The sequence below is a fragment of the Ascidia mentula genome, chromosome 4, assembly GCF_947561715.1.
Source record: "Ascidia mentula chromosome 4, kaAscMent1.1, whole genome shotgun sequence".
NCBI classification, from domain to species: Eukaryota; Metazoa; Chordata; class Ascidiacea; order Phlebobranchia; family Ascidiidae; genus Ascidia; species Ascidia mentula.
Genome location: NC_138569.1, coordinates 1,042,995 through 1,164,890, shown reverse-complemented (window position 1 = coordinate 1,164,890; position 121,896 = coordinate 1,042,995). Strand labels below are relative to the sequence as shown.

The window sequence follows — 121,896 nt, the reverse complement described above, 5'->3', positions numbered from 1 at the left end:
ACTTGGGTGGAGCTGGGTGAAGTAACTCCAACAAAGTGAATATTTTTCCATACGAGTCAGTCTCCCTTTTTGCCTGTATACGAGCGAATTAGGTGGGGGTCTTTGATGGGCTTCCAACTCAAAAGTAAAGGTTGCTGCAAACTGAAATTTGACACGCTTTGTCACAAATGACATGTCTTTCGATCGATGCAAGTTTCGATCCGATTTGGAATTTGATTGTGACGTCACAATGTTGTTACTTCTATGTTAAACGCCTTAAATAAACACGCCAAAGTAGCCCGCAGTTACAGTACGACAAAAAATCAACGAACAACATGTACTCTTAGTCCCACATATTGTCAGGATCTTTGAACAAATACCATTGATCCAATTAAGACCATTGTGACATCCTTAGAAACGTCTATCCCTCTACTTTACAATAAAGTTAAAAGAGTTACTGTTTAAAGATTTACTGCGCTTGTGCGACACCAGCTGGTGCAAATATAACAACGATTTACACAACATTGTGACGTCACAAACAAATTAGAAATGGTATCTAGATTTAAATCAATCTAAACGAGTAAGTTAAATTTTAAAGTTGTAATGAGAACATTTGACCGAATATTGGCCAAATAACGTTAAATAAAAGTCAAATGTTTGAGCGTGGCGGGATTTCGAGAACATGTACAGAACAGAACATTCGCCTTAGCTGTATTTGAAATTAGATGTTTTTTTAGCCCTGGTGTATAATTCGCTAATAACCTGCGCTGTCTGCTGCATTTCGCAGAGGAAATTTAGTTTATGTGGAAGTGTTCGTCCCGATTACAACTCACTTTACAACTCATGAACTACCAGGTCAAAGTACTCCTTGGCGGTAGTTTTATAGTAAACCGCTCTGAAGAGTTAGTTGTAAAAATTTTTGCCAAGCCCGATGCTAGCCCGAAAACGTTTTTTTAACCAAAAGCCCGAGTCAGACCCGAAAAGCCAGACAAAGGCCCAAAGTACGGTCAGCATTATGATTTTGTGCGGTCTGCGACATAAATGCGACAAAACGGCAGGCCTTTATATAAGTTAGGATTCCCGGTTTGGTCACAGCAAAAACCCATGCGCTGATTAGACATATTAACATATTACATTATATAATATCCAAATGCCGTGAATAACGATTCCAAACTTTCTATAGAACTGGTGCAAAATTTGTCACGATGCGCACAAGATTGTCAATTTACTTAGTCTTTATGAGAATATTGTTAAATTCGTTTGTACAACACGATGAGGGTCGAACGTTCCCGTAGACTGGAATACATTATGAGCAGTTGGTACAGTACTCAAGGTATATGTAGCATTTGGTTGCATGAAACGACGCGGCATACACACAAAAATGGACTTCTATATGCGTAGCAGAATTATTGTTGCACGCGCTAATAAAATTCCTAAATGCGAGTCACACTCCCCTGGTACATGTAATTCTTCTACCATTGTATTCATAGAGAATGTTTTGAGTTTCGGTAACAAATGTGAAAAGGATAACAAACGTCTACTTATCGGACAATTGTCATTCGCACTTGTCCACACCGTGCTTGTCATTCGCACAACAATTTTTCATATCCGCACCAGTTCGGATGGTCTCACACGTTGGAAAGTACTGACCTAGCCTATGTTTCTATGAGCAAGGGCGCCCGGCATTGAGGAAGTTAAAAATGTGGCCAAAATTAATCGTCCTGCTGTGTCTACGGTTTCATTCCGTCTTCGATATTTGCAAGCAATTGAACATTGCCGCAAATGAGGCATGTAGACAACTCAAAAAATTCCAATTTCGTTTCTAGATTATAAGGTAGGCCTGCTCCTGTTAATAATGTTGGTCTCGTCACATTAACAAGTGTAGACTCCACTATACTTGCTACTGAATGTGTCTAACAATGTCATGTTTTGAATGTGGTTGAAGAAACAATTTAACAGGAATAATATACGGGACTTGAGTGAATTTCAAATATTTCGCGTTTTTTGCGTCCAAAGCCCGAACTCGTCAATTCTTGTCACGAATATTAACTAGCATGTAGTTACGTGGGAAGGTGCAATCTGATATCCCACAGTGTTTTAGTATAGGAAACATTAACAACTTGCAATACGATTAGGGCAGCATATGATGATTACATCCTGATGCCTTAATGCACATCTAAATTAACCAACCATGCGTGTAGATGTATCACCATAACAACGTCCAATTATATGGAAATAAACCAAATTGAGCATGGTCTAAATTGTAAGGGAAACTCTTAATTATAAATAACTTATCAGTGATTGCACATCTTCCAACTCATCATATACATACACGCACATACACGTAATATTTAAAGTCGGGCAAGGCAATAAGAAACTCACTATGTGCTCACCTTATTCACATTATATGCTATTACCCTGCACGTACATTATTACAATAACACATGTGGAAAAAGACAATACAGTTTGACCGATAACAACCTTCATTCAAAAGATTGCTTCGCTGTTTAACTTCATGGCCTGACATGTGAGCTGAACGTTTTGGTGATCAATAGATCGCCGGATTGTTTTCCAGAACCGAACACAGTTTTTCCTGGCATGGTAACGAATCTCATTTAAGGCACGCTCCCCTGGTACATGAAATTATTCTACCATTGTATTCATTAAGAATGTTTTGAGTTTCGGTAACAAAAATGAAAAGGATAACAAACGACTACTTATCGGACAATTGTCATTCGCACTTGTTCGCACCGTGTTTGTCATTCGCACAATAAAATTTTACTTCCGCACCAGTTCGGATGGTCCCACATGTTGGAAAGTACTGACCTTGCCTATGTTTCTATGAGCAACAGCGTCAGGCATTGAAGAAGTAAAAAATGTGACCAAAATTAATTGTCCTTCTGTGTTTAGGGTTTCATTCCGTCTTCAATATTTGCAAGCAATTGAACATTGCCGCAAATGAGGCACGTAGATAATTCAACAAATTCCAATTTCGTTTCTAGATTATAAGGTAGACCTGCTCCTGTTAATAATGTTGGTCTCGTCACATTAACAAGTGTAGACTCCACTATACTTGCTACTGAATGTGTTTAACAATGTCATGTTTTAAATGTGGTTGAAGAAACAATTTAACAGGAATAATATACGGGACTTGAGTGAATTTCAATTATTTCGCAGTTTTTGTGACCAAAGCCCGAACTCGTCAATTCTTGTCACGAATATTAACTAGGATGCTGTAGTTAAGTGGGAAGGTGCAATCTGATATCCCGCAGTGCTTTGGTATAGGAAACATTAACAACTTGCAATACGATTAGGGCAGCATATGATGATTACATCCTGTCTTATTTCCAATTCACATCAACACACGTCAACCAACCATGCGTGTAGATGTATCACCATGACAACGTCCAATTATATGCAAATAAACCAAATTGAGCATGGTCTAAATTGTAAGGGAAACTTTTAATTATAAATAACCCATCAGTGATTGCACATCTTCCAACTCATCATATACATACACGCACATACACGTAATATTTAAAGTCGGGCAAGGCAATAAGAAAGTCACTAGGTGCTCACCTTATTCACATTATATTTGGAAAAAGACAATAACACATGTGGAAAAAGGCAATACATTTTGACCGATAACAACCTTCATTCAAAAGATTGCTTCGCTGTTTAACTTCATGGCTTGACATGTGAGCTGATCGTTTTGGTGATCAATAGATCGCCGGATTGTTTTCCAGAACCGAACACAGTTTTTCCTGGCATGGTAACGAATCTCATTTAAGGCTTTTTTGTATTTTTAGCGCCATCTATCACAAGAATGTAATTGGAAAAGTCCCTAAAGTAAATTTATTTTGTTCAAGTCTAGTTTTTTTTGAGAAGGGAAACAACAATTTGTTGAAATCAACAACACTCAAAAATGATTGCTTTATTTATAGTGTACAGGTCTCTGATGCGATTTCGTGTCATGTAAAAACGGTGTGTCAAATTGGAATATCCTACACCACTTTGCTTAGTGCCAAAACATACTGTTAAAACATATATAAATCGTGCCAACAGCCACGGATAAGACTTTGTGCTTTATACAATTGAGAAACCAGCGGTTTCAAATATATTTCTAGGAGTGCGTGTATTTTACACGGCCCAGATATCTTGTTCTCCGCAAGAGGGCGATAAAGATTGTATTTAGTTCTGGAGACCGTTCATGACCAGCTTCCAAGCAAGCTATTTTTGGGTTTAGAATTTTCAACACTGAGATAAAAAACGATCAATAAACGTAAGGTTTGCATATGATAACACGATTTAATTTTTGGGAGGTTTCCGTCTGATTCAAAATGGCAAGAAGCAAGTCACAAATGTAATCTCCTGGTTTAATTCTGGGAAAAAAAAACGGTTCTAATGGGAAAAAGTGTTCAGATGTTTAAGATTTGGGACTAGAAATTTGTCTACGTGACTGATATAACTCTGTCGCAATTGTGCGGTGACGAATATGATAACCCTAAAGTCTAATAATCCTAACAAAGAAAGTGAAAGTAGACGATTGTTTGAACACACATATCCAGCCTAGTACGCGAACACGATATTACGAGGGTTTGTTTGCACTACCATTGCACACAACACCTCATCCCTTACACCATTGCAAATAACACTAAAGGTTATGTACGACCATTTTCTGTAAGTATGCAGTATATGTGACATTATGATGTCAAGCAAGTGATGAAAAGCATATTTTTCTCAGGATCACTAACTTAAATGACGAAATTCGCATTATGTTTAGGTGTGAGCTGCGAAGTTTTGTTTTTCGGACAAAAATCATCCATCAACAAACTTCGGTGAAAATGTATGCGCTCCATATTTCTGCACATATTGTGCAATATGATAAAGCCGTGGCACCCATAAACTTATTACATCGGTTATTCGTAAGTAAAGAAGGTGGTAGATAGAGAAGAGAGCAAAACACACATTTCGCATATTAGCTTTCCTGCCAACACGGAAGTTCTGTAAAGGAAAGGAGTCTTTGCCTGTAAACCGCCTTCCGCGTATTCGTCACCGAGCATGTTGTTTCACGTAAAAACCCTACAATATATTGATCACCTTAGTTTGATCACAAAAGTAAGTGATGCACAATGTCACAGAAATTAAAGCCAAAGCCGCCATATCAACCAATTTATAGAGTGTAAACGGCAGAACTTTTATACATACAAAGTTCAAATCGTCCAAAAAATGTTTAAATGGCTCTTTGTAATGAATCACTTAATTTCCGTCTATTCTCCTATTGCTTACTATAGGTTGGCGGTAGAAAAATCCTTGCAATAGAAACTCAACTCAACGAAGATCACATTCATTTATAAATGTTAGAAACACACAGTGATTGACATTAAGTAAAACATTATGAAACACGAATAGAGAACAAACAGTGGTCAAGGTTTTCTTTTGACATTGTAAGTTTACACAGGGTAGTTATGGCCATTTGAAGTCAACCTTCCTGCAATACTCAATACCCAGGCAAACAGAAGGAAGATGTTCTATTAAGTCAGGTAAAACATTAACCCCAGCAATACAAGGAAATAAAAGGAGCCGTACTTGATTGCTTGAACTTCAGGTATTTGCACAGGGTTATTTCCTTTACGTTTTCGAATCAGCTTTAAAATCGATGAGAAATTAAAGTTGCAGATGTTTTTACAAGAACACCGCATTGTAATAACTTGTACCAGCCGTTTTACCAGGAAAGTTATCATAATGTTGGCCAACCTTAAGGTTAAATAAATTTAAACCAAAAAAATACATTCGCATTCTGTCTCGAAATGATGGATGATCGTATGTAATACAAAATACTTTTACAAAAACAGTGCTCTGTAATAATCAACCTTAAGTTTAAATCAACTTGAACCAAATACATGTTTCAAATACATAGTAGTGGTCAGTACATTCGCATTATTTCTAAAATCAGTAGTTAAGTGCTTTTAACTGGAACCAAATGTTTCATATGCTGATGCACTTTGGTTTGCAGTTGTGTTTTGATAAGTTGCCACATTCTGATACTCAGGCGTGTTTTCATATGTGGGTGTATTAGGTTGTGGAGGTGTGTTTTCATACATATGTGTGTCCAAATAAACAGGTGCTTCCTGCAAATACTTCGCAGGTGTTCCTTTCATGTTGTTACCTGCAAGTTAACAATATAATATGAAACACAAAACTTTGGGTTTAATAACCCAACATCATGAAACTTGTTACAATTTCACACATACTCTCTGATCTTTTGAAACAAAATACTGCAAATATGATTGCAAGAATCACAACAAAGGCTGCTACAGATATTCCAATAATCAATCCCAGTTGGCTGGTAGTGATTGCAGATACAGTTATTGTAATCGAGCTTGTTCCAATTAAATTTGTAACTTTCAAAGTGTAGGTTCCTGCAGGCTCCTACAGCATAAAACCAACAAACATTATTTGCAACAGCCACTGTTTTATACAACTTGTTTTAGATAAATACAATTAAATAACAAACCATATGCCCAGATTTCCTTCAGCGACACAAATGCTGATTCCAATTAAATTTTTAGACATCATTTGATCAGCCATAACCTAACATTTAACTTAAGCAAGAAATTTGATTTCTTAATTGTGCACTCAAATTTTAAGTGTTTGGATATTATTTTGTCATAAAGACTTTCATTTCATACGGAATAAAACATACTTTAATTTGATATGTGTACCCCTGCTGATTATTTGACATCCATGTAAGATTTTTATTCCCACCTCCTAAAACAAATAATTTCGTAAAACAACTTGTTTAAATCTTAACATGATGCAGGAATTACAAACCTGGAGATATTAAAACAGAGGCATAAGGTGGAGGATTCGAATACACGATGATATCACATTGTTGGTTTGGCAGGCAGTTCATGTTGCCGACAGTATATGGTTGATCTATAAAAATTAATTAACTTGTGAAGCCAACATTAGCACAATTTAAAATATATACATGTATGATCATAAGGTTCACAGGCTTCGCAGCCAAGGCATTGCAGCCAAGCTGGATCAGCCACTTTTCCCGACAAGTCGGAGCGAGATCTGAAAAATCAAGCTCCCGGTGAAAAATCATATTAGAGCTGTGATCGCCAAATATAAAGGGCCTGCGCAGTGGGGCGATCCCGCCTTGCTATGCGTAAGCATGGCATTACTTCTGCGTTGTCTGATTACGGTGGTGGAGATCCTCTACGCATGTGAAGGTCGCCTGACAAGTTGTGCGCTTGCGCACCAGTGTACCTTGGCCACAATATACCCCGTGAAGCCACTGAGCTCCTGTAGCTCAGTTGGTAGAGCGTTGGGCCTGGTTAGCCCAGGGTCGTGAGTTCAAACCTCACCGGGAGCTTGATTTTTCAGATCTCGCTCCGACTTGTCGGGAAAAGTGGCTGATCCAGCTTGGCTGCAATGCCTTGGCTGCGAAGCCTGTGAACCTTATGATCAGAATATTAGAGCTGTGATCGCCAAATATAAAGGGCCTGCGCAGTGGGGCGATCCCGCCTTGCTATGCGTAAGCATGGCATTACTTATACATGTATGATGTATTGTTTAAAATAGTACAAAACAATTTTAAAATGACACATTTATTCAAAAATTGTTTGTTTAAAAATTGTTTTGTTCAATATTTCCACACATATTCGGTTGTGTCATTTCTGGTTTTTAAGTTTTTGCAAATAAAAATAATCACAAAGCAAAAATCATCTTAATAGATAATTAGTTCAATGAGATAGAACTTTGAAATGCTTTGTACACAAAAATTGTGATACACAAGGTTGAAACATTTCCCTTACTGGTAATTACATTATGTTAGTAAGCCAAAATCCAAGTAATTCCTACACTGGGGTGTGTGAAAGGTGGCAAATATAAAGGGCATCTAGAAACACAAAGAAATAGCTGACAGTATCTTTACAAAATAACTTCACTATATTTGAATGTGGAGTTTTAAGATTGGAGTTAGTCTCAATTTAGGAATAGAATTTCTGCTGCCAATAGAAACCCCTTCACTGAACACCAAGTCATTATCAGGGTTATAACAGGTAGCAAGATATATAATACAAACAAAATTATTCATAAATAAATCGTTCAAACTACACCAGATACCATACAAAATCAATAAATAAGGTAATTGAATGATGAACTTAAAGGTAAAGTTAATCTTAAACAAAACAAATTTGAATCAATTAAGTTTTCTACTGAATGCTACATTGTGCAACAGCTTCTAAAACAAATTATTTACACAACATGTCAAACAACACTCTGTTTTTAAAAGAAATATTGAAACATGCTGATCTGAAAAGAACAAAGTATTTTAATTATCACCTCATGTCAAATTTCTATGTTGCAAACTTACACTGAACATCAATGTTAATCCTTGTTTGAAAACTCCCAAACACATCAGAAGACTTGCATACATATGTACCAGTGTCATTTGGTGTAACATTTTTTGACAAAATGCTATCATTATTAACATCTATCTCAACATCAATCCCATCTTTTGTCCATTTAAAGATTGTACCAAGATAACTTTGGTAGTCAACATTACATTTAAAATTAACAGCATTGCTTTCATTGAGAAGCTTTGTTGTATTGTCATCAACTGTTTCACCATTAACTGTTATCTTTGGTTGTCCTGAATAAAAATGTTTAAAAGAAAGAAATGTCTAAATTCAAAAACAAACTTCAAATTAACTTACTAAATGTTGGAACTGAAACAATTGAAATGGTTGTACTGGTAGAATTACCAATACCATTATTGGCTTGACAAGTTGCATTTGTTGAGTTACTAAATGATCTGCTTATGTTGCATGAATTGTTTCTTTCATTCAAGTTATTATATGACCAAACACATTGGGATTGGGGGTTTGAATCCACAGAGCAATTTAAGCTTATACTGGTGTTTTGCAAAATATATTGGTTGCCAGTGTGTTGAAATAACCCCTGTGCAGTGATGTGGATTGAAATTGATGGCGAATCTGAACACAACAAACAAAATCTTGTGAAATATGTATTAGTACCCATTCATCTTAAAACACATTTAATTGCAATTGAGAAGTTTGAAATTTGAACAATATTTTTGCATAAGAGAACTTGTTAATTTATATCAAATTTGTTTTTTTCAACAAACACATAAATTCATGTTCAATTCAGCTCTTGTTTATAATATTTTTGCAAATGTCATTTTTCAGACAGAATTCAGAATTAAACTTCAATTTTAAAGATTGTCTAAAAAAACATTATTTCATTTTCAAACAACTGAAGATTGGAAAGTTTTGATCAGAAGACTCATCGCATATGTACCACTATATGTTTGTGAAACATTTTTAAAGAAAATACTACCCTCACTAACACCAACACCATATTCTGTCAATATAAAAGTTGTGCTAACATAACTGTGGTAGGCTACACTATATTTAACAAATACAGAATAACTTTCGATCAAAGGCTACATTGTTTTATCAATTATTTTGCCATCAACTGTTATTGTTGAAGTCCTGAAAAGGAATGATACAGCAAACACTAGCTAGACAACATAAGACCAAACACATGTGGATTGGGGATTTAAATACACAAAGCAGTTTGGGTTTATAGTGGTATTTCACAGAATAATATATTGGTTTTCAAGTTCCTAAATTGGTCCCAGCACAGCGATGTTTGAAATTGATGGTGGATTTGAATACAACAAATACAAAAAAACAAATATATTTTAAATTTAAAACAAATGTACATTGTCAAATGACCAACCACATTTATTGAGATTTGATTTAACTGACAGAATAAGCTTATACTGCCATAGATTGCAGAAGAATGTAATGGTTTGTTTAAGTAAGCCTTGTATAGTAATGGTGGAATTTGACAGTCTATACCATTGGTTCTTAACCTTTTTAACTCGCCAAATCCCTTGGATCCTCTGCAAACATTCATCGAACCCCGATAACATAAAGAATAAGATAAGCAAAAATAGGAAACGAATTGGAACAGGAACTGAAATCAATCCATTACAATTTTAATGAATTTGGGTTACTGTGTCCAAGCAAAGCCTCTTTCGCATGCAGGGCTATTATGTTTTTCAGTTACGGCAGTTAAAAATGCAATGGTTTAAAGATGGATAGAAATTACATGTCCAAGATTTTGAATTCGCATATTAATTCATAGTTAGGACGCCAGGGTGAGCTTCAAATTTGCAGTACACTAATGCCACCAGATCAGATATTTATAACCGTCGAACTGCAGCTGAAAACGAGAGCCCATTTTTTTGTGAACCAGACCAGAATCTGCACCAGTTATTTGCAATATGATATAACCCAGGAATGTGCCAAAAACAGAAAAGATTCACATATAATCTTATTTCCGTGTACAAATTCCAACAACAATGTGTATATTTAGCCTAGCCACTGTAATGTCTATTGATTGCACCACAGCATGCAAAAATATGTTTTGAAATGTTCATTTGTGCAGTTTGTTTATGTCAGCCATGACTACGAACGATTTTCAATTCAAGCAAGTTAAATTATGGCTATAATCCAACCTACCCCTGCCTATTTAAGTTATAAAACTAAATTTAAGCCTATTTAAGTTTCAAACTAAATAGGTTCTGGTTTCGATAGAACCCAGGTTAAGAGCCACTGATCTATACAATAAATATTTGCTAAACTTACAAGTTACATTCAATCTTTGTGGCTGTGACCATCCCATGTTGTTTTTTATTTTTGTGTATTTTGAAACAGCTTGACATCGAACTGTTCTTCCATTCATCTCACGAGTAAGAGTTAGATTAACAGTTTCATTCTAAATAAAAAAGGCTGATAAAATAAAATATCATAAGATTAAATTTTAACATATTAGCTGCTTCCAACTAATGTACTTATTTATGTAAATACATTTATATTTTTTGAAGACCAGTCACATATTTTTTGAAATAGAAATTATATTTATTAACCTAAACTGCATGAAGCTACACTTAAAGAATTATCTTACAACTTTGTGGGTATGGTTTCCACGATCATCTTCAAAAATATATTCATAAGCAGGTGGAAATGATTCCATAAAAAAACATCCCATCCCCACAGTACTTCCCTCTTTTCCATTAAAACTCCCTGTTACAGTTGCAATTGGTGCTGTAATACAGATCACATGTTTTGCAACCATAGACTATAAACGTCTACATGGTATACATTACAGATGTTCATTTTAGCAAAAGTGTTAAAGTGTTGTGGTGTTTATGAAAATGTCCAAGGGCTATTTGTTGTACTACCATTCCACATTGACAAAAGAACTCATACATATGCAAACATGTATAATTTGTGGCTTTCTTTTTGATCATAACGCCACTTTTTTACCATCCAAGCAGTCTACTTTATCATGTTACACTAGAAATATACTGAACATTTGCATAATTTGTAACCCAAAACCCTTGAAATAGTGTAACCACCCTGCACAGTATCCTCATATTACCTGACCAACATCCTAATCCTTTAGCCCCAAACCATGTTGCATCATTTTGACAAATTGTATCCCTGATACCAGGAGTTGAGTTACTGTAAAACAACTCTTGTCCATTAGGACAAACAAAAACTCCACTTGCTTGGTAAGTGTAAACAATTGCATTGATGTTAGGGCCATTTGGTAATGAATTGGATGGACAATCTGTTTCATAAAGGTGTTGTAAATACAAACGCAAAACAGTATATTTAAATTACTGATGCTGCCAGGCATGTGTTATTGTTGCAATATGGCTCTAATTTCATTATATCAACGTTTCAGCCACCATGCAGCAGCCTCATAGTATATATAGTTTTTAGTGGTTCATGTAGCTTTAAAATCAATCCTTGTAGAATGATATTGTTTAAACGCCAATAAGTGGTTATTGTGAATTTGAGCACTAAACTAGTAATATTTGTATTTTTACACCTGTAACACTAAAGTTAGACCAAGTCCAAGGTCCACCAAATTGCCACCCCAAGAGGGAATAGTTTAACATCAAATTGTAGAATGTTATGGTAAAAACATTGAATTGTGCAGTGGTGGAATATTCACATCTGTAATACATTAAAAACAATTGCATAGTAATTAAATTCATACATATTCAAAGTATGCTATTAGATAGAAGATACATAACTGGCATTTGGGAATTGTGCTGCAAAAAATTTTAAAATCACAACTTCTCCAAGAAGCAATGCAAAATGCCCCATTTTGTATTGACAAAATCAAAATATCTTCTGTATGTTTATGGCAATAAATGTTTGAGACTTGCTTAGTAGACAGAGAGTTTTATAATTGCACCTAAAGTGATTACCGGACATGCTGTTCGAAGCAAACCCTTGTTTAGTTTTGATTTGTTAACATTACCTGTTCATTTAAATGTGTTTGTATTACTTTCTTCTAACGAAGTTCTATTTTCTTTCAATTTAAATTATTGGCGTGTCCAATTGTGTGTGTGGCAACATGCATGAGCTGTCAGTTATCCTATTCAGTTGGCGTATGTACTTGTTTGTGTCAGTGTTTAGTATTCTACTTGTTAGGATGTGTTTGCTATATGTTTATGTTAATGCTTTATGCTTGTATTCTATTTGAAAAAAAATAAGGTCTAATGTTATGTTGGAAACTGTTGTAAGTTGGATTGACTAACGTAAAGATCAAGAGAAGTTTACACACTTGACAAAATATATATACAAATATCTAAAGTTTACCAGGAATTTTGCATGCCTAAAATTTTGGGCCTTATATTTGCCAAAATTATTACAAGAAACTATCAAAGAAATGTGCAACCCATTTTTAAAAGATAGTGTTCGTGTTATTGCAGGTTAAAGCAAACACAGATGCAACAAGGTGTCCAACAAGTTTTATGGGAACATGTTCTGTAAGGAGCGCCCAGTGCTTTTCAGTGAATCACACAATGAGGCCACGCCACTTTACAAGAGCTACGCAACACATATTAAGTTTGGATTGGACCGTCAGTGAAAACTTTAACAATAATTAGCTATTGCAAAGTGGTTATCTGTGAAGATTGTGTAAATTAATAAAATATGTCAACCCCAGACAATGAGATTTAAACAATTTGCAAAACAAATGATTCTCAACTACTAGAATCACAAACCTCATTTACTATACATAACGTTGCTAAGAATATACTTTAAAATCAAGAAGTAACTAGATAATGATATGTTTAGTCTTTTCTGTCACTCAACATACTTCGGCAAACTGTTCAAATAATTCAATAATTTTCAAGAAATTAGCACACAAAACTGCACAAACGGTTTTTCATACTTTTGTGTGACACCATGACTTTTGTAAAATTTTTATATTACCACTAAAATTTTTAAAAGTTCTAAAATTTATTCTCTATTACTGGACATACCTTCTTTCAATATTTGGCAATGTTTCAGATTGGTTTCTGCATAAAATGCTACTGGAACTTACATAAGCAATTGTCTGTAAAAAAAACACAATTGTTTCAAAATAGAAAAAAAACGTCAGAAATTTGACTGCAGGTATTTTAATATTTCTTTAATAAAGATCTCATACTGGTGTGATCGTCTTTTACTCCTTTTGGAGCTCTAGAAATGTTGTTTCAAAATATTCATACAATTTTTCTTAAAATTTTAAAATAAGCACACAAATACAAATAATGTGGTTTCCAAAGTGTGTCCTGCATGCCAAATGTGGCCTGCCATAGTATTTCATTTATTCCACAGGTATGGTTTAAATTGTTTGGAATATTGCCAGCCAAAGTGTGGATTAGACTTTTTTACTTTAAATAAAACTTGAAAATGGAGGTTAAATAAAATGCTTCACTGCCCTTGTTGGCAGTTTGAGAAATAAAGTGATTGTTTTTCAGTCTGGTATATATTTTCTGTCAAAAATGTAAAAAAGACTCACCTAGGTTCACGTTAAAAAAGTTTGGGCACCCCTGCATTAAGGTATTTTTATTAACAGTTCAAAATTAATGTGCCATTTTGAATCCAAGCCAGTTTTCATTAACTTGGATAAAGAAACAAAAATTAAGCAAATTTGAACTGACAACCCTTGGGCTTTTGTGACCAACATACTACATACTGACATATTGTGGTTCACCAATTGCACATATTTTGTGATCACTGGTATACTGACACACATCATGCTAGGCAACCTTTATATTAAGCTCGGGGATCTCCACCACCATAATTGGAAAATACAGATGTGTAAAATACTATCGCATTACAAGACCGAATGGCCCCAGTGCAAAGGCCCTTACCTTGTGATCTCAGCTACCATATTTTTTATACCTTCAATAGAGACATAATCGTAATAAAGTAAATCTAGATTGGTTGCGACTCCACCTAGTGATCAAATCCTGCTTGGTAGTATTTATGACAAACATACACTCAATACGTTTGACTTGTTTTGGGCACTCCTGCATACAACTATAATCAGTGGCAACAAATTTTGGTTTGTTTGTAAATGTGCAAAAAATATATTCTTTTAACAACTAATCATTGCAAAAATCAATATTTTTTGAAGCTGAACCACATTACAAATGATTTTCTTGCTGAACAGTAAGGAGTATCCCACCATCCAAACTACCTGACCAGATAATGTGGAACTGGAAACATCACCATATCAATGCATAGATATCAATAAAATGTAAACTGTCATTTATAGGTGACACCAGCACACCAGCAGTTGGCCTACAGGTGAATAAGTCCAACAAGTGTAGTAATTAACAATTAGAATTTGTGTCTGATCTGGCTTAGCTATGAGGCCAGTGAAACTTATGATCTAAATACTAAAGCTGAGATCACCAAGTACAAAGGACCTTCACGGTTGGAGAACATCATAATAAACTTCTGAGATGTCATCGTCATGTGTGCAACACTGTTATATTGCTTGAAGTTGCAGCCAAGGTAATGTTTATGTTACTGAACTGTATTCTCCAGTAAACACTTACTTTTTGACTTTCACCAAACTTGAGACCTGCAGATCCACTTTTAGGTTTACTGACATATGTTTGCAACACAGCATTACTTCCACGAGCTTGATATGGGTAAGGGGTAAGTGTGTTGTTTACAATTAAAGAAGTTTGCCCTGCAGTGAAATAAACAACAGCACAGGTCAGGACATGCGAGCCTAGAAGGGGTAGTACGGAATAATTAAACATTATACAAGGCGATCCCGTCAAAAAAATGGCTTGTTTACATAGGAAAAGCGCCTTATTACATAGATTTATATTAATTTCAAACAGAGGAGAATCCACAAATCAAGTCACCTAAATGATTATGGCAAACTGTGACATCATACAAACATATGTCACAAACCAAAGGCCTGTTTGTCTCTGATTATTAGCAAACCAAAAGGTACAGTAGCAACGACATTACTTTACTTCAATAAGACTGGGATGGTGCGGTTTTTCGCTTAGTGGCATTACTTGACGTCATTTTAGGTATGATGTCAAACTTTAACCTCACCTGATGAAACTAACATTTGTAGTTACGAACTATGTTGTGAAAAATGTATTAGTGGAAATTGCGGCAGATTTTATTGCAACAGTGAACTTAAACAACTGGTGAAGTACCGCATCATAAACCGATTATTCGGCAGTCGGATCATTTGTTTTATGATGTAACGAGACCCCGTACAGGTAGGGCTTTATGCGGCCAGACAAAACGTGGTGCTATGACAGAATAATTTGAACGGTCCTCAGAACGTTTAAAGTGCATATGACACGGAAAAATAAAACACGTTAATAACCAAACTAAGAGATGTTCATAACTTTAGAACATTTTTGGCGAAAAAAGTAGCTTGATATGACGACTGGTTTCTGAGATACAGCTGATCAAAGTCGCACTTTTGCCGCTGCGAACGAAATCGTGCGAAAGCGAGATACTGTTGCGTGACGTCATAGAAGGCGCTTCGGTCTTGCGCGAGTGCTGGCAGCAAGCCTTATGCGTAGGAATGGAAAACATTGTAAAACCGGTTTAAGCATAATATTGCATTAAACAGGGGACAAAAAGGAAACAAGTGAAATAAACGGATTTTGATGTTAATTTAAGCTGAAGACAGATGGCCGCTGTTCGACCTATTATGTCCTATTTAGTTGTGTAATAATAAAACAGTTACTGGGACAGGGTGTTCTTGTTGTTACAGCATTTATGATCGCTAACGTGATACATGAACTTTTGAAAACACGACAGAGATAAACCGTTAGTTTAGCATTGTCGTTTTGTCCACTCACAGTTATGTCGTTTCTTCTATACCCTATGGTCTTCCGCTAATTAGAGACAAATAAGCCTTTGATTCGTGACGTCACAATGACAAATTTTTGTGTGATGCATAACCCTGTCCTGACCTTTACGGTAACGTAATCTGTGGATTCTCCCATGTTTAAAACTATTCGATATCTGCAAAAAAAGGCGCCTTCTCCTATCTAAACAATGCATTTTTTCGACGCGAGTGCCTTATGTGATGTCATTTTCTCCTTAGCGCAAAAGGTTTACGATTTTTGGTCGCCGTTACTTTTCGTGCAGTTTTTTTACATTTTTTAGTTGACGTAGAACCGTGAAACATTGGATATATGTTTGTTGTAGATGTACCTTTAGTTTTACGCAAAGTTGTCATGGCCGTGTCATATGCACTTTAAGGTCTGTCGATGTGGATCAAAGGAAACGTTTTGAGAACCGCGTTGGCGTTTGCGTTTCAAAGGGTTTTGCTTTGGCCAGCATGGCCGGGTGGCCACCTTCCGTTACATGCAACCTGTCGCAACCCATCACCTCCCAGTGCGACTGGCTGCGATCCTACGACAGACGGTGATTCTCTGTGAGGAAATCACCTTTACATGGGCGCCTGACTCGATAACCTTTATTTCCATTGTTTAAACCGGAGAGAAACAAAGCGATTGACGTGTTGCGAAAAGAAGGGCACTTCAAGGACGAACGGTCAGCGAACAGTAACAGTGAATACACAACCGTTGCTATCGCTACACTTTGAAATGAAACACGTTTGACAAGACGGCCGAAGAATGCCGTTTACCTATAACCCGGTGGAGAGCTATATGTTTGTTGTAGATGACAGGAGAGCTGCAGGCAGATGGCCGCTGTTTCGGCCTATTAAGTGACAGAGTGTTTATGTTGTTACAGCACTATGATCCAGTGGCGCCAAGTCCGGTGCCCCCGCAAATTTTCAGTTTTTTGGTCACAACCACAATTTTGCGCTACGACACGTTGGTGCACTTGGTACGGGTGAAAATTAAAGCTGTTAATAACCAGGAATGTCGGTAAACTGACTTACATTGTATGAAATCTGTCGTGAAGAAGTGAATTAGATTGTCGTGCTTAAATTTGCCATTATTACGAAACATGTTGCATTGTTACGAAACAAGTGTCATTTGCATTTGCTCAACTTTAAGAGACTGGGACAAAATTGATTTTGTAGTTGCAAATTTCTTTTCTCAGTATAAACCTTCAAAAATAAAAATACTTTCGTGTTTAAACACATTGCGCAAATGTGCAGAGGCTTACCGGGCTACATCATGTAATTTTGTTTGTATGTTTTCTTGACCACATTAACGCACAATTAATCCATTTTAGTACCAAATTTATTCAAGCCTTTTCATCCAAAGTTAAAGAAACGTACGGCGCATGCATCGCCGCAAAATCTCGCGTTTAAGTTTTCCATGATGCAATGCGATTACGCAAACCACCGTCCATGTTTGTGTCTGTTTCCATTAGCGTAAACACGGACGTTCGTAATTTCTTAAGCTCAACCCCCAATTTATCGTACTATAACAGCGAAACAGAGAAATTTTTCCCAAAATTTAGAACCCCCCAAATACGATCAACATCATGACGTCACAATGGGGCCGTCCCCGACTGTTATGAAAACTTGGCGCCTATGCTATGATCTCTAACGTGATATATCAACTTTTGAAAACACGACAGAGACAAACCGTCAATTTAGCATTGTCGATTTGTCCACTCACAGCAAAAGATAGAGGTAGGTTAAGTGAATTTTGAGGCTGGCAAAAACCGCCGAGAAAAAACACCCATATTAGCCGATCATGGCATACAACACTGTTATTCTGTCATAATACCACTTTTGTCCGGCAGTAGCGTTGCCTACGAGTTAAATAATTTATATAATTTTCGCTACAACCAACCATTAATGTATTTTTCGCAATATAGTTGTAACTAGAAATGTTGGAATCGTCAAATTAAAGTCATCACAAAGGTGAGGTTAAAGTTATGACATCACACCCAAAATGACGTCATGTAATGTCACTAAACAAAAACGCACCATCCCCGTCTTATCGAAGTACAGACAAATAAGCGTTTGGTTTTTGAAGACACATTAACATATTTTTGTGTGATGTAAAACCTTGTCCAGACCTTTGAGGTACCATAATTTGTGGATTCTCCTATGTTTGAAACTATTCGATATCTGCAATATAAGGCGCTTTCTCCTATCTAAACAATGCATTTTTTGACGCCAGCGCCTTGTCTGACATGTAGTTTCAGTTTTGATGTTTGATTATTAAAAAACATTGCTAAAGTTTGTAAATGCACATTATATAAATTACAAAAAAGCTTGTAATTCGTAACATTGGTGATAAATTTATAAAAAAAAAATTATAATTTTTTTTTTCTTGTTTCACAGTAAAAATTTTTGTTTTGTTTGCCGTTACTATTGTGTGCTGTTTTTATTAAAAAAAAGCAAACAATTCAACAGTATGTAAACAAACATTTTATGAGCAAAATTGCAGACAAATAGTCCCACAAAACCAAAAAATATTCCGAATCATTTCACAAGAAAATCTATTTTATGGGATTATTGACAAAACATTTTGTCCTCTAGCATAACATATGCACTAAAACTTTTTAATTAGCTAGGAGCAAAAACAATGCATTTATGTACACTTCATAAACACCAGGACTTTATTAACACAAAATTTATCCCAATCGGTACTTATAACAACACCACACATCAATTGTTAAAATTTGCTATTTATCTACACATGCTAATATAATTATATATAATCTACAACCAATGAATTACATGTGGCAAAAATGGCATTAGTTTTGAAAAGCACATCTACAAGAACCGATATATTATTTATAATGCTTTGGCCACCAATTGTAACATGGTGGTTTACATGATGGTCTACTACTATACATTGCAATAAGCTAAAAGTGCAGAATTTAAAAAAAATAACTAACCTTCACTGAAGCAACCAGATAAGACAACAAATGTAATTTGAAAATAAGGTTCCAGCATCATCGTTAAACAAACTTTTACACACCAAATACCTCAGCTACCTGGAACCTGAAACTGCACACAAACGTCAAATGACCGCTTACATAACACCACAAGTTCTATGTTAACAACTCTGGTGGGGCCAGGTGTACTTTTAGCAGCACACCTAATATCTCAGCTATCCCGAGAACTACAAGCCTAAAACTTCACACTAATGTTAAATGACACCTAATGAGACCATGGTGTGATCAGCTATGACGACTTCCGACGTAAGCAATTTTACGTCACGAACTAAGATGTAAGGAAATTGACCAGAGTTTAAAATTTTGTTCTCCATACGCGCTACCCCTGTCAACTTCAATGGCTTACGTCGGAAGGGACAACAATTACAAAACCCTAAATTTAATTTTACGGAAATTTACTTAAACCAGTAACATGCATTGCGTCGTGTGATTTTTACTTCCCTGTTAAACGCTTAAAATAAACACCCCAAAGTATTCTGCAGTTACTACGAGACAAACCTCAATAAACAACATGTACTGTTAACACCACAAATTGCCAGTATCGCAGAGCAAAAACCACGATCCAATAAGTCCATTGTGGCATTACCAGGACTTGTCTCTTTCTTAAACGCCTTCTTATGCAAGTTAAGTTTGAAGATATATTGCGCTTGTACGACACTTAGTGGCGTTTAAAAAACGACGATAGTCGAAACATGGTGACGTCATAAACAAATTTGAAGTCGAATCTGAACTTGCATCGTTTGAAAGACGTGACCTTTCTGCTCGGAGCAACGACTTTCATGGTCACGTTGCACAAAAGCTTCGCTATTTGGTAGTGTAAGTTTCGTTGCCACTTTTTTTGCTGGTGGTCATGGAAAAATAGTAGGGTAATAAGTGTTTGTTTTTAATACAGGCAACAGATGCATTATTGCTCTTTGCAGCACAAAGACGGTCCCTCTAAAACCCGCTGTAGGCATCGTAGGCATTGAGTCTACGCATCGTGGGCATTGTAGGCATCGTAGGCATCGTAGGCATCGTAAGCATCGTAGGCATTGGGTCTAGACATCGTGGGCATTGTAGGCATCGTAGGTATTGAGTCTACGCATCGTGGGCATTGTAAGCATCGTAGGTATTGAATCTAGACATCGACTTAATGCCTACAAGGCCTATTATGCCTACAACGCCCAGACTCAATGCCTACAAGGCTACAATGCCTGACACCTAAAATACCTAGCCTCGATGCCTACAATTCCAACACTCAATGCCTACAATCAGTGGTGCGGTCTCAAGAAATTTTTTGAGATCAGCGAACCGGTTAGAATTACTGATTGCTGTCAATACGACTCTTTGTAACAGAACCCGCTGAAAAATATGACTTTTGTGACAGATACGGCTGACAAAAAAATTGAATCCCACCACCGCCTACAATGCCAAGGCTCAATGCCTACAATGCCTACTATGCCTACAATGCCTAGGCTCAATGCTTTGCAGTTTGTTGTTTCCCCCCTTTTTTTCTTTGATTTTATGTTTTATCGTGCGTCCCCACAAACAAGCCAAAGCCAACAGTTCAGTCGCACCTTATCTAATCGTGAAATCTTTTGGTCAACCTCTCAGAAGATGCACCAACAATTTCTGGAGCGTATAAGCTTTTACGTTACGGCCCAACCATATTGTGGTGCTTAAGAATTATATGGTTGGTTCAATTTGCTGGAACTTGAAATTTGACACGCTATGTCACAAAGAACATGTCTTTCAAACGATGCAAGTTTGGATTCGATTTCGAAATAGTTTGTGACGTCAAAGTGTATTGTTAATGTATCAAGGACCACTATAAGTGTCGTACAAGCGCAATATATTTTCAAACTTAACTTAGGTGTACAGTGGACTGAATATAGGGACCGAGCTTTTAGATAATGCTACTATGGATAGAACTGGATCGTGGTTTTTGCTCTGCGATACAGGAATTTGTGGTGTTAAGAGTACATGTTGTTCGTTGATGTATTTTTTCGTCGTAACTGCAGAATACGTTGGGGTGTTTGTTTAAGGCGTTTAACAGAGAAGTGAAATTCACACGACGCAATGCAGATTCCTTGTCAGATGTGGTAAATTTTCACTGAATAACATTTTAGTTTTGTGTTTGTTTTACCATTAAAGTTTGTTGACGGGCGTAGCGCATATGAAGTGCGAAATTGTGAAAAATTCAATTCTTTACGTCATAGTTGATGACGTCAACGTCAAGGTTTCATTTAATATTTGTGTGAAGTTCCAGGTTTGTAGTGCCGGGATTTCTGAGATATTAGGTGGGGTGCTAAAAGTACACCAGACCCAAGACGTAAGCGCAATATCATGAAGCCAACTTTTCCTTGTCAAAAGAGTAATTGGCTTTCTTGTCGTTGTACATGACCAATACAAGCTCGTCCAATGTTTATTTGTACCTCTTTTTTGAAGGAATACGTACAGTAATCATGTGGTTTGGGACAAATTTATGTTTTTTTATTGGATTGTATGCGATATTGCACAGGGCAGAAACAGGTAAGTTTAAATAAACTTGTGGTAATTCATGTCTCGTGAACATCTGTTTGTATCTTATAGAGTATTGCGCATTAATACTCAACAAAAAAGTCAGCATGTGAACACCAGTGTCAGCTTTAGACCTGACACTAATTACTACTTCAAATAGGAATGTTTTTTTTTGTGTAGAGGAATTATTGAAGGATATTTTACCTTAAACTTTATTCTTATCAATACTAATCTAATCGAGCATCCATGTAGTTGACTGGCAATTCTGTTTTTTTCGAAAAAACTGTCTGGATGCTCCAGTCTGCAGAATATGGCAGTTCCCGACGACATCTCGGGCATACAGGACTAAGTCTATCCGCAATGCACATGTAGGGCGTTCTTTAAAACGTCTACACAAAATATTAACACTGCCGTATATCTGACTCCTGATAAAAAGGCTACTCTCTAACCCAAAGTCAATCTGTCAGTTTAATACATAAATAACAGACGCACGAGTATTACAATAAAACGTTACAAACCACGCGAACTAAAGTTTAAGTCTGTTTGGCTTGAAAATTATCGACTTAATGTCTTGACTTATTAATTCGAAAAATGACTCTATATGACTCTCTGTGACTCTATATTTCTCTATCTTTTACGCAAAGATGTGTGGCTTATATAGAAAATGCACACAGGGTCGTTTGGGTTCGGACTGATACGTGACTCATTTAAAAAGACAGCTGTGTTGCTGGAAGTGTCACGGAATATGATTAGCCGGATATTTAGCTGTCTTCCGTGCATACAATGAACAGCGCGTTATTCGCCGTATGGGTTGAAATGGGTTCGACGTTAATAAAAATACAGTTCATGCCACGAAAGCACATCATAACATATGAGAAATATGACGTCGAATACATATAACTCCCCGTCCTCGTAAATGTTTTCCAACAGAAATTTGTTCTTGTTTCGAATTGTCCATATCTTGTGGTATGATTTCCTTGTGCAACTCATCGTTGTACTCGTATATAGATCGCAGTTGTTACTTCCGCACGAGTATAGACGGTGGTGATCGTTGAATTTTTTTGAAATTGAAAGATTGCGTACGCCGTCGTAAGATGCGTCAATCGAACTCCGGAAACCGTCGGAAATTGTTGAGTTGTCAAACGTACATATTGAGATGTCCGTGCTGTGAACACTCGAACGTAATCATCAACGTATAATGATCTGCTCGTATCTGCCAAAAAAAAACTCGAACATCCTATCGTTATATCTAGGCCTAATGTTAACACAAAACAAAACACATAAAAGTTATAATTCACAAACAAATTTATAATATAGTACATCAAGATATTCTGTTGTCTACTTTGACGCGCAGGGGACATGAATGAGTGACATTGAATTGCTCGTGTTTACGAGTCATATAAGGGACTTTATTGCTGCCATGTGAGGTCACTATAGCGCTAATATCGTCACAGCGAAAAATTAATCAACACGATTATCATAACTTGTGAGTAACTATACTGTCCGTTAAGGTCGTGCATACCAATACAGATAGGTTCGACATGAGGCGTGTGTTCAAAAATCCCAATTAGTTAAACGAACAAGCTTTTGTACTGAGCAGAGTTGGCAAAGTTTGACGGTCAGTGTGGGCTAAAAAGGATTTGCAAATGTGAAATGTAACTTGCGCCTTGGCCGTATGCACAAATCTCCCACATTGCATTGTATAGACACGCAGTATTTAGAAAGTGATGAATGCCTTCTGCGGTCTGTAAAATAAGTCGCTTTTTAATTTTACCAGTGCATTTGGAACTTCGTAGGTTAATCACTGCGAATTATTTTTTACCTACGGCTCCCAAGCCTGGCTTCAGTGCTCAGCAATCAAGTTTGTAACGTCTGATCACTTGCGAAAAATGTGGCGTGTTAATGTGCCTTGCGACTAGCAGTTATATGCTCTTCGAGTCTTTGCTCGGTGAATAAAAAAGGATTCAGTCTGTGTCGAGGGGACACGGTCGCGAGATGTCGCGCTTGCCCAAATGCTTTTGCATTGTAACACCAATTTCGCGCCATTTTGTGCATTTCTCCTGCTATTTTCCCTCAGCAAGTTCAAAAATTAAATAAACATTAACGTTTTGTGAACACTTAGCCATGCCGAATCTAAAATAACTGTTATACAATCTCCTTCAACGATTCTGGCAGTTACATACAAGGGACACAAGGTAAAGTCAGGCGGTTCGTTGCAAATCAATATATCGTTACAGCTACCTCACATGAATGAAATGTTTGTGTTTACAGACGTAAACGGTGGTGATTTAGATTTGCATTAAGCTCATGTCAATTAATAAATGGGCCGAAAAATCATACATGAAAGCTGTTAATCAGTGATCTCTTGCTTCGAATAGCCATAACAACCCTTAAACTAGCACGAGGGTTTCTCCTAATGAGAGACAAAATAAAATGAGTAAAAAATGCATGCAGGCTGGGCGACCTCGTTTGCGCAATGTAAGAAAAGACGTATCAGGCCCCTTAGCTGACGTCATGCCTCCGTGAGGACTTTCTAAGCAGACAATGTTATGACCATTTTTCCACAATCAACCCTAAGTTGCCAGCAGTGACGTATGTTAAAGAAAATAATCTAACGTTTCGGACATAATTTAATTAAATCTAAAAAACACTTCTCAAAGTGAATTCGCGTAAGACGTAAACTTATTGAGATGCAAGCGTTATTACAACATTATAATATCAACGAAAATGAGATTGACATAACCACTACGGTCAGGCTTATGCTTATAACTATAAAAACGTTTTGACATTTGACAAAACATACTTAACAGCAGTTTGGCATTTTCTTACACAATCAGGCGCATAAAATCAAAGGGAAAAACAAACGTCATACTTTATTATTGTTCGAAATGTTTGTTTCGATCTTTGTCCTTGATGGAGAACATCGAGAAATGTCTGAAAAACTTGTTTGACATGGTTAAAAATCTATGGTTAGTACAAATGTTAATTTTTAGACACAAGAAATTACCCAAATTTGCAGTTAGTTCTATAATTTGCGCAGATTATTATTCAGAAGGTTTAAATGCCCGTTCAAATATCACGTCAAAGGGTGCTGTCACCAAATTTATGTAGGGCGTTCTTTAAAACGTCTACTCAAAATATTAACACTGCCGTATATATATCTGACTCCTGATAAAAAGGCTACTCTCTAACCCAGTGTTTCTTAACCGGGGGGGCGTCAACCAATTCTCATGGGGGACGCAAGCTCTATACCAAAACTTCCATTTTTTGTAGTGACTTTAATGTCCAATGCTGTCTGTTATATTTTTATCACAGTTTCGGAACAAAAATCTTTCATATGATAAGCAATGTGGAGCCAATAATATGAATTGAAGGTCGAAACAGTGGCCATCTGTCTGCAGCTTATACACAAAAATCTTTCACTTTTAATAAAAAATCCGCCTGTGCAGTTAAGTTACTGTTACGTCACAAAGCAACCATTGCGTCACAAAATACTTTTTGTGATGATTCATCTGTTTTGTCACAAACCGTTTATTGGTCCCGTGATTTTTAGTTTAAATAAGCAAGCTTAAATTGATACATACAGGGTGTGTACACGCACTGTTTCGACCTATAAGGTCTCATTAGTGCAGCTATATGGCTTTTTTTGCACAGATACATATTATGTTTTTATCGTGTTGCAGTGTTTAGCTAGCTAGCTTATTTACATAGATCGACAAAAACACAATTGCTTTTTGTATGAAACCTATTTACAGTTTGGGGGGGGGGGCGTAAGGCACAATTCCGTTACTGAAAGGAGGCGTGATAGAAAAAAGGTTAAGAACCACTGCGTCTAACCCAAAGTCAATCTGTCAGTTTAATACATAAATAACAGACGCACGAGTATTACAATAAAACGTTACAAACCACGCGAACTAAAGTTTATGTCTGTTTGGCTTGAAAATTATCGACTTAATGTCTTGATTTAATAATTCGAAAATTGCTCTAAATGACTCTATATGACTCTCTGTGACTCTATGTGACTCCATGTGACTCTCTGTGACTCTCTGTGACTCTAGATTTCTCTATCTTTTACGCAAAGATGTGTGGCTTATATAGAAAATGCACACAGGGTCGTTTGGGTTCGGACTGATACGTGACTCATTTAAAAAGACAGCTGTGTTGCTGGAAGTGTCACGGAATATGATTAGCCAGATATTAAGCTGTCTTCCGTGCATACAATGAACAGCGCGTTATTCGCCGTATGGGTTGAAATGGGTTCGTGGCGTATTATTCGACGTTAATAAAAATACAGTTCATGCCACGAAAGCACATCATAACATATGAGAAATATGACGTCGGATACATACACAACCCCTAAGCCCGCGTGCAGTGAAAACCATAAAACGTCTGTGGTGCTTCTTGTTTTATGTTTGGACATTCGTGTGCCAAAAAAATTTTCGTGGGCATTCAAAAACATTTGGCATGCAAACGAAAAAGTTAAAGAAAAACTTGCATAAAAGCCAGGTCACACAGTGTTAGAAACTGGTATTTCAGTAGTGACACTCAAACGTAACAAGGCACGCACTAAAACAATGACAACAACGTCCTAACCTGTCAGGGGAAAAGTTGAAACCATGCTTCACGGCATTTGCGGTACTTTTGGTTTAGAATCCAAGTCACAATTTTATGAGAGTTTAATTTTTATGAATCACCTGTATAGTCTCTATGGCTGGCAGAGACTCAGTAACGGATTACCGTATTTTACGGACCATAAAGCGCACCCGATTATAAGGCGCACTGTCAATAAATTGCTTTGATTAGTTTTTTGTTCATACATAAGGCGCACCGGGCTATAGAACGCAACGTATTTTAAGGAGTATGGGTTACCGTATAAAGCTCATTAAACAAAAACTTGTTACGTAATAAATGTAAGCAAGTCACAATAGTATGAATATCACAGTTGCTAGTTGCTTTTACCGTAGTTTATTGTGTAAGACGGTGGTTTATTTATAGTAGTATCGGTACTGGTTTTGAGTGTAGGCAATAAAGCACTACTTGATCCATACATTAGGCGCACCGGCTTATAAGGCGCACGATCAATTTTTGAGGAAATAAAAGGATTTAAGTTGCGCCTTATGGTCCGTAAAATACGGTACTACAAAATATGATAAATAATCCTGACCTGAGTCGTCTGTCTGTTTCAAGTCTTTACTCTGTAGACTGGTGGATGACTGATTGGAAAAAATATTTTGTTGGCATTCTGTGCAAAAACGAAATTTAGCTGTTGAATTAACATACAAAAAACGTCAGTTCGTTGGGGCAATCGATATTCAAAAAAAAATCCTCAAAAAAATGCGGAAAATACAAACTTTCCAATCTGGTATTGGGATGGGGACTTTTAAGTTAGGTGTGAACACTTTACTTGAATTGTGAAGATTAGAAAAGGCTTTTTGTTCAACATACTAAAACAAGTACCATGACATAACAACATACCTTTCGCACGATGACTATCATATGATTATCTTTATTGGTATTAATATTTTATATGTCATTATTATGCATGTTTCCCTTTGTATGCAAATCGTCATGCTTCAATTAACCAAAAATGGTATAGTTGTGTTTGCTGCCATCATGCTGTTGTAATAAGTACTCTTTATTTACATTTTGTACTAAGAAATGTTGCCTAAAACTTTCTTCAGTTTTAAAGCATTACATTCTCGCTGTGCACTATTTTGATGATTAACCTACATATTGTATCATTGTATGTATGCTTTTAATGTGTGGTTATTTTTCAGATGCAAAAAAAATCCATACATTAGATGGAATACTTCAGAATCAGGGAACCATGTCTGTTAACTACCCTGTGGTATTTTCTATCACATTTCCTGAACACAATGACGGGGCCTCATGGTTAATGAATACAGTTGAATTTCCCTTTTACGAGTTTGGGTGTCTGTTAGTGCCCAACAACATAACATGTTCTTTGAATTCTGGAATTGTGACTTCAACTTATACACCCCCCCTTGTTGCCATACCTTCCAATCTTACAATTGGTATCTCTGCAACTTCTTTTACAGACAGCTTTTTTCTGTCAGTAGTGTGTAAGTGCTTTTGATAAATTATTGTATGCTAATTTAAATCAGGGCTTTCCAAAATGAGGGTTGCAACCTTGCAAGGGTCAACCGCCACATTTTATGCAAATAGTCATGTCCAACAAAGTACAACTATTATGAACACTATTTTTACAACTACCCAATAAACTGTATTAAATTAACTGGAGACGTTCTGTTAAAACATATAATAAGCGAAAAGATTTAAATATTTTGTCTGGCTTTTATATTTTATCTGTGAAATATGCAAAATAAAACATAATTGTTTTTTTTAAGATTGTGGAAATATTTCTCAATCAGTGACCACAAATCAGGATTATCCTGCTATGGCAGATTACAATACAACTCATGTGCTTTCATGTAAAGGACCAGATTATGAGGGAACAAGTGTGGCTACCTGTACTGCAAATGCAACATGGAGTGTGGAGCCAACTTGTGCTGCAGGTGCACTTTTATTTTATTTTTTGACAAAAACATTTTTGTTTGTGTTCACTCTTAAGTGGTAAATTATGGTTTCCTTGTCAAACAATTGTTATATAAAGCCTGGAAAAATGTATTGGGGTTAGCAATGCTAAGTATGTAAACATTGTAGTTTCTTAGATGACTGTGAGAGTGAGAGATCGCATCAGCTGATTGTGTTGAAGTTTTTTCTGTAAAATACAATTGTGTAAACGGCAATTGGTGACACATAAGTTTTAGGGTTTTTAGTTAGTATCTCAAACTGTGTTGTTACAATAAACAGAACAAGAAGTACTAAATTAGTGTGTAAAATTTTTGGTATTATAATTAGTCATGTCCCGAATCGTTCGGACCGAAACCAATTGATAAAATCATTTGTGACATCACTTAAATGCGCACCCTATACAAGAGTGATACGAGAGTTTTACTGCAAGACAAACAGTCATGCCACAGCAGGATAGTTTTTCAACTATTATAGTAGTTTAGTTGGTTATAAGTTTGTCTTGGCTGCCATCGTTGGTACTCTCCAATTGTATTACCGATCTTGTAACAGGCATGTGCAAAACGATAATACTTTTTTGAAAGTTATATGTCATTAGAGACCGTGAATGCTAAGACTTACATCACATTAATAAAACATGTTTTGTTATGTCACTGAACAATCATAAGGTGTTTTTGATTTTTGTTAGTTTGGGCGCAGTTTGTTAGATTGTGTGAAACACAAGTACTCGATAAAGACAAGTTTTGCACCCAAAATTCTATTATCTTTCATAGTATTGAAAGTTATCTATCAGGTTTACACACTATTGTTGGTTTTCCAGAACATTTTTCTTGAGCATGAAAGATTGGTTTTGGTTGAATCAAAACAATTTATTCAGCCTAAATCAAATGTTTGTCCAAATCTCTAATTCGGTGAAATAAAATCAACAGACGAGTCTTTGGCACATCACTACTTATACTCTGAATTTGCAAAAAGTTGCAGGTCTCCAATGACATATAACTCCTAGGTTCAATGTGATCTAGTTGTGTTGTCATATTACTAAGTCAAACAATTTGTGTCCTGTCTTATTTCATAGGAGTGTGCAATGTATGAAACAGCTCCACAGCATTTCTACACTTAAGATTGTACAACTGTTACAAATAGATAAAGTGGTGGCTCTTTTGTTCTTATATTTATAAGCATTTTGAGGAAAGTTTACTTTTAACTTTGGGGCCCATAAGCTAAAACTATGATTTTTGATGTTTTTAGTAAAATGTTATTTGGCTAACAACCAACATCAAACAGTTTTTGGTAATTACTTTTTAAAGTTTAGATAGGAACAATTGTGAAAGCTTTTTATGGTATACTAAGTTTAAACTAAAAGAAACATGGAATATTGTTGTCATTGATACACATTGTAATTTAGTTTTTAATACGACCAAAAGTTCTCCTGTTGGTAAACTTTATCATATTGTCTGTCTTTGTGTGTACAGCATTAATATTGCATAGTGTGGATGTCAATCTGCATAATTAGCTTGCACAAGTGTTAATGATGGTGTTGAGTTTTAATATTTTGTTTTAGTTGCAACCACTCCAATAGCAATAGCAACAGCAACAACAAGTAATGGTGGAGCAACAGGTAAATACATGTAATGCATGTATATTGGTAGCATACAAACCCAGTGTACGGTTTGATTGCAAAAGATCTGAATCAAAACAGCTTTAACTCAACTTTGTATTTTGAGGTTGTACACATGTTTCAAAAATGAACTCTAACCATTGTAGAAATACATTTATCACTAGTGTTAAGAGTTGTAATCTTCATTTGAATTAATAAATATACGTATGTGTAGACAATACAACTATTCCAGAAACAGGGACTATAGGAGGTAAAATAAATGGAAGAATGCACTCTCTTTTAAACTAAGTTTAGCAAAACTTAATAGATTAATTACTAAATTTCTCCCTGTATTTTTCAGTTTTTTTCACCTTCTGGAATGGCACACCACTAACCATGCTTTTCCTTGCTGTTGTTTGCAATCACATTTAATTTTCATGCAAAAACACTTTTATATTTGCATGCCTTTGATTAAAATGTAGATTTCTTCTTATAAATGCTTAGTATGGGTTTTCTCAATGTAGTTGCTTTAACAAATCACCAATAGAACCCATACTTAAATGTTACAGTATGCAGTAAACCTGAAATATTGGTTTTATGCAGTATTTTGTACAGAAACTGGTTTTACATGATGTAAAACGTTGTTGCAAGTTTTGTCAGTTGGTTATTCTGTGATTGAAATGTATGTGATAAATTTCGGTATTTGTTGGTTTATTACTGTTGCAATAAGCAACTACACTTTTGTATTACTGTGGAAAACATATGATGCCATTTAGTAAACTAATCAAATATACACTCAAAGGAAATGTGACAATTTTTTTCCACTTTTTAGTGACTTTTATGTAGAACAGTTCGTGTTGAGTTTTTGTAGAAATGATATATATCCTCAGATGCAAAACAATTTATTTGTATATTTCTGCTTTGTTTGCTTGATTTCCTGCGGAGTACCTACCATGCAATGAAAAACTTGTGCTTGTGCTGACTGATTTTGCCCTGTGTATATACTGCAGAATATAATTACAATGTATGCAAAAAATCCTACTTTGCTGGGTTGTTATGTGTCGATACATTTGAAAAAAACTTTGATTACATTTGTTATGGTTTCTGTTCTGGATATATCTATATCATTTGAAGTTGTGGTAATTAATGTTGTTAATACCAACCATGAGGTTTATGCTAACTCAGAACTTTGTTGCTAGTCTTGATAGATATTTAAAAGTGAAAGCAGGGTTTGTAAAAGAAAAAAATAATTTTGTTTTCTGTCAGATGATCTACTTATGCTTGATTTACCTGCATGGTAACCTCTTTGTTAGTATAAAAAAGTTATTTAGTTTTAGTATGTTGACATTTTACTTATTTTTTTATTTTTCACTAAATGTGACAATTGGTGGCTTATGCATGAATAATTGTCAATGATTTTAAAATGATATTAAAATGTGGTTTTTGTGTTTTGGTAAGTTTAAAATAGGACAGCATTGTGGATCTCAATAAATTTAAACGCACATGAAAAGACAATATTTATGAACAAATCAAACTTTGTTCAACTCCGAATTACTTTTTCAGCTGGAACTCAATGAAAAATCACTGGTGTGGGTGTGGAGGTGAATTACTTTGATATGATTGCAACCAATATATGTTTAACAATAACTTTTTTCATGTAACAAAGCCACTATTGATCATTTCTGTTTGTTAGGGATTTTGAAAGTATCGATAAACATTCTTGCCTAAACTTAATATCATTTTGGTTGCTGTCAAACAAAACTTTAATACTTTGTTAAAATGCAATGTATGCAACTTAATACACCGATATATTTCTAGTTTCTTTAAAATTATCATTTCGTAATGATCTGAATTGAATCAACAATTTATAACCTGCTTGTAAAGCTCTACCACAGTGTGCTGTGTTGTTATAAATATTTAAACTACACTTTATATTGTTTACTAACCAAACTTAACATAATTTTGTGTTACCAGCTTGTAGGATATAGGAAAATACATTTATCTTGCCTTTGTATGAAAAGTTTTTACCAAGCCCGAAGTAACCTTTTAAAAGCATGGAAGTAACATTAAATTTGGGGAAATAAATTTAAAGGTAAACATTTCTGCATGCCTAAATAGCAAATCTTATCTAAAATATGTACCTTTTGCCTGAGCAGGCATATTAAAGCAAATCTAAGAATGCTTTTTTAATTGACTATTAGCATTGCTTTCCTTCAACATTTCAGTTGTTTTTAAACATTGAAAATTTAGCACATATTAAATCGTAACAGGCCCAAAAAAGGGTCACCAAAACCAACAGAAAAATAATATATTGCTTATGATGGCAAAAGTTAGGTATTACACTAAATCAATAAATTATTCACATCTAACAGGTCTGTGATAATTTGTAATTGTTTGCTAGGTACATGAACACAAGGTCAGTCGAGGCTCGGTTTCTAAATTGATCACTTTATGTTCAATATGTCGTTCAGTTCGAATTGTGGCTTTGTATTTTGGTTTCGTTCTAAACAGATAAGTTTTTGTGATTAGGCACAATAAATTATTGTTTTTTTTTTTGTGTAATAGTGTTTTTTAAACTTAAATATTTAACTGCATAAGAACATTCATGCAAGTAAAACTTATTTTGCCCTATCATAAAAAATATTGCTTTATTAACAACCTTTTAATAGTGCTACTTGTAGTGTAATTAATAATTTTTTTGCATCATCTAAACCACCATCTACCTCACCACCTGAACAAAGAAATTTAAATCCAACTGAAAATCGTTCACCAAATGTTGATGTTACAACTTAAGCATAAAATGGAGAACTTTCCTTTTCAGAATATTTTGGAGTTTCCACTGGTTACCCAATCACAACCTGATGATACTGCTGGATATTATCAAGATACATGGAACACATTTTAACTTTTTCCTCACAGACTTTGTTGCTTTATGATTTAAAAAAAACAAAACTGTCATTTAACTGTGAACTTGGAATTAGTTTTCCACAAATTGTGACAAACATGTTTGTTGAGTACCAAATAAAGCAGCACTATATTTACAGTGGTAAAAAAGTCCGCTTGCTAAATGTTTTATATTAACCTCCTTCAGTATTTTGTGGTTGTTTTATCTCACTATGATTATTTTTGGGTTCAAATTCTCAAAAACTTTTTCTGGGGCAATGTTAATTAAATTTAAAAATTTACAGCATCGCAACATACTATTTTCCAACGAATTATATGGTTTTACTTTTTAGATTTCTGGTTATGCAATGACATAAACGTGTTTGTAGTTGTGTAAAGTGTTGTACAACTAACCTGTTTAAAAACATACAGATGTAAACAGTAAATTTGTTACAGATTATAGGTTTGTCTGAAATGTCTTGTTATGACACTTGAACTTTAAACTGTATTTGATTATTCATAACAACTACTGTTAAGCTATATGCAAGATACACTCACAATCTGTTGTGTTTAAATTTCCATCCAAGCATGACATGTAATTCAAAAATTCCAAATTTAGTTATTCTTTGTTTTTCTTCTTGTGACATATGGTTGCCTTTAATTTAAATGTGAGTTTTCATGAAAATTTCTTATCAATATCTTCTCCCGTGAACATTTGTAAATGTAGTTTCTTACACACAAACTCCTATAGTATCTACACAAATTGACCGCAGTATGCAATAAGTCTGAAAAATTGACTTGAAATGTTGTGTTATGTACAATGTGCGTGGTTTTAAACATGAAAATTGTATGAGCAATAGGTAGTGAGATATGTTATGTGTACCTCCTTTTAACTGTACCCTGACAAACTTAACTTTTCATCCCCTTTTTAACCTCAAACAAAATTTTATTTTAATTACAAAACTACAACTGCCATTACTGTACAAATATAGTATTTGTTAACAAAAAGAATTTTTAAAATGCTGCCATACACAGCTGATATTATATCAAGGTTATGTGCACTTATTTAACAGCACAAATATTTGATCAAAAAAATTGCACTGATGTTTGTGTTCCCCATTATTGTACTTACAATTTTTTTTATGGGGTTGGTTATACACTTTAGTTATATATTTTTTATGTTCTGGCTCACTGTACTAGACTCCAATATTATGGAACATACAAACTTGATTTTGCGAAACATGTTTGTGCTTTGGATGATTTTTGTGGTGATATGAAAATAAAACCATATCAATAAACTTGTGAGTCTTGACAAACGTTGTGTTAGGTTGTTTAGGCCATAGAATAATGCTGTGCAATAAACAAATTTGTTTACAGTTCATTGTTACAAAGATGCAGGGCTCAATGTTAGTATATTTCCATGCAATGAAAAGCTTGTGCTTAACCATACCCCTACGTGTGCGCATCATCAACATGGCGAAAAGCAATTACAACAACGAGAATATCGTTTTTCGTGTTGCTTGTACGTCTGGTATCCCACGTTGTGTAGGAAACATATCAACAACTTGAAATATGATCGGGGCAGCATGTGATGTTGATTATGTCCCGACTCATTTCCTATAAACATCAACACGCAAGCGTCAACCAACCCTAAGAATTCGCAAAAGTATCTCGTTATTCAGGAACGTGATTAAATAGGTTTAGTTGCATATAGTAGGACGTTGTTACGGTGGTACATAACACGTAGGGTTGGTTGATACGTGTAGATGTATCACCGTTACAATGTCTAATTATATGCAAATAAACCAATTTAAATATATTCTAATTTATTTCTATGAATCAACCTTACAGCTGTGAATAACTGTCATTTATGCATCTAATTATTAATAGTCGCACATCTTGCAACCCTTTCATTTGAAGAAAAATAAACAGAGATACGTGACATTTCCATTGAAGTATTTGAGGTTATTTACATATACGCCGTTAACACAAGCGAACAGGAAGTCATCGGCGCTTTTAGGCTAATTACAAGGTTATTATGTGCTCCCTTTATTCACATTACTCTATGTATGCATTACAATAACAGTAGTGGCAAAAGGTAATACAATATGACGAAAAAAATCATGTTGACAAGATTGCTTCCGAACATATTACCGCCGTAAGTATTAGCTGCTTAAGTATTTTGTTGTATAATTTTTAACGTGCCTTGAATGTTTATTGATGTCAATCGCCAACCTTTTTTCATCACACTAGGATTTGAACACAGCGTTATCCAAAGGTACGCATCCTAAGCACCTCCAAAAAGCATTTGCCCAGTTTATTCTGTACTTTTGTTGTTATTTTGCTTCACCTACATTCCAACTGTAATCCCGATTGGGTTTTATCACAATATAGTTTAATATTTCTATGTATTGTTCTAGCGCCGTTTATCGCTAGAATACTTTAGGGAAATTCCCCTAACTTCAATTTTGTTTCAAAAATGCATAGCTTTTTTAGATGGGATGCAACAACTTGGAAACAACAACACGTGCAAATTATTGCTTTAGTGTTGTTTTTTTATACGCCATCTTACATTTTTTTATTTCACAGAATTTATATCGTGGGTAATTTAGACCAAAGGAAAACTCTATCAAACAAACTTTACGATGATAGAATGACAATTTTATTGTTTTGATAAGTTTCGTACATTTGTTATGGGCTTTCAAGAAACTTTCTCCCATAAAATTAAAGACATGGAGGTTCAAACGACGTCAGTCTCCATGTATGAAAGCGACAGAAGCTAGCACTACATCACCATTTGCTTGTAACTGTTGAAGGTAGAGTGAATGTTCATAAATGCAAAACCGAGGATGCATTGAACGCATCAATTGCAACTTACGCAGGTTACGGTACGCTGGTGATACAATTTATGAACGCCCATGCACAGACTGGGAAATGCTACGCACGATACACGCATGAAGAGGATCATAAATTGCAACCGTGTATACAATTAACAGTACTTGCATGCAGGTTTAAACGCTGTATAAATTGCTTCATGAGCTTCAGTCACAACATGGACATATGGGTATGATTAAGTACGCTGGTCGATTAAGCGACGTCACGCACTACTGTTTCCTGTTCCCGGTAATCATAATCTCAAGAAAAGTCTCAAATAAACCGCGATAACCCAACGAGTTTTTAACCAAGAGAATGCAAAAAATTCTGAACGGCTTGGTTGCTTTATCCATGCCCCAAACAATAAAACAATAGGACCTAGATTATATTTGTTTTTCCAACGATTATTTGCGATTTTCACGACATGAAGTTGGTTCCTGTAACTTTGCACACAAGCAGTAGTGGTAAGAACGCACATATAGTTACAAACACAATAAACACTTTTTTTCATTCGAATTATACCCGCAAATTACGGAAAGGTGCTCACGTACCACTTGGAATGCGGTCACGTATTACTAGTGGTACACGTACCACCGGTTGGGAAACACTTGACCTACGCTAAAAGAGAAAATTTGCCCTGTCATCAAGCGCCCACCAATCAATCATTTATTTCCTAGCGCCCCCCAATCGCCCATTTGGTCTCCAGCGTCCCCTGTACGATTGCAAACGCCCCAAATCCATAACCTCTTCCAAGATTTGTCCAATATTTCCATATGAAACAAAATCATAGTTGCAAAAGTTTTGTACTAAATAAAAAACGTTTCAATTTTGTACCTTCACTATTTTCATCAGTAAATTTTTTAAAATAACATGTTAGTTTTGTGGATGTTGTACCTTACGGAGTATGCCATTTAAATTAGTTGACAGGCGTAGAGCGCATGGAGAGCAAAACTCGGGTTTAAGGTTCATGTTGGCAGTGTTTGGGAGATAATAGGTTTGGTGCTAGTAGGCTCTAACTTGCGAATTTAGACCTAAGACGACGGATTATTAACCAAGTATGTTTTGCTGTAGGACACAAAAAGGTCCAGTAGAAATGTTGGTTAAGAGAAAAGTGTTGTTTTTGTGTTTTGTTGGAGTATCTGTTATTTTTTGTCTGACAGAAACAGGTTAGTCTGTACTAAAGCAATAATAAAATATACATGTAGGTAAACAGTCATATTTTTGTAACATCAGTAAATAAACCCTTAATATACTGTAAAAAAGGTATGCATACATATATTAAACATATGTACAAGTATTGTCACCTGCATCACAGCACCCATTGTGACATGTATTACTCACTATAATGTAATATGACATAATGGTATTTGTAACTTATGACTGGGAATAGTCTCACCATTAGTGATTTCAGTAAAAAAATGTTTTTCAGATGCACAACAAATTCAGGCATCAGGTAAACTAAAAAATTCAGGAACCATGTCTGTTAACTATCCAGTAACTTTTACCATATCATTTTCATCAATTTCTTCTTCTAATGGAGGGTGGTTTAGAGATTCAGTTTTAGTAGCAAATTTTTACATTGGAACATGTCAGAATGATGTACTAATTCCCAACAACATGACATGCGTTGAGGATGACAAATTTCATGTGGTATCAACATATTCACCAGCACTTGTTACTGCACCTTCCAATGTAACAATTGATGTTAGAACAGATGGTTTCGTTACCAGTTTTAGTCTGTCAGTAATTTGTAAGTGTTTTCTTTGATTGCTTGTTACCAGTTTTAGTCTGTCAGTAATTTGTAAGTGTTTTCTTTGATTGCTTGTTCTAATGTTTTTTTTTACTGTTTTGTAAGACTCTTGCTACTGTTTTTTTTTTGAAAAAAAAGATTGTGGAAACAGTACTCAATTGGATAAAGTAAACCAGGATGTCCCCGCCATGGCGGATTTCAATACAACTCATATGTTCCAATGTAAAGCCCTAAAATATGAGGGAACCAGCACAGCCACCTGTGAAGCAAATGCTACATGGAGTATGGAGCCAACTTGTGTTCAAGGTACTTTTGTGTTTGCTCATATACAATAATTTATAACATGCACTCTGAATTTCCTGTTTACTTTTGTGTGTTTTTTTTTAGCTTGTGCAGTTTCTGCGAATGTTGAGATTGCAGCCGCTTATTTGGCTATTTAGTGTCGCTGTTTTCTGTTGGTTACTTACAATATCTAACGGTTTTTTTTGCAAGACCTACAGAAAAGGACAACAGAAACACTTTGTTTTTGTTTTATTGTTACCTGTTGAAAGCTTTACAGTAGGCTTAAGATAGACAAATTAATTTACGAGCCTACTTTTGGGTGGTGGTGCCCCCTTCCTTGTTAGACTAGGCGCCTATGCATCACTGTTATATTATTAGCAAGTCCCAGTCTTATGCTTTGTCCATTTATTGGGATTTTTAGTCAATTGCTCTGATACAACAGTGCCAACAGATGTCTCTTATAACTCACTTTCAAGTGGATCAACCCCTTTCGGGGAGTCATTATATTTGAACTGCAATGAAAACTACTCTTGAAATGCAACTGCAGTTTGTACTGGAAAAGACATGTGGAATGTTAATAACAACTGCACTGGTCTGGATATGGTTTTTTAAAACATGATAGTTTTGACAACTACACACATTTGCTCAGGATCATGCGATAAAACATTTATATCCCCTGATATATCATACAATGATAAATTAACAGGTGTTTCACTTGTTAATGAGAGTGTAAATCCTGCATGTAACTCTGGATACACAGGAAGTGCAACTGCCACATGTTTAGGTCCTGGGGAATGGGTTGTTACAAAATGTTCAGGTATAAATGCAATTAAAGATTTTCATGTTTTAGAAAATAATTATTTCAAATATTTTTAGCTATTTGTGAAGTAGCTCCTTCAGGCTCAGGTGCAACCTACTGCACAAACAGTTCAAACTCAACCATTATTTTATGATTTACTGAGTCAGTTTTTATTGTTTTTGTTTTTAAACTAAAAGAAACATGGAATTTTGTTGTTAATGATACACATTGTAATATTTTTTTAAGTTATTCAAAAATGGATTTTAATACGACCAGGAGTTTTCCTGTTGGTAAACTTTGTCATATTGTCTGTCTTTGTGTTGTAAAGCATTAATATTGCATGGTGTCGATGTCAATCTGCATAATTAGCTTGCTCAAGTGTTAAATGATGATGTTGCAAGATTATCGAGATTTAATATTTTGATTTAGTTACAACTAGTCCAATAGCAACAGCAACAACAAGTAATGGTGGAACAACAGGTAAATACATGTAATGCATGTATATTGGTAGCATACAAACCCACTGTATGTTTTAATTGCAAAGAATCTGAATCAAAACAGCTAAATCCCAACTTTTTTAAGTTTGTACACATGTTCAAAAATGAACTTTACCCTGCGTACAAATACATTTATTACTGATGTTAAGAGTTGTAACCTTCATTTGATAAATATACGTATATGTAGACATACAACTATTCCACAATCAGGGATTATTAGAGGTAAAATAAATGGAAAAATGCACTTCCTTTTAAACTAAACATAGCAAAACTTAATAGACAAATCACTTAATTTCAACCTATATTTTTCAGCTTTGGACACTTCCTGGAATGGCACACCACTTGTCATGCTTTTCCTTTCTGCTGTTTGCAATCACATATAAATTTCCATACAACAGCACTCTTCTTTGTCTAAGTCATAGCGTTACACATAATTTTGCTGAAACAATTGAAACTTAACATCTGAGTATAAATTTCCTCCAAGAAAATTTCAACAAGTATGCAGAAAATTACTGCTTGTGTCATATGTTTGCATGCCTTTAATTTATATGTGAATTCTTATGACAATGCTCAGTATCAATATTTTTAAAAACACGCCCTGAATATTTTCTAAATGTAGTTATTTTCACATAAAACTTTCCACAGTACCTTACAATTATATCAAAATATGCAGCAAACCTGAAATATTGGTTTAAAGAATTCATTGTTATGTGCAATGTGTGTGATTTTAAAAATGTTTTTAAGCATTTATTTATAACTGCTGCAATATTTATTTATTGTTGATTAGATCAACTTGTGATTGTTGGATTTCCATGACTGAAATGTATTTTGCGAATTTCATTGTGTCTTATTTGCTTCCCTCATAGTGAAAAACTGTGATGGACTTTTGGTGGTTTATGGTAAAAAAATATTTGTAGATTAGTGTTTGTAAGCAATGGGTATTAAAATATGTTATATGTGCGTTCTTGTAACTGTACCCTGACATTCTATCCCATTTTTAAACTCAAACAAAACTTTATTTTAATTACGAAACTACAACCACCATTACTGTACACATATAGTATTATGTTGTAGAAATATAATTTTTAAAATGCTGCCCTAATATACAGCTGATATTATATCAAGTCCAAGGTTATCTGGGATCATGTAGCAGCTCCAATATTTGATCAAAAATATCACTGATGTTTATGTTCCACATTATTGTAATTTCTTGTGTTGTGGAGTTGGTTATACATTTTAGTTCTATATTTTTTTATGTTCATGGTCACTGTACTAGACTCCATTATTATGGAATATACAAACTTGACTTTGCAAAACATGTTTGTGCTTTGGATGATTTTTGTGGTGATATTAAAATAAAATTATATCAATAAACTTGTGGGTCTTGACAAGTGTTGTGTTAGGCTGTTTAGGCTTCAGTATAATGCTGTGCAATGAAGATCAAAGTTAGTATATTTCCATGCATGAAAATCTTGTACTAAACCATACCACAAGTGTGCGCATCATCAATATTACCTAAGAGCTAATGCCATTGATCATTATTTTTCCAACAGCGAGAATATCGTTTTTCGTGTTGCTTGTGCGTCTCGTATTCCACGTTGTGTAATATAGGAAACATATCAACAACTTGAAATATGATCGGGGCAGCATGTATGATTATGTCCTGACTCATTTCCTATTAACATCAACACGCAAACGTCAACCAGCCCTAGGAAATTCGCAGAAGTATCTCCTTATTCAGGAACGTGAATAAATTGGTTTATTTGCATGTAGTAGGACGTTGTTACGGTGATACATAACACGTAGGGTTGGTTGATACGTGTAGATGTATCACCGTTACAATGTCTAATTATATGCAAATAAACCAATTTAAACATGTTCATAATTTACTTCTAAGAACCTTACAGCTGTGAATAACTGTCATTTATGCATCTAATTATTGATAGTCGCACATCTTGCAACCCTTTTATTTGAAGTGAAATAAACAGAGACAAGTAACATTTCCATTGAAGTATTTGAGGTTATTTACATGTACGCCGGTAACACAAGAGGGAGTCATCGGCGCGTTTAGGCTAATTACAAGGTTGTTATGTGCTCACCTTACTCACATTACTCAATATATGCATTACAATAATCCTAGTGGCCAAAGGCAATACATTTTAACGAAAAAAATCATGTTGACAAGATTGCTTCCGAACATATTACCGCTGTAAGTATTAGCTGCTTAAGTTTTTTGTTGTATAATTTCTAACGCATTTTGAACATTTATTGGTGTCAATCACCAACCTTTTTGATCACTTCAAAGGATCAAAGGATTTGAACTCAACGTTATCCAAAGGTACGCACCCTAAGCACCTTCAAAAAGCATTCGCCCAGTTTATTCTGTAGTTCTTGTCTTGTTGTTATTTTGCTTCACCGCCATTCAAACAATATTCCCGATTGGGTTTTATCCAGCGGTGGGATTCAAATTTTTTGTCAGCCGGTTCTATCACAAAAGTTATATTTTTCAGCGGGTTCTGTTGCAAAAAGTCATATTGACAGCAACCAGTAATGCTAACCGGTTCGCTGATCTCATAAAATTTCGTGGGACGGTTCTACAGAACCGGTGCGAACCGGCTGAATCCCACCAACGGTTTTATCACAATATTAGTTTATTGTTTCTTTGTATTGTTCTGGCGCCATTTATCGCCAAAATACTTTAGGGAAATTTCCCTAATTTAGATTTTGTTTTGAAAAGGCATAGTTTTTTTTAGAAGGGATGCAACAACTTACTAGAAACAACAACGCTTGCTAATTATTGCATTAGTGTTGTTTCTTATGTGCCATCTAGCTTTTCACATTTCACAGAATTCTTTTGTGGGTAATTTAGACCAAAGTAAAACTCTTATAAAACAGACTCTATACTGATAGAATAAAAAATTGTTTTGAAAAGTTTCTTTTTGTTGTTTTGATAAGTTTCGTACATTTGTTGTTGACTTTCCAGAATTTTTTTCGCATAAAATTAAAGAGATTGAGGTTTTCAACGACGTCAGTCTCCATGTATGCAAGCGACAGAACCTAGCACTACATCACCATTTGCTTGTTACTGTAGAAGGTAGAGTGACTGTTCATAAATGCAATACCGAGGATGCATTAAGCGCATCAATTGCAACTTACGAAAGTTACGGTATGCTGGTGATGCAATTTATGAACGCCCATGCACAGACTGGGAAATGCTACGCACGACACACGCAAGAAGAGGATCATAAATTGTAACCGTGTACACAATTAACAGTACTTGCATGTTGTAGGTATAAGCAGTGTATGAATTATGGTAAATTGCTTCACGAGCTTCAGTCACGACACGGACATATAGGTATGATTAAGTACGCCAGTACATCGCGGGACGTCACGTACTATTGTTTCCTATTTCCAGTAATCATAATCTCAAGGAAAGTCTCAAATAAACCACGATAACCAAACGAGTTTTTTACCAAGAAAAAGTAAAAAATTCTGATCGGCTTGGTTGCTTTATCCACGCCCCAAACAATCAAACAAAAACAAGGACCTAGATTATATTTGTTTCTCAAACGATTATTTGCGATTTTCACGACATGAAGTTGGGTCCTTTAACTTTGCACACAAGCAGTAGTGGTAAGAACGCACATATAGTTACACACACAATAAACACTTCAACAACATAATGAGAGAAAAACTAAAAGTTTTATCAGTACCTATGCTTTCATGTGAAAAATTTAGTTAGTTTAGAGAGCAAAGAATATAAAACGGCACAAAACTACGCAAAGCCATAACCTCTTCCAAGATTTGTCCAATATTTCCATATAAAACAAGATCATAGTTGCAAAAGTTTTGTACTAAATAAAAAACGTTTCAATTTTGTACCTCCACGATTTTCATCAGTAATTTTTTATAAAATAACATGTTAGTTTTGTGGGTGTTGTACCTTACGGAGTACGTCATTTAAGTTCGTTGAAAGGCGTAGCGCGTATGGAGAGCAAAACTCTTGTAAATTTCGTCATGTGGTAGGTGATGACATCATGTTTGGCATGGTAACTCGTAAGGTGTCATTCAACATTCGTTTCTGGTTTGTAGTGTGTGTGATAGCTGAGGTACTAGGTGTGGTGCTGAAACTAGACCTACACTAAACACTTCATTCACTATTGTCATTCTGGCAGAATCCAAATTGTTTGTCGGAAATAGCGTTTCGCAATAATGATCACGATTTCACAAGAAAGTTTATACATATGTGTTTGTTCTGTGTTTTCACTACAGTACGTCTCATCATTAAAACAAAAATCAATCTGGACGGTAAACACAAGCAAGTTACTCGCGGGAAATCCCAGATTTTCCATCAGCATGATTTAAAAAACGCACAATTTCAAGTGTTTTGGTAGGGAGGTCACGTTGCATTAAACCGCGTGCCGAAATACTTATTTTTTTAAATCTGATTTTAATTACTTTCCCGTTGATCAACACTAGATTCCTTATAGATACAAAGATTATACGAAAATTATAGGGGGCGGAAGGTGTTTTGGCACGTGGTTAAATGTGACGAGACCCCTAGGAAAACACGAAAAATCGCTTATATTCTAGGTCAATGTAATCAAAAATCTGGGATTTGCAGAGATAAATATGTATGTATTAACCTTCGAAAAGGAATCTTTGTTTAAATTATCAGACTTGTTGAGATTTAAACTCGGAACAAACACATATGTTTCTGCAGAATCTTCTTGTGAAATTGTCATCCTTCATGCAGAACGCTTTTTGCGAAGAACTGCCAGAACGAAACTAGTTTTTATTTGTAGCTGTGTAAAAGGATAAAAGAACCTGCAGAAACAATGTTCCTTAGAACAAATGTTTTTTGTTTTTTTATTGGATTGCATGCAACATTACATAAACCAGAAATAGGTAAGTTATTTTGATTTCGCAATAGACCCAAAATATCCAGTACATACGAAAGCCTGTTAGGGTTTTTGACATTAAGGCTGTTGGTACTACTAATTTATGTAAACTATGTAGTTGACTGGCGGGGTCTACTTCATCTCAAACTTCTCTGCATGGACGTAGATATTTTTTTCCTACATTGTTCCATGGGACTTTTCCAAATGAGGTGTGAACAGTCGTTAAGATTGGCTGTTCTTCAGCACTTTCAATAATCAACCTACATATTTTGCCATATATATATATATATATATACCAGGCTGGAAAAAATGTCGTGGGCGCACTTTTGCTAAAATTTACTGATAATTCACACAATAATATCAAGCTAATGCATTAACATACAAAACGTTGCGATCGTCCATGGATGCAATTAACGATCGTGGAAACAAAATCCTTCTTGCAAAAAAACAAACTTTGGACTCTGGTATATTTATATGCATTTAATATGTTATTTCAGATGCACAAACAATCCAAGCATCAGGTGGATTACAGAACCACGGAACCATGTCTGTCAACTACCCTGTGGTATTTTCTGTAACATTTTCTACAAGAGACATTGTCAAGGCCTCATGGGAAAGGAATTCCGTTCCATTTTCCTTTTACGACTTTGGTTGTCATAATGCAGCAGCTGCACTTAACAACATAACATGTTCTTTAAAGTCTGGAATTGTGACTTCAACTTATACACCCCCCCTTGTTGCCATACCTTCCAATCTTACAATTGGTATCTCTGTGACTGATTTTGCAGACAGCTTTTTTCTGTCAGTAGTGTGTAAGTGCTTTTGATAATATATTGCATGCTAATTTAAATCAGGGCTTCCCAAAATGAGGGTTGCAACCGTGCAAGGGTCAAACGCCACATTTATGCGAATAGTCAATGTCCCACAAAGTACAACTATTAGTTACACTATTTTTACAACTACCCAATAAACTGTCATTTATTACCAATTAATTGTTCCAATAAAATACTTGAATATTATTTCCAAAGAAACAAAAGGGTTTGTGAGGGATTTTTATAAGAAAGATTTAAATATTTTATCTGGATTTCTTCTGTGAAGTATGTAAAATAAAACATAATTTTCTTTTTTTAAAGATTGTGGAAATATTTCTCAATCATCTACCACAAATCAGGATGCTCCTGCAATGGCAGATTACAATACAACTCATGTGCTTTCATGTCAAGGACTTAATTATGAGGGTACAACTATGGCTACCTGTACTGCCAGTGCAGCATGGAGTGTGGAGCCAACTTGTGCTGCAGGTGCATTTTTACTTTTTTTAATGATACTGATGAATGAAATATACCTTGTACCCAATGTTAGTGATACTTCACCACTACTATCAAATATGTGGCAATCAAACCACGTATAATGAGCCCAATATTTCAACAAATCCTTAAATTTTCACATAACATTCTATTTCTTCTATATTAAACCCTCACTTTGTTTTCATATATGAATATAATGTGTTATTACAGATCCACCAACAATCCAAGCATCAGGTGGATTACAGAAACACGGAACCATGTCTGTCAACTACCCTGTGGTATTTTCTGTAACATTTTCGACAAGAGACATCGTCAAGGCCTCATGGATAAGGAATTCCGTTCAATTTTCCTTTTACGACTTTGGTTGTCATAATGCAGCAGCAGCACTCAATAACATAACATGTTCTTTGAAGTCTGGAATTGTGACTTCAACTTATACACCCCCCCTTGTTGCCATACCTTCCAATCTTACAATTGGTATCTCTGTGACTGATTTTGTAGACAGCTTTTTTCTGTCAGTAGTGTGTAAGTGACTTGATAAAATATTGTATGCTAATTTAAATCAGGGCTTCCCAAAATGAGGGTTGCGACCTCGCAAGGGTTAAACACCACATTTTATGCAAATAGCCAATGTCCCACAAAGTACAACAATTAATTATACTATTTTTCAACTACCAAATTAACTGTATTATATAAACTGGAGACGTCCTGTTAAAACAATTAGTAGGCAAAATGATTTAAATATTTTATCTGGATTTCTGCTGTGAAATATGTAAAATAAAACATAATTTTCTGTTTTTAAAGATTGTGGAAATATTTCTCAATCAGCTACCACAAATCAGGATGCTCCTGCTATGGCAGATTACAATACAACTCATGTGCTTTCGTGTCAAGGACCAAATTATGATGGAACAACTATGGCTACCTGTACTGCAAATGCAACATGGAGTGTGGAGCCTTGTGCTGCAGGTGCATTTTCACAATTGTAAACATCTATCTTACAATGTTTATTTAAATGTATACCTTTTAGCTGCAAGCCCAAACTATGTTTATGGATGTTTTAGTTAAATGGTTGCATTTCAACAACAACACAAAACAAAAGTGTCTTTTTGTACCAGTGGATGGCATTTTTGACCTTGATAATATATACTGTGGAGAAAGATATAAAATTTTGTTTTTTTTTGCCAGAAAACGAACTTTTTGTGTAAAAGGACACATTTTATGACGGATTGTTTTTTTTTATGTGATTGTGTTTTACCTAAAAAAAGTTTAGAATGACTAAGAATATGATACCGGCAATTTTAAATCCAGAAGTGTTTTCCATTTGTAAACTTTAATGTATTGTCTGTCTTTGTGTGCATAGCATTAATATTGCATAGTGTGGATGTCAATCTGGATATTTAGCTTGCAGAAGTGTTACATGATGGTATTGTAAATTTATTGGTTTTAGTTACAACCACACCAGTTGCATCATCAACTACTAATGGTGGAACAACAGGTAACTACATGTAATGCATGTATATTAGTAGTATACAAACCCACTCTATGATTTAATTAGTATCAAAGTGTTAAGAGTTTTAATATTCACTTAAGTAAAAAACATTCGAATATGCCGACTGTTCCTGAGTCAGGGACTATGAGTGGTAAATTAAATACAAGGCTGTCCCCCTCTAAAAAATTAAAGTTTGCACTAAACTTAACAGACTAATCACCGTGTATTTTTCAGCTTTGGACACTTTCTGGAATTCCACACCACTTGCCATGTTTTTCTTTTATGTTGTTTGCAATCAAGTGTGAGTTTTTCATACAACAGCATTTTTCTTTTACCGTTAAATAATTTTACTTCAACAATCAAAACACCACAACTGAGCACAAATTTTCTCCAATCATACTTCATAATGCTGCTTGTGTTGTGCTTTTAATTTAAATGTGAATTCTCATGAAAATTTCTTATCGATATCTTATCCCGTAAACATTTCTAAATGTAGTTCCTTACACACAAACTCCTATAGTACCTACACAAATTGATCGCAGTATGCAGTAAGCCTGAAACATTGGTTTGAAAATGCAGTGTTATGTACAATGTGTGTGATTTTAACCATGGAAATGTCATGTTTTTAAGCATATATTTATAACTGCTGCAATATTTCTGTTGTTAATTTGATCAAGCATTTTGTATTTGTTGGTTTTCCAGGAATCTGTTTTGCAATTTCAATGTGTTTTATTAACTTACCTCATAGTAGAAAACTGTATGACGAACCTATGGTACTTTACTGCCTAAAAATGTTGATAAATTAGTACTGAACAAGCCATAGGTAGTGAGATATGCTATGTGTACCTCCTTTTAACTGTACCCTGCCTTTCCATCCTGTTTTTACCTCTGACAAAATTTTCTTTTGATTACAAAACTGCAACCGCCATTACTGTACACATATAGTATTTAATTACAAATAGAATTTTTAAAAGGCTTCCCTAATTTACAGCTAATATTATACATATCATGTCCAAGGTTATCAGCAACTGTTTTAGATTTCAGTATTATATAATACACAAACTTTTTAGAAAAAGATTTAACGAAACATGTGTGTGCCTTGATTGATTTTGTCGAGATATTAAAATAAAACCATATCAATAAACTTGTGGTTCTTGACAAGTTTTGTGTTGTTTAGGCTTCAGTATAATGCTGTGCAATAAAGATCAATATTAGTATATTTCCATGCAATGAAAAGCTTGTACTCAAGCATGCCCCCATTTCTGTGATTTTTGTTTGTATATTTTAGCTTCACTGCCGGGCGGTTCTGCTGTGATTTTTCATCATTTGATTGTAATCCATGCACAATCACGAGGGCGGTTTTTGATCGTATTACGTTTTATTATTTAGGCCTAAGCTACAGTGTTACTACGTACCTATTTAATATGCTGATGCGTGTTGCTGCAGTGGTCAGTAATTTTCATGTAAATGATCAGTTTACCAGTGTGCAAGTAGAAATGATTTTGACAAACCTTGAACTAACTATTCAGGCGGTTGCTCAACTGTTGTTTCGATATTGGTTGTTTGCACCAAAGTATGTTAATTAATTCGAATATTTGAATATAAAACTTTTCTGCGTGCAACGGACAAGAGAAGATACAGAGTATCGTTTCTTCAATTATTTTTGCAGTTTCTGTGACCAAAATAGCACTTACAACAAATTCTCCTAACACGTCAATTCTTGCCACGGATTTTTACCTGTAAGTGCAATCTGATATTGCGCTTTGGGATATTGTAGGAAACATACCGACTATTTGCAACATGATTAGGGCGGTGCGTGATGTTTATATCCTACATTATTTCTAATTCACATTCACACACTTCAACCAAACCTACATGTTATAAATTATATCAACCAACTTCCAACCATGTGCAAGTAATTTTTTTCGTGAATAACCTAAATTTATGCGAGATATTTTTGCCTCCACAGGAAATATTTTTTATATCTCAAACTAAGTTTGCTGGGAAAACAAGTTTTTTCTCCAGAGCTACTTTACAAGTTTACTGACCAGGTTAGTTTCCGACACACTGATGACCGAACTTACAGTTGTGATTAACTTCTGTCATTTATGCAACAATGAATGCATATTTTTTCACTCTTTTTCATTAAAAATGAAATAACAGATACACGTAACAGTTGCGTTTGAAGTATTTGCGATTTATTTTGTATGTAGGCAGTAACAAAAGCAAACAAGAAGTCGGCAACCCAATATGGAAACCTTATTCACATTACAAGCTCTTTGTACATAACAATAACACAAGCGGAAAGAGGTATTTTGACGACAAAATCTACATTAACAAAATTGCTTCCAAACCTGTTACCGCCATAACTATCAACAGCTAAAATTTTCATAATTTCTAATGCGCCTAATATGTTGTCGCCAACTCTATCAAGACGCATATTAATTGTACGTCATTGGGCGCTGCAAAATGTTTTTCGAACTTAATTTATTGCATGCACATCTAATTAACATATCCGACGCAGCATGGTGAACACACTACTTTAAAACGCAATTTTGGTATCACGAGCCGCGTTCTCGCCAAGCAATTCTCTCTAACTATCGAGATCTCAGACCACTCGCAAAACAATTTTTGTCAAAAAACTGCAATATGGCAGCATATTCTGCAACTATTCCTTCGCGTTTAATCGTTGGTGGTTTTCCAATCATTTTTTTGAAACGATGAAATTTATCAAAATGTCCAACACAACCGAGGCGGTTGCTGTCGTCGAACAGTTTTTCGCGGTTGCTTTGATTCTTAGCGTTGTGAAACCGATCGATGGAACTTACACGCAAACTTCTGTGAAAATATTGGTGTCCATTTTGCAATATTTGTTGTTTCTTACAGCATCCAAGTAAATACACCAACTGTGTTCTCTCTGACGTTAGCTTGTGCACTTTCCAGTGACCATTTCATAACTCGCATATTTTTCGTCCGAATGAAGACGAAAAATATAACAACATTGCCCGGGAGACAATCGGTATTTTGACACCCAGAGTTCGGTAAATTTAAAAACATGATTGCGATTTGTGAAATGTTTTGGCATTTCCTTAACAGCTAAGCTTAAAACCGAAGCAATAATTTTGTTTGTGTTTTCGGACTCGTGTTATCGTAAACTTACCTAAATTATGAAATACAAACAAGAAATGTATCAAAAAGTGGGTTAAATTCAATACCTCATATGTGCAAGTTATGGCAAAACACGCAACTTGTAATCAGAAACATAGTAGCCTACTACAGGCGACGCAAAGGTTTTTTTCCTGCAAAAGTGACGCATTCTCGTTCACGTAAACGCCTCGTTTTGTGAGGTCGGTGGTTTAACGAACAAGAAACCTCTCATAAATCCTCCTCTGTGTTGGAAAATTATTTCGTACAGTTCATTGTCTTGTTTCAACAAACTGGTAACATGACGGCACTATTTGGTTGAGCTTCGCTTGGCCGTTTTGTTGTTTCCACTGCAGGGACCTAAGGTTTGCAGAACGAAACACTGCCGTTTATCTGACTCCTAAGACTATTAAGAACATCTGCCAAAGAAACTACCTTTGCAACCTTTTAATTATTACACAAAACGATAAACAAACCTACCTTTCTGAGAAAAATAAAAAAAATCGTCGCATTGAGAGTTACCAGTGCAAAATGAGCTAATGGGTAAATCACTAAGTGGATTTTTAATTCACCCACTGCGTAATGCATGACGTCAGGCTCAGCAACCAAGCGTGTATGGCGTCTGGTCACTTGCGAAGTGGAGGCGTCATTTGCGCCGTGCGACTAGCAGTCTCGTGCTGCTCTTCGGACTCGTTGTCCGGTATAGTGAAAGAGATGTGTGCATTGAGTGAATGCGTCGCGACCAGCGGACTAACGGCTTCTTTATACCAGAAATCGAATTAACGTCTGACGTGGATAATACTATTTGTGGTCCTGTGATTGCTCACTGAAAACACCATTCTGTATAAATGTAATTCTCCTGTCGTTTTTCTATTGACAAGTTGATCAATTAATAAAAAAATTTAATTTTTGGAATTACATGACAATAACAAATCAAAAATCATTGTTATACCGTATCCTATATCACAGACCACAAATAGCATTATCCACGTCCGACGTTAATTCGATTTCGGGTATAAAAAAGCCGTTAGTCCCGCATACTAAAAGAATTAACTGACGATTCGGAGACACGTATTAATTAATAAAATTTAAAAACGTTTTTAATATTATCCGCACATCATTATATAAGCTTGACATAACACGACGTAACCAATAAAATGCTGGTTAGGCATTACGTAATTATAATCAACGTTTACTTGCGTTTTTAACAAAACATGCCTTTAAAGCAGTTTGCCAATAAGCTTAATTAAAGAACGTTTTAATAAAATAAAAAATGCACCAAACGTTTTTGAAATACCCAAGTGCTTGTTTCTGTCGTTGTACCTGTCTGCCAACGTATCAAACGCGGAACAAACCTAAAAAACTTGTTTGGCATGGTTAAATCTCGTGTCGTAAGTTACTTGACTTCAGAATATGACTACAGTTTAGTTGTTTCAATTGAGCAGTTATTAGATCAGAAGGTTTAATTGCCCGCTCAAATATCACGTCGGGGTCACCAACTTCTGCAGGGACGTCTAACGTTTGCAAAAAGAAAACACTCTTATGACTATTAAACAATTTTACAACAACTATCTTTGCGGCCTTTTAATTGACGATATATACGATTATTGAAATTAAAAAAATAGTAACAAGGACAGGATTATTAAACGTCGATTTGATTATCAAATCCAAACCCGATATTCCAATATGTCATAGATTTTTCATATGTCGGGGAGAAGCGAAGTAAATACCCCAAAATACCATATGTGCATGTACGCGATGTAATTACAATTTGGCACAAAATATAACAAACCATAACAACGAATAACAAAGTTTGATGCATACCTTACGGAGTATGACATTGCAGTTCGTTGACGGGCGTACCGCGTATGGAGAGCAAAGCTTAGAACTGTTGTAAATTGTGTTACGTCATTGGCGATGACTTCATATTTTGCATAGTATCTTGTAAGGTGTCATTTAGCATTCGTGTGGAGTTTCAGGTTTGCAGTAGGCTACTTGGGATAGCCAGCAGGGATAATACGTGTGGTGCTAAAAGTACACCAGACCCGTGTTTTTCTCCCACAAATTGGCTGTGCCCCGTTGTAAAAGCATTTGCCGTTTAGTTTTATTTACCAAATTTCAAGTTTGTGCGACGTCTCCTTCATTGTTACGTACAATTGTACACAATGGGACCTTTTTCCCTCCAACGGCGCTAAAGCGCGTTATCCTCAGCTTACATTTTTTCATATATTGGTTTACGCACCCTTGTGGTTGATCGTACCCAATTTGAAGTTTCTCAGAGGTTTCTTTTATTACATCATCAATGAAGCGTAAAAAGGTATTTCTTCGTTGCTGTTGTGCCTTTTGTAAACCTTCCGATGTCTGCAGGAGAACCGCGTACGGTGTGAATTTGGGGTTTCCCCGATTTTTTGAACATAGGTACGTACAATGGTGCACTAGACCGCTTTGTTTTTTGAGGTTAAAAATGTTAAATAATCTGTTTTTGATGGATATCAAAGTACTTATAACTGGAGTATGTCTTGCAAGCACGTTTGTGTCAAATATAGGTAAGTCGTAAGTGTTGTTTTGGTAATATTGAAAAACTTATTTACGAAAAAGCTTACAAAAACAATCAAAATGGCTGTTTCATGGCGGTGGTGTTAAATTTTACAGCAACGAATAAGTCCGCAGATTTTTTGTCAGTCCTTAATACCGAGTTGGAAATTTAATAAATATAACTAATAGGACTTTCATATTTGAGAAATAAGAAAATGCATCTATTGCTAGAATTAGTCTTTTCATCTGCTGTCATTTTCCACACAATCAAGACTTAACTGGCACAGTAATGGCCTACAGTCACTCCCAGTTGCTGTCAGACAAGCAAATTGCTGAAAAATTCATGCAGTTTTCTTTGCCTATAAGTAGCCTATATTTTTTTGTTGATCAGACCCGTAGTTGAAACAAATTTGGATCCATTTATTAACTAGTTACAGACTTAAGCCATTTCACAATAATTAGTAAAAAGCTATGTTTTGCACATTGTAGGTTACTTACAATTTTGTTTTTGTTCTAAAAACAAAATTTTATTTCACTGTAAGTTTACCATTAATTTCACCAACAAATGTAATATTGCAATTAATGTACACACATATACATACATATATTATTTAGGGCAGGTTGTAAAAAAATGTTTAAGATTTTATTAGCAAAGACCAGTTTAGGAAAAAGCATTATTACTACTGATAAAACACAACAGGCCCTTTTAACTTTAGTAAAACTCAAGTAGCAGTAATAATATCCTAGCAACATACTGATTTGCCAAGAGTTCATATGCTTTGCCCAACACTGACTTTTATTTCATAAATTGTCAAAAAACAAGTGAGCTCATCTGAGCAAAGACCTATCACAATACATATGTACAATAAATCAAACAAATGGTTGCAGCTGCAGTGCAAATGTGCCTTTGTTAATTAAATTTGTCGGACATGTTGCTGCTAAAGATAAGACTTCATTGGCAAAACAATAACTTGTATAAAAAGTATAAAAAAACACAAAAGTTATATGCAAAATATATTTGTAGTCGGTATATTGAGTAAATCGTAGTTGTCACATTGCACAATGTAATTTGTTATCATTGTGATTGTGATACTTAGGGATTATAATGACCTTTTTTGATTTAGTGTAATGTATGATATGTAGATGACTTTTTTTCAGGTGCTCAGACAATGACCGCCTCAGGTGGCTTGAAAGACAATGGAACTGTATCTGTTAATTATCCTGCTACATTTTCGGCATCTTTTCCCAAAGACATGTTTTCCTTGTGTAGTTGGGAGAAAGATTCTAATTTTCAAGCAGATTTTTTCGGTGGATCTTGTTTGCCCAATAGCTTTATCTCACCCAAAAATGTTACTTGCACAGAAGATACTTCCACATCCCCACCAACAATTTTTTCAACATTTTCTCCATCTCTTTTATCCACACCAGATAGCAACATAACTATAGGTTTAATCTGTACGACGGGTTTTACACCAAGAATATTTCTAACTGCATCATGTGAGTATTAAATTTATTGTATACAGTACCATAACATACATGTGGATGTGGGTATATAATACTTTTTGTTGTAAATTGTGGCAAGACAGTAGCTATGGTTTGTCACCATGGTTGCTTGTTGGGTCAACGTTTTGGATTCCAACTTAAGTATTAATATACATATATGTGTATGCATTATACACAAAACTTAAATTGGTTTTGCATGAATTATAACGAGATTGGGCGCCAGCTATTTTCCAATGGATGATTGGTTGTCAATTTTTGCCATTCGTGCTGGTGGCAAAAGTGATTCCAAGATGTTTGTGCCAGTACAAGTCATTAAATTGCAAACCACAAATAATTATTTGGGAAGAAATTTGTATTTTGAGACATTATCAAACAACAGCATTTAACTGATCAGTTACATAGTGCTGAAAGCTTAATGTCATCATCGTTTGTACGCCGCAACTGCAATGAGAAACTATATTATGTTTCAAAAAATTTACCAGACATTTTTGATATTCAACGTGCACGTTAATTTTTCTCAAGATGTTCGACATGCAATAAAAAAAAAATTTTTTGGAAAAACAATGTGTTTAATTGTTTTGTTTAGACTGTGGAAACTTGAGTACTGGAGTTGTTCAGGATGTTCCTGCTAATCAAGACTACAACAGCAGTCATAGGTTTACATGTATGCCACCAACTTTTGTTGGAGCAAGCCAGTATGCTGTTTGTGGACCTACTGCAAATTGGAATGTTTCTGAATCAGCTTGTTCATTAGGTATGGGACAAAATGTTTTTACCTTATTAAATACCTTAATTAACTTCAAAACCTACTGATAAAATGGACAAAGACGAAGTTGGAAATATTATATAGTCGAGCTAAGCTGCACTTGTAAGGCATTTAAAAATACTGATTTAAGCTAATTAAAATTTTCATAAAGCTTACATTGAAATGTCATGAAATCTTGTGATCTATATGACATGTTTTTATGCTGATCATTGCGTTATCTTACTTTTGTCATACTAAAAAATATCAACCTATATCTTGGTATTGCCTGACAATTTGTTTATCTGTATTTAGTGTTATAATCATTTTTTTGTTAAAAATGTTTTTGTAATGGATACAGTGATGGATTTAGCAAATGTTCAAGTGTCAGAACATCTCCCACAGCATTTTAGTACATTGTTTTTAAGGGGTGTAAAAGTGTGGTTAAATTTTCACAGTGCAGACATGAGCATTATGGTCAAATGTTCATCTCCGCTGATTGCTTTGTTTATCGCACATACACAAGGCACATATCAATGCCGAAACAGTTATTTGCTATACCAATGGTCACTAAATTCATTAACACTCACAGGTTGATTTTTTTATTTGTTTTAGTTTTTTGCACATTAGGTAGTAGAGTATCACAACATAAAATAGTAAAGCTTTTTAGTATCGAATTGTGCGCAAAATTTGACTTTTTTTGAATCATAGAAACATGTGTTGTCATTTACACTGAACTTTGGTGTATTCGGTTTGTTTTTTTGTTTGCAACTGTATTCAAAATAGGTCCTGGCCATTCACCAGTGGGAGCAATACTTTTAGGTATGAACTGATTTGAACTTTTTGGGGGAAATGCTATTGGTAGTTCGTTGCACACTCACACATAATTACCATTAGTTGTGCGACTGGCATAACAACAAACATTTTCTGCCATTTTCCTATTCTATTTTCAAACAGATTTTTATATTTGCATTATTTTTATTTGATATAAGAATATAAGGATAATCTACACAAGTTTAAATTTTAAGACCAGTCCTCCAATACTTAGTTTCCTGATTGTGTAAACTACATTGGCCTTGCTTTATTGTTAGTATTTTTATACTCAAATTTAATTAAATCTCCAGTCCAGTGCAGTAGCAATTTTTTGCCACAAAATGAATCCTATGTGGCACCACAAGTTGGATTACACAACTATACGGACACAATTAATTTGACTTGTTCCAATAACTATGCTGGAACTGCAACAGCAACTTGTATTGGAATTAACACATGGAATGCATCTAATAATTGTCTTGGTAAGAGGATCTTCTGCTTAAGAAGTGTTAAATCTTCTAATATTTTTTATGCATATTACAGCTTCATGTAATCAAAGTACAATTGACTCTGATGTATCATATGGTAATAGTTTGAGTGGGATTTCTTCAATTAATGAGGTAGTTAACCTTACATGTAACGCTGGATATACTGGAAATCCAAGTGCAACCTGCAATGGCCCTGGCCAGTGGAGTGTAGCTAAGTGCTTAGGTATGAATGTGTGATACGTGCAACACACATGATACACCTTGCTTAAACATCTTTGTTTAGCTATGTGCTCAATTGTTGCATCTGGAAATGAAAGTGAAACCTTCTGTTCAAATGTTAACACCACAGTAGATATTATTGAGGAATCTTCTGGTACCGTTTATTGTTGTAATGATGTTGCTAAAAGTGCAACTGCAACTTGTACACACACTCAATCCATAAATACTTCACTGAATTGTGGAGGTAAAACATATTTCTACAACTGTTCAGTTTGTATAAAATTTTAAGTTTGGTGGTACAACACTTCTTGCTATAAACATCTGTGCTGAAACTGTCAATTTTCCCCTTGAAAGTTAATTGTGCTTATTCTATTAATTTATTTTTGCAATTATTCTCGAATGTTCACCCTGTTTGACTCCTTTTTTGCTTTGTGTTGGTGTGGCATAATATGCATGAAAAAAATACATCAACTCGATAATTCAAAGCTCCTCTGGCACGAAAACTACTACTACCAAACAAGTAGTTTTTTTGCCATAGGTGCTTTGAATTATTGAGTGATATGCATGGCAGCATTAGCAACAAAATACATCTACTTTTGAAAAATGTGCTTCTGTAACAATGCATGATCTCCAAGTTCACCATCAATAATTTGTCAAATAGTTTGTATAGTTATATGCTATCTGTATGTGTTAAAGGAAAAGTAGGATAAATTGAGGCAAACTTTGCTTGTTGTTGTTTGTAATCACATTTAAATTTTTATGCAAAAACACTTTTATGTTTGCATGCCTTTGATTTAAATGTAGATTTCTTCTTATAAAAGTGCTTATTATAGGTTTTCTCAATGTAGCTGCTTTTACAAATCAAAACCAATAGAATCTATACAAAAATGTCACAGTATGCAGTAAACCTGAAATATTAGTTTTATGCAGCATTTTGTACAGAAACTGTTTTTACATGATATAAATTGTGAAGAAACGTTTGTGCAACTTGGTTGGTTATTCTGTGATTGAAATGTATGTTATAATTTTTGGTATTTGTCAGTTTGTCACTGTTGCAATAAGCCACTACACTTTTGTATTACTGTCAAAAACATGGATAAATTAGTGATCCTCAATTGTAGTCATAGGTATCAATTACTTTCTTCGAGAGAATCTTTGCATAACCTGCTACCAAGGCTTGAAATGTTTCTGTCGATAGTCCTTATATATGGCAGTCATGCATACTTATAGTGTGTTTGTGAAGTAATTTTACCTAGACCTAGAAATAAAATCTTTTGATAATTGTATTTTTGGATATAAACAACATACTTATAGCATGTTTTTGGAGTAATTTAATATGTCACGAACCCATTCTTGAAATAAAATAATCTACAGGGCTTTTGGGAGTGTTTTCCATGAGAAAGCATTTTTTTTTGTGCTGCTAGTGTATGTGTGTGGCATAAGTTAAACAAGTTGTGAGTAGTGGGCTATATTATTTGAAAATTTTAATTAAAAAACAATTGACAGAAGCTCAGCCATGAAAAACATGTAACTTAATGTCTGGAAAAAATCCTTTTTTATGTCTTTGCTTTATATCAAACTTGTTTCGTATTCTTGGCAAGTTATATTTGAACATGATGCCATTTAGTAAACTGTAATCAAATATAGTTTCCATAGGAATTGTGACAAATTTTTTGCACTTGTGACATTTAGATCGAAAACTGGCAATTTATTTGTATATTTCTGCTTGTGTTTGTGCTCACTGATTTTGCCCTGTGTATATACTGCAGAATATAATTACAATGTATGCAAAAATTCTGCTTTGTTGGGTTGTTATGTGGCGATATATATGAAAAAACTGTGAGCACATTTAGCATGGATTCTGTTCTGGGTTTAACCTATACCACTTGAAGTTGTGGTAATTAATGTTGTTAATACCAACCATGAGGTTTATGATTTCCTCAGAACTTTGTTGCTAGTCTTTATCGATATTTCAAATTGAAAGCACGGTTTGTAAAAGAAAGAATTTATCTTGTTGCATGTTAGATGATCTACTTATGCTTGATTTATCTGCATGATAACCTCTTTGCTGGTGTGAAAAAGTTATTTTGTTTTAATATTTTGACATTTTACTGATTTGATTTTTCACTAAACCTGACATTTAGTGGCATATGCATTACATGATTTATTGTCGATAAATTTTAAACTGATATTAAAATCTCAATAAATTTAAATGAACATGAAAAGTAAATATTTATGAACAAATCAAACCTTGTTTAACCCCAAACAACTTTTTCAGTCGGAACTCGAACAGGACTAACTGGTGGACAAATAGCTGGGATTGTGATTGGAGTCCTTGTTGGAGTTGCTCTCATAGTAGTCCTCATTTATTTTGGAGTGAAAAATCACTGGTGTGGGTGTGGAGGTGAATTACTTTGATATGATTGCAACCAATATATGTTTAACAATAACTTTTTTCATGTAACAAAGCCACTATTGATTATTTCTGTTTGTTAGGGATTTTGAACATTCTTTTCTAAACTTTATGTCATTTTGGTTGCTGTCAAACAAAACTTTATTACTTTGTTAAAATACAATGTTGTAATTCTAGTTTGTAAAGCTCAACCACAGTGTGCTGTGGTGTTGTAAAATAAGATTTAAACTACACTATATATTGCTTACTAACCAAACTTTTTTTAATTTTGTGTGTCACCAGCATAGGTTATGGGAAAATACACTTTATCTTGCCATATATTAAAAGTTTTTACCAAGCCCTAAGTAATTTTCTAAAAGCATGAAAGTAACATTAAATTTAGGGGAATAAATTTAAAGGTAAACATTTCTGCATGCTAAAATAGCGAATCTTATCTAAAACTTGTACCTTTTGCCTGAGCAGACAAATTAAACCAAATCTAAGAATGCTTTTTCAATTGACCAGTTAGCATTGCTTTGCTTCAACATTTCAGTTGTTTTAAATTTTGAAAATTTAGCACATATTAAATTGTAACAAGCCCCCAAAAAGTGTCAGCAAAACCAACGGAAAAAAAATGTTGCAATGATGGTGTTACCTAGGTACAAGACTAAATCAACAAATTATTTACATCTAACAGGTCTGTGATAATTTGTAATTGTTTGCTAGGTTCATGAACACAAGGTCAGTCGAAGCTTGGTTTCTAAATTGTTCCATTTATGTTCAATACATTGTTCAGTTTGAATTGTGGCTTTGTATTTTGGTTTTGTTCCAAACAGATAAGTTTTTGTGATTAGGTAAAATAAATTATTGTTTGTTTTTTTCTTTTTGTGTAATAGTGTTTATAAAACTTAAATATTTAACTGCATGAGAACATTTATGCAAGTAAAAACAATGATAAAAAATATTGCTTTATTAACAACCTTTAAGTAGTGCTGCTTGTAGTGTAATTAATAATTTTTTTGCAGTATCTAAGCCACCATCTACCCCACCTCCTGAACAAAGAAATTTAAATCCAGCTGAAAATCAATCACCAAATGTTGACTTTATAACCTAAGCATAAATGGAGGACCTTCCTTTTCAGAATATCTTGAGAGTTTCCACTGGTTAACCAATCACAACTTGATGGTACTGCTGGATATTATCAAGACACATGTAATACATTTTAACTTTTTCCTCACAGACTTTGTTGCTTTATGATTTTTACAAACAAAACTGTCATTTAGCTGTGAACTTGAAATTAGTTTTCCACAAAGTGTGACAAACATGTTTGTTGAGTACCATATAAAGCAGCATTACATTTACAGAGGTAAAAAAGTCTGCTTTCTTATTGTTTTATATTAACCTCATTCAGTATTTTGTGGTTGTTTTATCTCACTATGGTTATTTTTTGGTTCAAATTCTCAAAAACCTTGTCTGGGGCAATGTGAATTAAATTTAAACTTTACAGCATCGCAACATACTATTTTCCAACCAATTATGTTGTTGTACTTCTTAGATTTCTGGTCATGCAATGACATAAACATGTTTGTAGTTGTGTAAAGTGTTGTGGAACTAACCTGTGTAAAAAACATACAGATGTAAACAGCAAATATGTAACAGATTATAGCTATGTCTAAGATGTCTTGAAAATTTTTTTGGATATCTTATCCTCTGAATTTCTAACTGTATTTACTTACACACAAACACTTATAGTACCTATACAAATTGATCACAGTATGCAGTAAGCCTGAAACATTGGTTTGAAAATGCAGTGTTATGTACAATGTGTGTGATTTTAACTATGTATATGTGTTGTTTTTAAGCATATATTTATAACTACTGCAATATTTATTTATTCTTGATTTGATCAAGTATCTTGTGATTGTTGGTTATTCCTGGACTGAAATGTATGTTGCAATTTCATTGTGTTTTATATGCTTACCTCATAGTAGAAAACTGTATGACGGTCCTATAGTACTTGACTGTCTAAAGATATTGATAAATTAGTACTGAACAAGCAATAGGTAGTGAGATATGCTATGTGTACCTCCTTATAACTGTACCCTGACAAAGTTGACTTTCCATCTCCTTTTTAACCTCAAACAAAATTTTATTTTAATTACAAAACTACAACTGCCATTACTGTACACATATAGTATTTATTTACAAATATAATTTTTAAAATGCTGCCATAAACAGCTGATATTATATCAAGTCCACAGTTATCTGCACTTGTTTAACAGCACAAATATTTGATCCAATAAAAATATCACTGATGTTTATGTTCCACATTATTGTACTTGTAATTTCTTTTGTGGAGTGGGTTATACGTTTTAGTTATATATTTTTTATGTTCTGGGTCACTGTACTAGACTCCAGTTTTATGGAATATACAAACTTGATTTTGCAAAACATGTTTGTGCTTTGGATGATTTTTGTGGTGATATTAAAATAAAACTAGATCAATAAACTTGTGGGTCTTGACAAACGTTGTGTTAGGTGGCGAAAAGCAATTACAACAACGAGAATATCGTTTTTCATGTTGCCCGTACGTCTGGTATCCCACGTTGTGTAATATAGGAAACATATCAACAACTTGAAATATGATCGGGGCAGCATGTATGATTATGTCCCGACTCATTTCCTATTAACATCAACACGCAAGCTTCAACCAACCCTAGGAAATTCGCAAAAGTATCTCCATATGCAGGACCGTGAATAAATTGGTTTATTTGCATATAGTAGGACGTTGTTACGATGATACATAACACGTAGGGTTGGTTGACGCGTGTAGATGTATCACCGTTACAATGTCTAATTATATGCAAATAAACCAATTTAAACATATTCTAATTTATTTATATGAATCAACCTTACAGCTGTGAATAACTGTCATTTATGCATCTAATTATTAATAGACGTACACCTTGCAACCCTTTTATTTGAAGTAAAATAAACAGAGATACGTGACATTTCCATTGAAGTATTTGAGGTTATTTACATGTACGCCGGTAACACAAGCGAACAGGAAGTCATCGGCGCTTTTAGGGTAATTACAAGGTTATTATGTGCTCACCTTATTCACATTACTCTATGTATTACAGTAGTGGCCAAAGGTAATACAATATGACGAAAAAAATCTATGTTGACAAGATTACTTCCAAACATATTACCGCTGTAAGTATTAGCTGCTTAAGTTTTTTGTTGTATAATTTTTAACGCACTTTGAACATTTATTGCTGTCAATCGCCAACCTTTTTAGATCACATTAGGATTTGAACTCAGCGTTATCCAATGGTACGCATCCTAAGCACCTTCAAAAAGCACTCGCCCAGTTTATTCTGTAGTTCTTGTCTTGTTGTTTTTTTTGCTTCACCGCAATTCGAACAACAATCCCGATTGGGTTTTATCCAGCGGTGGGATTCAAATTTTTTGTCAGCCGGTTCTATCACAAAAGTCATATTTTTCAGCGGGTTCTGTTACAAAAAGTCATATTGACAGTAATCAGTAATTCTAACCGGTTCGCTGATATCATAAAATTTCGTGGGACGGTTCTACAGAACCGGTGCGAACCGGCTGGATCCCACCAACGGTTTTATCCCAATATTAGTTTACTGTTTCTTTGTATTGTTCTAGCGCCATTTATCGCCAAAATACTTTAGGGAAATTCCCCCTAGATTTTGTTTTGAAAAGGCATAGTTTTTTTTAGAAGGGATACAACAACTTACAAGAAACAACAACGCTTGCTAATTATTGCATTAGTGCTGTTTCTTATGTGCGATCTAGCATTTCACATTTCACAGAATTCTTTCGTGGGTAATTTAGACAAAAGTAAAACTCTTATAAAACAGACTCTATACTGATAAAATAAAAACTTTATTGTTTTGAAAAGTTTCTTTTTGTTGTTTTGATAAGTTTCGTGCATTTGTTGTTGATTTTCCAGAATTTTTTTGCATAAAATTAAAAAGATTGAGGTTTTCAACGACGTCAGTCTCCATATATGCAAGCGACAGAAGCTAGCACTACATCACCATTTGCTTGTAACTGTTGAAGGAAGAGTGAATGTTCATAAATGCAATACCGAGGATGCACTGAGCGCATCAATTGCAACTTACGAAGGTTACGGTATGCTGGTGATGCAATTTATGAACGTTACAGGGAATGACGGCCGTCTTGCCCAGTCAGACGGAGACTTTCTACTTTGTGGTGACCGTCGTCAGCCACCACCAGCAGTAATGAGGGGCCGTTGCTCTCACATCTTAATTCAATCGAACTGAGAAATATCAAAAACAACACGATGGGATTAAATCGCTTACAATATGTTTTCATTCAAAGGGTAAACTCTTTACAATTGTGTATTTAACACCAATTCATTCTGACAGAGTTGTTGTTTCGTTTGACCCAACCCATGCGGTGGTGCGTCCACTGTACGATAGCGCGAAGATTTGAGATTGGTCACGTGGATAAAGATCTTTTGACAAACGGCTTATCTGATCGTCGAGATGTGTTCTGTGCTAGCAACCCCGCCTGATACTTTCCTTGATATTGCATTTCTAGTACCGCTAAGGAGAGCGTTCAATACGACAGTGAGACAGACCGCGCCCAAAGAACAAGTGCGATGACATCAATTGCAAGAAGACATTGTTTCAACATGCCTACAGTTGCACAATCAAAAGCTTCGTTACGGTTGTAAAATGGTTATGGATAGAACTTTTAACTGAAAATTACACATTAGGGTCAGGGTTGATAAATACTGGGTTAGGGTTTTCAAACAAAATAACAGGGTTAGGGTCGAAAAAACCTAGGGTTAGGGGTTTTTTTGCCCAAACTTGAGGGTTGGGATTCCCAGACAGACGGCGGCGATACATTTATGCGTGAATCCAACATCGATGTCCTTCAACCGGCCATTTACACCTGCTGCTAGAGTCAACTTCTACCAGCACGCAGGCACCCCCCCAATTCTAGATCTACAGAGCCACCATAGACTCCCCCTTTCATCCCCCAAGATCAATTTATCACAAACCCGCATTTTTTTCGCAACCCTGTACACCGACCAACATCTTTCTTCTTATACCCATCAAAATTTCATTAACCTCCCTCAGAATCCCAGAATAATATCTTGAAATTCTTCCAATCCCATAATACAACATGAAGTTAAAAAGTCCCATCCTCTTTCCAACTGGTAAAGCCTCGGCCCCGACGGTCTCAGCATCGAGTTCTACTCGCTCTCCTGGGACTCAATCGGGGCCGATCTCACCCAAACCCACAACTACACCCATACGTGTGCATACACCTCGGTAAAATTTATTCTTGGACACCAAAAACTAATACACAATATTTCCCGACCTTTCCATTTTTAGTCGCATTTATTGCTCCTGGTAGACTCGTTTGTGCTTGTTTTTTTTAGGTTTTTACGGTCACATTTGAGCTTGCGTTTTTTTTTCTCCGCTACCACCTACTACGTTCGCTACCACACTGTGGTTCACAATTTGAGGTTTGAGGAGATAGCGTGAAGAAAAGACTTCCAGTTGCAGCGATGTTCTATGTGTATTTTATTACTTTCATTATTATTATTACGTAATATTTGCAGAAACTGGCGATGATTATGGTAACCTACTTAAGCGAAATAGAGTTTTCAAAATAAAATCCTCTGACGAAAATCAAAGGCTTGTTGCTTCACTATATACACCAACTAAAATAATTTGCTGTCGCAGATAAATAAACAATGCCTAACCGAGGGCAATTCCTGTTAAGCAAGTCCTATCTCGACCCTTTTTGTTAATTACTTTTTCGTTTCTCTTGACTTAAAAAAAGCGTTTCATTTCATTTCTTTCTCATGGCTCTCTTCCCAGTAGAAACTTGAACGCTTTCCCCTTCATTACCTTTCTGCTCTTCACTCTTCCGCCAATTTCCGGGCCATCGCCAAGGTTTTGCAACGATGGACATTCCGGTCAGGAGATGCGTCAGACAGGGAGATCTGAACCTCCTCGTTGCCCTTCACAATCGCTAACCCTCCTGCCATAAAATTCTTCCCTTGCCAACAGTCCATCCTTCCATTAGATTAAAGCCCTCGCGGTCACTTTGGCACATTAGGCTTTGGAATATTTACACGCCTATTTTGCGACTGCTCTTCTATACAACTTATATTACCCCTGGCCAAAAACACCCTCAACGCACTTCTTAACATGACTACCGCCTATTTTGACACCCGTGCCTACCATAACATCCCCAAACTCACACAGCCTAACAACACCCTACTACACAACCCGTAAACCCTTCTAAACACCTCTCTGTCCCATAACATTCGGAAAACGCGTAACACAATCCGCCATGAACCTCCACCAAAGTGAATATTTTTCCGTACGAGTCAGTCTCCCTTTTTGCCTGTATACGAGCGAATTAGATGGGGTTTTTGGTGGGCTCCCAACTCAAAAGTAAAGGTTGCTGCAAACTAAAATTTGATACGCTTTGTCACAAATGACATGTCTTTCGATCGAAACAATTTTCGATTCGATTTGGAATTTGCTTGTGACGTCACAATGTTGTTACTTCTCTGTTAAACGTCTTAAATAAACACGCCACAGTAGCCCGCTGTTATAGTACGAAAAAAAATCAACGAACAACATGTACTCTTAGTCCCACGTATTGCCAGGATCTTTGAACAAATACCATTGATCCAATTAAGACCATTGTGCCATCCTTAGAAACGTCTATCCCTCTACTTTACAATAAAGTTAATGTTTAAAGATTTACTGCGCTTGTGCGACACCAGATGGTGCAAATATAACAACGATTTACACAACATTGTGACGTCACAAACAAATTAGAAATGGTATCTAGATTTAAATCAATCTAAAGGCAAACGAGTAAGTTAAATTTTAAGGTTGTAATGAGAACATTTGGCCGAATATTGGCCAAATAACGTTAAATAAAAGTCAAATGTTTGAGCGTGGCGGGATTTCGAGAACATGTACAGAACAGAACATTCGCCTTAGCTGTATTTGAAATTAGATGTTTTTTTAGCCCTGGTGTGTAATTCGCTAATAACCTGCGCTGTCTGCTGCATTTCCGCAGAGGAAATTTAGTTTGTATTCCTTGGCGGTAGTTTTATGGTAAACCGCTCTGAAGAGTTAGTTGTAAAATTTTTTGCAAAGCCCGATGCTAGCCCGAAAACGTTTTTTTAACCATAAGCCCAAGTCAGACCCGAAAAGCCAAACATAGGCCCCAAAGTACGGTCAGCATTATGATTTTGTGCGGCCTGGACATAAATGCGACAAAACGGCAGACCTTTATATAAGTTAGGTTTCCCGGTTTGGTCACAGCAAAAACCCACGCGCTGATTAGACATATTAACATACTACGTTATAACATCCAAATGCTGTGAATAACGTTTCCAAACTTTCTATAGAACTGGAGACAAAATTTTTTTGTCACAATGCGCACAAAATTGTCAATTTACTTAGTCTTTGTGTATCGGAATGTTACAGAGAATATTGTTAAATTCGTTTGTACAACATGATAAGGGTTGAACGTTCCAGTAGACTGAAATATATTTGTTCAGTTCGTACAGTACTCAAGTTTACGTAGCATTTGGTTGCATGAAACGACGCGGCATACACAAAAATGGACTTCTATATGCGTACCAAAATTATTGTTGCACGCGCTAATAAAATTCCTAAATGCGGGTCACACTCTCCTGGTACATGTAATTCTTCTACCATTGTATTCATAGAGAATATTTTGAGTCTCGGTAACAAATGTGAAAAGGATAACAAACGTCTACTTCGGACAATTGTCATTCGCACTTGTTCGCACCGTGCTTGTCAGTTTGTCATTCGCACAATAAATTTTCACTTCCGCACCAGTTCGGATGGTTCCACATGTTAGAAAGTACTGACCTTGCCTATGTTTCTATGAGCAACGGCGTCCGGCATTGAAGAAGTTAAAAATGTGACCAAAATGAATCGTCCTGCTGCGTTTACAGTTTCATTCCGTCTTCGATATTTGCAAGCAATTGAACATTGCCGCAAATGAGGCATGTAGACAACTCAAAAAATTCCAATTTCGTTTCTAGATTATAAGGTAGGCCTGCTCCTGTTAATAATGTTGGTCTCGTCACATTAACAAGTGTAGACTCCACTATACTTGCTACTGAATGTGTCTAACAATGTCATGTTTTGAATGTGGTTGAAGAAACAATTTAACTGGAATAATATACAGGACTTGAGTGAATTTTAAATATTTCGCAGTTTTTGTGAACAAAGTATCATTCTCGACTGCCCAAACACGTCAATTCCTGTCACGAATATTAACTAGGATGCAGTTAAGTGGGAAGGTGCAATCTGATATCCCGCAGTGCTTTGGTATAGGAAACATTAACAACTTGCAATATGATCAGGGCAGCATATGATGATTACATCCTGTCTTATATCCAATTCACATCAACACACGTCAACCAACCATGCGTGTAGATGTATCACCATGACAACGTCCAACTATATGCAAATAAACCAAATTGAGCATGGTCTAAATTGTAAGGGAAACTTTTAATTATAAATAACTTATCAGTGATTGCACATCTTCCAACTCATCATATACATACACGCACATACACGTAATTTTTAAAGTCGGGCAAGGCAATAAGAAACTCACTATGTGCTCACCTTATTCACATTATATGCTATTACCCTGCACGTACATTATTACAATAACACATGTGGAAAAAAACAATACAGTTTGACCGATAACAACCTTCATTCAAAAGATTGCTTCGCTGTTTAACTTCATGGCTTGACATGTGAGCTGAACGTTTTGGTGATCAATAGATCGCCGGATTGTTTTCCACAACCGAACACAGTTTTTCCTGGCATGGTAACGAATCCCATTTAAGGCTTTTATGTATTTTTTAGCGCCATCTATCACAAGAATGTAATTGGGAAAGTCCACAAAGTAAATTTATTTTGTTCAAGTCTAATTTTTTTTGAGAAGGGAAACAACAATTTGTTAAAATCAACAACACTAAAAAATGATTGTTTTATTTATAGTGTACAGGTCTCTGATGCGATTTCGTGTCATGTAAACACGGTGTGTCAAATTGGAATATCCTACACCACTTTGCTTAGTGCCAAAATATACTGTTAAAACATATATAAATCGTGCCAACAGCCACGAATAAGACTTTACGTTCTATACAATTGAGAAACAATTGAGGTTTCAAATATATTTAGGGGTGCGTGTATTTTACGCGGGCCAGATATCTTGTTATCCGCAAGAGGGCGATAAAGATTGTATTTAGTTCAGGAGTCACTTCATGACCAGCTTCCAAGCAAGCTATTTTTGGGTTTAGAATTTTCAACACCGAGATAAAAAACGATCAATAAACGTAAGGTTTGCATATGATAACACGATTTAATTTTTGGGAGGTTTCCGTCTGATTCAAAATGGCAAGAAGCAAGTCACAAATGTAATCTCCTGGTTTAACTTTGGGAAAAACGGTTCTAATGGGAAAAAGTGTTCAGATGTTTAAGATTTGGTAATAGAAATTTGTCTACGTGACTGATATAACTCTGTCGCAATTGTGCGGTGACAAATATGATAACTCAAAGTCTAATAATCTTAACAAAGAAAGTGAAAGTAGACGATTGTTTGAACACACATATCCACCCTAGTACGCAAACAGGATATTGCGAGGGTTTGTTTGCACTACCATTGCACACAACACCTCATCCCTTACACCATTGCAAATAACACTAAAGGTTATATACGACCATTTTCCGTCAGTATGCTGTATATGTGACATTATGACGTCAAGCTACTGATTAAAAGTATATTTTTCTCAGGATCACTAACTTGAATGATGAAATTCGCATCTGTTTAGGTGTGAGCTGCGAAGTTTTGTTTTTCGGACAAAAATTATTTATCAACAAACTTCGGTGAAAATGTATGCGCTCCGTATTTCTGCACATATTGTGCAATATGATAAAGCCGTGGCACCCATGCACTCCTTGTAACATCATAGAATTACTTCCTGGTTGGCTTTAACATCGAGACATATGTTGGGTTCACCAGCGCACAGTAACCCTTTAAACTATCCGGTGACAAAGTATTAATTACAGCAGTGCGACACAATTAAAAGCTGCGTTATAACAATGATTCAAACTCAGCTTAGTGATCATTGTCCTTAAACCACATGTTGGAATTTATAAAACGACAACTAAGATATTTATGGTTGAAGACACGCCTTGTTTTCTTACAAACAGAAAAGTATTTTCACGCAATATTGTGTCTTGTCCCAAAAGTAAGGCCATTTATTTCATAATGCGGTCAGATGAATTTCATCACAAAACATTCAAAGAACTGTGTTTGTGCAACTTTCTAAGGTCTTGTTCAGTGTTCTCGTTAAACTTATTACATCGGACTTAATTACCGCCTATTCTCCTATTGCTTACTATAGGTTGGCGATAGAAAAATCCTTGCAATAGAAACTCAACGCAACGAAGATCACATTCATTTATTAAAATATTAAAAACACACAGTGATGGACATTAAGTGAAAACGTCATGAACTGTCAGGGAAACACGAATAGAGAACAAACAGTAGCCACAGTTTTCTTTTGACATTGTAAGTTTACACAGAGAGGTTGAAGCCATTTGAAGTCAACCTTCCTGCAATACTCAATACCCTGGCAAACAAAAGGAAGGTGTTCTATTAAGTCAGGTAAAACATTAACCCCAGCAATACAAGGAAGTAAATGGAGCTTTCACAACGGACTTTCCGATCAGGAGAGGTATCAGACAAGGAGACCCCCTTAGTCTGAACCTTTTCCTGATTGCCCTAGATCCGCTCCTCGTTGCCCTACAAAACAACGCTTCTATCGACTCAACCCCAGTGCCATGCAGCAACACACCCAAGGCAATCGCTTACGCCGATGACGTCACCCTAGTGGTGGCTCATCGGCATTCCCTCACCAAAGCCCTCGGCCTCATTGATAATTTCGGTAAAATTTCTGAAATAAAACTTAACCCCACCAAAACCGAAGCGATTGCCATTCTTCTCCCTCCCCTTGACGACCCAACCTTATGTCAGATAAATGGAACCCTAAATCTATAACACCGTTAAATACCCCAATAGGCGCACCATCGGACATCACCGCGGCATGGCAAAAAGCAGTCACCTCTTTACAATCCCGCGCCAAATCTATAAGCAACCCGTTTCTTACTTTTAATTCAAAATGCATCCTCACTAAGACTATACTTTTACCCGAAATTTCATACCTGGCTAAAACTTAACCCCCACCAACCCTGCAACGAAAACGGATCGACGGCATTGTGGTAAAGTTCGTCGTCGGCCCGAACAATCCCACCTTGCCAATTAACATCCTGGCAGCCCGTCGTGACCATGGCGGTTACGGCGCGGCAAACATTCCCCTCTACGCTGATCAATCACTTCTCTATCCTATAAAGCAATATTATAACCACCGTCTTTTGGAAACCCCGACCACCCCACAGCCTTCATTCATCGAATACAATCTTGGCCTTTCCCTTAGCAAACTTTTCAACCTGAGAACCAGAAACTTTCTTCCGTACGCAACCACACCTTCCCCTCACTACAAATTCCTGTTAGACCTTTTGGAAACCTTGAACCTCACAGAAGCCGAGCTGATGTCACGCAAAACAAAACCCTTATACCTCCGAACCATCGACAACGCCACAACACCTCACCAATTCAACGACTGGGCCCAAATCCACCACCCGATATTCCCAAATTACCTAAAATCCTTTAATTACCGGCTTACCCATAAAATATTACCTTTAAATTGTCAAAAATTCTACCTCCCTTTGGACCAACAACCCCACTGTTATTTATGTAATTACCCCTTTGAAACTTTCACACACCTCTTCCACAATTGTCCTTCCATTCAGCCTCTTCTCTCGTTGATCCGCAACGCCTTTCAAACTTTATCTGACCTAAACACCTCTTCCTTCGACACATCTTTACACATCGCCTTTCCCCGACTTCACAACACAACACCTTACACGAAAACATTAGGAGCACTTTTAAACACCTCACTAACACACACTATCTGGAAAACACGAAACAGAATTAAACACGACACAAGACCCATCAACGACATACCCCGCCACTTGATAACATCCTGCAAATCCTCTTTACGCTTAAAACTAGCTGTCCAGCGAAATAGGGACAACCCCTTTCTCGAGGAGGTCCTGGCCGACGTCGTTAACGTCTTCAACAACCAGAGAAATACCGACATCCCACAATAGCGCCCACTCCCGGATGGCTCACCGACAAAATTTTGTCCACGCGACTTCGTTACATTTTTGTTTTACGCGATAAAAAGCGTGATACACACGTAAACAATCGGAAAAGCCCTACCTTAGCGACCACTCGTGGACGATATCTTTAATAGACAAAAACCCCTAGCTGTCACTATGTGTCGGTCCCTGTTTATGCTTATTTTGTTGTCGTCGCCCGTTAACCTTTAGCGCCCACACGTGGACGTTACATGTAATAGACAAGAACCACTAGATGCCACTACCTGTCGGTCCACCTTTTTTTGTTTTTTGTTTTGTTGTCATTGCCTCTCACCCTTTAGCGCCCACTTGCAGATACTATCCCAATGATAAACCAACCACCACATGTCGCCAACCCTTTTCTCTTGTGTTGTCATTTTACATTGTTCGTCTCATTTATTGTTATTTTCGTAAATACCTGGTGTGATATTCGTGGGGACTAGTACCCGAATAAAATACTAACGGGCATACGCACTACGCCCATCAAACTTCAATATCACACTTCCTACGGTACAACACTCACAAAATCAAACCGTTATGCAAGAAAAGTTATTACTTCTGATAAGTAACCTGGATTGCGTCGTGCGACTTTTACTTTTCTGTCAAATGCCTTAAACAGACCAGAGGGATGTTAGTTGACAAAAAAAACGCCAGTTAACAAAACTTTGAACGCGGGTTACTCGGCCACCTTACGAGGTAGCGGCATGATTTTTTCACACGATACAGATCATAGGCAGACCTTTTAAACCATACCAAAAATATATCCATATTCGGTTATTATTATCATATGCGTATTATAGCATAAGTCGCGAAAACAAGACTCGCTTCGCTAGTTTTTAAAGCATAACAATCTACGCGCTAAACCCTTTCAAACGATATCAAAACTTTTGAAAAATTCGCTTGGACTTGTGCAGAAAAATGAATTTATATTTTTGAAACATGAAAAAATATCGATTTTTCCATGACAACGTTTTTTATCGTTATGGCCCAAGTTTCAATTTACAACCATACGAAAGCTCAAAAATCAAGCTTCCCAAAAATATTATATTTGTCTAAAAACACATTGAACTGCCGCTGTACCAGCCGAATACACTTCAACCCTACACCCCCCACTGTAAAAAAACACCCCCACTGTAAAAAAACTTCAACCCTACCCCCCCACTGTTAGGGGTGCTCTGGTGCATACTTTCGCCGATAAATGTTGCTACAAACCGAGTCCCGAGCTTTTCTTTTGCATAAACAACCTTATACCATCCCACTATCGAATGAAATTAAAGTTGAATCAATTCTGTCGGAGATGCTATGCTAAATTTAACGATTACTTACTCCAACCCGACCGTCGCCCGCCGCTCTTTTAAGCCGTCAGGCCATATGGATGGGCGTCACGTACTTTCGCCGATAAATGTTGCTACAAACCGAGTCCCGAGCTTTTCTTTTGCACAAACAACCTTATACCATCCCACTATCGAATGAAATCAAAGTTGAATCAATTCAGTCGGAGATGCTATGCTAAATACAACGATTACTTACTCCAACCCGACCGTTCCCGACAACAAGAACATCGCTTCACCACCGATGAAATCTTGGTTTAATGATCAAAAACATAATTGACGCTTTAAAACAATTTCACACTTTTGACCCAAATAATAACGATGACTGGCACACGCTTTACTGTTCAATATATCAAGGAAAACATAATAAACTTTATATTCGAAACAAGATCCGGTCACTTAAATCAACTTGGGAGCGAAACCGGGATGAAATTGTAAAACACTGCGCGAACGAATGCGAGATTTTTGAAAGGGTAAAGAAGTACACTTTGACGACAACAATCTTCATTCAAAAGAACTTCATGGATTGACATGTGAGCTGAAAGTTTTGGTGATCAATAGACCTCCGGATTGATTTTTAAAAACGAATTTGAACACAGTTTATCCTGGCCTGGTAACGAATCCCATTTAAAGCTTTTATGTATAATTTTAGCGCTATCACCAGAGTGTAATTGGGAAAGTCCCTAAATTAAATTTATTTTGTCACGGCCACTTTTTTTTGAGAAGGGAAACAACAATTTGTTGAAAACATCATCACTCAAAAATGATTGCTTTATTTGTAGCGTACAGGTCTCTGATGTGATTTTGTTTTATTCAAAAGCCGTGTTTCCAATTCGAATATCCTGCACCACTTTACTTAGTGCCAAAATATACTGTAAAACATATATAAATCCTGCCAACAGCCACGAATAAGACTTTACGCTCTATACAATTGAGAAACCAGTGGTTTCAAATATATTGAGGGGTGCGTGTATTTTACACGGGCCAGATATCTTGTTCTCCGCAAGAGAGCGATAAAGATTGTATTTAGTTCAGGAGTCACTTCATGTTCAGCTTTCAAGCAAGCTATTTTTGGGTTTAGAGTTTTTTGCTCTGAGAAACAAAACGATCAATGAACGTAAGGTATGCATATGATCACAAGATTTTATTTTTTGGTTTTTTTTTCGTCTGATTCAAAACAGTAAGAAGCAAGTCACAAATGTAATCTCCTGGTTTAATTCTGGGGAAAAACAGTCTTAATGGGAAAAAGTGTTCAGATGTTTAAGATTTGGGACTACAAATTTGTCTACGTGCCTGATATAACTCTGTCGCAATTGTGCGGTGACAAATATGATAACCCTAAAGTCTAATAATCCTAACAAAGAAAGTGAAAGTTGACGATTGTTTGAACACACATATCCACCCTAGTACGCGAACAGGATATTACGAGGGTTTGTTTGCACTGTAACGTTTATGCTATGATGTAATGACTTGCAGTCTTAACCGCCCAGGTAAATACCACAGTTCTTGGAACTGTCTGAGACAAGTATATGAGAATTGACCGTAATGACAAAATGACAAGAGTCGTGGGCTCACGCGATTGCATACTTGATTGTGTATATATTCTGTGTTTTTTTGTGGTGAGAATCATTTTACATTTGGGCTTGCCATGTTGTGTGGAATCGCCCTATTCTGCACATATTCGTTCGTATCTTGGTGTCAACTGAATAAAACAAACTAACCCAAGTTTCGTTTGTTACTGAAGTGGAGTCAGGAAATGTCAGTCGCAGTGAACACGCAGTCAACTAGTAAACATTGCCCCTCAAATCTTACACTTGGATCACGTCGGGGTCACCAAGTGTAAGATTTGGGGGGGAGGTTTATTATATTTTCCCCAAAAACTTTGAAACCTCGCCACCTTTAAAATATCCTGGATGCCAATTGTAACATGTTGGTTTATCTGATAATCTTCTATAAGTTGCAAACAGCTAAAAAGTGCAGTATTGACAAACATTTACTAACCTTTACTGAAGCATCCAGATAAGAGAACAAATGCAACTTGAAGTAATAGTTTCACGATCATGGTAAAACAAAATCTTTTACACAACAAATATCTCAGCTACCCTGGAACCTGAAGCTGCACAAAAATGTTAAACGACCCACGACCGTGACACCTGTTTTATTGTTATATTGTGTGTGATGTCAACAAAGCGCAACAGAGATTCAATGGAGCGTCAATTTAACGCAAATTGCAAACAATGGAACTCAGTCGTCACGCTTGTGAACCGCGAAACCCGTCGAACTGACGGCGCATTTTCCGACTCCCTCACAGCAGGTATAAATTTTACACGTAGCATAACGTAACTACATTCAAAACAAGAAATTACGTTCGGCGCTCTAGTACAGGCGTACATCGTAAAGTACAGCAACTATACAATCAAAATATATTGTTTTTAATTATGTCGAATGACAACTAGCATTATTGCCAAAGTAGCCTGCACTTACTACAGGAAAAACGAACAACGTTTCTAGTCTACTTATGTAGCTGTGTAATTTTGTTCGGTGGACGACGAAACCAACAAGTACCTGTTGGCATATCATACTACGAGACTGACGTTGCAACAAACCATTTCAGCTACGCAAGCGAACTTAATTATCAAAAACTTGGTTAAGATTTTTGTCTGCGTTGTGTAAGGAATAAGTCGCTCGCAATGTGATCAGGACAGCGTGTGATGTTTATACCCTTCCTTATTTCCTATTCAAATCTAAACGCGTCAACCAACCATGCGTGTAGATGCATCACCAGAACAAAGTTCAATAATATGTAAATGAGCCAAATTGAATATGGTCTTAAACTGTAAAGAATACTTTTATTTCTGCACGTTTTCTTTCTCGCACGACAACTTTGCAAAAAATTCGTTTACTTTCGATCTAGTTTGTGAGTTGGCTGACGAGGTTAGTTTTCGACAAATTGACCGAATCCTAGAGTTGAGAACAACTTATCAGTGAATGCACATCTTTCAACGCATTAGCCTAGTACACACACGAAATATTTGTAAGTATTTGAGAGTTGTTCGCATACACGGCCGTAACACAAACGATCAGGAAGTCGGGTAAAGCAATAGGAAAAGCTTATTATGCGCTAACCTCATTCACATGATACACTCTTACACACGTACATAACAAAAAAACAAGTGGAAAAAGATAATACAGTTTGACGACAACAATCTTCATTCAAAAGATTGCTTCGCTGTTCAACTTTATGGCCTGACATATCAGCTGAAAGTTTTGATGATCAATAGACCGCCGGATTGTTTACCACAACCGAACACAGTTTTTCCTGGCTTGGTAACGAATCTCATTTAAGGTTTCTTGTATAATTCTATCGCCCTCTATCGCCAAAATGTTTTAGGTAAAGTCCCTAAACTGAATTTATTTTGTCAAGACCTAGTTTTTTTTGAGAAGGGAAACAACAATTTGTTGAAAACAACATCACTAAAAATGATTGCTTTATTTATAGCGTACAGGTCTCTGATGTGATTTTGTGTTATGTAAAAGTCGTGTTTGCCATTGGAATATCCTACACCACTTTGCTTAGTGCCAAAATATACTTCTAAAACGTATATAAATCCTGACAACAGCCACGAAGAGGAATTTACGTTCTATACAATTGAGAAATTTCATATATTTTTAAGGGTGCGTGTATTTGGGCCAGATATCTTTTTCTCCGCAAGAGGGTGATAAAGATTGTATTTAGTTCAGGAGACCGTCATGGTCAGCTTTCAAGCAAGCTATTTTTGGGTTTAGAATTTTCGGCTCTGAGATACAAAACGATCAATAAACGTAAGGTTTGCATATGATAACACGATTTATTTTTTGGGGGGATTTTCGTCTGATTCAAAATGGCAAGAAGCAAGTCACAAATGTATTCTCCTGGTTTAATTCTGGGGGAAAAACGGTTCTAATGGGAAAAAGTGTCCAGATGTTTAAGATTTGGGACTAGAAATTTGTCTACGTGACTGATATAACTCTGTCGCAATTGTGCGGTGACAAATATGATAACCCTAAAGCCTAATAATCCTAACAAAGAAAGTGAAAGTAGACGAACGTTTAAACACACATATCCACCCTACTACGCAAACACGATATTTCGAGGGTTTGTTTGCACTACCATTGCACACAACACCTCATCCCTTACATCATTGCAAATAACACTAAAGGTTATGTACGACCTTTTTCTGTAAGTATTCTGTATATGTGATATTATGACGTCAAGCTACTGATTAAAAGTATATTTTTTTCTCAGGATCACTAACTTGAATGATGAAATTCGCATCTGTTTAGGTGTGAGCTGCGAAGTTTTGTTTTTCGGACAAAAATTATTTATCAACAAACTTCAGTGAAAATGTATGCGCTCCATATTTCTGAACTTATTGTGCAATAAGATAAAGCCGTGGCACCCATGCACTCCTTGTAACTTTATATAATTACTTCCTGGTTGGCTTTAACATCGAGACATATCTTGGGTTCACCATAGCACAGTAACCTATCGAACTATCCGGTGACAAAGTATTAGTTACATCAGTGCGACGCAATGAAAAGCTGCGTTATAACAATGATTCAAACTCAGCTTAGTGATCACTGTCCTTAAATCACATGTAGGAATTTATAAAACGACAACTAAGATATTTATGGTTGAAGACACGACTTGTTTTCTTACAAACAGAAAGTATTTTCACGCTATATTGTGTCTTGTCCCAAAAGTAAGGCCATTTATTTCATAATGCGGTCGGATGAATTTCATCACAAAACATTCAAAAAACTATGTTTGTGCAACTTCCTTAGGTCTTGTTCAGTGTTCTCGTTAAACTTATTACATCGGTTATTCGTAAGTAAAGAAGGTGGTAGATAGAGAAGAGAGCAAAACACACAATTCGCATATTAGCTTTCCTGCCAACACGGAAGTTCTGTAAAGGAAAGGAGTCTTGCCTGTAAACCGCCTTCCGCGTATTCGTCACCGAACATGTTGTTTTACGTAAAAAACTCTACAATATATTGATCACCTTAGTTTGATCACAAAAGTAAGTGATGCACAATTTCGCAGAAATTAAAGCCAAAGCCGCCAAATCAACCAATTTATGGAGTGTAAACGGCAGAACATTTTTACATACAAAGTTCAAATCGTCCAAAAAAGGTTTAAATGCCTCTTTGTAATGAATCACTTAATTACCGCCTATTCTCCTATTGCTTACTATAGGTTGGCGATAGAAAAATCCTTGCAATAGAAACTCAACGCAGCGAAGATCTCATTCATTTATTCAAATATTAAAAACACACAGTGATGGACATTAAGTGAAAACGTTATGAAACACGAATAGAGAACAAACAGTGGTCACAGTTCCTACAACATTCTAAATTTACACAGGGAAGTTAAACACAAAGTCATTTGAAGTCAATCTTCCTGTAACACCCGATACCCTGGCAAACAAACGGAAGGTATTCTCTAAAGTCTGGTAAAACATTAACCCCAGCAATACAAGGAAGTAAATTGAGCCGTACTTGATTGGTTGAACTTATCAGGTATTTTCACTGGGCGACTTTACGTTGTAGAATCGGCTTCAAAATCAATGAGAAACTAAAAGTTGCAGTTGTTTTACAAGAACACCGCACTGTAATAACTTGTACCAATCGTTATACCAGGAAAGTTATCATACTGTTGGCCAACCTTAAGTTTAAATAAATTTAAACAAATAAAATACATTCGCATTCTGTCTCGAAATGATGGATGATCGTATGCAATACAAAATACTTTTACATAAACAGTGCACTGTAATATTTCTTCTCACAATGTTGACTAACCTGAAGTTTAAATCAACTTAAACCAAATACATGTTTCAAATACACAGTAGTGGTCAGTACATTTGCATTGTTTCTAAAATCAGTAGTTAAAGTGCTTTTAACTGGGACCAAATGTTTCATATGCTGATGCACTTTGGTTTCCAGTTGTGTTTTGATAAGTTACCATGTTCTGATACTCAAGTGTGTTTTCATATGTGGGTGTATTAGGTTGTGGAGGTTTGTTTTCATACACATGCGTGTCTAAATAAGCAGGTGCTTCCTTTAAAACCTTTGAGGGTGTTCCTTTCATTTTGTTACCTGCAAGTTACCAACAGTAATATAAAACAAAACTTTGGGTTAACAACCCAACATCATGAAATATGTTACAATTTCACATTTACCTGTTGATCTTGTGAAACAAAATACTGCAAGTATTATGGCAAGAATCACAACAAAGGCTGCTACAGATATTCCAATAATCATTCCCAGTTGGCTGGTAGTGATTGCAGATACTGTTATTGTGATCGAGCTTGTTCCAATTGCATTTGTAACTTGCAAAGTGTAGGTTCCTGCAGGCTCCTACAGCATAAATCAAACAGCAATTGACACAACTTATATTGTTATTGTGTGGTTTAAAAGAGCAATTTAATATTTTAAGTTGACTGACCAATTAAGTGTTAGTGTCCTATAGGAATAGACATATGCGCAGCACCTGTGTGTGGTGCAATGAAAATATATTCTTTAGGCCAAAACTATGTCAAAAATCTGTTTTTATGATAATAAAGTATTAATTTTTTTAGTAAATTTAACAGTTTTAAATCATAAAGTTTAAGCTATTGGATATCGGACATGACTTGATTGGTGTTTTATTGGATGTTATAACCAGAAATTTTAGAGTCACAATCTATATGAAAAAGAGGTGGATCTAAATGTTAATGCACTGGGATAATGCGTTATGATATCATTAAATTACAAACTTCATACCCAGATATATGTAGGTGACCCAAGTGCTTATTCTAATTAAAGTTTTCAAACATCATTTGTGCAGCTACCAAACAATTTTTTCACACAACAAGGGTGCAATGACAAGTATACAACGTCTTTTGTTAATTTAAATTTAACATAAAATCTACTTTAGGCAAACTAAATTTTTATTGACAAAAAATTTGATTTGCATTTAACAAATGTTGCGTTCGGTTAATATTTTTTCATGATAACTTTCATATCAAGAACAATTAAATTTACATTAATTTGATATGAGAACCCCTGTTGATTATATGACATCCATGTAAGATTTTTATTCCCACCTCCTGAAACAAATAATTTCATAAAAACAACATGTTTTAATCTTAACATGCATTCAGGAATTACAAACCTGGTGATATTAAAACAGAGGCAGAAGGTGGAGGATTTGAATACACAGCAACATTACATGGTTTGTTTGGTTGGCAGTTCACATTGCCAACAGTGTATGGTTGGTCTATGAAATTAAATTAACTTGTAAAGCCAACATTAGAACAATTGCAAAACATATACCATTATTGTTTAAATAGTGCAGAACAATTATAAATTCGTACATGATGAAAAATGTTAACTTGTAAACAACAGCACTATGCTAAGTGCTCAATCATTCATTGGCTTTGATGCACATTAATACAAATTGTATATTAGGAAAAATTTCAGCAACCTGTACCAAATAGAATTTCTATCTTTTTCTGATGATGGAGCAAGTATTGAAAAATAAATCTTTAAAGTCATACATATTAGGTCGTGATATCCTGGTATGTTATTTTATGTTTTCAGATTTCTGCTAATTAAAATAATCATGAACAGAGGAAAAATCCTAATAGACAATCAGTGGCAATGCTACGAGTGTTGTGAAACTTCCCAAAGGCTTTGTACACATAAGCTGTGATACACGAGGTGGAAACATTTCTCCCACTTGTAATTACATTTTATTAGCAAGCTAAAATCCTAGTAATTCTTACACTGGAAAAAGAGCCATAATAATCATTGAGAGCTACAGAAAGGGTGTACATACTGTTTCAACCTGTATAGTGTATGCACTTTGTGGTACATTTTGGTCAATGTCAATCCGTTGGGTGTGTCTACTAGTGTAAAAGTGGATATCTATGAGCCTGCTAGTGTGAAAGCTAGTGCAGTGACACAGTTAACAGCTACACCTACACTTATCAGTGTGTACACCCTGTCTGCAGCTCTTTTACACTGGGGGGTGTGAAAGGTGGCAAATGTAAGAGATATAAAAGAGAAATAGAAAGAAACAACTAAAAGTATGTTTTACAAAAGAACAATTCTATAAATAAATGTGGAAGTTTAAGATCGGAATAGAGAAGTAGGTTGCAATTTTGGAATAGAATTGCTGCAGCCAACAGACATCCCTTCACTGAACACAAAGTTATTAACAAGTTAAGCAAGATATTTAAAATAAACAAAATTAATGATAATTACATTTTTCGCAACCAGATACCATACAAAACCACAAGTAAGGTAATCGAATGACGCACTTCAAGGTAAAGTCAATCTTAACAAAACAAATTTGGATCAATTAAGATTTGTAGTCAATGATACATTTTGCAATAGCTTCCAAAACAAATTATTCACACAACATGCCAAACATCACTCTGAAAACATGCAGATCTGAATGGACAAACTATTTCAAATTATCACCACATGCAAACTTTCCATGGTGCAAACTTACACTGAACATCAATGTTAATCCTTGTTTGGAAACTCCCAAACACATCAGAAGACTTGCATACATATGTACCAGTGTCATTTGGTGTAATATTTTTCAACAAAATGCTATCACCATATACATCTATCTTAACACCAATCCCATCTTTTGTCCACTTAAAAGTTGTACCAAGATAACTCTGGTAGTTGACAGTACAATTAATAATCGCAGCATCACTTTGACTAAGAAGCTTTGTTGCATTGCTATCAACTGCCTGATCATTCACCGTTATCTTTGGTTGTCCTGAATATCAATTATTGAGTGAAGAAAGAAAGTGTGAAGTGAAAAATCAATAACTTACTTATCGTTGGAACTGACACAATTGAAATGGTTGTGTTGGCAGATGTACCAATGCCATTAGTGGCTTCACAAGTTGCATTTCTTGAATCAATAAATTTTCTCTCTATGCTGCATGATTTGTTGCGTTCATTCAAGTTATCATAAGACCAAACACATTGGGATCGGGGATTTGAAACAACAGTGCAATTTAATCTCAGACTAGTGTTTTGCAGAATAATATACTGGTTTTCAGTTTGCTGAAATAAGCCCTGCACATTGATGTTGAAAATTGTAGGTGGATCTGAATGTAATTAACATATAAAGACATTAATCTCATATTTTAAGGATTTTTAGGTGTGTAATCGTTGTGATAGATGATTTCAACACTTCGCACAACTAACGACAATTTAGGTTGTTTTTTGTTTGCTAAAATTATAACATGCAAACCCTTCTATGGTTAATAAATATTAGCAGAAAATTACCACAGACAGTTAACAGCCTCTTAGGGCAGGCAACAAAATAAGCAGAATATAAACTACTGAAGGACGCATATTAGTATTTCTATAAAATTAAGTTTCGGTTGTTGGTAATGCCCACTGTGTGGGCCTTTGTCACAATGGAAAGGGTACGTCACAGAGCAAAGATGTGATGCATAGGGGTCAATTTTATGGTCGAATGAGTGCACATGCATGTGCTGTTGTCATGGTAAATTTTAGGTTGTTTGGGGCAGTTTTTGTAGGGTTTTGGGCCATTTCAATCAAGAATTTACTTGGTGATGGGTGATGCTAAAAATTGTGGTGAAATTGGAGCACAAAATTCAGGTTGTATCTGTGGAAAAATGAATCGTTTAAGTGGCCGATCTTTCCTGATTTTATGAAAGATCCATCCCATATCTACAAATTTTGATAAAATTTAGCTCCTCGAAAAAAGTTCCAACTCTTCTCTATGCAATGGCATCAAATTTAGTTGCTGAAATACCCCCCTGGGCTGTTTATACTTTTTCTGGCTTTGTCATTGCAATATTATTCAGTTTAGTGTCTGATGGGCAGGTGCTTTACCTAAAGTTTGGTTTGTTGCTTTTATTAGGTTGATACTTGGAATTTATGTGATAAAGACTTATTTACAGTTATCCACGAACCTATGCCTGTACTGCTTTAAAAGCATTGTTTAGAGTTACATTTTAACTACCTTAAATTATATACATATTGATGGTGTAATTCAGTGCTATATTATCAGGACCCTGTGAAGTGAATTTCAATTCAACATTAGGAAAAAATACGTTTAATATTGAAAGTTATGATTTTAATACTTGCACACGTCCATAAACAGTGACTTCAATTTTTAGTGCTTCACAGTTTTAAGAAACCATTTGTTGGTTATATCATTAGCTCGAGGCAAATAAAACAACCAATTGATAAGATATTTTTCAGAGATAAAATAATCAAAAATGCATGCATTAATATATTTACCGGTAAAACTTCTGCAGTACTGGATTTCATTAAATTTACCCTTTAGGACCATGTGCAGTGAGTTAAAATGAAAAAAATGATCTCCTGTTCTTGGTATATTAATTATATGAACATGTTCAAATATACAAAAAGAAATTACACACTGCAATAGTAAACAACAATTAAAATTCTACTCACAAGATATTTTTAATATTGCTGGTTGAGACCATCCCCTGTCAGGTCTGACCTTTGTGTAATTTGTAAGAGCTTGACATCGAATCATTTGCCCATTCATTTCACGAGTAAGTTGAAGTTTGTATGTCCAGCCCTTAAACAGAATCCCATATTACAAATTTATAAAGTTAAACCTAAAAAACCACATGTTTCCCTTGCTATTCAGTGAGCCTTGTCAACAACACAAAAGCAACCCACATTAAAATTATTCTTTGGAAAATACAGTAAAATTAAGAAAATTAAACTAGAAATGTTTTTTTGTGTAATCCAAGTTGCTTGTTTTGCCACTATTCAAATGAATGTAATTTGAGTTTGCAAATTAATATATTTTTTGTCAAGAATGAAGTGGGGGGAAAATTTTTTATTGCGGATTATTTTTTTGCTTAACAAATGGTACCTACAGTAATATTTTTCAATTTATAGAACTACAGAACTTCAATTTTTTGACTTCACATAGAACAATTTCTAAACTTACAAGGAGTATTGTTTGAGTTTTTATTCCATTAACTTCAGCAACATATTGATTCCCGGTAGGTATAACGCTCTGGTTATAAGTGCAACTAACGTCTATTGAACTACCAGCTTGTCCAGATACACTTCCAGTAAGGCTTGGAAATGGAGCTGAAATAAATCAGGTCACTTAGTCTTGACAGATTTCTAGCTATAAAACACCATCGCCAATTGCATATTAAACCAAACATATTTACCAAAACATTTACCAATTATGCCATTGTTTCAATTATGCATTGTTTCAATTATGCATTGTTTCAATGGTTTATTCATCAACAATTACTCTTTAACAGAGGCCTTATAGCAGTAGCAATCAGTTTTCAAAGCATAAAATCATTTTACTTAACAAAACAATAAATTTTATATTTTTTATAATAGTGAAGGTAATTGTACTTCTGTTGTTGTACATGGCAAAAATATGTTGCAAATGGTAACCAATACCCTTACAAAACTTGGAGCTCAAGAATTTACATTTAGCACAAAAGCAATTAAACAGTTATGTTATTGCTGTATAAAACAGTTTTATTTGTATTTTTGTCAGCTACATAACTGTATATTAAGTTACATGCTTACTTGATTTGTAAATTTGAACAAAGCAAAGTATTGTGCTTGTGCACATATAGCACTGTAAAAACAAAAAAAATATTTCTTGGTAACATAACATAATGCATGCATACTGCATTTTTATTATGATTATGACAATATATATATGTATAAACAGGTTTTTACACAGTACCTGACCAACATTCCAATCCATCTGCACCAAACCATGTTGCATCATTTTGACATATTGTGTCACTGATACCTGGAGTTGAGTTACTGTAAAACAACTCCTGTCCTGTTTGGCATTTAAATTGTGCTGTTGCACCATAAGTTCGATTTTTTCCCACTATGCTTGGTCCAGCATTTGAAATCACATTGGAACAATCTAACAAACACATATGGAGTAAAATATCTCTGGTCTATTTTACATAAGTAACACAATGATAATAATAACCTAGTATCTTACATTCAGCTGATAAAATAAATGTGTTGTTGTTTGCAGGTGAACATTGAAGGGATACAGTGTAGTTTGCTGGGCTGGAAGTTAGAGCAGTTGCTAAATATGTTGAGGTGTAACCTCCAGGATTGTTTGAGCATTGAACATTAGATGGGAGATTAGACGCACATCCAGTTGGACCAAAAAATGTTATAAGAATTGAATTGATGCTCCATCCACAATATGAGACTTCTTGTGGTATTGTTGTATTAAAGATTGGGGAAAAGTTCACAGCTACCCTTCCTTTGTTTGTTAGTCCATGGGATTCGAAGATTTGTTGTGCATCTGAAAAAAGGAGCAAAATTACTAATCTGGACACAGACAAATAAAATATGTGTCTTAATGTAGTTTACTAGTGATTATATAACAGTAAGCCTCATATCTAGTAATCCCCTAACCTGTACACCATACAACCACCCAACTTTAACGAATATTTTTCGATGTACTTTTCTGATTTGATTTGGATGGATAACAACAAAATAACCCTAAACTCAAATTTATTAGCAGAATAATTTTGCAACCTTTAAGACAGAGATCAGCTGTGCTACAGTGAAACAAATCTTGTCACAAAATATTTAAAAAATTTTAGCTACTTTGAAAAGCTACCCCTACAGTATACTTGTGTTGTACAACATTTCCTGCTTTTTATTTTAAATATCGATGTCATTTCTGCTACCTTAAAATGCAACAAATGGTGGCTGTTTAACATTCTAAATACATATTGACAGGCAAATAACATGTGTTCTTCTAAATAATTAAGCCTGGTGTTATTCATTGTTATTGGTAAAATATAACTTACCATTCCACCAAATATTTAGCCACCAAATAAATACACCACAATAAAAACATCGGTATCCATTAGTAAATAGTTTCACACAGTGTTTTCATTAGGTTACAAAGCACTTACCAATTTTGCAATGCGAAAAAGCACAGGTTACTATCAAAAATATTGCTAAATTTGAATCCATTCTTAGCTGTGTAAATAAATTTATGACACTGTAGTTGATCTTTTTACAAGTGCTGTAACAAAAACACAAAAATCCAAGACGTTGAATAAATATTTTATCAAATGCAATTCCAAAGCAATCTGAGCATCATATACCATCTGACTTCTTTTACTTAGTCTTAAATACTGCGCATGGTGTTGCGTACACTGAACACAACAATATTCAGGTTAGCTACAATGTGAAAGGTGAAGCCATTGGCTGCTAAAAAACTAATTAGCGTTTTTTTTAGTAGTAGTTAACACATGCATTTTTAATATTCTGTTGATATATTGCTTGTTTTGTTATTTTTGTACTTGATGCATTCAACGGAGAGTTTGCGTACGCATTCACGTGGCTCTAACGACCAATGCATCTAGCACAAAACACAACAAAAAAGAACGCTATCTAAAGTGGAAAGTATAAATTAATTAAATAACAAAATTCTTATCTGTGTTTATCACAAATTCTTCTTTGCCGCACTAAACTAAGTCACAGGTTAATTCTAATTAACAATAATGTACTTGTAGCCGCTAGATTTCAGTGAGCTTCTGTGCCTTTATTGGTGCCCTAACTCAGCGACATTTCTAAACGTGCATCCAATCTCTATTTGTAACTACATTATAGACTTACAATTCTCTGAACATTTAACGTATTTACTCGATTGTAAGCAGCCCCCGATTGTAAGCTGCCCTCGAATGTAAGCCGCGTGTAACTGCTAAAGGCAAATTTAGGTGCGCTACAACAATATTTCTTAACAAATCTGTCCTTTAATAATTGTCAGGTACGCTGATGACTGTGTTTGATAAAACGTGTTGGTACGGCAAAGCGAGTTAAACGTGAATTTCATTGAAACTCAGAGGTGCAGACAAAATATAAGCGTGACATTTATTAATATAAGTAGCCTTCGATTATAAGCAGCACAAACGGTAGGTTAAAAACCTTTGAGTCGCGCTCACAATCGAGTAAATACAGTACCACAAGGTTGGTAACGTTATCCGGACTTTCCGACTTGACTCGACAACTCAGTAGCGCCAAACAACGACGCGACCCTAAATGTTTAGTACCATCGCGAATGTTGTGGACCGCATATCAGTATTTCTATTAAAATAGTTTTGCCCGCAGGGAATGCCCGTGCTGTTGTACCACTCCATCACTGAGAGTTACGTCACATGGCAACCGGTAATGCTTTGGGGTCAATTGTCGGGTTGAATGAGCAGGGAGTCACGTGCTGTAGTCATGGCGATTTTTAACGTGTTTGGTGCAGTTTTAATGCATTTTTTGCTCTTCTCAGTCAGTCATTTGGTGCTGGGTGCTGTAAAAAAGTTAGTTGAAAAAGCATCAAAACGTTCAAGGGGATGTAGTTTCAAATTGAATCACAGAAGTATACCTTAATTTGTGCTTTTATGTTAGGCCCGCCTCTTGGCTACGTAGTAAGGTCAAAATTAGTTGCAGGATAGTTGCAAAAAAACGCCCCCTGGTCGGACAATATTTTAGCTAAATAGGCTGCAAAAAATACAAGTTGGTTTTGGGAGAAAATGAATCACAAAAACCATATCCAATTTGCAATTTAATGTTTGCCCCAACAATTTTCTACGCAATGGCAAAAAATTGGTCACGTAAGTTGCTTTGGTTGCCCCCTGTTTTTGCTATCCTACAGGACATAAGATCCTTTTTAATGGGGATTGACGAGTTGGCTTTGGCACAGCCAAGGTCAACGGGCTGTAGACGGCAAAAGTTGTGCTGTTGATATATTCCATGTATGGTTTTTAATGATTTTGGCAAGCTTGTTTACCGACGTGCGTATAGCTAACCTAGCCTGGAATTACCTCTTTGACTTCTTTTTTTTTTTAAATCTTGGTGGACGGATTACTCTTTGGTGCCATTTTGTCTTCTCCGGTTATACTTCACCCGTTTTATTTTTTCCTTTCATACTTTTTCTTGGATTTGGAATTTTCAGTTCTGAGATACAGAACTATAAATCGGCGTGTACTGTACATGATTAAAGGCGAAATTGACAACTGAAAGGGCTTTTAGTGTCACAAAAAAACATGTATTAGTTACGTTTCACTTGGTTTCACAATTATTCTTGTTAGTTTTTTAAAAACGAACTCTGCTAGTTCAGTTTGAAAGTTGTGTTTAATGCACTTTTTTACGACGATTGACAACGCTTATTTAACACAAGTTTTCCCCGAAACTGCGGCGTAAAATCCAAGCAACAAAGATATAGTTCGTGGCAATGCTCGTCAATTCCTACTTCACGGCCTGTGTGAAGAAAGGCGTCACCACCATGTAGTTATCTACACCTACTACGCACGTCAAGCAATGCAAAGGGCATGCCACGACGGTCGACTACATATGTAAAGGACGTTGATAACTGCGCGCGCATGAATCAATTTTAGGAAAACGCTTGTCCGGTGGGGAAGCTGTGTAGGGAATTCGGCTTGTCATAATTCGATACCTTTTAATATTTTGTTTGAACTTATTTTTTCGAAAATGCTTTGAACTCTTTTACATTTACACCCGTGTATTGTGTCGCCTCCGCTAGTTATCTCGCTTGCGTTACGTCTTTCAACCTGCGCTACTTCATCTGAGTCTCCTTTGTCGCGTAATTGCTGCAAGTATTTCTTTGTTGTTTAAGTATTTCTTTGTCTTTGATATCGCCCTGTATATTGACTGTTCCACAAATAGGCAGATTCAAACGTTCGGTCTAACGCAGATCGCAATGCGGTCTCATGCATAACAACATGTGGCCTCAAAGATCATGGTTTTCGGTCTCAGGCCGCTTTTAGGTCAAAGAACAGATCATCGGTGACGAGACCCGCAGCCAACATCATGTGAGACCAAGATTTTCTTGCCAGACTTGATGATGGTTCATGGTGATACAAACCATTCAAACCCTTCAGCGTGCTCGACACAGTAAAATTGCCCATCGAGTTACGGAATTCTTTATTAGTCGTTACGTAAGCCACATATACATATATCACTGACATTTCAGATATGTATACACAACACACATGCAGCAAGTGTAGACAAAAGCAGATTGTATGTCATATTTTCAGTGACTTGCAACCATAGAACTAATAGTAAATATTCGAGTTAGTCACGATAGCGCACCAAACTTCCAGTCGAAATCTGATGTCTTTCGCGAAAGAAGAAAGCTGCTTCGCATATTCGGAACTAATGCCATCTAATGGCTGTACTTTAAAAATACTCACAAGGCAATCTGTGAGTTGACCAAAAATTAATTCAGAAGCAGAACAATCAAAGTCAGCGTTACGAATTCCAAGCATAACTAAACTAAATCGTCATAAAGATCTTGGGGCTGCTTTAAAGGCGTCTGTTCAAACGTTCGACCGCGTCATTTGACTTCACATTATAACTCCAGGTATAAAAGCATTCACCCAAGTCATCAAAATCACCTGAATTGAAGTCAATAGATATGCGAAGTGAAACTCTATAGAGGTATAGCTTCAAGCCAACTGCTAAATCTGCCTAGCTATAAACGTTAAATATATTTATCAAATTTGATGCCCTTATCGGTCGGACAATGTAAACGTGGAGGACGGTAAGTTACTGGGATTCAACATATTTAGGCACAGGAGAAATATTGTGAACTTTGCAAGTTTTTCCCACTGGAAAAAATAGTTTAAATTGCAAAGGTTAGTCGCACCACCTGTTTTCTTGGTTTTCCAGGGGTTTCAAACACGAAGGACGCATATTTGTATTTCTATGAAAACAAATTTTGTCGGAGGGAAATGCCTACCTTGTATTCTGCCCTCTGTCACAAGGATGACGTAACAAAGTAACCAGTGATGCATGAGGGTTAATTTAATGATTGACAGAGCAAATATTCATGTGCTGTTGCTAATGCGCACTTTAGCGTCTTTCGGGTTTTAGTAGATTTTGGACATTTCGAATCGGGTCAATTTGAATCAAATCAGTTACTTGGTGCATGGTCAGTCTACAGAATGAATTTACAGAAAAATGAATCGTTTAAAGCCGAGATCGGGCACCTTTTTGGCTAAGGGAGTCATGGAAGCTATACATATTTTTAATTGTATTTCTGTGAGAACCATATAAAATTTTCAACACTTAATGCAATTAACGTGTGCATTTTAGGCAAAACCTTACAAAAACGGTAAATGTCTGAGTTTACTCTTTGGTAACACTTTACAGTTAATGCGAATTTTATCGGATTGTTGTGGTTGATTGTTACAAATGGATTGTTACGTTATGAAATATTACAAAAAAAGTTTTATTGAAAGTTCCAACTTAAATGTATCTGCGAGCCAGATGTCATCATCAAAAGAACCACATCTGGCTCGCCAGCTATAGGTTCCCGACCTATGGTTTAAGGGAAAAGCCATTTGTGGTTTCATGAAAGATCCATTCCTCGTCTACACATTCTGTGCAAAGCTGGTTGCTAAAGAAGTGCCTTTTGGACCACTGTTCTTTCAGGAGGTGGAACATTTCATGAAAATATTGGGTCCCTATATAAGTCACAAGACTCAGCAACGTTTACCGACAGACAAGCCAAACAGCCGACAGGTCATTATTGCAGAGGACCTTGAAAACAAAATTTCTAACTATGCGTGTTTTTTTATCTGTTTACTTGTAACAAACTAACCTATTTGTGCAGTTGGTCGGCTGTTACGAAATTTCCCAACTTAGGTTTTTTAGTATCTCACTTTGTAAAAATGTGACTTTAGCGAATATTATTTATCCGCTAGAGAGCGTTAAGAATGTATTTACCGTAAGAGATATTTTATATTTCCGTCCGACATGTCGAAGCACAATGCGGCTTATGCCATGTTGTCAGGACTTTCAACCAGAATTCCGAAAGGAGGAGGGCACCTTCGAATGTATCCAATGCGAAAGGTACTCTATCATATGTGTATGTAACGCGATGAATCGCGTCCCTAAGTCAACGATGAGCATTGATTGTTGTGATGCTGTGTGTAAACATAAAATAATTAACTGTGACTGTGGCAAAGTATTTGCGCAGCTCATAAACCCTGGCGAACCCTTTCGTTGTCCGTGTGGCATGGAATTTGAGTGGGACATCGAGATTGGACTGAAAAAATATTAAATAATGTCATAATGGCGTCCCATATTGTTTCCTTTAATGTTCGGGGCCTAAACAAGACTATTAAACGAAAATCGGTGTTTAACTTTTTGCGTCGCAAGTGTCACATTGCTTTTTTGCAAGAGACCCATTCCAGTCCTGACAACGCGAAATTATGGCAACTAGAATGGGGCGGGGAAGCTATTTGGTCACATGGCAATAGGAGCAGCAGGGGAGTAGGAATCCTGTTCAACAAAGGTCTCTCTTATACGTTAAAAAAAACCGTATCCGATCGCGATGGCCGATTCATTTTGGCTGAAATAGAAATTAACTCCAAAACAATAACCCTAGCTAATGTTTACGCACCCAACAACGACTCCCCAGAATATTTCCACAACCTATTCGCAGAACTGTCAAACTTTTCTGGTGCGCCAGTTATAATGGGGGGGGGGATTTTAACCTAGCATTTGACCCAAGACTTGATAAAACCGGAAACGCCCATCACCCCAACAAACGAGCAAAGGAGGCCTTACAAAACTACATGCAACACTCGAATCTTACCGACATTTTTCGATTTAAATTTCCCTCAACAAAAAAATTCTCCCGCACTCAGAAATCGCCACTGTCACTATCACGAATTGACTTTTTTCTTGTCGATCGCAGCTTAATTAGCGACGTAGTAAACGTTGACATTGTCCCAGGAATTATGTCAGATCACAGTGTGCTAACCTTAGATGTTGCAATAAACCCATCTCCGAAAGGAAGGGGCTACTGGAAGCTAAATACTATGCATTTAAAAGATGAAAAATACAGGGCAACAATCAGGAAAGTCATCAACAACTTCATTCTTGAAAACCCAGAAACAGACACAAATCCCCACACCAGATGGGACGCATTAAAAGCAGTAATTCGGGGTGAGTCGATCCGATTTGCGGCCGTACTAAAGCGCAAATTAACCGTCAAACATAACGCCTTAGAGAAGCAAATTACGTCACTGGAAACTGAGATAACCAACCTTCAAGGGGACGATAAACAGAAGCGAGTCGAAGCACTTTCAAAAGCTAAAGGAAACTTGGACACCCTTTTAGAGCGACAAACAACAAGTGCTATTATTCGGAGTAGGGTACGTTGGGCAGAAGAAGGAGAAAAAAACACAAAATACTTCCTGAACTTAGAAAAACGACATGTCGCAAAAAAAACATCTCTAGATTATTGATCAACGGGACTATATCCACTGACCATAAATTAATACTGAATAACCTAGCTGGCTTTGTATGAGAAACCTCCATGTTCGACTCCAAACACCCTGCTGACAAGTAACCTAGAAAAGCTCGCGCTGCCAAAAATCACTTGCGGACAAGCGGAAAAACTGAATGAGGAGACAACGGAAGCGGAATTTTTAAATGTGATTAAAACCATGCAAAAAAACAAATCGCCAGGCTTGGATGGCTTCCCGGTTGAATTTTACAAGACATTTTGGGATGATATCAAACTGGTCTACCTAAATGCATGGAAGTTTACGGTTGAAACCGGTAAAATGTCCGCGAGCCAATCTGAAGGACTCATCACCCTAATTCCCAAACCAGGGAAAGACCTTTTACAGGCCCAAAATTATCGCCCAATAACCCTGCTAAACGTTGACTATAAGATCGCCGCCAAAGTGATTAACACAAGAATACGCGGTGTTATCGACGATATCGTATCCAACGACCAAAACGGCTTTCTTCCACACCGCTATATAGGAACAAATATCCGGTTGCTGTTCGACATGATTGACAGTACGGACCATTACCGCGTTCCTGGGGCAGTACTGTCTTTAGATATTTATAAAGCCTTTGACACTTTAAGGTGGGAATTTATCTACGCAACTCTCTCTGCGTTCGGGTTCGGAGTCAGATTTGTCAATCTCATTAAATGCTTTTACCAAAATGCCTCTGCGAGAGTCACCAATAGCAACTTTCTCTCAGAATCTTTTGACATAGAACGTGGCGTCAGACAGGGAGACCCACTCTCCCCAACGTTATTCGTGCTCTGCATCGAATGCCTATAGCAACTGCGCTTAGACAGGGTGATTTTGAAGGCATACGACTAAACGACAAAGAATACAAAACATCCTTATTTGCGGATGATACACTCGTTTTTACTAAAGGTTCTGATGCGGATTTCACCAAAATCTTTCAAATTTTAGAGGAGTTCGGCGAAATGACGGGTTGCAAAGTAAATATGGAAAAGTCCTGTGCCTTTTTCATAGGTCCAAATCGCTCAAACCATCACAAACCATTTCAAAAGGATGGTCTTCAATGGCCCTCGGAATCTATTAAGTACCTTGGGGTTATAATACCACTTAGAAAATACAAAGATGAGGAACTTATCGAACTAAACTTTTCTCCGGCACTAAAAAAAGCGAACATAGTAATGAACCTTTGGGCGACCAGAGGATTAACCCTTCTCGGCAAAATAACAATAGCTAAGAGTCTCATTATACCTCTATTGACATATAAACTGTGCGTCCTACCAGTGATCATCCCAAAAAAGTGCATTTGTAAAATCGACCGAGCCTTATTTAAATTTATATGGGGCTCATCTTGGGAACGAATTAAAAGAGTGAACCTGTGTAAAAGTTTGGATAACGGTGGGGCGGGCATGATACATATTGAGAACTATATGTTGGCTCTAAAATTTAAAGCGCTCAGGGAATTATTTTGCGAGGAAACAAAAAATATAACGGGTCTTCAAACTCCATTCTTACACCCAAACAGATTGGAGACACTTTTAAACGCGACGGTCGGCCCATCAAGTACAATCTTGAGGAGCATCATCCCATTGAGAACCCTCCGTTGTAACATAAACATTGCGAAATCAATCCCGAGCAAAAACCCCGACCACGCATGCAACAGACCTCTCTGGCTCAACAAAGCATTAAAAAAACGCAGTAAACCCTTCTATTTCGAAACATTTATAGATGCGGGAGTAATGGCCCACAACGACCTACTAGACCACAATGGGGAATATTTGAAATATGATGCACTTACTACAAAATTTAGTCTTGACCTAAGTACAACAGATTTCACTAAGTTTCTCAAGCTTATAGCATGCATGCCCGAGGAGTGGGACAATGGACCAGTGCCTTCACATAAAAACCTAACAGACGTTTTAAAAAATATCTTGACACATTGCGAGAGCACAAAGGCTTTGTATTCGTGGCTTCAAACCGCCAATTTAATTCAACCCAAAGCACAAGCTGTATGGGAATCCTTAGTCAATGACAGAGTACCTTGGAGGCAAATATATAAAAATATACCGCAAGCTACAGTGGAAACTAAATTAATAAGTTTTCAAATTAAGCTAAATCTCAGGGCCATTGTGACCAATAAAAAGTTAAAAGATCTGAAGTTTATAGAATCAGGTTCATGTGTCTTTTGCGAAAATGCCGAGGAAACTGTTTTACATTTATTTGTAAATTGCCCTATTGCAGCACATTACTGGGAAAATGTATGCAGTTGGCTAAGCGCTAAACTTCGTGTACCTTTGTATTTTTCTTTTATTGTTTGGTAGACATGAAAATAACAATATTTTTGAATGCTTTTTAAATTGCGCTCTTCTTTGTGCCAGATTTGTGATTTATCGATGCAAATACGGTAAGAGGAAACCAACAATAACAGAATTCGTAAATATGTTGAAAAAACAAGATCTATAGAACTAAACATCGCCAGTGAAAAATACCGTAGCGAAACGAATTATTACAGAAGAAAGTGGTCCTACGCTGCTTGAAGCATATACCCAAATAACTTGACTCTCTTTTGCTGATTTCTCGCCATTGTGTTTAACCATTGTTTTTTGTCTTCTTGCTCAGCCTTTTCTTCAATTGTACGCCTTATAGCGTCCTTTTTCAATAAAAAAAAAAAATAAAAAATAAATAAATATATATATTTCCGTTCATACTTTTTCTTAGATTTGGAATTTTCAGTTCTGAGATACATAACTATAAATCGGCGTGACATTGTACATGATTTAAAGGCGAAATTGACACCTGAAAGAGCTTTTAGTGCAACAAAAAAACATATATTAGCTACGTTTCACAATTATTCTTGCTCTGCTAGTTCAGTTTAAAAGTTGTGTTTAGTGCGAATTTTTTCGTAAAGTTTTTTTCAGAAGAAAAAGTGCCTTAATATTCCAGATTTGGTCTAAAAATTTGTCTACGTGGCAGACATAACTCTGTCGCAATTGTGCAGTGACTGATACGGTGATCCTGAATTCTAAAAAAGGCTCTCACCGAGAAAGTGAAAGTAGTCGATTGTTTAAACACCCATATCCACCCTGTACATGAACCATGTGTATTATGAGCATTTTACACAACCTATCATCCCATATGCCTTAGCAAACAACACATAAACGTATGTATGACCATTTCCTAGTTTTCCTGTACATATCCTGTGTGTGTGACATTATTACGTCAAGCAATTAATTAAAACCAACTTTTTCGGATAAAAATGGTTAACCAAACTTTGTGGCTTGAAAATGAAGCAAAATATTTTATTTATTTAAGGCTAAGTTGCGAATTTTCTGCGGGAAAAACAACTTAACAATACACTGGGATGAATATGTGCGTACTATAGATTTGTGTGACCACTGGGCAATGATAAAGCTTGGCGTCATTGCACTCTTTGTAACGCTTTGAAAGGCGTTAAAATGTAATAGAAATGCTTCCTGGTTGACTGTATGATGTCGAAGCATATCTTGGTTGCATCAGCGCACAGTAACCTATTGAACTATCCGGTGACAACCAAGTATTAATCACAGCAATTAAAGCTGCGTTATAACAATGATTCAAACTCAGCATTGTCATCACTGTCCTTGATTCACATGTAGGAATTTAATAAACGACAACTAAGTCGTTTTAGTTTAATGATACACCCTGTTTTTTTGCAAACTAAAAAGTATTTGTGACACTGTACTGTTTCTTGTTCCAAAAGTGAAGCAATTTGTTGTATAATGCGGTCGGATAAAATGCATCACAGTACGTATTAAAAAACTATGTTTGTGCAACTCCAAAGGTTCAGCTTCGTGTTCTCCATAAACTTATTACATTGGTAGCAAAGAAGGTGGTGGATAGTCAAGAAAGCAAAACACACAATGCACATGCTTTCTGGCGAACACGAAAGTGCTATAAAGAAAAGAAGTCCATGCCTGTAAACCACCGCCTTTCGCGTATTCGTCACCAAGCATGTTGTTTTAACGTAAAAACGCTACTTCATATTGATCACCTTAGTTTGATCACAAAGTAAGCGGCACAGTGATTGTAGCAATGGATTAAATCGCCATAAATCCGGGAAAATTACAACAGTGTACACAAAAATACAATACACAATTTCAAGAAATTAAAGCCAAAGCTGTCACACCAAACAATTTATGACGTGTAAGAGGCAGATAAAACGGAATTTTTATACAATACAGTATATGCTTTAAAATCTTCCAAAAGTCTTTTAAGTATGGGAAAGAACGAATATGAAACGAATGCACAAACATTAAAACTCTACACACGTTCGTTATATCACGTTGCGTAATCTATAGAAATTTCGGCGTCAGTGTAACAAACAGTCTACATTTTGACACTGCATTTGATTCAATATTTGGACAATAACCTTGAGTGAGTACAAATACTTTTGTTATGAAAGTGTTATGAAAATTTGTATTGTGTATCGACCTTTGTGTAGATATTTTGGGTGGTTGGTTTCGGAAAAACTGTTTTTAATAAATCGTCAGAAGAAATTAGGCAAGTTAAATTGGTAAGGATTATCGTCTGACCCTTGTTGGTGCGGACTTGAACCCCAAACTAAGGATATTGTACACATACGGCGTCACATGTCATTCTTGCATACAACGTTTAAGGAATCTAAAATTTACAAAGAAAGAATATTTTTTCGATATCGTTGTAATTTTCAATTGTAAATTCGTCGGGTGCTGTTTAAATTTCTAAATTCTTGGCCATTTATCTGAGAACAGTTTTCCTCTTAACAAGGAAGTATTCCTGGTTTAAATAGCACTTTGTAATGAATCACTCAATTTCCGCCTATTCTCCTATTGCTTACTATAGGTTGGCGAAACCAAAATCCTTGCAATAGAAACTGTACGCAACGAAGATCACATTCATTTAATAACAATTTTAAAAAAACACAGTGATGGACAATAAGTGAACTCATTATAAACTATCAGAGAAAAAAACATGAAAACAAAACAAACCGGTCGGGGATTATTCCAAACGAGAATCAACATAAATTTCTTTTTGGAAGCACAGGTTAACCACGGTTTTCTTTAAATCAAATCAAACCAAATATAATTCTAGAATGTAGTAGTGGTCAGTACATTCGCATTCTCTCTCAAATCTATATTTAAAGTGTTTCTTAACTGGGACCAAATGTTTCATAGGCTGATGCACTTTGGTTTCCAGTTGTGTTTTGATAAGCTGCCACATTCTGATACTCAGGTGTGTTTTCGTATGTGGGTGTATTAGGTTGTGGAGGTGTGTTTTCATACACATGTGTGTCTAAATAAGCAGGTGCTCCAAGTGAAACCTTTGCAGGTGTTCCTTTCATTTTGTAATCTGCAAGTTAACAACATTAATATGAAACAAAAACTCTGGGTTTAATAACCCAACATTATAAAACATGTTACAATTTCACACTTACCTGTTGATCTTTTGAAACAAAATACTGCAAGTATTATTGCAAGAATCACAACAACAACAGCTGCCACAGATATTCCAATAATCATTCCCAGTTGGCTGGTAGTGATTGCAGGTATTGTTATTGTGATCGAGCTTGTTCCAATTGAATTTGTAACTTCCAAAGTGTAGGTTCCTGCTGGCTTCTACAGCAAAATAACCAAACTAGGATTACAAAGAACTCACTGTGCATAGTTTGTTGCACTACTTTCAACATACAGCAATGAAACTATATTATTTTAAATTTATTTTGGGATATATGTTAAATTATCACATTTTCCTACATCTATTATTTAAGTCAACCTTATGGGCACATTTCGTATTAAATAAGTATTGGTAACTGGCCTCAACTAAAGTAAACCAACCATTATGGGATTAAAGGTTAACCTTCGTTTAATATTATACTACCTTTAATGCAACTTACAAGAACAAATAAATGATTCCCTACTGTTTAACAACATAATTTACCTTAATTTGATATGTGTAAACCGGTGGAGTACTTGACAACCAGGCAAGAGTTTCATTTCCACCTCCTAAAAATATATATTTATAAATCAAATGTTAAGATATGGCAAGTATTCAAGCCCTACAAACCTGGTGATATTAAAACAGAAGCATAAGGTGGAGGATTTGAATACACTATAATATTACATGGTTGGTTTGGTTGGCAGTTCACATTGCCGACAGTGTATGGTTGGTCTATAAAATTAATTAACTTGTAAAGCCAACATTAGCACAATAACAAAATATATACAATTATCATTTGAAATAGTGTAAACCAAATGTAAATTCACACATGATTCATAAAATGTCTAATTGTAATCATTAGCATTGTGCTAAGTGCTCAATCATTCATTGGCTTTAATGCACATATAGCACAAATTGTTTAATGAAGAAAAATCTGCAACTTGTACCAATAGAGTTTCTAGCTTTTTCTGATTATAAAGCAAGTAATGGTATTTTTGCAAATTTTAATATTATACATGTTACATGACGTCCTCGTGTGTTATTTCACGTTTTCAGATTTATGAAACTGAAAATAATCACAAGCAGAAGAAAAATCCTCCTAATAGATTATTAGTTGCAATGAAACTTTCCACATGCTACACACATAGTTGGAAACATTTCTAATACTTGTAATTACATTATATAACCAATCTTAAAAACCAGGTAATTTCTACATGAGGTGTAAAGGTTTAAATAAGGGATATAAAGATAAAAGAAACAGTTGCAGTAATTTTACAAAAGACCTGTTCTATGATGAAATGTCTACAGTTATGCTTGGACTACAGGAGTAGGTTGTAAAAAATATGAACATGTTTTTGGAATAGAACTAATGCAACCAATAGAAACCTTCACAAAACACCCACTTATTAACAGGTTAAGCAAGACATAAAACACAAAACAAATTTAATGATAAATTATTCATTCACTAGATACCATACACTAGCACAGTTAAGGTATTCTATTAATACACTCAAAGGTGTAGTTAATCTTAAACAGAACAAATTTGGGTCGGTTAAGATTTCTACCAAATTCTACATTTTGCAATAGCTTCCAAAACAAATTATTTACGCAACATGTCAAACAACACTCTGTTTTTAAGAGAAATATGGAAACATGCAGATTTGAATGGACAAACTATTTCAAATTAACACCACATGCAAACTTTCTATGGTGCAAACTTACACTGAACATCAATGTTAACCCTTGTTTGAAAACTTCCAAACTCATCAGAAGACTTGCATACATATGTACCAGTGTCATTTGGTGTAACATTTTTTGGCAAAATGCTATCATTATTAACATCTATCTCAACATCAATCCCATCTTTTGTCCATTTAAAGATTGTACCAAGATAACTTTGGTAATCAACAGTGCATTTAAATTTAACAGCATTGCTTTCATTGAGAAGCTTTGTTGTATTGTTATCAACTGTTTCGCCATTAACTGTTATCTTTGGTTGTCCTGAATAAGAATGTTTTAAAAGAAAAAATGTATAAATTCAAAAACTAACTTCAAAGTTAACTTACTCAATGTTGGAACTGAAACAATTGAAATGGTTGGACTGGTAGAATTACCAATGCCATTAGTGGCTTGACAAGTTGCATTTGTTGAATTACTAAATACTCTGCTTATGCTGCATGAATTGTTGTGTTCATTCAAGTTATCATATGACCAAACACATTTGGATGGGGGATTTGAATCCACAGAGCAATTTAAGCTTATACTTATGTTTCGCAAAATAATATATTGGTTTTCAGTTTGTTGAAATAACCCCTGTGGTGTGATGTGGGTTGAAATTGATGGTGGATCTGAATACAACAAACAAAAAACAATCAACAAGCAAAATTCTGTGAAATATGTAGTTATACCCATTTCAAAATGCATTTGATTGCAATTTATAAGTTTGGAATTTGAACATTATTTTTGCATGAGAGAACTTGTTAATTTGTATCAAATTTTTTTTTTTTAACAAACACACAAATTCATGTTCAATTCAGCTCTTGTTTATAAACTTATCACAAATGTCCTTTTTCAGAAAGAATTAAACTTTAGTTTCAAGATTGTCTTATAGAACATTATTGCATGAAAGAACTTGTTAATTTATATTGCAACTTACACTGACATTTAAATCTATAAAACATCAAACGTCACCGTTGTTTTTATTACATATGTCATTTTTCAGACATTATCAAACTTTATATTTTAAGATTGTCTATTAAAACTACAGTTTCATGGTCCATTTTGACAGACATAACCAATCAGAATTAACATTAATTTACACAACTAATGTCCTTTTTATTGGGATAAGAGAAGTAAACAGACAATAGTATTCCTGATACATGTAGTATTTTCACATCAATAATTAAGGGTACAAATCTGGACAAATCACAACCTGCTGAAATGAGCCCTGTACAGTGATGTTGGAAATTGAAGGTGGGTCTGAATACAACAAATGCAAAATGATCAACAAACATTTTTTTCTGATAAAAATACCCATTACTGCCACATTCCAGGCATATATCTTCTTTTCAATGTGTTAAATTTCCAGCTTATTTTTGCATGAGAAAACTTGTTTATCAACAAGTAAACTATATAGCAATATACATGAACATATAAGACTATGAAGAAGACAAATGTCATTTTTCAGATATTATCAAACTTTACTCAAGAAATCGTTTGATAGAATTTACTCTTTTTTGGAATATGTGATGAACATGAGGAATTAGTATCACAATGAATGTACACCGGGAGTAAACAGTAGTTTTCCTAATCCATAAATTTTTTATCAGTAAAACTGTGGAAGAAAGCAAATGTTGACAAATCACAAGCAACCACCCAGGTAATGAAGACTAAATGCTACAATTTACTCAGGGCATTAACATGAGGATGGCAATATTTAAAATGGAAAAAGTAAACCATTTACATTAAGTTGTTATAGACTCAGTGGTATTTTTTTCATTGGTAATCCCATAACTTTTTAAAATGTAACAAAATATTTGGAATAAGAAGATAGGACTTTAAGTTTAAGTAAGATTTACTTTAAACACAATTATTTGAAGCACTGAACATTAGGTTTACCCAATACACAGTTTTCAAAACCAATAAAATCTGCAATATTTTGAGTAGTTAACTTAAGAAGAGAATTGTGCAATGCCGTAGCACCAACTTGCACTAAACATCAATGTACACCAGTGTTTGAAAAATTCCAAGCTAATCAGAAGACTTGCACACATATGTCCCAATGCCATTTTCTTAATAAAGTGTTATACCCATTAACACCAATCTCAACAGCTTTTCTATCTCTTAAACATTTAAAGGTTGTATGAAGGTAACTGTGTCAGTCCACAGAACAATTAAAAGTAACAGCAGTGCTTTCATTGAAAAGCTTGGTTGTATTGTTGTCAACTTTTTCGCCATTAAGCATTATCATTAGTTCTCCTGAATGAGAAAGTTTAAATTTCTGTCTAAGCTACCCAAACTGTTGCTTTGATTCACATTATCTTAAGACCAAACACATGTGGATTGGGATGTGACTTCACAATACAAGGATCATAGTGGCTACAACCAGTCCACATTTTAAAGAGAAAACCAATACAACATTATACTTAAAACAGCCAATATACTGATAAATGCATTTCACATCACTGAACTACAATGAATAAAAAAACATCTTGCTAAAAATAAAAAAGCTGGACACAATGACCTCCAACATTTAACTATTTATGCAACACAAGTTCAATGAAAACAAAAACACATTGCCAGGTTTGGATTACTTCAAATACACAATTTTTCATACTTTTTATTTTCCTAAACACATATTTATTCTCAACTGACCAAAAATCAATTCAACCAGAGGTAAAAAAAGCTGAAAAGTTCTGACCATATAACCTGCAGACTCCTATGGAAAAACAATAAAACAAACAGTAAAGAAACTGTTTCAAAGACACGAAGAACTTTTGTGCAATCTACAGCTTTTATTCCAAGCTAGCTTTCTATTACATCAGCGTGAAATGAAACAAATTATTCACTTTACATTTAGCAAATTAATTTGAAGTTTCAAACATTTACATTAATGAAGACTCTCAGCTTTTAGATCAAGGTTGGCAAATGCATAAACTTCAATGCAGTTTCGATTTTTTTTTTACTACAACATACACGGAGCAGCTACTTACACTGTACATTGATGATAACACTTGATTGAAACTTTCCATAGTCATCAGAAGTTTGGCAAGTATATGTACCAGAGTCAATTCTTGTTAAATTTTTATGATAAAAGTTATATGTGCTGTCATTTGCAATTCCATCTTTTTTCCACTTAAATGTTGTGTTTAGATAAAACTGGTAACCCTCCGTACAAGTGAAATTGGCAGCATTGCTTTCGTTAAAATGTAGTGTTTTATTATTTCCAACAGCTTCACCATTAACTAGTATTATTGGTTGCCCTGTGTGAAGAATATGTCAAAAAAAATAATTCCAATGTAAACTGACTAACTTACTCTCTATTGGGACTGACACAAGTTCTATGGTTTTAGTGGTTTTGTTGCCGATGCCATTAAAGGCTTCACAGGTTGCATTTGTTGAAGTATTAAATGTTTTGCTAATATTGCATACAGTGTCATTTCCATTCAAGTTGTCATACAACCAAACACAAGTGGAAGTGGGATTTGAATCAACCAAGCAAGTCAAATGTACAGTGACATTTCGATAAAATATGTACTGGTTTATGTTTTGCATTTGTGAACCATATGCTGAGATGTTGTAAATGGATGGAGGATCTAAAATGCAAGACATGCTGCAGCATTGGTCAAAAATCGAAAAAGCCCCTAAACATTATTTTTTTAAGCACATAAAAAAATATTATAACTAGCCCATTTGGACAAACATTAAATTTTGCAAATGATATATACCATAAAATTAAAAAAAAATTTTTAAGCAGCAACAATTATGACATTTTTTACAATAAACAAAACACTGTTCACTGTCTCAGTTAACCTAGTGACTTAGTTCCTGTACAAAGTGACTAAAAGTTTTGATTATATTGGAAAGTTTATTAAATACAATGAAGGCTTTACCAGAAGCATATTTTGTATCTTTAAACCAAATACAAAAATTAAACGTTAAAATTGTCTAAAAAACAACACAGAAATTTTTATTTTTTTTGTAATGTACTAAATAGCTAACAAGTAAAATGGCTTATTCCATATGCATATTACTGTTTATTTGAATTCCTAATACCCATGTTGTCTTGAAACTTGAAACAACCATTATTTTTCAAACTCACAAAAACCAAAATGTTTAAACTCAATAGTTACATTTGTCTATTGAAGTAAGAACAAATATTCCAGACAAGAAATACAGTTAACAATTCCAAACATGCTTCAAATTGGTAACATTTTAAGTAGACATGCAACAATATTCTTTTTGTACATATAAACTACCTGGTAGACTCAAATAACCAAGCCAGGACTAAACAAGGTTTTCAAAAGTAGTTAAAAATGTGACACCCATTATTAAATCCAACAGATTGTGCAAAATGAATTAGGTTAAAAATCTGTCAGATATATAAAAAAGTGGCCATCCATGTGTTATGGCATTGAGAGATACTTTATATGTTTATGACATTGTTGGTTAAATTTTACATTAATATGAATAAAGATTTAAAGAAACAAAATGCAGCCTTTCATAATAACAAACAGAAGTTTGAAACATTTAAGGTAAGGTCAGTTTTGTTTTCTATAAATATACACTGGTTAAAATTCAAGTAGGCTTTGTCCAGATTCTAAACCCAAAATAACTGCCATTGGTTTTACTTAAGACAATAGTCTAACGAAACAACTTTTTATCTGTAACATACAACCTTTTCAATTGACAAGAAAAATTGGTTAAATTGTCATTAATAAGTAACCTACCATTGTTAAACTGACAACACATTGTAAATTTCTTAATACATGTAGTTTACACCACTAACTATCAACTAAATGTTGGCTTTCTACATTATGATACAAAGTAAAGATAGATGAATCTTTCTTTCATGGAAATGTCGACAAATCACATTAAAAAACACCCAACAAGCTCCAGGGTGGTGCTGAAGTGGTACAAGTTGTTATGCTGTTAAGCAATTTAAAATTATGAAAGCTAAAACTATTAATTCTAATGGGGCAAAACCACATTATTTGTTGAGATTTGATTTTGATTGAGCTGACAGAATAAGCTTATACTGCTATAAATTGCAGCGGAATGTAATGGTTTGACAGTCTATACCATTGGTTCTTAACTTTTTTAACTCGCCGAACCCCTTGGATCCTCTGCAAACATTCATCGAACCCCGATAACATAAAGAATAAGATAAGCATAAATAGCAAACGAAATGGAATAGGAGCTGAATTCAATCCAACACAATTTTAAAGAATTTGGGTTACTGTGTCCAAGCAAAGTCAGTTTCGAATGCAAGGCTATTATGTTTTTCATTTACGGCACTTAAAGATGCAATGGTTTAAAGATGGATCGGGTAGAAATTACATGTCCAAGATTTTGAATTCGCATATTATTTCATAGTTAGGATGCCCGTGTGAGCTTTAAATACCGCAGTACACCAATGCCACCAGAACAGATATTTATAAACATCGAACTGCAGCTGAAAACGAGTGCCAGTTTTTTTGTAAACCAGACCAGAATCTGCACTAGTTATTTGTAATATGATATAAACTAGCAATGTGCCATAAGAGAAAAGATTCGGATATAATCATAAAAACATCACACATGTCGTTGATATTTTTGCTATTGCAACATGATTTTATTCTAATGTCAATATATATGTGTTAAATTTGCCAGTGATTGCTTCTTATAATCGTATATTCGTGTACAAATTCCAACAACAATGTGCATATTTAGCATAGCCACTGTAATGTCTATTGATTGCACCACAGCATGCAAAAATATGTTTCAAAATGTTCATTTGTGCAGTTTGTTTATGTCAGCCATGGCTACGAACGATTTTCAATTCACGCCAAGTCCCCAGCAATTACTATCTTAAACTCATTCGAGTACAATTAGTTGTCATGTTCATTGTTAGATCACAGAAGTGAAACTATGGTTACAATTCAATCTATCTATGCCTACTTAAGTTACGAACCTAAATATTTTTGTTTCTGGAATTAATTTAGAAGAAAAATATGACTGAAATGTTTGTTGAGTTTTGTGAATCATTGGACCTTCGTCGAGTCCCCTGAAACGTCGCCATTGAAGCCCAGAGGTTCGATCGAACCCAGGTTAAGAGCCACTGGTCTATACAATAAATATTTGCTAAACTTACAAGTTACATTCAATCTTTGTGGCTGTGACCATCCCATGTTGTTTTTTATTTTTATTGCGGTGGCGTTTATTTAGCAATCTCAACAGACAAATTTATCTTGGATGGGCCCAAACAATGATGCCATTAGGTTTTCAACACAAGTAACCGTTCAGTTAAATGCTGTTATTTAACAGTGACTCGAAATGGGCTACAAATTTCTCCCCAAATCATTGGTTGCGGTTTGAAATTAAACGACTTTTATTGGCACCAACATCTTCGAACCACTTTTGCCACCAGCATCTATGGCAAAAAATTGACAACTACATGTTAATAGGAAATTCGTTGGCATCCAACCTTCGAAAAAAGAAAACTAGTAAGATCGATGTGAATGTTGCAAGATTGGCATGGCGGTTTGTTAAGCTCAATTAGGTTATCATGGTAATTCAATTTATGGACATTTGTGGATAACAAAGCGTTGATCTGTTCATAGTACTGTATACCGGTAACTTAACATTTATTCTCGCCGCCTGTGTCGAACAGTGGCGTCGCATGTCGAACACTTAGAAGGGTGAAAAAGGCATAAATCGACACCCTGATTGTATATTAAAACTACAGTTTCATGGTCCATTTTGACATACATAATAAATCAGAATTAACATTAATTTACACAACTAATATGTTTTCTCATAATGCTGAGTATAAATAGACTGGCCCATATTGTTATTAACACTGTCATGTTAAAGATGTTTCGACAAAACTTTTGTCAAGTTTTTGTCGAAACGTCTTTAACATGACAGTGTTAATAACAATATGGGCCAGTTTATTTATACTCAGTAATATGTTTTCATTGGGACAAGAGAAGTTAACAGACAATATATTCCTGATACATGTAGTTTTTTCACATCAATAATTAAGGGTGCATATCTTGACAAATCACATCAGTAAGCAACCACTAAGCCAAGGAACTCCTTAGCAAAACGCTTCAAGTTGCTCAAAAAAGACCAAACTTATAACTAATGCAACATAATTAAATTGACTTTAAATAGTTTTATTTTTTGACATGAAGTTTACCAAATGAACAATTTTCTGTAGTGAACCAAGTTAAATTCTGAAGAGAATTATACAACATGCAACATCTCATAGTGCCAACTTACACTGAACATCAATGTACACCATTGTTTGAAAAGTTCCAAACTCATCTGAAGACTCACACACATATGTCCTACTGTCATTTTTTGTAACATTTTGGAATGAAATGTCAGCATAATTTTTAATATCCACCACATCATCAACATCTTTCGTCCATTTAAAAGTGGTATTCAGATAACTCTGGTAGGCCATAGTACAATTAAAAAATACAACATCACTTTGGTTGACTAGCTTTGTTGTGTTTTCATCAACTGTCTGTCCATTAATTGTTATCTTTGGTTGTCCTAGTAATGTTTACATGCGGATTACTTCAACTGAACAATATCTCAAACAACGAGACTTACTCAATGTTGGAACTGACACAATTGAAATAGTTTTGTTGGCAGAATTACCAATGTCATTAGTGGCTTCACAAGTTGCATTTGTTGAATCAATAAATTGTCTATCCAAGCTGCATGAACCATTGCTTTCATTCAAGTTATCATACGACCAAACACATGTGGATTGGGGATTTGATTCCACAAAGCAATTTAGTGTTACACTGTTATTTCGAAGAATAATGTACTGGTTTTCAACTTGCTGAAATGAGCCCTGTATAGTGATGTTGGAAATTGAAGGTGGGTCTGAATACAACAAATGCAAAATGATCAACAAACATTTTTTTCTGATAAAATACTGTTACTGCCACATTCCAGGCATACATCTTCTTTTCAGTGTGTTAAATTTCCAGCTTATTTTTGCATGAGAAAACTTGTTTATCAACAAGTAAACGATATAGCAATACACATGAACATATAAGACAACGAAGAAGACAAATGTCATTTTTCAGATACTATCAAACTTCACTCAAGAAATCATTTGATAGAATTTACACTTTTTTGGAATATGTGATGAACATGAGGAATTAGTATCACAATGAATGTACGCCGGGAGTAAACAGTAGTTTTCCTAATGCACATATTTTTTATCTGTAAACCTTGAAGGATGCAAATGTTGACAAATCACAAGCAACCACCCAGGTAATGAAGACTAAATGCTACAATTTACTCAGGGCATTAACATTAGGAAGGCAATATTTATAATGGAAAAAGTAAACCATATTCATTAAGTTGTTATAGACTCAGTAGTTTCTTTCATTGGTAATCCCATAACTTTTCAAAATGTAACAAAATATTTGGAATAAGAAGATAGGACTTTTAAGTTTAAGTAAGATTTACAATCATTTAAAGCACCAAACATTAGGTTTACCCAATACACAGTTTTCAAAACCAATAAAATCTGCAATATTTTAATTAGGTAACTTAAGAAGAGAATTGTGCAATTCAATAGCACCAACTTGCACTAAACATCAATGTACACCAGTGTTTGAAAAAATCCAAACTGATCAGAAGACTCGCACACATATGTACAAATGTCATTGTCTTAACAAAGTGTTATACCCATTAACACCAATCTCAACAGCTTTTCTATTTCTTGAACATTTAAAGGTTATATGAAGGTAACTGTGTCAGTCCACAGAACAATTAAAAGTAACTGCAGTGCTTTCATCAAAAAGCTTGGTTCTATTCTTGTCAACTTTTTCGGCATTAATTATTGTCATTAGTTCTCCTGAATGAGATTGTTTTAATTTCTATCTAAGCTATACAAACTGTTGCTTTGATTCACATTATCTTAAGACCAAACACATGTGGATTGGGATGTGACTTCACAATACAAGGATCATAGTGGCTACAACCAGTTCACATTTTAAAGAGAAAACCAATCCAACATTATACTTAAAACAGCCAATATACTGATAAATGCATTTCACATCACTGAACTACAATGAATAAAAAAATATCTCGCTAAAAATAAAAAAGCTGCACACAATGACCTCCAACATTTAACTATTTATGCAACACAAGTTCAATGAAAACAAAAACACATTGCCAGGTTTGGATTACTTCAAATACACAATTTTTCATACTTTTTATATTCCTAAACACATGTTTATTCTTAACTGACCAAAAATCAGTTCTACCAGAGGTAAAAAAAAAACAACTGAAAAGTTCTGACCATATAACCTGCAGACTACCATGGAAAAACAATAACACAGACAGTAAAGAAACTGTTTCAAAGACAACTCGAAGAACTTTTGTGCAATCTACAGCTTTTATCGCAAGCTAGCTTTCTATTACATCAGCGTGAAATGAAACAAATTAGTCACTTAACATTTACCAAATTAATTTGAAGTTTCAAACATTTACATTAATGAAGACTCTCAGCTTTTAGATCAAGGTTGGCACAAACTTCAGTGCAGTTTTGATTTTTTTTTACTACAACATACACGGAGCAGCTACTTACACCATACATCGATCATAACACTTGATTGAAACTTTCCAAATTCATCAGAAGTGTGGCAAGTATATGTACCAGAGTCAATTCTTGTTAAATTTTTATGATAAAAGTTATATGTGCTGTCATTTGCAACAATACTTCCATCTTTTTTCCACATAAATGTTGTATTTAGGTAAGGCTGAAAATCCTCCGTACAAGTGAAATTGACAGCATTGCTTTCGTTAAAGCGTTGTGTTTTATTATTTTCAACAGCTTCACCATTAACTAGTATTATTGGTTGCCCTGTGTAAAAAATATGTCAAAAAAAATAATTCCAATGTAAACTGACTAACTTACTCTCTATTGGGACTGACACAAGTTCTATGGTTTTAGTGGTTTTGTTGCCGATGCCATTAAAGGCTTCACAGGTTGCATTTGTTGAAGTATTAAATGTTTTGCTAATATTGCATACAGTGTCATTTCCATTCAAGTTGTCATACAACCAAACACAAGTGGAAGTGGGATTTGAATCAACCAAGCAAGTCAAATGTACAGTGACATTTCGATAAAATATGTACTGGTTTATGTTTTGCATTTGTGAACCATATGCTGAGATGTTGTAAATGGATGGAGGATCTAAAATGCAAGACATGCTGCAGCATTGGTCAAAAATCGAAAAAGCCCCTAAACATTATTTTTTTAAGCACATAAAAAAATATTATAACTAGCCCATTTGGACAAACATTAAATTTTGCAAATGATATATACCATAAAATTAAAAAAAAATTTTTAAGCAGCAACAATTATGACATTTTTTACAATAAACAAAACACTGTTCACTGTCTCAGTTAACCTAGTGACTTAGTTCCTGTACAAAGTGACTAAAAGTTTTGATTATATTGGAAAGTTTATTAAATACAATGAAGGCTTTACCAGAAGCATATTTTGTATCTTTAAACCAAATACAAAAATTAAACGTTAAAATTGTCTAAAAAACAACACAGAAATTTTTATTTTTTTTGTAATGTACTAAATAGCTAACAAGTAAAATGGCTTATTCCATATGCATATTACTGTTTATTTGAATCCCTAATACCCATGTTGTCTTGAAACTTGAAACAACCATTATTTTTCAAACTCACAAAAACCAAAATGTTTAAACTCAATAGTTACATTTGTCTATTGAAGTAAGAACAAATATTCCAGACAAGAAATACAGTTAACAATTCCAAACATGCTTCAAAATGGTAACATTTTAAGTAGACATGCAACAATATTCTTTTTGTACATATAAACTACCTGGTAGACTCAAATAACCAAGCCAGGACTAAACAAGGTTTTCAAAAGTAGTTAAAAATGTGACACCCATTATTAAATCCAACAGATTGTGCAAAATGAATTAGGTTAAAAATCTGTCAGATATATAAAAAAGTGGCCATCCATGTGTTATGGCATTGAGAGATACTTTATATGTTTATGACATTGTTGGGTAAATTTTACATTAATATGAATAAAGATTTAAAGAAACAAAATGCAGCCTTTCATAATAACAAATAGAAGTTTGAAACATTTAAGGTAAGGTCAGTTTTGTTTTCTATAAATATACACTGGTTAAAGTAGGCTTTGTCCAGATTCTAAACCCATAATAACTGCCATTGCTTTACTTACTTAACTTTTTATCTGTGACATACAACCTTTTCAATTGACAAGAAAAATTGGTTAAACTGTCATTAATAAGTAACCTACCATTGTTAAATTGACAACACATTGTAAATTTCTTATTACATGTAGTTTACACCACTAACTACAACTAAATGTTGGCTTTCGACATTATGATACAAAGTAAAGATAGATGAATCTTTCTTTCATGGAAATGTCGACAAATCACATTAAAAAACACCCAACAAGCTCCAGGGTGGTGCTGAAGTGGTACAAGTTGTTATGCTGTTAAGCAATTTAAAATTATGAAAGCTAAAACTATTAATGCTAATGGGGCAAAACCACATTATTTGTTGAGATTTGATTTTGATTGAGCTGACAGAATAAGCTTATACTGCCATAAATTGCAGTGGAATGTAATGGTTTGACAGTCTATACCATTGGTTCTTAACTTTTTTAACTCGCCGAACCCCTTGGATCCTCTGCAAACATTCATCGAACCCCGATAACATAAAGAATAAGATAAGCATAAATAGCAAACGAAATGGAATAGGAACTGAATTCAATCCAACACAATTTTAATGAATTTGGGTTACTGTGTCCAAGCAAAGTCAGTTTCGAATGCAAGGCTATTATGTTTTTTATTTACGGCACTTAAAGATGCAATGGTTTAAAGATGGATCGGGTAGAAATTACATGTCCAAGATTTTGAATTCGCATATTATTTCATAGTTAGGATGCCCGTGTGAGCTTTAAATACCGCAGTACACCAATGCCACCAGAACAGATATTTATAAACATCGAACTGCAGCTGAAAACGAGTGCCAGTTTTTTTGTAAACCAGACCAGAATCTGCACTAGTTATTTGTAATATGATATAAACTAGCAATGTGCCATAAGAGAAAAGATTCGGATATAATCATAAAAACATCACACATGTCGTTGATATTTTTGCTATTGCAACATGATTTTATTCTAATGTCAATATATATGTGTTAAATTTGCCAGTGATTGCTTCTTATAATCGTATATTCGTGAACAAATTCCAACAACAATGTGCATATTTAGCATAGCCACTGTAATGTCTATTGATTGCACCACAGCATGCAAAAATATGTTTTGAAATGTTCATTTGTGCAGATTGTTTATGTCAGCCATGGCTACGCACAATTTTCAATTCACACAAGTGCCCAGCAATTACTATTTTAACTTATGCGAGTACAAATAGTTGTTATGTTCATTGTTACATCACAGAAGTGAAACTATGGTTACAATCCAACTTACCCGTGCCTATTTAAGTTACAAAACTAAATTTAAGTCTATTTAAGTTACAAACTAAATAGATTCTGGAATTAATTTAAAAGAAAAATATGACTCAAATGTTTGTTGAGTTTGTATGAACCATTGGACCTTCGTCAAATCCCTGAAACGTCACTATCGAAGCCCAGAGGTTTGATCGAACCCAGGTTAAGAGCCACTGGTCTATACAATAAATATTTGCTAAACTTACAAGTTACATTCAATCTTTGTGGCTGTGACCATCCCATGTTGTTTTTTATTTTTGTGTATTTTGAAACAGCTTGACATCGAACTGTTTTTCCATTCATCTCACGAGTAAGAGTTAGATTAACTGTTTGATTCTGAAAAAAACAGGCTGATAAAATAAAATATCATAAGATTAAATTTTAATATATTAGCTGCCTCCAACAAATGTACTTATATATGTAGTATTTATAATACTGTTCATAAATAAAACAACAAAAACCAACAATTTCATATTTCTGTTGACATTTAACAAGTATAACTGACGCCGAGCAAATATATTTTGCCAGTATTTTGGAATACTTCTGTTTTATTCATAAAATTATTTTCATCACTAAATGATGATAACTGATTACAGGTTTGAATAAAATAAGGTAATTGATAAACCAATTAATAAGTACAATGATTGTGAATTCATTAAAATGTCAACACATTGCAATATCTAAAGGGGACCAGTCACAATTTTGGGGACCAGTCACAATTTTTTGGGGACCAGTCACATAAATTTTTTTGATAAAAATTATATAATAACCTAAACTGCATGAAGCTGCACTTAAACAATTATCTTACAACTTTGTGGGTATGGTTTCCATGATCATGTTCAAAAATATATTCATAAGCAGGTGGAAATGATTCCATAAAAAAACATCCCATCCCCACAGTACTTCCCTCTTTTCCATTAAAACTCCCTGTTACAGTTGCAATTGGTGCTGTAATACAGATCACATGTTATGCAACCACAGACTATAAACGTCCACATGGTATACATTGAAGGTGTTCATTTTAGCAAAAGTGTTGGGGTGTTGTGGTGTTTATGAAAGTGTCAAAAGGTCATTTGTTGTACTACCATTCCACATTGACAAAAGAACTCATACATATGCAAACATGTATAATTTGTGGCTTTCTTTTTAATCATAACGTCATTTTTTTACCATCCAAGCAGTCTACTTTATCATGTTACACTAGAAATATACTGAACATTTGCATAATTTATAATGCAAAAGCCTTGAAATAGTGTGACCACCCTGCACAGTATCCTCATATTACCTGACCAACATCCTAATCCTTCAGCCCCAAACCATGTTGCATCATTTTGACAAATTGTATCCCTGATACCAGGAGTTGAGTTACTGTAAAACAACTCTTGTCCATTTGGACAAACAAAAACTCCACTTGCTTGGTAAGTGTAAACAATTGCATTGATGTTAGGGCCATTTTGTGATGAATTGGATGGACAATCTGTGTCGAAAAGGTGTTGTAAATACAAACACAAAATAGTATATTTAAATTACTGATGCTGCCAGGCATGTGTTATTGCTGCAATATGGCTCTCAGGAAATAATTTCATTATATCAACGTTCCAGGCACCATGCAGCAGCCTCATAGTATATTTAGTTTTTAGGGGTTCATGTAGCTTTAAAATCAATCCTTGTAGAATAATACTGTTTAAACGCCAATAAGTAGTTATTGTAAATTGTAGCACTAAACCAATAATATTTGTATTTTTACACCTGTAACACTAAAGTTAGACCAAGCCCAATTTCCAGCAAATTGCCACCCCAAGAGGGAATAATTTGACATCATGTTGTAGAATGTTATAGTAAAAACATGGAATTGTCCAGTGGTGGAATATTCACATCTGTAATAAATTAGAAACAATTGCACATTAATTAAAATCATACATATTAAAATATGCTGTTAGATAGAATATACATAACTTGCATTTGGAAATTGTGTTGCAAAAACTTTTAAAATCACAACTTCTCCAAGAAGCAATTTCAAAAGTCCCAATTTTGTATTGACAAAATCAAATTGTCTTCTGCATGCCTATGACAATACATGTTTTGGACTTGCTTAGTGAGCAGAGAGTTTTATAATGCACGTAACTGATAACCGGCCATACTGGTCAAAGCAAACCTTTGCTTAGTTTTGATTTTTTATCGACTTTCTTTTAACTAACTTCCATTTTCTTTTCTTTTTATTACATATATTGCACGACCAATTTTTATGTTTGTGGGAACATGCATGAGCTGTCAGTTAACCTATTCAGTTGGCGTATGAACTTGTTTGTGTCAGTGTTTAGTATTCTACTTGTTAGGATGTGTTTGCTATATGTTTATGTTAATGCTTTATGCTTGAATTCTATTTGATTATAAATAAGGTCTAATATTATGTTGGAAATTGTAGTTGGATTGACTAACTTAAAGACCAAGAGAAGTTTACAAGCTTGACAAAATATACATACAAATACCTAAACTTTAACAGGAATTTGGTATGCTTTAAGTTTTGGGCCTTTTGTTTGCCAACACACAGTAAGCTAGGACTGTACCATCAGCGAAAACTTTAATAATATTTAACTATTGCAAGCGGCTACATGTGAAGATTGTGTAAAAGAAAACATGTCAACCCAAGACAATGAGATTGAAACATTTTACAAAACAATGATTCTTAACTACCAGTTTCAAGAATAAACTTCAAAACCAAAAAAGTAACTGGATAGTGATAACTTTCATCGTTTATGTCACTTAACATATTTCTGCACCTGTTTCAGTGACATTTGGTATGCTAAATTTACCACTCTGTGCCAGCAATAAACAATAATTTCCTAGAAATTAGCACACAAACATGCACATATGGTTATTTCATCATACTTTTGTTTAACGACATGACTTTTTTTTTTAAATTTTACAACACCACTAAAATTTTTGAAAGTGCTAAAAGTTATTCTACAGTACTAGACATACCTTCGTTTAATATTTGCCAATATTTCGGATTGGTTTCTGCATATTGCTAGACCATTATAAACAAAGGCGATTGTCTGTAAAACAACAACACAATTGTTTCAAAACATTCATACAATTTGTCTCATATTTTAAAATAGGAACACAAAGACAATTTACATCAAGGGTTTCCAAAGTGTGTCCTGCAAGCTAAATGTAGTGTTTCATTTATTCCACAGGTATGGTTTAATTTGTGTAGAAAATTGCCAGCCAAAGTGTGGATTAGACTTTTTTACTTTAAATTAAACTTGAAAATGGAGGTTAAATAAAATGCTTCACTGCCCTTGTTGGCAGTTTGGAAAACAAAAAAGTTAAGCCTCCAGGTTTCACAATCCTGGGCTTTCCGGGACCCACATACTACATGCTGAGATATTGTGGTTCGTAGTAGGTTAAATCTAGATTGTTTGTGACTCCACCTACTGATCAAAATCCTGCTTGGCAGTACATATGACAAACAAACACTCAATATGTTTTATTTGTTTTGGGACTCTCCTGTACCAATTCCACTAATTTGGTTGCACATTGTATCAGCAAAATCAGGGAGTTTTTTTTTCAACAATCATTGCGAAACAGAATGAAGATAATATATAAAGAACTTGAACCAAGTTTTTAAATGATTTCTTTGCTGCACAGTAAGTAGTACCACACCATCCCAACTACCTGGACAGATAATTTGTGGAACAAGAAACATCACCATATCAATGCATAGATATCAATAAAATGTACTTTGTCATTTATAGGTAATACTAACACACCAGAAGTTGGAGAGCAGCACTTTGTTTAAGAGTAAGTACAGAATAATAGTTATAATTACGATTTGTGACTGATCTAGCATGGCTACAAGGCTAGTGAACCTTATAAGCTAAATGAAAAGGCGAAGATAACAATTATAAATGGCCTACACAGTGGGGCTGCCTTGTGTTGTGATAACATGTACCACTTCTGGATTGTCATTATGATGTGTATAAGTAACGGACAAGGTAATGTTTATGTTACCAAACTGTATTCTCCAGTAATCACTTACTTCTTGACTTTTACCAAACTTGAGACCTGCAAATCCACGTTTAGGTTTACTGACATATGTTTGCAATACAGCATTACTTCCACGAGCTTGATATGGGTAAGGGGTAAGTGTGTTGTTTACAATTAAAGACGTTTGCCCTGCGGTGAAATAAACAACAACACTGGTCAGAACATTTTGTGTGAAATGTCAGCATATACATTTCTTAAAATGCCATTTAACCATACAACAATATGTACATACTAAAAAGTTACCAATATGCTTTTTTTGCATTATGTATATTTTCGTTAAAGCATATAAAATATATGTACTTGTGCCACTAAATATTCCAAGTTCATGTAATGTGAAATGTGAGTAACCAAATGATACACATCAGTATGATATAAAATTTTTCAACATCAAATGCCAGCACACATTACCTATACATCTTGGAAAGCAGCACTGTAATCAATATTGACTACTTCATTAACTATAAAACGAAGGCAACTACAACGTTTATTCACCGCACCTCGCTTTAACTGGGCATGTTTCCTGACATGGTGCATTGTTACCTAACAAGGGCCATTTTTCGTTAATCTAAGGACGAAATGTTTTTTAGTGTGTACGTTGTAGCAATGGCATGTAAATTCCATGTGTGTTAAGTCAATTATTTTAGTAGTTAAACACGTTGCAAATATTACGCATGTACCTTTCAAAGTAAGACTCAAGAAAAAACTGCGCACGTGAATGTATAAAGAGGAATAGCGCGCCAACGCATGCGAAATAGAGTTTATTTTTATGTTTTTTTGATGGCGTAACCGCACATTTAATCCCTTTTTTGGTTACAAATATATTTATCATCTTTCTTTCAAAGTAACAGTAATAAATCAACGGCGCGTACTACCGAAAAACTTGCATTTGAGTCCATAGGGTTACGCAATTGCGCAGGCCAGGAAGCCACAGTAACGATTGGCGCTAATGCAGACCTACATATTTTGCAATCCTCGTTTGCTCGATCACAACTAACCTTAATTTACAACGAAAAATCGGTGATTCCCCACCCAATTTTTAACCTCACATGCGGACACCCCTCTTAAGTTATTATAGGTCCGCAAATAATTACAACACTGTACAGTACTATGCTCCTAAATTAGTCATTTATTGGCCCAAAGTCATACGATTATACGATCACCAAATGTCATTTGACAGTTTTTATCCGAATTCACGACAAAATGACTATGAAATACAATTTCAAAAGCACCAATGCAGTGTAGTTTTAGTGTTGATGTTTGAACACTGATAAACATTGCTAACGTTTGTTAACTCACATTGTATGAATTGCACTGATTGCTTGTAATTTGCCACATTGCGGGGGAATTTACAAAAAGTGATCAAGCAAAGGCAGGGATTTTTTGGAGGGGAGCAAATTTTTAAGGAATTTTCCAATTTTCCGCTGTTAACAAGGTTAATTGTTATCAAACAGCACAAAATTTGAATCCCGCCTGGTAGTGCAAAATATTGTTTTGAAAACAATTGTAGCGTGGTGGTTTATCTGATAATCTTCTAACTTATAAGTTGCAAATAGTAAAAAAGTGCAGTATCGTCTAAATTAACTGACCTTCACTGGAGCAACCAGATAAGAGAACAAATGCAACTTGAAGTAATAGTTTCACGATCATGGTAAAACAAAATCTTTTACACAACAAATATCTCAGCTACATGGAACCTGAAGCTGCACACAAGTGTTAAACGACTGTGACACTATTCCAAGAATAACGTTATCAGCTCTAATGCAACTGTGTTAAGATGAGAATGAAATATCGCTCCCCAGTAACTTTCCCGCATAAGCTTTAGTCCATCGCATTGGCATGGCATAGCTATAATGCCTGCAAATTCCAAACTTAATTTTTTCGATCAGATTGACATGATTTGCGATGTTTGTGCGACATCTTGCGGTATAATATTTAGCTGCGATTTATGCAATATATATTGCTGTGTAGTTGGGAACGACTTTGGTAAGTGCAAAGTATCGATTGATGAAATGACGATTGTTATATTGTGTGTGATGTAAACAAAGCACAACAGAGATTCAATGGAGCGTCAATTTAAGGCAAATTGCAAAAAATGGAACTCAGTCGTCACGCTTATGAACCGCAAAACCCGTCGAACTGACGGCACATTTTCGACTCCCTCACAGCAGACATAAATTTTACACGTTGCATGGTCAGCTATTCACTAGCGTTTGATGCAAATTAAAAAAATTGGGCGTTTGCCACCAATGCCCCTCAAAAATGCTGGATAGCGTGAAATGTTCAAAGGAATTGTCGCTTCCCTTCTAAAATCTGGGTGTATGAAAAATAAAATCCACACAGGGAATGTTCCTAAAGACTCCATGAAGGCACCAAAACAACGCAAAACATATTTATAATTGGGCGGGCGATCGACAGCATTATGAAGCAGTAACTGAAACAGTAAAACGTTTAATCTTTAGGCAAATACGCATTACGTCTCGTATTGCTCGTGAACAATTGCTTGTAGAAATGTTTCCAATTATGACCAGCCGAATTCCTTACAGCCTTTTTCAGGGATTTAGTCAGGAAGTCCATTGGTGGAGAGTGTTGTTGAAAATCTGGTTTAAAAAGTACCAAAAATATTAAGGTGTTTTTTTGTGGAAAATTGCGTCACAAGAAATTTAAACACTTTTGATTTTGTGTTAGTCCCCTTATCTACAGACTTTGTTTAGAGTTATTTGCGAAACCTCACCGTGTGCTGTCCTAATTCGGTTACAACATGTTTTTCTGTAGAGCAATAGTAGTTGCCCTTCACAAGAGAAATTGTCACCACAGGTGCATGTAAACAAATTACCTCCAAAACTAAATTTTTGGAATTTAATTGTGAGATGGGACCTGAAAGGGCAAGTGGCTGCAATTATTAAATTACGAATGAAAAACGAGCGTTCATTGATAATGAACCAAAATGACGGAAGTTAATCATGAACGTGAACTCGGTTACCAATGCTTTAAAAACTAACTTGATCAGTAGACTCGTATAGTGAGCCATGGAGAAATAATATTGTGTTTCTTGCTCACTTATCACGCGAAACAAAATATGCTGTTTCAAAACAAATAAGACTACATGAAAAGAAAATGTCAGCAAAAAAACAAACGCTGACGGCATAAATCAGTATTTATTCAATAACGAGAAAATCGTTGTCCGTGCATCCGTGAATTTTGTAACCAAGTTTTTACATCGTCCTCTATGTATATTTCAACTTCATTGCTGGACTGATCTGTTGTGTTTTTCGTCTTTAGATATTAAAGCATTCACCTCTCACGAGGACCGGTTTTATCTACTGGCAGTGTTTATAACTTTATTCTGATTCCACTATTTGCAAGCGAATGAATATCCCTGTTAATGTGACCTGTTGTTGATTAATACGATACTCAACTACTTTCGTATTTATGTTAATAAAGCTTTGTCCCATTACATGTTCTGGTGTGGATGCAACTACTTGCAATAAAATGTGTTTAACCATGAAAAAACAGGGAGGTGTTGAAGAGAGTATAATTTTACAAGAAAATATTACGGCCAAAACAGCACTCCCAACATCAATCTTCAGCAGGTGCATTATCTAGGAAACATTAACAACTTGCAATATGATCAGGGCAGCATGTGATGATTACACCCTGCCTTATTTCCTATTCACATCCAAATCCGTAAACCAACCATGCGTATCATGTATCACCATAACAACGTCCAATCATATGCAAGTAATTTTTTGTGAACCGCCTATATTCATGCGAGTACTTTTACCTCAAGGAAATATTGCGCACTTTTTCTATCATAAGATAAGTTTGCTAGGGACAAAATTTTCACATTGGTGAAAAATCTTGCCTTAATATGGTGAATAACTTCTGTAGTTTTTGCATCAAATGAATCCCTTAACTCTTGATTTACAGTGAAATAGCACAGACAAGTAACATTTGCATTTAAGTATTTGCTGGTTATTTACATATACGCCCGTAACACAATTGAACAGAAACTCGGTAACGTGAGGGAAATACAAAATAATTAGGTACCCACATATGCATTAGAAAAACGTGATACAGTTTGACGACAAAATCTATATTAAAATGATTGTTTCAAAACCTTTACCGCTGTAACAACGGACAGCTTAATTATTTGTAATTTTTATGCGCCCAATATGTTGCCGTAAACTGCATAAAGACGCATGTAAATTGTTAGCATGTGATATTATTGAAAAAGTTTGACATTTTTAAAATTATGATTCTTGCACGTACTTTTGAAAACAGATCTTTGTAAAAGGAGGCCACATCCACTCAAAACACGATTCACTATATTTAGTAAGAATAGGTTACAAATGATAATTGAACGAGAAAAAAATTGCATATTTTAATAAAACACGGCTTAAATCCCGTTCAGAACAACACAAAACAAGAACATAAGAAACCGCATCCTACCTTCTGTTACATGCAAATTGACCTTATTATGCATACAAAATATGTGGCCTATTTGCGTATAGAAATGAAAGGGTAGCAACAGTAATTAATTGTTCCACCAAAAATGTCAGTAGATAAAGATAATGAACAACTTTAAGGTTGTTATTTCTGTTTCTGGCTTTGATGTATAAATGAGTGATTTCGGTAAGTGTTAGTTTTGTTCAACAGAAGTTAGTTTTGAAATTTTTCTGGTTAAAAAGCAAAATGATCTTTCATTCACTGCCACTCCTTTGTGTGATTCTTGGCTTTGCAATGATAATTTGGAAACTTACATCTGTTGTAGGTAAGTCTGTGGCTAAATTTTCTATGTCATGGCGAGTACCACAATTAAATCTCGAGACGTAAGGGACTGCCATAAAAGAAGTTACAGTCAGACACACACGTTTCAAGCAGATGCCGTGTTCACGCGCAATAATTGTCTCAATTAACAATGCTTTTTAATTTTCTTTGGCTATACTGACCTATCGCCAGTTAAAACTAAAAAAGAGCCTTGATTTCATCCTTTCCTTATGGTTGGTGCGATCATCGTTTGAATATTTATGGATAAAAACATGAAATTTCTCTATTTGGTTTCCAAACATACAAGCTGTTGGCCATTACAGGTGAATGTAAAACAAGAAGATGCACAAGAAAGTTTAAATTGGTTATGGTTTATTGTAGTTTGCTCTGATCCGCCCCAGGACAGTAGCCTCAACATATCGACAGGTGGAATTTACCATACAGGCGACCGTTTGAACTACACTTGCTCTAATTCAGCGCTAACTCGGGTCGGCGATGCGACGACAGAATGCACTGATGTTGGATGGAGCTTGTCATCTCTTCCAACCTGCAGAGCAAGTACCATAGGTTTTGAAACCACATATTTAGAAGAAAACCACATCGGGATTCGTATCCATTCGTACAGACTGGGTTCAAATCCCGGTGTGATAAATAAACTAAATTAGTGAACCATTCATTTGTTACTTGATACGCACATATTGAAAAAACTTTTGATTAAATTTGTTTACAGTTTGTATTTGACCTACTTTTGCTTTTAATCTGTTCCCATCCGAATTTTCCATCCATGACCGATGCAAAACTTTCCACATTGTACAGGGTGTGGGCCACCACCGGCTTTAACAAACGGAGACTACACAGTCACAAACGACCCCGATTTCAAGGTCAATGCTACTGTCACATACAACTGTAATAATGGCTTCTTGAAATACGGTACAGATGACTCTAACACCTGCACGGCTGCTGGCACGTGGGAACATCAAACTGTCACGCTGGTCAGCTGTATGTCTGGTTAGTGTGAAGTGGTATATATATAGACCAACTAGATTATTACAGTATTTAATTAAATATATAATGGCGTCATTGTTCTAATCAAGCGCTCTGCACTTATCGACTGAAAGGTGAATGTTCTGTGTACATATTTCAGCCTTTTACCAACTAAAATTAAAACCACATTTCTTCAAAGCTAAATTCCTGTACATATTTGATGGAAACGCGAAAGTGGACGATTGCATTACTAAGCAGAATCCTTTGACGCTACTCGCGCCGTTCCCACAGGGTGGAGCTGTGAATGAAATCAATTTTCCCAACTTCTTTCGCGAACTGACCCCACGAATGCCAGTCTTGACCCGGTTTATATTGAGTTAGAATTCGGAATGATGGATTACGCATCTGCCGTAAGCTTTTACATTTAAATTATAGCTGTTTGCAACGAGTGATGGATAAAACGAATCACCGGGGCCGCATAAATTACGTAGGCACTTCTTCATAAATTCTTTAATTTCACCATTATTGTGCCGAGATTTTGTAAATTTGTCTTAACTTATGCCCAGATTGCAGCGGCGCAATATCAATGCCTAACCTTTAACCTTCTGGGGATGTTGAACTGTGCCGTCACACACCACTATACTCTTGGCACAAGTGATAGTGACGTCAATGTGATTCTCCTCATAGCTGAAGATGTTTCCACACTTGGTGATATTTTTAAAAGTAAGCAACGTCATTTGTTATAAACAAAACTTTCCTCACGGTAAATTAATGAAAGCTTAACTTCATTACATATATGTTGTATA

At 35.3% G+C, this 121,896-nt stretch overlaps 7 protein-coding genes, 1 long non-coding RNA gene and 1 other non-coding gene across 17 annotated transcripts; 5 read left to right on the top strand and 4 right to left on the bottom strand.

Moving 5' to 3' along the window:
• Positions 1 to 5,948: 5,948 nt before the first annotated feature.
• LOC145899860 (uncharacterized) lies at positions 5,949 to 117,040 on the bottom strand. Its single transcript, XM_082988786.1, has 11 exons — positions 116,926 to 117,040; positions 115,332 to 115,468; positions 114,272 to 114,345; positions 113,039 to 113,166; positions 112,575 to 112,766; positions 112,098 to 112,237; positions 111,496 to 111,625; positions 79,402 to 79,506; positions 6,686 to 6,750; positions 6,234 to 6,411; positions 5,949 to 6,148 (listed from the first exon to the last, which is right to left on the bottom strand). Exons 1-11 carry the CDS (start codon positions 116,984 to 116,986, stop codon positions 5,949 to 5,951), a joined length of 1,410 nt encoding a protein of 469 aa, XP_082844912.1. The 5' UTR covers positions 116,987 to 117,040.
• LOC145899682 (uncharacterized) lies at positions 6,806 to 19,313 on the bottom strand. The gene is made up of 10 exons (XM_082988577.1): positions 19,200 to 19,313; positions 14,939 to 15,075; positions 13,370 to 13,443; positions 11,923 to 12,050; positions 11,467 to 11,658; positions 10,990 to 11,129; positions 10,671 to 10,800; positions 8,709 to 8,987; positions 8,366 to 8,644; positions 6,806 to 6,918 (listed from the first exon to the last, which is right to left on the bottom strand). The coding sequence occupies exons 1-10, from the start codon at positions 19,258 to 19,260 to the stop codon at positions 6,806 to 6,808; spliced, it is 1,533 nt and encodes a 510-aa protein (XP_082844703.1). The 5' UTR covers positions 19,261 to 19,313.
• Trnat-ggu (transfer RNA threonine (anticodon GGU)) lies at positions 7,290 to 7,363 on the top strand. The gene has a single exon. It is a non-coding gene; the product is annotated as a tRNA-Thr (tRNA).
• On the top strand, positions 21,400 to 33,570 carry LOC145899505 (uncharacterized). 5 transcript variants are annotated; one of them, XM_082988336.1, is made up of 8 exons: positions 21,400 to 21,770; positions 27,536 to 27,841; positions 28,127 to 28,294; positions 29,872 to 29,928; positions 30,143 to 30,178; positions 31,471 to 31,508; positions 31,882 to 31,999; positions 32,309 to 33,570. In XM_082988336.1, the coding sequence occupies exons 1-6, from the start codon at positions 21,638 to 21,640 to the stop codon at positions 31,482 to 31,484; spliced, it is 714 nt and encodes a 237-aa protein (XP_082844462.1). In that variant the 5' UTR covers positions 21,400 to 21,637; the 3' UTR covers positions 31,485 to 31,508; positions 31,882 to 31,999; positions 32,309 to 33,570. The 5 variants fall into 5 exon arrangements, with proteins under 5 accessions (XP_082844462.1, XP_082844460.1, XP_082844463.1 ...); XM_082988334.1 differs by having other exon boundaries at positions 30,143 to 31,508; positions 32,309 to 32,323; positions 32,729 to 33,570; XM_082988337.1 differs by lacking the exon at positions 30,143 to 30,178.
• Positions 36,740 to 40,280, top strand: LOC145899506 (uncharacterized). Its single transcript, XM_082988339.1, has 5 exons — positions 36,740 to 36,830; positions 37,094 to 37,414; positions 37,553 to 37,720; positions 38,925 to 38,975; positions 39,305 to 40,280. The coding sequence occupies exons 1-5, from the start codon at positions 36,758 to 36,760 to the stop codon at positions 39,373 to 39,375; spliced, it is 684 nt and encodes a 227-aa protein (XP_082844465.1). The 5' UTR covers positions 36,740 to 36,757; the 3' UTR covers positions 39,376 to 40,280.
• LOC145899504 (uncharacterized) lies at positions 43,105 to 47,803 on the top strand. 3 transcript variants are annotated; one of them, XM_082988331.1, is made up of 8 exons: positions 43,800 to 43,900; positions 44,012 to 44,102; positions 44,391 to 44,705; positions 45,027 to 45,194; positions 45,411 to 45,725; positions 46,005 to 46,169; positions 46,651 to 46,698; positions 46,927 to 47,803. In XM_082988331.1, exons 3-8 carry the CDS (start codon positions 44,438 to 44,440, stop codon positions 46,995 to 46,997), a joined length of 1,035 nt encoding a protein of 344 aa, XP_082844457.1. In that variant the 5' UTR covers positions 43,800 to 43,900; positions 44,012 to 44,102; positions 44,391 to 44,437; the 3' UTR covers positions 46,998 to 47,803. The 3 variants fall into 3 exon arrangements, with proteins under 3 accessions (XP_082844455.1, XP_082844457.1, XP_082844456.1); XM_082988329.1 differs by lacking the exon at positions 44,012 to 44,102 and having other exon boundaries at positions 43,105 to 43,900; XM_082988330.1 differs by lacking the exon at positions 43,800 to 43,900 and having other exon boundaries at positions 43,933 to 44,102.
• Positions 52,265 to 61,033, top strand: LOC145899503 (uncharacterized). Of its 3 annotated transcripts, none has more exons than XR_014402491.1 (9): positions 52,265 to 52,382; positions 53,530 to 53,868; positions 54,461 to 54,628; positions 55,741 to 55,911; positions 55,973 to 56,140; positions 56,201 to 56,380; positions 58,415 to 58,540; positions 59,255 to 59,382; positions 59,554 to 61,033. XR_014402491.1 is itself a non-coding variant. In XM_082988328.1 (9 exons), exons 1-8 carry the CDS (start codon positions 52,301 to 52,303, stop codon positions 59,260 to 59,262), a joined length of 1,242 nt encoding a protein of 413 aa, XP_082844454.1. In that variant the 5' UTR covers positions 52,265 to 52,300; the 3' UTR covers positions 59,263 to 59,269; positions 59,554 to 61,033. The 3 variants fall into 3 exon arrangements, 2 of the variants coding, with proteins under 2 accessions (XP_082844454.1, XP_082844453.1); XM_082988328.1 differs by having other exon boundaries at positions 59,255 to 59,269; XM_082988327.1 differs by lacking the exons at positions 59,255 to 59,382; positions 59,554 to 61,033 and having other exon boundaries at positions 58,415 to 58,570.
• Positions 83,234 to 84,695, bottom strand: LOC145899306 (uncharacterized). Its single transcript, XR_014402481.1, has 3 exons — positions 84,262 to 84,695; positions 83,989 to 84,180; positions 83,234 to 83,363 (listed from the first exon to the last, which is right to left on the bottom strand). It is a non-coding gene; the product is annotated as an uncharacterized LOC145899306 (long non-coding RNA).
• LOC145899680 (hemicentin-1-like) lies at positions 96,744 to 108,978 on the bottom strand. Its single transcript, XM_082988573.1, has 12 exons — positions 108,684 to 108,978; positions 108,354 to 108,629; positions 106,355 to 106,633; positions 106,016 to 106,294; positions 102,067 to 102,345; positions 101,743 to 102,012; positions 99,097 to 99,378; positions 98,753 to 99,031; positions 97,658 to 97,762; positions 97,532 to 97,596; positions 97,029 to 97,209; positions 96,744 to 96,943 (listed from the first exon to the last, which is right to left on the bottom strand). Exons 1-12 carry the CDS (start codon positions 108,976 to 108,978, stop codon positions 96,744 to 96,746), a joined length of 2,790 nt encoding a protein of 929 aa, XP_082844699.1.
• Positions 117,041 to 121,896: the final 4,856 nt, after the last annotated feature.

Coding starts and splice junctions, on each gene's coding strand:
- LOC145899682 (XM_082988577.1), bottom strand. CDS start 19,260: ATGATGCTGGAACCTTATTTTCAAATTACATTTGTTGTCTTATCTGGT. Junction 15,076..19,199: donor ATCTGGTTGCTTCAGTGAAG/GTTAGTTATTTT, acceptor ATTTCACTGCAG/GGCAAACTTCTTTAATTGTA. Junction 8,645..8,708: donor TGTTTCAGTTCCAACATTTA/GTAAGTTAATTT, acceptor ATTTTTATTCAG/GACAACCAAAGATAACAGTT.
- LOC145899505 (XM_082988334.1), top strand. CDS start 21,638: ATGACCAATACAAGCTCGTCCAATGTTTATTTGTACCTCTTTTTTGAA. Junction 28,295..29,871: donor GGAGCCAACTTGTGCTGCAG/GTGCACTTTTAT, acceptor ATTTTGTTTTAG/TTGCAACCACTCCAATAGCA. Junction 29,929..30,142: donor AAGTAATGGTGGAGCAACAG/GTAAATACATGT, acceptor ACGTATGTGTAG/ACAATACAACTATTCCAGAA.
- LOC145899506 (XM_082988339.1), top strand. CDS start 36,758: ATGTTGGTTAAGAGAAAAGTGTTGTTTTTGTGTTTTGTTGGAGTATCT. Junction 36,831..37,093: donor TTTTTGTCTGACAGAAACAG/GTTAGTCTGTAC, acceptor AATGTTTTTCAG/ATGCACAACAAATTCAGGCA. Junction 37,721..38,924: donor GGAGCCAACTTGTGTTCAAG/GTACTTTTGTGT, acceptor ATTTTGATTTAG/TTACAACTAGTCCAATAGCA.
- LOC145899504 (XM_082988329.1), top strand. CDS start 43,831: ATGTTCCTTAGAACAAATGTTTTTTGTTTTTTTATTGGATTGCATGCA. Junction 45,726..46,004: donor CTTTTTTCTGTCAGTAGTGT/GTAAGTGACTTG, acceptor CTGTTTTTAAAG/ATTGTGGAAATATTTCTCAA. Junction 46,170..46,650: donor TGTGGAGCCTTGTGCTGCAG/GTGCATTTTCAC, acceptor TATTGGTTTTAG/TTACAACCACACCAGTTGCA.
- LOC145899503 (XM_082988327.1), top strand. CDS start 52,301: ATGTTAAATAATCTGTTTTTGATGGATATCAAAGTACTTATAACTGGA. Junction 54,629..55,740: donor TGAATCAGCTTGTTCATTAG/GTATGGGACAAA, acceptor TTAAATCTCCAG/TCCAGTGCAGTAGCAATTTT. Junction 56,141..56,200: donor GAGTGTAGCTAAGTGCTTAG/GTATGAATGTGT, acceptor ATCTTTGTTTAG/CTATGTGCTCAATTGTTGCA.
- LOC145899680 (XM_082988573.1), bottom strand. CDS start 108,978: ATGTCTTGCATTTTAGATCCTCCATCCATTTACAACATCTCAGCATAT. Junction 102,346..106,015: donor GGTGTACATTGATGTTCAGT/GTAAGTTGGCAC, acceptor CTTGCATTTTAG/ATCCTCCATCCATTTACAAC. Junction 102,013..102,066: donor TGTGTCAGTCCCAATAGAGA/GTAAGTTAGTCA, acceptor TTCTTCACACAG/GGCAACCAATAATACTAGTT.
- LOC145899860 (XM_082988786.1), bottom strand. CDS start 116,986: ATGATCGTGAAACTATTACTTCAAGTTGCATTTGTTCTCTTATCTGGT. Junction 112,767..113,038: donor GTCTAACTTTAGTGTTACAG/GTGTAAAAATAC, acceptor TTTTCGACACAG/ATTGTCCATCCAATTCATCA. Junction 112,238..112,574: donor AGGATTAGGATGTTGGTCAG/GTAATATGAGGA, acceptor TCTGTATTACAG/CACCAATTGCAACTGTAACA.